This window comes from Alnus glutinosa, chromosome 9 (genome assembly GCF_958979055.1).
Source record: "Alnus glutinosa chromosome 9, dhAlnGlut1.1, whole genome shotgun sequence".
NCBI classification, from domain to species: Eukaryota; Viridiplantae; Streptophyta; class Magnoliopsida; order Fagales; family Betulaceae; genus Alnus; species Alnus glutinosa.
The window spans coordinates 19,669,900-19,814,078 of NC_084894.1; the positions used below are offsets into that span (position 1 = coordinate 19,669,900).

General features: G+C 35.5%; 5 protein-coding genes, 4 long non-coding RNA genes and 1 pseudogene across 9 annotated transcripts; 3 read left to right on the forward strand and 7 right to left on the reverse strand.

Annotated features, from left to right (window-relative positions):
* The first annotated feature begins 21,482 nt into the window (after nt 1-21,482).
* On the forward strand, nt 21,483-24,201 carry LOC133878462 (uncharacterized). The gene is made up of 3 exons (XR_009901907.1): nt 21,483-21,758; nt 22,499-22,555; nt 23,790-24,201. It is a non-coding gene; the product is annotated as an uncharacterized LOC133878462 (long non-coding RNA).
* Nucleotides 24,202-28,468: 4,267 nt separating this feature from the next.
* On the forward strand, nt 28,469-30,197 carry LOC133877419 (pentatricopeptide repeat-containing protein At2g28050). Its single transcript, XM_062315707.1, has one exon. The coding sequence runs from the start codon at nt 28,548-28,550 to the stop codon at nt 29,934-29,936; it is 1,389 nt and encodes a 462-aa protein (XP_062171691.1). The 5' UTR covers nt 28,469-28,547; the 3' UTR covers nt 29,937-30,197.
* Nucleotides 30,198-32,299: 2,102 nt separating this feature from the next.
* On the reverse strand, nt 32,300-38,384 carry LOC133877420 (uncharacterized). The gene is made up of 6 exons (XM_062315708.1): nt 37,811-38,384; nt 36,378-36,572; nt 35,984-36,223; nt 34,715-34,932; nt 33,751-34,005; nt 32,300-32,877 (listed from the first exon to the last, which is right to left on the reverse strand). The coding sequence occupies exons 1-6, from the start codon at nt 38,133-38,135 to the stop codon at nt 32,587-32,589; spliced, it is 1,524 nt and encodes a 507-aa protein (XP_062171692.1). The 5' UTR covers nt 38,136-38,384; the 3' UTR covers nt 32,300-32,586.
* Nucleotides 38,385-57,366: 18,982 nt separating this feature from the next.
* LOC133878280 (E3 ubiquitin-protein ligase RSL1-like) lies at nt 57,367-59,922 on the reverse strand. The gene is made up of 3 exons (XM_062316815.1): nt 59,054-59,922; nt 57,989-58,758; nt 57,367-57,676 (listed from the first exon to the last, which is right to left on the reverse strand). The coding sequence occupies exons 1-3, from the start codon at nt 59,798-59,800 to the stop codon at nt 57,562-57,564; spliced, it is 1,632 nt and encodes a 543-aa protein (XP_062172799.1). The 5' UTR covers nt 59,801-59,922; the 3' UTR covers nt 57,367-57,561.
* Nucleotides 59,923-62,407: 2,485 nt separating this feature from the next.
* On the reverse strand, nt 62,408-65,578 carry LOC133877160 (uncharacterized). Its single transcript, XR_009901669.1, has 2 exons — nt 64,747-65,578; nt 62,408-64,424 (listed from the first exon to the last, which is right to left on the reverse strand). It is a non-coding gene; the product is annotated as an uncharacterized LOC133877160 (long non-coding RNA).
* A 616-nt stretch (nt 65,579-66,194) lies between these two features.
* On the forward strand, nt 66,195-68,008 carry LOC133878341 (uncharacterized). Its single transcript, XR_009901883.1, has 2 exons — nt 66,195-66,308; nt 66,707-68,008. It is a non-coding gene; the product is annotated as an uncharacterized LOC133878341 (long non-coding RNA).
* Nucleotides 68,009-78,127: 10,119 nt separating this feature from the next.
* On the reverse strand, nt 78,128-80,096 carry LOC133877125 (E3 ubiquitin-protein ligase RSL1-like). Its single transcript, XM_062315367.1, has 3 exons — nt 79,755-80,096; nt 78,722-79,500; nt 78,128-78,374 (listed from the first exon to the last, which is right to left on the reverse strand). The coding sequence occupies exons 2-3, from the start codon at nt 79,255-79,257 to the stop codon at nt 78,263-78,265; spliced, it is 648 nt and encodes a 215-aa protein (XP_062171351.1). The 5' UTR covers nt 79,258-79,500; nt 79,755-80,096; the 3' UTR covers nt 78,128-78,262.
* Nucleotides 80,097-97,595: 17,499 nt separating this feature from the next.
* LOC133877301 (uncharacterized) lies at nt 97,596-103,759 on the reverse strand. Its single transcript, XR_009901727.1, has 4 exons — nt 103,502-103,759; nt 102,829-102,885; nt 97,851-97,925; nt 97,596-97,755 (listed from the first exon to the last, which is right to left on the reverse strand). It is a non-coding gene; the product is annotated as an uncharacterized LOC133877301 (long non-coding RNA).
* Nucleotides 103,760-129,698: 25,939 nt separating this feature from the next.
* LOC133878679 (U3 snoRNP-associated protein-like EMB2271) lies at nt 129,699-137,803 on the reverse strand. The gene is made up of 7 exons (XM_062317266.1): nt 137,205-137,803; nt 136,135-136,477; nt 134,577-134,801; nt 133,245-133,473; nt 132,904-133,082; nt 130,774-130,839; nt 129,699-129,926 (listed from the first exon to the last, which is right to left on the reverse strand). The coding sequence occupies exons 1-7, from the start codon at nt 137,603-137,605 to the stop codon at nt 129,849-129,851; spliced, it is 1,521 nt and encodes a 506-aa protein (XP_062173250.1). The 5' UTR covers nt 137,606-137,803; the 3' UTR covers nt 129,699-129,848.
* A 6,237-nt stretch (nt 137,804-144,040) lies between these two features.
* LOC133876821 (uncharacterized) overlaps nt 144,041-144,179 on the reverse strand; it is a 1,325-nt pseudogene continuing 1,186 nt past the window's right edge.

The following is a 144,179-nucleotide window of genomic DNA, read 5'->3' on the forward strand; positions in this document are numbered from 1 at the left end:
AGGAAAAGAGGTATGGGGCAGGAAAATATAGTCCAAGAAGGAGAGAAACAGAGGCTACGCCCCTGCTCTCACACTTCTCTTCATCCCCCGTTTCTCTCTTTTTTTCTCCTCCCCACCTTTTCTCTTCTCTCCTCTCCTTCTATTTATAGACTAAAACTAGTGAAGTGTTGGTGTTTTTTTTTTGTGCTCCAAAACATTGCTGCCAGCACAGCTTGGTCTTTGGGAGTTGCTGGACGTGCATGAGCTGGTGTCCATGGGAGCTACTGGTGCTGCAGAGTGCTACAGGTTGCTGTCTGGCGTGGAGGTGTGCTGCAGGTGCTGCTGTCCAAGTGCAGGAGCTGTCTGGCGTGGAGGAAGGTGCTGCAGGTGCTGCTATCCAAGTGCAGGAGATGCTGCAGGTTGCTGTCCAGCTGCTGTCCAGGCATGGAGTGTGCTGCTGCTTGGGGAGAAGAGAAATGCTGCTGTGCAGGTTTTTGGGAAGAGCTGCTGCCCAGCTTGGGGAGAGAAGGAATGGGACAACAAAAATAAGAGAGATGGACAAACTTCTGGATTTTCGGGATGATCCAACGACTAAAATTAAAACAGCCATATCTTTTTGTATGTATCTCCAAATAGGCTGAAACTTGTTGGGTTGGAAAGCTGACATCTTGAACTTCAATTTAGACCTAAGAAACTCTCAAAAAGGATATCGTTTGGTCCTGTCATGAAAGGTCTAAATCTAGCCAAATTTTCTTGTATTTTGCTTGAATTATATCATTTCTCTCTTATTGTCCTACAAAACATAAAAAACACTAAAACTAACCAAAGCATCAGAAAATAACAAAGCTAAAGGTTTAACTAATGTAAATTAAGGGGTCCAAATATGCACTTTTTGGCACTCATCATAGTTCGTTTCATTGTTATTATTATTATCTCAATAATATTATAACACCTTAAATATATATATTACACAATAATATCAATTAGTCCACTGAATAATTCAGTCTGTCTATTTATTAATCCTGTAATATTATTAGAGTCTAATAATATTATTCTTTATTTATAAAATCATGGTTTAAAAATAATAAGACCAAAGAATATTTATTTTCATAAATATTCATGTATTCCTTATTTTTTACCGGGGATTAAAATATTGTGTTTAAAGCTCGTATTTTATTCACAGCTGGACGTGAATATTGTTTCCTACAATATTAAGCCATTCGAGCGTCGAGTCATGAGAATCGAACGTCAATTCTAGACTTGTCTATTTTATTCAGTCTTAAATTCCAATTTAAGACATTTTATTTTATTACTTAAAATCTGGGGCGCTACACCCATCAGCCAACTTTAGTCAATGAGTAGCTTCTTGACCAAAATGCCCTGCAAATTGGGTGTGTATTGACCGTTTTAATGGGGCTTTTTTTTGACTATTTCGAGGGGGCTTTTTTGTCATGTCAGGGGTAACTTGGAAAAAATCAAATCTGTCCCACCTTGTTTCACACACTAGGCATTGATTTTTCCCAATACTGAAATGACAAAAATCTAGGGCAACTGAGCACGTCAGGGGGAAATGCCGAAATGGCCTTAACTTTCAACCAAATTTCTCTAACTAAGTAAAAATCAGCTTGTCTTCAGTTTTGGAGACACTTAGGGCCAGCTAGTCTTGATCTTTTAATTTATTTCTATTACAAACTCGACAGTTGGGTCATTTAGGCATCGGTCTTGGTCAAAAAGTCAATTGTCTCCAAATTGAATTCTAACTTTACAGAATTCAAGTATTAACTATATATATATATATATATATATATATATATATATTATATTGAGTCATTATAAGTCCTAAAAACATATTTATTGTAACGCCCCCAAACCGCTAAGGGTTAGGTTCGTCCATTCTTATACACCAAACTGCAAAGATTCGTAAGGTCTGCCAAATAACTTAACTAGTATGCTGATTTAAATAAATTAAAAATAATAATGATTTTAAAACTCAGAGCTTTAATAGATGCGGAAACGGTTATTTCGAAATAAACCATTATGTTTGATTCAATAATTTAAAATCCAAAGAAAAACTAAATTTATTGTGCAAGTGCACTTATTAAGGTAATTGAGATGCAATGACCTAATGCAAATCCTAGATCCCATCCCGGCCACCTACGTCTCTCTGTTCATAACCTGAAAACAAAAACAAAATAAGGGGTGAGCAAAAAAATATGCTCAGTAAGGAAATCCTCAACCATAAAACAGTTGAGTTAAATTCTTTTCTTTAAAACCTCAAAACAATTGTCAAAAACTCATTTTTTATACACAAGATATAATATATGTTTGAAATTAATCATTACTCATAATATGCCCCTGTACACTATTACGCCCTGTGTAAATAGGGTTGCGCGGTCATTGCTGTGACCTTGGGCAGGTAACGCGGTTTACCTGTGGCCACAGGCCCTGCCCCCGTCAGCTAATTAATTAAAGTGCACTTAGACTGACATAGAGACGGATTATCGCTTTCACAAAGTTCATTAGCGGGTGCGCTTTCATCTCAAGCAACGGTACCGAGCTTAATCTCTGCGAATCTCTGCGAATATATATGGGGCCCAAAATAATAGTCTCCTCCACACACGTGCCCTTTTCTCAAAAATTTCTCCTTTATATATATCTCATAGAGTTTTCTCACAAAACTTTCTCATTCTTTTCTTGTATATCCAGGGCAACGTGTTGGAGGGTTTCACAAATTTTTTTCTTCTTTTATCGTTATTCCAAAAAGGTGACTTCACATCTCGGTTAAAATAATAAATTCTCAAAAATTGCAAAGTCCTTTAGAACCGAGGCTTTTCTCAAAATCACAATTTCCAAAATATCATTTTTACTCAATAACTTTCACATCAAAAACCAATTTAAGACCAATCCTTCATGTAAACAAAATAATTTGAAATACCGAATCAAGAATAATCAAATCGCAATTATGCAAATAAAGGAATAATTAAAGTAACACAACAATTTGAGAAGGGGTAGAGGGTCCCTTACTTGGACTTTCCATTAGTATCGGGATCGAGCTTTTACCAAAATACTTCCTTGCACACACTTCAAGCCTTAAACCACACAAAACTACACAAATCCCACAATTTTCTCTCTTGGCCTTAGGTGTGTGTGTGAGTGAAGCTTGATGGGTATTGTGTCTTCCATTTTGGGTTCTATTTATAAGAGAATGAATGGTTAGGATCAAGTAGACACATTTTGATCCAATGGATGGGAATTAACCTTACCTACCACAATGCACTCAAACTTACCTACCACAATGCACTCAAATTTACCTACCACAATGCACTCAACCTTACCTACCACAATGCACTCAAATTTACCTACCACAATGCACAATGAATGGTTAGGATCAAGTAGACACATTTTGATCCAATGGATGGAAATTAACCTTACCTACCACAATGCACTCAAATTTACCTACCACAATGCACTCAACCTTACCTACCACAATGCACTCAAATTTACCTACCATAATGCACTCAAACCTTAATATATTATTCTAACATTATTATTATTATTATTATTATTATTATTATTATTATTATTATTATTTTTTAACCATTCTCATTGCTAGACCAATCTACTATGCCTAGTTTCTCACTCAAGGAAATTACTATTTTCTCAAAGGTGGATTGGGTTTGTAGATAGCAATTGGAATGGGTTGGGTTAAGTTCAAAGATGGCCCATTAATGAATAATGTGAATTTAACATGTGAAATGTGGGTTGGGTTTGTAGATAGAAATTGGAATGGGTTGGTTTAAGTCCAAAGATGACCCATTAATGGATAATGTGAATTTAACATGTGAAAGGTGGGTTGGGTTTGTGGATAGCAAATTGGAATGGGTTTGAATTCGAAATGGGCCCATTAATTATAACTTAACTGAATTTTCGTCCTATTCAGAGGTATAGTTTTTCACGGATGTTTTCGGGTATCAAATAGAGTCCAAAATTTATGAAATTTGGAGGATAGCTAGAAGACTTCAAAACGAGCGTCTCAGTTTTTGAATAGACCAAAATGGAGTTCGTTTGACCCTGTTTCCGTTATTCCAAAGTTTAAGGTCTGTTTTGAGTTTTTATCAAATTGCAACTATAAACGTTTCTACAACAAAAATACACATTTATTTTCATAAATAATCGTAGTTATTCTTTTTCCTTATTAAAAATGTTTTTTAAAAATTAATTTAAACCATTATAATTTATGTCTTAAAATCTGGGGCGCTACATTTATCATTTCCAAATTTAGAAGTCAAATGTTAGTAAAAAGTTCCACTTGGCACCTAAATAATCAACTATAAATTTAAAAATTCAACCAGTATAATTTTCATCAAATTTTACCATGTGATAGATATTTCTATTGTGAGGATAGTGGGCTTTGAATCGACTAAATTTGAGTTCGTTTGACCTGTTTTCGGTTCAATCAAAGTTTAAAGCTTAAATGTTACTTTTTGGTTTTATAGGTTTTATCGTTTGATCTTTAAGTTTTAAAAATAACTTTTAGATTTTGTAAAGACTAAGAAAATAAATAGGACATTTAGCAATTAATAAATTCTATTTATTAATTAGATGGGACCAATAATTAGATTTTAAGTGATAATATTAGTATTAAGGAAATAAAATGTGTTTAAAATAAATAATAGAATAAGAATAATAAATAACCAATTTTATGGATAAAATGTATTTAATTTAAATATGGGGTTAGATATTAATTATCAAAAGATAGGATTTTAATATAATGGGATCCTAATGTAATTAATAAAAGTCTAGGCTTTAAAATAAAATGTAATCTTCCATTGCCACATATCAGCACACGGCTGGCTAGGAGGAGATAACATTATCTTCTCTCAACCAACCACAATTGGACACATGTCCCACTATCTCTTTCTTTCTTCATTTTCTTTTCTTTTTCTTTTCTTATAGAATGTGTTTAATTTAAATATGGGGTTAGATAATAATTATCAAAAGATAGGATTTTAATATAATGGGGTCATAATGTAATTAATAAAAGTATGGGCTTTAAAGTAAAATGTAATCTTTCATTCCCACGTGTCAGCACATGGTTGGCTAGTTATCTCCTCCCAACCACCCACAGTTGGACACATGTCCCACTATCTCTTTCTTTCTTCATTTTCTTTTCTTTTTCTTTCCCTCTCCCCCACCCGACTTCCCTCTCCCTTTTTCCTTTTCTTTCTTTTCTTCCTCTCCTCTCTGATTCTCTCGCACAACCAACCCTCCCTCTCCATTTCTCTCCTTCTCCTTCCTTCTACTCACACACACTCGATTGTGTGAGACACAGAGATGAACCGAGAGTGTGAGAGAACCCGTGAGTGTGGAAGGTGGGTTTTGGGTCGTGAGTGGTGCAATTTTGGGACTGTGCTGGCTAGGCCACCGTCGTGGTGCGGTGGCAACGACTGTGCAGTGAATTCTGGCCTTGCTTGGTGAGATTTCTCTTCCCTAACCTTTGATTTTGCTTGGGTTACTTTGATGGCTGGTTGTGGGTGTGTTCTTGTGTGAGGTTGTAACATAGTTTCATTTCCTAATTGTTTTAGATTTATGATTTTGGAGTTTTGTTATACTTTATAGTGGGTAGCCGAATGGGGTTAGTGATTAAAAGTCGCTAGAAGAATTCTTGGCCATTCAAGTATTTATAAATAGAAACCTCGGCATAGTCAATTTCACCACATTGTTGCTCTCACTTCAAAGCCAAAACTTCTTAAAAAATCACTTGTAACCCACAACCATAGCAAGAAAAATTGAGAGAATTGATCCTAAAGTTTGGTAACATTCATCTAAAAGTATTTTGGTAAGCTTCTTACCTTAAAGGTTTTCATTTGGAGTAAATCAAAGTACGTTTAAGTGTCCAATTTGGGTGAAAAAGTTTAATGGATATAAAAGTTTGGATAGACGGAAAATGAATCAAACGAACTCGAAATGAGTCAATTTAAAGCCCAAAATGCTCAACTCGTAGTCCTCTATCTAACTGAAAAGTTTCATAGAAATCATATTGCATAAAGACGGTCAAAATTACTTGTGAATTTACTACACAAGACATACCACTTTTGCCCATAACAGCCCGTATGCCTGCCATGCCATCACCTATTTTTCATCTTCTCTTAGGCTGATAAGTGTCCACTTTTTTCTTGTATGGTAACTTAATATTAATATATATCTAAGCCAATGTTACCTTAGGTGAAAAATAGATATTAAAGAAAACGACAAAAATATGAAATATTTGGTAAAGAGATCAGGTGTATTTGGCGATTGATGAGTGCCAAAAAGTGCATATTTGGACCACTTAATTTACATAAGTTAGACCTTTAATTTTGTTATTTTCTAAATACTTTTTGTTAGTTTTGGTATTTCAGTGTTTTGCATGTCTTTGAGAAATAATGTTGTTATTTTTGTGGATTTGACATAAAGATGTAAGGAATGTTCAAATCAATTTGTGGGGACCAAATCAAGCACATATCTCCATAATGGGCAGCAACTCTACACTTATTGACAACAAGATTGAAGAAAATCGTCCAAAATTCCAATATTTCAACAAAGTGGCAAAATCCTTGAGTTATGCATGTCACTTTCATCATAACTTTCGACTCGAAAATAGGATTGCGTTGATTTTGGTGGCGTTGGAAAGCTCATGAAAAATTAAACAAATAAGTCTGAAATAGGTTTTTTCTATTTCGGACTTTTACTATGCCCATCTGCCCCGCAATAAAAGTGCGCAAATCTGTGCGAATTTGGAGTTTGTCTTTTCCTGCTTTGATTGGATTTTGTATGACTTGGGGACCAGATTTTATTAAACCTGCAGCACCGAAAGGCACAAGCTGGGACCACCGGAGTCCCTTTCCAAACATGTTACTGTGCACCAAATCAAGACAAAGCGATTTCCTTCATGCAACATGGAATTGTGCACACCTGGACAGCAGCTCATCATCATCTCCACTCAATGGGACAGCATCATTTCCACTAAAGGGACAGCAGCTCATCATCATCTCCACTCAATGGACAGCACATCTTCCACTCAAATGGACACATCTCCTTTCTCTGTGTGCAGGACAGCAGCAACTCAAGCACTTGACAGCATGGACAGCAGCATTTCTCTTCTCCCCAAGCAGCATCTTCACTTTCTCTATGTGCTGGACAGCATCTCCATACTGTCCAAGCTTCTGGACAGCACGTGAAGGCAGCAACTCTTCTCCAAGACAGCAACCTGCAGCATGCTATTTCTATATAAAAGGCAGGACCATGCCATAGAGAAGAGGGGAGAATAGGAGAAGAGAGAATAGGAGAGGAGAGAATAGAGCAGAAACTCTGTAGTTAGTTTTAATTTCGTGCTTATTGTAGTGTAATTCAGTAGTTTATTTTCAAAATACTTTCCCTTTGTAAGAGCTTTTCTTTCATTTCCATGGTTGTTCATCATTTTCTTGTGGTGTTCTTAGTCATGGAAGGCTAGTAACCTCAACTAGGGTTGAGGATGAAACCTTTCCATTGATGACACTGACAATCTTGTTGTACCACTTGCTCATTTAATGATATACCATGTTAGTTGTTCAAGTTCCATTCATTTAAAGCTTTATCTTTTGCAATGAATGTGGTTAGTGGTGGATAGAGGACATTTTATGTGTTTCAACCGACTAATACATTGTTTTATCGGTTTGAATGATGATATCCATTGTGATTGACCGATACATTGGATGTTTTGATTTCAATCGGTACTCTTTGTGATTTGTCAATGTGTTGGATTCATCTAATGGTTCTTGGGTTTATGGTTAAGAAACTTGAATAACACCCTAAGCTTAAAGTTCTTTGGGTGTTCAAGTGGAAACCAAGAGTGTGAGTTGTAGGATTTGGTTTGGTGGATTCCTTAACCTTAGTTCCTTTTAATTTACATATTTCATTACATCTCTTTCATTTAGTCTTTTGTTCTTGAATCAAGTCTCAAACCTTTGGAACTAGGTAAAAATGAGGTTGATTAAGCAAGATATCAATATTTGACCATTTCCCTGTGGGATCGACCTCGCACTTGCATAACACTATATTGCAAAACGATTCATGCACTTGCGAGTACTATTTAAAACAACATCAGCGATGAATTGAAAAGGAAGAGCGGAGAAGAAAAGATAAAGAAAAAAAGGGAAAAACATGAATCTTAATAATTAATATAGAGAGCTATAAAATAAATATCTATGATGATCCAAGACCATCACAAGGCTAAAATACAACAAGAATATTATATATATGTATCCACAATTTCATAAAATTCACAATAATATCAAATAAGATCAAAAAGAGGTATATGTGTTCTTTTAGATCATTTTCTTGAATTCTTTTCTTTTTAACCTTATTTCTTATGTGATCTTTATTTTAGGCAATAACTTAACATAAAATACATCTTATAAATCACTTATGGAACACTTGAACACATAGAAAACTTACCAAACAATTTCTGAAACAAAAGTCCTCTTTTGAGCCCAAAGTGGCCAGTTTTGGAGTTGCTAGTGCTGTTTTGGTTTTTGATCTTTGTTCTATAAAGCTAGGCCGTGAAAGAGCTAGGTAAGAGGTATATCTAGCTCCCCTATGGCTGCTGGACAGAAAAAGAAAAGAGAAAAATAGAAAAGCTCCACTCAATCCTCACCTTGGCCGAGTAGTGTAAAATGGAAAGACTTGATTGTTTTTGCATGCAATTTTTACTTGTCATAAGAAAGAATGGTATGCAAGACTTGTCTCATATTTATAGGAGTCTTAGGACATTATGAGAATGAAAGGAACCCATGGATGTGTGCTGGAAAGGCTACTAGAATTCAATAAGCAAGATAGCCTCCATTGTTGACCAAAAAGTCTATTTTACACTTAAAAGTCTAACTTTTTGTCTAACTAGACTTAGGTCCTGTTTGGAAGACCCTCACCCCGTTCCCCCCCTCCCTCACCCCCAACATAGCCACAGCTTTTGGCAAAAAAAGGCTGACGCCCCTTGTAACAACCCGCTTTTTACAAAAAGGCATAAGTGAAAATTTCGATTTCCACGTATCGATATAACATCAACAACGACGTCATTAGAGTATAAATTGACAGCGGAATACATTTTTCTTTTACAATAATACATCAGAGCTGACTAAATAAACTCAATATAGAAAATAATAACCATTTGTTCTAATATAATAAAATACATCCAAATAACAATATACGTACCACATGCAGCACAAACATTACATAACCATTGTATATAAAATCTATAAACTAAAGGTCTCGTCCTTAATAAACCTAGCAGCTCCTGTCTTCGTTCCTGCAAAACTCACATGCGATTATGGTTAACACCACAATGTCATGCTGTGGTCGAGTGAGTCAACGGTCCTCAACCACAGTGACACACTAATTTATATAACCATATACAATGCATCCAAATGATGACAGATATATTCACATACACATAGGCCCCGTTTGAAAACCCCATTGCCCTCCCCTCCCTTTGGGTTTTTTTTTGAATGATTGAAAATTAAAATTGATGTGATATAAAGTTGATATAATTTATATGGAAAAGTGAAAAAAAATTGTATTGTAGTGAGTTTTTTATTTAAAAAGTAATAAGAAAGTGTTGATGTGATATAAAAAATGCAAAAAGTTAAGAATGTTTTGAAGTTGATTTTTTTGGGAGAAGTGAAGGGAAGGGGAGGGGAGGGGAAATTGGTTTTCAAACGGGGCCATAATCATTTCCACCTACAATCATGCTTATTCCTCTACTTTAATTATTCACATACTCAAAACAATATCTCTTGTTAACACATCATTAGCGCTATTTTCTCCGCTAATTTAACATATCATTAGCGCTATTTTCTTCTCTAATTTAACATACCATTAGCGTTATTTTATCCACTATTACCGAGCCATACCTCTACTATTATTTTTCCTTATTATTCCTTCAATCTTTGGTTTATCCGTCGGTTTTATCAATGTATTGATGCCTTGGTACCTAAACTTTCATTTATCCGTTGGTCTCTGCAATTCACTAACGCCTTGGTACTTAAACCTCCAGTCTTTTGATTAAGACTTATATCACACCACAGTATTGTAACGCCCCCAAACCGCTAAGGTTAGGTTCGTCCTTTTCTCTTTAAAAACTGCAAAGATTCGTAAGGTCTGCCAAATATCTTAACTAGTATGTTGATTTAAATAAATAAAAATAATAGACCGCGCAACCCTATTTACACAGGGCGTAAGAGTGTATACGGGCATATTATGAGTAATGATTATTTTCAAACATATATTATATCTTGTATATAAAAAGGAGTTTTTGACAAATGTTTTGGAGATTTATAAAAGGGAGTTTTTGACAAATGTTTTGGAGATTTTCAAAAGAATTTAACTCAACTGTTTTATGGTTGAGGATTTCCTTACTGAGCATGTTTTTTGTGCTCACCCCTTATTTTGTTTTTGTTTTCAGGTTATGAACAGAGAGACGTAGGTGGCCGGGATGGGATCTAGGAATGCATTAGGACATTTCATTTATGTTACCCTAAAATTTTCAGTTATTGTATCTTTTATAATTAATTTTTTCTAAATGACCGTTTCCGCATTTATTAAAAACTCTGAGTTTTAAAATCACTATTATTTTTATTTATTTAAATCAGCATACTAGTTAAGATATTTGGCAGACCTTACGAATCTTTGCAGTTTTTAAAGAGAAAAGGACGAACCTAACCCTTAGCGGTTTGGGGGCGTTACAAGTATAATCATACAAACAACATCACATCAATAATCTCAACCAAAACATGTTACACATATTAAATGCTAAACATCAATTAGCATACAATCAAATAAAACAGAGATTACTACATTGCTAAAGACAAAACCACACGTATCACCCTCAGTGAGTAAGAAATACTCACAGTCCTTTTTGTACAGTCTTTCAACTCATCATCTGCAATAAATATATACATATACATAGGATATTAACATCATTACTCATAAATCCTAATTATATTCGCATAGGTACAATTATCGTTTTACTTTTGGAAAGGCATAACATGTTTTAGTCTTAATATTAATTTTCAACCATAACCCCATACATATATACTTTCCACAAATCATTAAAACTCATATCATTTCTTATAACATTTTCTCACCCAAAAACCCTTTTTCTCTAAACCTAAAATCATTCCAACCGTTATCTCTTATAATAACAAGATATCATCAAGACAACTATCAAAACCCATACTGCCAACCCCATAACTAATACAAGGTAATACTCAACCCAAATCAACACAGACCTAGCTGTGAGACCAAACCCAGAAATCTTTACACCAAACACCCAATCGGTCAAACAATAAAACCCCCAAAAACAATATACATACTACTAGTGACCGAAACCTCCAACAGCCAAAACACCTATAGCCGATACACACCCCACTCACGGCCAACAATAGGGAACAACACAACTGGAATCACACGAGTTTAACAACCAAAATACATAATTTTTATCTAAACTCAAAACAGGGGATTACACAATCAATCAAGACCAATCGGTCACTGAAATCATTCACAACAATTGTCAACAAAAATCTAATATCACTCAAAAAAATCACAAGAAATTACCTTGAGAATTTCTTAGAAATTTTATCGAAATCTCCATTAATTTCCACCGGATTTCTGCCCAGATTCACCAGAAACCGCCACTAGACCATCGGAAATCACATCTCAGGCCGCTGATAAATCTCTGATTCGCCGAAGTTCGTTAATGGAGGATCGGGTCTCATGGGTTCACAAACTGCCCAGGTTCTCTCTCAAGTCTGGCGGGTTGCGGGTCATGGGTTTCACGGGTTTCACGATCGGAGCTCCTCTCGGGTTACAGGCTCGCCAAAAATCGGCTCCCCTTGCTTCACCGGCGTCATCCATAGGAAGATCGGCCTCCCCCTCTCGGCATCTCAGTCCCCTGATTGGTTCTCTCTCTCTCTCTCCCGATCCCTCTTTCTCCATCTTACTCTCTCTCGATCTCATCTCCCTCTCACTCGATCTGTGTATACGGGCGAGAAAAAGAAGAACAGAGAAGAAGAAGTAGAAAGAAGAAGAAAGAAAAAGAATAAGGAAAGAGGAAAAAAATAATAAAGAAGAGGAAGAGTGATGCGTGAACTGGTAGGGAGGGGTTCAGTTTTTATCAAAATAACAAGATATTATTTTTTTTCTTAATCATTAAGTTTAGTAAAATATCTTCCATAAAAATATCTTTCATAAAAATATCTTGAGATACTTTATCCGTGGATAGTTTACATTAGGTCTTTACCATTATGTATAATTCATTAAGATAATAAATTAAGCCCATTTTGAGTCTAGTTCGTTTCATTGTTAATATTATTATCTCAATAGTATTATAACACCTTAAATATATATATTACACAATAATATCAATTAGTCCACTGAATAATTCAGTCTGTCTATTTATTAATCATGTAATATTATTAGAGTCTAATAATATTATTCTTTATTTATAAAATCATGGTTTACAAATAATAAGACCAAAGAATATTTATTTTCATAAATATTCATGTATTCTTTATTTTTTACCGGGGATTAAAATATTGTGTTTAAAGCCCGTATTTTATTCACAGCTGGACGTGAATATTGTTTTCTACAATATTAAGCTATTCGAGCGTCGAGTCATGAGAATCAAATGTCAATTCTAGACTTGTCTATTTTATTCAGTCTTAAATTCTAATTTAAGACATTTTATTTTATTACTTAAAATCTGGGGCACTATACCCATCAGCCAACTTTAGTCAATGAGTAGCTTCTTGACCAAAATGCCCTTCAAATTGGGTGTGTATTGACCGTTTTAAGGGGGCTTTTTTGACCATTTTAAAGGGGATTTTTTGTCATGTCAGGGGTAACATGGAAAAAATCAAACCTGTCCCACCTTGTTTCACACAATGAGCGTTGGTTTTTTCCGATGCCAAAATGACAAAAGCCTGAGGCAACTGAGCACGTCAGGAGGAAATGCCGAAATGGCCTTAACTTGCAACCAAATTCCTCTAAGTAAAAATCAACTTGTCTTCAGTTTTGGAGACACTTAGGACTAGCTGGTCTTGAGCTTTTAATTTATTTCTATCACAAACTCAATAGTTGGGTCATTTAGGCACCAATTTTGGTCAAAAAGTCAACTGTCTCCAAATTGAATTCTAACTTTATACAATTCAAGTATTAACTATAAATATATATTATATTGAGTCATTATAAGTCCTAAAAACATATTTATCATTTCCAAATTTAGAAGTCAAATGTTAGTAAAAAGTGCAATTTGGCACTTAAATAGTCAACTATAAATTTAAAAAGTCAACCAGTACACTTTTCACCAAATTTTACCATGTGATAGATATTTCTATTGTGAGGATAATGGGCTTTGAATCGACTAAATTTGAGTTCGTTTGACCTGTTTTCGGTTCAGTCAAAGTTTAAAGCTTAAATGTTACTTTTTGGTTTTAAAGGTTTTATCGTTTGATCTTTAAGTTTTAAAAATAACTTTTAGATTTTATAAAGACCAAGAAAATAAATAGGACATTTAGCAATTAATAAATTATATTTATTAATTAGAAGGGATTAATAGTTAGATTTTAAGTGATAATATTAGTATTATGGAAATAAAATGTGTTTAAAATAAATAATAGAATAAGAATAATAAATAGCTAATTTTATGTATAGAATGTATTTAATTTAAATATGAGGTTAGATATTAATTATCAAAAGATAGGATTTTAATATAATGGGATCCTAATGTAATTAATAAAAGTCTAGGCTTTAAAATAAAATGTAATTTTCCATTGCCACGTGTCGGTACACGGCTGGTTAGAAGGAGATAACATTATCTCCTCCCATCCAACCACAATTGGACACATGTCCCACTATCTCTTTCTTTCTTCATTTTCTTTTCTTATAGAATGTGTTTAATTTAAATATGGGGTTAGATATTAATTATTAAAAGATAGAATTTTAATATAATGGGGTCTTAATGTAATTAATAAAAGTCTGGACTTTAAAATAAAATGTAATCTTCCATTGCCACGTGTTAGCACACGGTTGGCTAGGAGGAGATAACATTATCTCCTCCCAACCACCCACAGTTGGACACATGTCCCACTATCTCTTTCTTTCTTCATTTTCTTTTCTTTTTCTTTCCCTCTCCCCCCCTGCACGCCCGACTTCCCTCTCCCTTTTTCCTTTTCTTTCTTTTCTTCCTCTCCTCTCTGATTCTCTCGCACAACCGACCCTCCCTCTCCATTTCTCCCCTTCTCCTTCCTTCTTCTCACACACACACACACACACACACACACACGATTGTGTGATACACAGAGATGAACCGAGAGTGTGAGAGAACCCGTGTGTAATACCCGGGAAAGACACCCCACTTAAGTTATTAAAATATGTGCATAAGTATAAGGCTTAAGAATTGCTCTTAGTCTAATTAAGTTATATAGTTATGCATGTAGAGAGTTGGATCAGTAAAGTTAAATCGATCGAGCGATTATGGGTCGAAGTCGATCGAGCGACTTTATTTTCGATCGAGCGACTTCGCCCAGTGCGGTGCAGTTTCCGCTAAATGCGAAAATTGATTTTTCCACCCAATAATTTGGGACCCACACGTGGTACTTGATGCCAAACGATCATGCCCATATTTAGGTAGCCTAGTTAGTCCATCTTGGTTGACGCCCAACTAGATTTCCTTAGATATCATGCAATCATGGACTAAGATATGGAATAGTCACCTATGAGATTTGAGCTATGGATTTGAGGTGTTGGTTGGCTCAAATCCGGCCATTGAGGTGTTGATTTGTTCGTTAGATCTCAGCCCTTCAAGAGTGCTATATATAGGTTGCATGGGGAGTTGATTTTCATGAAGAAGAAACCAAACTCTAGCCAAAACTCTCTCTTGCTCTAGTGCTGTAGAAGAAGCACGAAAATCCTCCAATTTCACCTCACTTTCCAGCACCTAGCAAGCCAAATTAAGCTCCAAAACCACCCTCATTCTCCCACAAAATCAGTAGAGGAATGTGAGTGGAAACCACCTTTGTTTTGAGACCAAGAAACCAAGCTTTACAAGTGGAATTCTCTTGGACAGCAACTCTCCTCCACTCTTTAAGTTATTGGGGAACTTTGGGTGAGTATTTTCTCCCTTAAACTTCTCATAGATCAAGTAGTCCTATTGTTATTTGAAATTATGACTTGCTCTTGCTTTTAATTATGCATGTTGTATGAAAAGTTGGCTAACTTACATGTGAGTATATGTGTAAGCATGTGGATGAGTATTTACTACATGAGATTAGTAATTTAGAATGGGTAAATTGTGTTTTAAAATAGATCAAGAAATGTAAGTGTGAGAGTATATGTGTTGAGGTTTTGATATATATATATATATATATATATATATATATATATATATATATAAATTAAGAGAAAAGAGGTGAGCAATATTTAGGTGTGTGTTATAAGGATGTGTGAATTAAAGAAAAGTAAAATCATATGTGTGCTTGATTATATGACAATGTATCCTTATTTTAAGGTATGTTATGTGATGGATAATTCTAGTGGTGCTAATATAAGAGTTGGTGAGTAAGCACTAAAATAGATAAATAAGAGATCATGTTTAAATCTGTAGCCGTTGCAATTTCTAGGAAGAGATATGGTAATAATAATGATTTCATAGAATGCTTTATTAATCCGTTATCATCATATGATGATTGTTATGCAGTTGTAAAGGAAAATATTTGGAGCAGAAACTAGTAAGTATCTCTATACTTACTGAGGACGAAGCTGGTTGACTTTTCTTATAATATTATGTTTACTGTTTTATTTACTTGTTTACGCATGTGGCTTTGCATATTTTATTATTTTAATAATCTGTCTAATAACAAGCTGTTGGATCTAGATCCACAGTGGGTACGCGAGGCTTCACGTGAGTTCCTAGGTTCTCAGTGAATGAGGAGGTACCTGAAAAGAGAATAATAAATACAAAAACTGGTGTACCTAGGTCACCAAGGATTCCGAGGTTTCCAGGAGCCTAGGCTCCCAAAGAAAATAATTAAAAGTTAAAGGGAGGAAGCCCAGGCTTCAAATAACACGTTAACCGTGCCTAGGCCAACAGAGGAGTGGAAAAAGGGAAATACCTAAAACTATACACTTAAAACTGTCATTGCTTTATGATTACGTTTATGTTCATTTTATGTCTATGACTCGCGACCATAGATTATATTTTGTATATATATGTGATTATATGGCCATTGCATTGTGTTGCATTAATTAAATAAATCAGCACTCATATTATTATTGGAAACAGCGGACTCACTTTAGTGTTTATGTTGTTTTCTTCTCTTTGTATGGTATTTGTAATGGTTCAGGCTATGAAGAAGAAGAGGATTATCAGGACTATCCCGACACATAGACGGTTCCTAGGTCAGTTTTTGTAAGGCTGGATAGCCTATATTTTGGGACTACCCTGTTGTAGTTCATTAGCCTAACTTAAGACAATACTTATAATTCTCCAGTTATATGTAGATATTTGGCTTGTATAATTATCTAGCCCTGTGAGGCATGACTGGTATTGCTGTTTGTATAATTATGCTAACTGGCTTATTATATATTTTGAGGTATTTCAGTAGTAGCTCTGAGGTGTCAACCTATTCCCAATTTATATTACATTTATTCCGTTGCCAATAATTACCTCTGATAAGTTAGTAATGTCTCGTGAAAATTCGAAAATTTTCACTTACGCTTTTTGTAAAAGCGGGGCGTTACATCGTGAGTGTGGAAGGTGGGTTTTGGGCCGTGAGTGGTGCAATTTTGGGACTGTGCTGGCTGGACCACCGTCGTGGCGTGGTGGCAACGACTGTGCAGTGGATTCTGGCCTTGCTTGGTGAGATTTCTCTTCCCTGGCCTTTGATTTTGCTTGGGTTACTTTGATTGCCGGTTGTGGGTTTGTTCTTGTGTGAAATTGTAACATAGTTTCATTTCCTAATTGGTTTAGATTTATGATTTTGGAGTTTTGTTATACTTTATAATGGGTAGCCAAATGGGGCTAGTGATAACCGAAGATGGAGATTTATTTTTTAGGGTTTTAAATGGGCATGGCCGAATGGGTATTCTCCTTGGATTTTTTGGTAGCATCCGGTTGGGGTGAATTTTATGGCTAATTGTTGGTTGTGTGAATGGTTTAATCCAAATGAATGGCTAGATTGGTTGTCAAAAGCATACTGAATGAGGGTTTGATTTGTGGCCTTTGCTATGTTGGATTGGTATTGAATTTGGGTCATTGTAGGATTGGTTTCCACTGAGCTTATTAATTGCCAATTGTTGATTTTGAGGCACGTGTGTGATTATGTGATTTTTGGTTGGGTTTGGAGACTTTACGACTCACTTGAGGATGCTTTGATTTAACTAAGTTATCGATTGGTGTAATGAGGTTTTGGTAGAGAACATGCTATTTCCATTTATGAGAGGGATTGAGTTCATTTGTCTATAATATTGTATTAGGTTATGGTAATGGATGATAAGGTCTTAGTCTTTGTACTATTTGGGTGATTGGAGACAAGGTAACTAAGTAATTAGTTTAAGATGGGTAGCAAGTGAATAAATAGAAGATAGCCTAAAATTACCTTAAGACAACAAATATAAATTAGTAACATTATAAAAATATATAAATAGGCTCCGGGTTCATTTAGTAACGTGATTAGATGATTGATGCGTCTATCTATGTATTATGAAATACCTAAGTGAGTTATGAGACTAAGTTTAGCTTAATAAGTGTTTGACATATAAAGCTTAATAGTTAATAATGATAATATGGTAACGTGGTACCTAATTCACTTATCCATGTACACTAAGTGTTTTAGTGTATCATCAAGCGTTGAATGTGTATATGTATATATGTATATATACATATATACATATGCATATATATATGAGTTAAATATGTATGTTAACTTAGTAAATGAATAACAAGCTATAAAAATGATTAACAATGATAATGTAACTTAATAATAATAAGTAGACAAATAAAATAGAAAATGCATCTTCTAATTAATAACCAAGATATAATAGGAACCTATAACCAATGACTAACCTAATAATAGCCTTAGGTATCTAGCTAGCTTTAGAAGCGAAAGATGCGACGTGTGAGCATGCAGGTAGTTTATGTGTTATGAGTATAGAGTTCAATACTGTAGTCTAACATCATAAATGTTTGCAGGCTTGTGTCATCATTGGAGACTTTAATTGGTTCTCTAATGTCGTGTCCAAGTGACTAGAATCCAAAGGAATGTTCGAGTCATGAGTACAATGCAGCCAATGTGATATTTTACTCACTGAGAAACTATTATTTTTATGTATATTAAAATTGCAATATATATATATATATATATATATATATATATATATATATATATATATATTATTTTGTAAATCCAAACCAACTGTATATTGAATATATGCTTTTGGAATGATTTAAGTAGTTTCAATTATGTTCAAATTATATCAATGTTGTTTATGAAATGATGCATGAATGAAGGGTGTTGAATTGATTTAAAGTGTTTGAACGTGTGCTGCAGTTGAGATTTTAAATTATGCAAAGTAAAATGATAAAATTGCATGTTGATTGGTTTATCATATTTGAAGAAAGTATGATTTGCAAAGAATAGGAGTATAGAGTTTGAATTGTAAAGCATAAAACATGAACATAATAATGAAAGAGATGGTATGCCTTATAACAATGAAAGAGAGGGTAAGCCTCACAATGAATAAAAAGACTATCATGAGCATGCATATCATTGTTTAAATTGTACGATGTTTTCATGATATAGAATGTTGTAGTTTTTATGCTAGACGTATTAGTATGCCTAAGAGTTTTAATGGAAAAGAGCTTAGGGTATGACTAATATAGTGTAATGGGAGTAGGTAGATGGATTGCCATAGACATGAAGTTGTAATGCCCTAGGATTCGGTGTTACCCGTATTCGGGAGATGATAGTATGCTCGTACTAAAGAACGAAATGGCATGTTTTAAGCTTGATGTACTTGGATGTGACGCTACTGGCTGGGGTATCAATGTGTTTTGGGAGTAGGTAGATAGATTGTCATTGGTACATCAGTGAGAAGTGCTTGGATATTAGAGTTTTGCTCAAGTAACCGCATGAACAACTATGTGCCATAGACATGAAGTCGTAATGCCCTGAGGCACGGTGCTATCACAGTTGGTAATGTTAGATCTCTGTGCATTTGAGCTACCAACATGAAAAAAAAAAAAAAAAAAAAGTGATTTCTAATTAACTGTGTGTGTGAATAGCATGCAACAAAATATTAAATGTGGAATTTAAAGGAGACAAATATTTTGTTGAAGAAGTGGAAACTCAATTAAGAGAAAAACCACTTCAGGGCAGCCAAACCCAGAATATTCACTATTCAGAAGACAAAGCTAGTTACAAAGCAGTAGCACTCACATACTCCTGATGCAGTGGTCGTACCTTGAACTCGGACGTGTAACCCAACACGAACGCCTCCCAACCAGGTCTCCTACCTGAAGGGGACTTCAATAGAATCCTTTACCTTAAGGCCAACTCCTAAGATAGACTCCACAGCTGATCAAATCACACACTGGCAACAGTTAAAGAGCTAGCAGATCTTCAATATATCCCTAAACATGTAATACCCAGAAAATATCATACTTAGGTTAATAATGCACAGATAACATAATAATATTTACACATGTGTGTGTGCATAGGTATAGGACTTAATTATTTATAGAGTAAGTAGAATTGTGTATATGTATATATATACAGAAATCGGATAAGTAAAGATATTATTAACCAAAGTCGATAGAGCGACTTTGGAAGCGAAGTTGATCGATTGAATATTAAATCGATTGAGTGACTTAATAGCTGCGGGAAAATGGAATCGATCGAGCGACTTTATAGTCGATCGAGCGACTTAATTATCCAGTGCGATGCAGTTTACGTGTAAGCTGCAAGTGGTGATTTCCTACCTTTGATTCTTGAACCCATACCATGTTATTGATCTCAGGAGATCAAAATTCGTCTAGTTAGTCTAGTTAGCTGGTTTGGTCCAAAACCAATGAGATTTGGTGTAATTATTATTCAAAGAGATGAAAATCATATTTTATAAGATATGGGTAATCTAAGTACTATTTTCTCTAGTTGAGGTGTCTTAAATCCAGCCATTGAAGCACCTAGTTGTTGGCTTGATCTCAACCATTTAGGATTATTATATATAGCATGCATGAGCTATCAAAATCTCCATCAAAGAACAAAATCTCAGCAAACTCTCTCTCACGTAAAGCCCCTATTTCTCTTTTCTTTTCACTGCAAAAGCAGAGATAGGAGTTCTCCTTAATTTCTCCACGTTTCCAGCAACTAGTAAACTTGGAATCAAAGTCCTAACCACCCTCCTTTCACCACAAAACCAGTAGAAAGCTTAAATAGAAGCTGTCCCTATTCTGGAATGACAAAACAAAGCATGTTTTAATCCTCTTGTGTGTTTTAATCCTTGGACAGCAGCACCTTAACTCATTTAGGATCCTTGAGAGCAATTTCAGCAAGTAGTTTTCCTTTCTTCTTCCTTGGAAACCTTGTTTTTCCCTTTCCTAAATGTATTTATCTAGATTTCTTCTCCTTTGGATAGGAAGCATCTCATATGTATGTGTATATATATTTATAAACCTTTCTTTTGATTGTTAACAGAGGATTTCCTGGCCACTTTCATCAGCAAATCAGTAAGTTTGAAGCTTGAAAGACTTAAGAATGGATTAGAAATGATTATGGAAACCATGGCTATGTTTAAATTAAAAGTGTGTGTGTTAGTGTGAGTATGAATGTGCCACTGATATATAGTATTATGAGTGATAACTTAGAAGGCTAAATGTGTGTGTGCTGTAAAAAGTGCATGTATGTGTGTTGTTGAGTTAAAATGAACTGTGTGTGAGTAAGTTTGGAGTGTAAGGGGTTGTGGGTGAAAAGAAAAATGAATAAAGAGTGCTTGTGATTTAATTCCAACATGTGTGTATTGACAGTGAGGTATTTTCCAAAGGAAGAAATAAAGGTGTGAATGTAATGTTTGAGACATTATTTAATAATTAGAGTATAAAATTTGAGTAAATGATTAATTAAAATTATTTTAGTGCCATTAAAAATACAAGAGAATATTATTAAAGTCTAAAAAGAAAAAGAAAAAGAAAATAGCAATCAGAAAATAAATTAGAAAATAAATAAAATAAAATAAGAAAAGAATGAAATAGAAAAGAAGAATCCGAAAGTGGGAGAAAAAAAAAATAAAAAAATGAAAAGGAAAAGTCAAAAGAAGAAAGAAGTTTTTAAAATAAAATAAAATAAAATAAAAATTACATGTGGGGCGACTTGCCCCCACACTCAAATAAAATGGCCACTTGGCCATTTAAAGCATGATGGCCAAATGGCCATTAAAAAGAAAAGAAAAGAAAAAAGTAAATAAATGATGAAGGGCCATGCGGCCCTTCCTCAAACAAAAATGAAAAGAGGCAGTAGCCTCTGCCTCTTTTCGTTCCAATAGAATATTTCTCTCATTTTCTTTGATCTACGAAAATTCAACCGTCCAAACTCAAATTTGATTTCGGAAACGTGAAGCCTGATCTACGTTTCTACCGATTGGTTTGAGGATTTGTTGTATGGAGCTTGTTAAACACTCTCCAAATGTTGGATTTACATTTGGTGAAATTTTTGGTGAGCTTTCCTAACCCTAACTTTTGAATATTTAATTTTAATTAAGTTTTTTATGTGATTAACCCTTAGTAAAAGCTATTGGGTTAATAATATTGTGTTTGGGGTAGTGTTTTATAAATTATGATTTAAGTTTAGATACCCTAATTTGATAGGTTAAACTAATTTGGGGTTTTTAAGTGATTAAAATCTAGATGATTAAATTATGCTAATAAGTTAGTAATTGTTGTAAAAAGATTAATGAACATAATATTAGAGTTAATGATATTGAGAAAATGTTAGTGAGAAATTATTTAGAGATTAGTGAATATAATTTTAGGGCTAATATTATTATAAAAGTGTTAATAAAAAATAATTTAAGGCTTAGTGAAATTAATTACAGGTTAATAATTAATATTATGAGTAAATAATTAAATAGTGATTTTAATATCTAACCCTTAGTAAATACTCTGGGTTAGTATTGTTTGAATTTTAATTAGTGTTTAGGATTTATGGGTAGGCGTTTGGAACCCTTAAAATATTATGAGTAAATAATTAAATAGTGATTTTAATATCTAACCCTTAGTAAATACTCTGGGTTAGTATTGTTTGAATTTTAATTAGTGTTTAGGATTTATGGGTAGGCGTTTGGAACCCTTAAAATATTATGAGTTTTCAATGGGTTAGCTCTTGAGCAATTTAAGAGCTAAATGTGAGTTCAATATTAGAAGTTGTCAATAATGTGCAATGTATTGTTTTTACAGTGATGCATTGCATGGTGGTGTCTAGGGGACCTAGTGCTTAATATCCGCGCAGCCAAGGTGAGTATTCTACTCACTGAGAAACTATTATTTTTATGTATTATAGATTTGCAAAATATATATGTTGTTTTATAAATATGAACCAACTGTATGTTGAATATATCTATTTTGGATGATTTGAGTACTTTTGAATATCTTGAAATTATAATGATGTTGAAGTATGTATATAATATGTAGAGTTCGAATGAATTGTGTGACGGTACGTGGTGGTTGGGGATTTTGTAGACTAGGGTTGCATTGTAAATGATTGAGATTTTTAGTGTGAGTTATAAAGTGGGGACATGATGCATTGCGTACTTAATGGCACAACTTTGGACCCGGTGATTTGAGTCTGGGACTCAATGATATGAGTATGGGACTCGGTAATTTGAGTCTAGGACTCGATGATATGAGTCTAGGACTCGGCGATTTGAGTTTGGGACTCGATAATTTGAGTCTGGGACTCAATTTCTTGAGCCAGGGGCTTTGAGGACATTGCATATGCATACATATATCATGCTGTATTTGTGTGTGCTGTTTTTATGATATATATTTCTTGTTGCATGATTTAAAGGCATCGAGCCTTAATATACCTAGATTGCACGCTACTGGATTGGGTGATGTAAGTGTCTTGCGACACGAAGTTACCTACATCTAGCAATGCTGTTTCTTTGTATTGCTGAGTAATATGCCATTGTTTTATGCTTGATGTACCTAGATTGTACGCTACTGGATTGGGTAATGTAAGTGTCTTTTGACATGAAGTTACCTACATTTGGCAATTTTGTTTCTTTGTACATTTGAGCCGCCATTGTTTTATGCTTGATGTACCTAGATTGTACGCTACTGGATTGGGTAATATAAGTGTCTTTTGACATGAAATTATCTACATCTGGCAATGATGTTTCTTTGTACATTTAAGACACCAAATACAAAAGTTTTATAGTAGGTAAGAATGTATGTAGTTGCTTCCAAGGTGGGATGACTGGAACTTCTATATATGTTCGCAGCTACATAGTATGCTTTAAATGTTTTCTATTAGTCGATGTTTGCTATATCAGCTATGGGGATTTTCAAACAAAAGTTTATAAATTGGTAGCTGTTATAGTGTATGCGTGACTAAAAATGAAAAGTTGGTTGTTTGCGAAAACTCAGTGAATAGTATACCTCTACGGTCTTAGTGTATTTATTTATGCTAAGGCGGTGGGCTCATAATTCCTCCTGTGCGGATGCGGCAACCCCCGCAACCGTGCAGACATTGATGCTTTGGTTGCAGGTTCTACGGATATAGATATTGACTCGTTCACCTAGCGTATGGGATGCTATGATTGGAGCACATCGCGACAGTCATAAATCACGGACTTATGGGTAGTCCGTATTTTAGATATTTTATTTATGGCTCGTGTCCTACGTGGTTTACGTATTTGCTGTATTTTGATATGTAATTATAGTAAAATGATTTGTAAGCTTTAATCAGTTAGACATGTAAATAGCTCTTGTTGTTGATAACAGTTATGTATTAGATGTATTTCCGCTATTGATATGTGTTTCGCTGCACATTGATATTTTTATTCCGCTGTGTTAGATGTAACTCTGAATATCAGGTACATATTATGGAACATATACGTTATGTTGGCTAAGCGACAAGTAGTCGTGCCATTGTGAAGATCCATTTATGTATGTTTTTTTTAAAAAAAAAAAAAAAAAAAAAAAAAAAAAAAAAAAAAGGTCGTCACAATGAATGCATGTGGGTTGTGAGGATGAGTGAAATATGTGTATAACTGTGTGTCAAACGGGTGTATGTGTAGACTTGTGTATTTGATAAAAAGGCGGAAGATTATGTGTGCGCTTAGTTAAGTGACACTTGTATTCTTGTTTTAAACTTAAATGTCCGTTATGTAAATATATATATATATATATATCTAAGCAAGTATTTTTAAAAGAAGATATATTTTTGGGAAGAGAGAATAATTCTAGTAGCACTATTATAATATTAATGTGGACATTTGGTGTAAAATAAAACTAAATCAAAATAAAATAAATATAAGGTTATACTTATTATATTTAAATCTGTAGCCGTTGTAATGAAAGAATAACCTCTAATAAATAGGTGAAGTAGTAGTAATGTCTTTCACTAATTTAATATTATTACATGATTGTAATTATGTAGTTGTAGAGGAAAATCTTTGGAGCAGAAATAGTAAGTATCTTTATACTTACTAAGGACAAGCTGATAGATTTTTCCTATAATATTATGTCTACTGCTTTAAACTTTCAGACATTATTGCGAAATTAATTCTAAGATGGAAAATGGCTCAACAAGGAAGTAATCTGCACAGTCTGGCACTGAAAAGGCAATTTCCTGAAGAAGGAAAGCATCTGGAAGAATTTACAGCTCTGCAAAAGTGGTTTTCCCTAGCGCCCGTCCGGACGGCCAGAGGAAGCATCCGGACGCCCTACAATGTTCGATGAAGTGTCCGAACAGCTCAGCAAACATTGAAGTCAGGGAGCACATGTTTGCATCAGTGTCTGGACAGCCCAGCAAACACCTAGACTCGAGAGTACCTGTTTGATGATGTGTTTGAACAGAAATGCAATGTCTGCAAACAGTAGAAAACAACATGCAACCGTCCGGACGCTAGGGCTATGCCGTCCAGAAGCGCTACTGAAGACTTCTGAAGAAAGTGTGTTATTTGAAGTCGGTTGCTGCTTGACGTCCGGACGCCCACTGTCCAAGTTCGGACGCTGCCTAGAAGAAATCCACATCAGTGTTGATTTAGGGTTCTGAAGCCTATAAATAGAGGTCACTATGCTGTGTTATTGTAAGAAGCATTGAGTATCAATCTCCCATAGGTAAGGAGTATCATATAAACTCCATTGTGCTAAAAGAGGATGTTTAGGCAGAAATTATTAGATTTGCTAGCTCTCTTAGAATTTTATTTGTGTGATTTGATCAATCCATTGAAGTCTAGTTTAGGGAGGAACCCTAAGCTAAAAGAGTCCATTGAAGACCCCTTCAGACAGAAGGTCTGGTTGGGAAGTGTTCACGTATAGGTACGTGTCAGATTTAAATGTATGACTACTGCATCAGAAGTATGTGAATACAAGTGCTTTGTAACTAGCTTTGTCTTCTGAATAGTGAATTTCATGGGTTTGGCTGCCCCGGAGTGGTTTTTCTTTTGATAAGAGTTTCCACTTCGTCAACAAAATATTTGTCTCTTTTAAATTCCACATTTAAATATTTTGTTGCACAATTGATCACACACACGTGTTAAATTAGGAGTTACATAGTTTATTTTTCAAATTGCGTTGAGATCAAAGCTTGAAAGGAAGCACCAGATTGGAAATCAATGAATTAAAAATAAATAATAAATAAAATGATCTATTAAAAAATCAAGTTTGGATCACATCAATGTATAATTCTGATTACAATATCAAATTCAAAAATTTAAAACAAATTAAATGCATAATTAGAGAGCCATAAATACGAAATGTGATTTTATAATGTAAATTTAACTTGAAATTAATATAAAGTTTGTTCTTAAATAGAGACCGGCCACTACAACTTTGCAGAAGAAGAAGCCCAAAGGTCCTTGGAAAAAATTAAAGAAAAAAGTAAATTGTTTGATTAAGATAAAACAAACTCCATACATCCATGGGTGCAAATTTTAAAACTAACCCGTGATTTTGTATTATAGGGGATCACATAATTTATGTAAAAATTGTCAAAGGCCCTCTGAAATTATGTTGTTTCACGTATAAAGACAGCACAAACATACAACATGTAGAGAGAAGAGGAATGTTTGTTACCTCTTTGGGGGTAGTACAGCCAATAGTTAATCAAATGGTTTTGATGGGGAACCCTTTTGAAATTTTACACTAACCTGAGCAAGGCCTTTCAAATTAATCTGACACAAATAGTGAATCGTAGCATGGGTAAAACTTGTATGGTTTTCATTTTCTTTCTTTTCACTTTTGGGTATAATCCTTTCATTGTTTTATCAGGTACCACAATATATAAGCAAATATGGTTGTGATCTAATGCAGGTCAAATAAAAAAATTTCAGATCTGGGACGAAAAGAAACATAACAGCCTCTACCATATTATTTTATTTTATTTTATTTTTTTTATCAGGGTATCACAGTTCACCTATAGTCAAACAGTACCTCGGGATGGCTAGCCCACACACAGTGGTGGCACTTACAGAGCATAGTGACCCAGTCAGGATCTCCAGACTAATCCCCAACCCAACCCCTGACTTAAACGTAGGCTATACTCGGGTAGCTAGCCCCAGTAGGAGGCAGAACCTTTAGGATTCGAATCTAGGATCAAAAAGAAGAAATGCCCTACCGTCCCAGGTCCTAACCATCAAGCCACCCCTTGGGGTATAACAGCCGTTACGATTCCTCTCATGCTTTATAAAATAACTACTTGGGACAAACAATAGCAAACATAAAGTTCCCGCGAATATTTGGTAGGGTGGAGGGGTGGGATGGATACCTTTGCATAAAGGTGCAAACATGAACTTAATTATGTAACACACTAAACTCAAAAATCCTCATTTCATGAAAAATGCTTGCTAAATTGAGAAAAGAATAGTTAGAAGTGGTTGTTTGTTTTGCAGAAAACTAAAACGTTTCACTCAAGGCACATTTTACAAAATAATTTAACTAATCTAAACCCAATTTTAGCAAAAAGGAGGTACACTTATCAGTTTAATGGAATGCCACTTGTCTCAATGTTATGCATTCCTTTGAATGATTCCCCGTATTATTACTTACTAAGTTGTAGACTTGCGCTTATATCTTTTCCATCTATTAAACATGTATTGTTTTATAGTTGGACCAGCCTAAGATGTTGAATTCAAGATGGACCTTGAAGCAAGTTTGGCGTAGTGATATCGATACAGTTATGCTTGAGGACTAATCGCAGGATTTTGAAAGTTGCTCATGGTAATTAGTATTTTTGGGTGATATTTTAGGCTTAGCATTGGAGGCTCGACTGTGTATTAAGGTTTAGTTTAGATCTTTTATATCGATGATTTGTTTAGTGTGGTTTTAGTTATGTAATGACTCTTAGTAAATGTTCTAGTTGTAATTAATGTTGATATAATATTTTAGATTTTCACTGCGTATTATTCTCTATTTGAAAAGTAGAGATCCATGAGTCTTATTCCTTATGGAATGGGACTGAGAGGCGAACCATAAAGTTAATTACCAGTTAATTAATTTATTGGGGCATTACAATAACATGGTCTACAAATAAGTGTAATTTGTTTTTCCTACCATTTGCCAACTTTTTGATCGTCTTAGATGTCTTGGTCTTTGGTAAGTCCATGTATACGTTCATTACTATCATCGTCATACTTATAATACAAAATAGAAGATCCTTATACTTGTACCGTAAGTACAATTTTAGTATATTGGTAATATCTCAAAAGCACAAGAGGTCTACATCTAGACTCTCTATGGTTATCACATCTCCTCCTATATATTTCATTTGTGGAATAGACAAAGACCCATGATGGTAAATAATGAGATCAATAGCTCCTGCAGTCATTTCTGCACCATGATAGTAAACAGGTAATTAAGACAAATGCATATATAGACTACAAAAACACATGCACTCACACTCGAACGCAGTCAACACATGCACTCAAACTCACACATCACACGTGCACAAAAAGAAAATGTTCTGCTCCTCAAATTTTTATCTCAAAAAATGATTTTCAAAGTAAAACCTAGGTTCAAAAAAATAAAGTTATTAAATCACAGTGGGGAAAAAAACATTTAAACCCTTACAGTTAAATTACAAACGTTTGTGACCACGTAATCCAACGCTTTTCAATCCGTGATTCTCCATTGCTTAATGAAGATTTCAACTAACTTTCTTTCAATCCAAGCAATGAAAAAGTATAAAAGATTCACAGAAGTCAAAGGGTACGTACACACAATCTTCTTCAATCGACCTTTCTGTGTCATTCGAAAGAATTCCAAATCTTGAACCAAAAATATGCGTCTGCAAAACTTCCTGAAAACCCTCAAAACCGTTAAAAGAAGCCACCGTCCAAACCTATCCCCTAAACCCAACCAAGCAATAACAGAAATCATCTCCAAAACCCTAAACCCCTCAGCTCCCAACGCCTTCCTCTCCAATCTCAACCCCACCACGCTTCTCCATATTCTCACAGACCCAGATCTTAAATCCTCGAAATGCTTGCGTTTCTTCGACTTTCTCCTTCAAAATCAATCTCTCATATCCTTCAAGCCTGACCTGGAATCCCACTTGACCCTAATTTGCCGGCTTCTTAGGGAGAGAAGGTTTTCGGATGCTGAGAAAACTATCAAATCTGTCTCGGTTGGCGAAAATTCCAGGTACCCATTCTCTGTTCTTGCTCCTGCAGTTGGGAATTGCTGCAATGATCCAAAAGTCATGGCAAAGTTTTTCAATTCTATGCTTAAGGTTTATTCTGATTGTAAAATGCTCGGCGGAGTTTCGGAAGTTTTCGATTATATGAAAAACAATGGAATTGGGATCGATGAGAAGACTTGTACCGTACATTTACTTGCCCTTAGAAGTTCCGATAATGTACAATTGGGTTTGGACTTCTTCTATCGAATGGTAGAGTCGGGTATTGAGGTTTCTGTGTATTCTTTGACAGCGGTGGTGGATGGGCTGTGCAGGAGTGGAAATGTCAAGAGGGGGAGGGAGTTGGTGGAGGAGATGAGTGGTGGAGGAATTAAACCCAATGTTGTTACTTTCAATGTAATGGTAGATTCTTGTGCTAAGAGATGGAATCTTGAGGAGTTGGATATGGTTTTGCTTTTGATGGAGAAGGAAGGGGTGGCATTCAATGATCACACATACAAAAGTTTGGTCGATGGGTTCACGAGTTGTGGCAAGGTCGACGAAGCCAAAAGGTTGGTTTTGGAGATGCATGATAAAGGTTTAAAAGTGGATACGTATTTGTACAATTTGATAATTAATGGGTATTGTAGATTGGGGTCTATGGACGGTGCAATTTACCTGTTCGATGAAATGACCCACAGAAGTGCTTTTCCTAATGCTGATACGTACTGGGCTCTGATAAGTGGTCTTTGCAAGGCTGGAGAAATGGGGCTGGCAATGGCATACATGAATGAGATGCAGACCAAAGGGATAGAACTAGACGACATCATGTTTAATACGTTGATTGATGACTTTTGCAACATAGGGATGGTCGTTCAAGCATTTGAGTTGCAAGTTTTGATGGAGAAGAAAGGATTAATTGCTGATTTAACTGTGTGTGGGAAGATAGTGAGTGGGTTATGTACGTTGAATCGGGCCGAGGAAGCAAAGAGGCTACTGAACTTGATGGTTAAAAGGGGTGCAACCCCCGAAATTGCGAGATTCACTACTTGAATTGATATTGAAGATAGACATCTTTGCGCAATGGAGGATTTTTTTTAGAAGCATATCCTTATGGGGAGATGGGGGATAATTTTCCTTGAATAAGTAATGCTATGCGTCTTATCACCCCAAAGCTTATTTGGCGTGGTCCACATCACGCTATATAAGCTTTGAGTAATGTTTTTTGCACAACTCTCACACAATTTTTACATAATTCTAACAATTTTTTTTTTAATTTTTTATTTTTATGATCAACTATTGGATTTGTTTTCCTACGTGTGGGCTCTAAATATTTAATGGTTGATATTAAAAAAAAAAAAAAAAAAAAAAAAAAAAAAAAAAAAGGTTAGAGTTGTTCAAGAAACATTACTCATAAGCTTTGGACTGATGGAGGATAATGTGGTGATGTATAGTCTTACTCGCTCTGGAAAAGCTAGAATATAGTGGTATTAGTCTTATGAATAAGAGTGTCCTGAAATATTTATTTGCACCATTTCTTTACCTCTATTTATTTCGGATAAAAAGACTTGAACAAGTGTAAAAATTAAAAATAAATATAATAACTTTGAACCTATGTTGCCCTTATATAAAATAACGAACATGGAGTTTTTGGGCCAGCCATGAAAGGTTATTACACGAGCAGCATCCAAGGGCTTATTACACTACATTCAATCATCATCTATTCCCGGCACCCTCCTCTTCCGTGCCGCAGCCAACATACAAGCAGTTGTGGACGTCAAAGTTTTTGCAATATAAAGGTGCCATTGTTGCCACCTTTCCTTGGGTTAGGTGGAGGATATTCATTTTATACATAGCTGGAGTTTGTCATCTAATTACATGGCTCGTGAAATCTGCGGAGGTTTAAGGTTGCTGCTGTAGGAGAGAGGGTTTTTTTTTTATTATTTTTTTTTATTTTTGAGTACAAAGTGATCAAAGAAAAACTAAGTTAGGGAACATAGAAAGTAGAGGGGGAATCTTTCCCATTACATGAAGGAAAATAGCTAGGTAAAGAGGATAGGATGAGAATGCATCCAGAATGAAGTCTGGTTGCGGTCCAATTTGCCATATGATAGGCACAGAAGTTTGCACTTCAATTAACATGACTAGCCATCTAGCTAGTTGTGGAATGAATGATAACATGAATATGGAAAATAGTAAATGAAATTCTCTAATCTTGTGTGAGAGTAGGCTGTTGTAAAACCAAAGTGACATTGAGTGAATTACCTTTTATGATAAAAGAAGATATTTGTAAGGAGATTGCCAATTCAACAGCTAGTTATGCAGTAAAAGCCTCACCATAAATTGTGGAGCAAGGAGAACTGATAAGGGAAATACACCTAATAATAGAACCATTTGAATCTCTGCAGACTGCTGCCTGTGCTGAAAAAGAATTTCTAATGGCTGTATCATAATTGATCTTAAAATAAGGATAGGAGGGACGCTTCTAAACCTCTTTGAGAATAACTTGTTTTGATTCCATGCAGAATGATGCTCTAGAACAATCCTATTAATAGTAGTAGAAATGACGAGTGTATCAGGAATAAGATCATCACGGTGAGTTTTATTCCTGACAAACCAAATATAATAACAAGCTATAGTCGCAAAAATTTGAAACATATGAGCCTCATACTAAGGATTCCAAGCATGTTGTGAGATCTTAATGGAATAAGTGGCCCTCAACTACATAGGAAAAGGATAGTTTGATCTTTGATGCTAGGCTTTGCTTGGTGATATCAGATTTTCCAGATATCTCTGTTTCTTTTTTTCTTTTCTTTTTTTCAATAATGTGAAATTAAGAAGTACTGAATGATTGTCTTTAGCCAACCTAAATCCTGATTGGTACTTTGGTAAAAAATTGCTCCGCGACCCTGCAAATCCGTGGCATTATAGATCATAACGGGTTGAATAATGCCACTATTTACCCATGTTATATCCGGACATAATTTAAGTAACTTATAATGCCAACTACTTGAAAAAAAAATTATAAATTATAAACTACTTAAAATGAGTAATGTACTTAAGAGTACCAAAGTTTATTCCATAGGCAAAATGACAGTATATTTGAAAGAAAAATGCTAGATACTACAATTCTATCCAATATTCATCTAACAAGACAAAAAAAAAATAAAAAAAATAAAAAAAAAATAAAAAAAAAAAAGGAAAAAAAGAAAAGAAAGAAGAAGATCAAATAGTTGATTTGGAGTGCCATGTCAACATTGTTAGACAATTGTAAGATAAAAATATAGTATCTAGCATTACTAAAAAAAAAAAAAATTCAATGGTTGATTTGGTGTGCCACATCAACATTATTGAATAATTGTAAAATAAAAATATAATATCTAGCATCACTCTATTTGAAACTAACCACGAGCCTCTTTTGCATTTGTAATGCAGAAACGCTGTTGAGAAGAATTGAGCCGCAATCAGAGCAGCACTTTTACCTACTGAGAATCAGAACATTTTCATTTCATGTATATTTTTCTTAGTGTCCCACACCTCCAAAGTTGCCAAACCAATCCCAACCACCAAAGACCCCCATATACCAGACGCCTAAAACAAAATAACTTATGCTTTTTTAACTATTTGTTTTTCCTTTTGCTCCATGAGTAAACCTATACATGGTATATTTCCAATGTAAACTAGGAGAAATAAGGAATCAGTATTACCCCTTCTTCATGGAAGGATCGCCAAGTATTTCCTCTTCCCGTTCATCTGCAGTCTCTTTCCACTCTTTGGAATCACCTTCCACAAGAGTTGGATCTATTTCAATGTTGGTAGTGAGTGGGCCTTGTGGGGTTCCAAAAAGTGTAGTGAATATCTGTCTATGGCATTCATCACAAAAGTAGACGTAAGTAAAATGACCCTCATATGGGAGCTTATGTACTGCAACTCCTGGTAGAATCCGGTGCACAAAATCAGTCATTGATGGCGGGACCACTGTATCATCCATTCCCTGTAAAACAATGGATATTTTTTCTTTCAGATTAACAAAAAAGGATCTAAAAAAAAAAAAATGTATTGATAGCAAATACATGATACCTCCAAATAAAAAATAATAGGGTTAAATATATAAAAGCCCCCCAAACTACCACCCTTTCTCCGGATGGCCCCCCAAACTACCAATGCTTAGATTCTGGCCCCCCAAACTACCACTTTCTGATTTTTTGGCCCCATCCGTTCATTTATGCCGTTAATTTTAAACAGAATTCCGAAAATACCCCTCCTACACTTTGAAATTCTCACGGTTAAGGGAGGGGTATTTTCGGGTTTTTGTCCAATTTCCGTTAGAATTAACGGCATAAATAGACGGATGGGGCCAAAAAATCAAAAAGTGGTAGTTTGGAGGGCCAAAATCTAAGCATTGGTAGTTTGGGGGGCCATCCGGAGAAAGGGTGGTAGTTTGGGGGGCTTTTATATATTTAACCCAAAATAATACATCTATTCAAGGTTCTGTTTGATTTCACAGAAAAAATATAAAAAAATAAAAAATAAAAAATTCTTGGCTTAAGAATCGTTTTCTATCAGTTTAAGTAGCATAAGCCTTTTTTTCTTTTAGAATTTTTGCAAAAGTTGTTTTAATGTGTTCTATCAGCATCAGAGCAAGTCAACTACAATAGTTATTTCCAAGTAACTGATCTTGTTCTTATCTCCTCAACTTATCAAATAAGGTAAACTACATCCATCAAATGTCTCTAGATACAGCAAGTCTGCAGCGACGAATAAGCGGACCATAAGCCAAACATGTCCCAAGCTATCTTAAGAGTGCTAAAGCATTAAAATATAAACCTGCTGAAACAAAGATGGAGAGAATGGAGACGTCACTAACCTGCCATATGTGTATTGGGCCAAGGAAGCCTGTGTATTCCTCTTTAGGTTCAGTGAGTATAGCCTTGAGCCAATTAAGCATGCCTTTCCCTCGCTGTTTCTTTTGTAACTTAAGATCTGCAAGGCTGAAACCCCAATTTGAGACCTGTAACACAGCTTCCTCCACAAAGGGTTTTGTATTTCCCTGCCTAATTGATTCTTCCACATCCCTTTGCCAGAATTCTTCATAGAGTGGGTCTTCTATCAAAGCTCTATCCTAGAAAGATCAGTAATATCCTCGATAAGGAGTTATACAAGTAAACAAAAATTTCAATGGGACATCTCAAAGAATATGAAAATGTTAACATTTAAAAATGGGAACCAATCTACTGAACAGTCAGATAGCTCTGGATAAATTCAAGTACATACTATGCCAAAGGTGTTGCACCATTTTCTCCAACTAATTGGAAGCAGCAGCATAAATGCTCTATTACCATACAGCATATCAGAGGTATTGTGTATTCTCAACATAAATCTCCAGCACAATACCTGACCTCTTCTATCACCCCCCTTTTCTTTTCTTTTTTAATCAATCTTTTTCTTTTTCTTTTTCTTTTTTTAATAAAGACCTTTTTTTTCATCAACCTTTAAAAGCAGTCACTCCTTGCTGGCATTCCCTTAGCTCTATACCAAGGCATCCTTCTTATCTATTCAAACAGCACAAAGGCTGAACTCACTTATAGAAGAACATGCCAAGAATTCTCGGCCACATACAACTTTCCTTCCAATATCTAGAAAGTAATTTGTTTTAACTGAAATTGTAAAAGCACCTTACAGGAAACAGGACAGAAGAAGAAGAAAACGAGAGAGAAAACCCATAGCAACCATTAGAAGACATCACAAAATAGAGATGATAATGCGGTCTAATTTGAAGATACATCATCTGAAAGCAATCATGAGTGAAAAAAAAAAAAAAAAATTCTCACCCTCTTTCCCAGTGACAATGACAGCCACTTATCAATCTGATCATGCTTTCCAGACAAGAAGCTTCGACGATAGAAGTAAGAAAGAAAGCTAGGAAACCTCAAAGCTAAAAAGTACATAAATTTCCTCCTTCGTGTCCACTTATCCCAGGTTCCACGTCTCTCTACCTTAGCCATGCATGGATCATATGGATTAACCATTGGAGCAAACATGGCTGCACCTGGTAGAATGTAGAATAAATCTTCATTTCCTCGACAACAAGAATGAGTAATTCATGATGATGGTCATGTGGTGTAAAATTTTCTATTGTATTGATGAACTTAGAAAATATTGGCTTTGTAAATTCATATTATCAACATAGTTATAAAAGTAAAGCGATTTACCATGTCAAACAATTGCATGTTAACATGGGTTACTGAATTTTACCAACACCTTGCCCCTTTTTCATGCAGTTCTTAGTCCAATTCCTTCAAGAGCAGCAAACTTTGGAACCATGTCAACAATATCAAGATTGTCAACAGAATAGGTTGGAATAAGCAGTGCAAATAATCTTTTCACCATACCATGCTAATCACGGTTATGGCCTAAAAGTACTAAATGTTGCCATGTCCTCTGCTGTATTCTTTCATCATCTTTTCTGGGAATCACACAATTCATACAGAGCTTTCAACTAATTAAAATTCTACTCACTTTTTTTTCTTTTTCTTCCCCCCCCCCCCCCCCAATTTTACAACAAAATAACAAAAAGAAAACCACTTTCTTTTCATTTGAGGATTAATAATACTATATTTTAAGTTTTCTTCATGGCAACTGAAATATATCTCACGCAAATATTTTACCCTTTTTCTTTTTTTGGTTCTAAGGAGATATCTTTGACCATATTATTTTCTGTGGTGCAACCAAGGAGAACTTCAAAAAAAGAAAAGAACAAAAAAAAAATCTTATTTCCACCACTTCACCCTGCACCAGGAAAAGCACATTACCGCTACATTGTCTTTATTACATTTCAAAGGGAACAACATCACCAAAAAAATCCAGCATTCAGAAAATCAAAATCCAAGCAATAATTTTTAAGGGAAAATGAAGAGTATGTATCCTCAATGAGAAATAGAGGCAAATGCAAAGTTGCTCTATTCCAACCACTAAAGGATATGTTATAAGAAATTTTCATTCATTCAAAGAGAGTGTTGTTGGTTTGTGAGGTTCCACAATCTAGCCAAGCAAAGCTGATTCAAACAAATTTTTGATGGAAATAACGACAGACATAATACCGGCAACTCTATAAGGAATGTATCTGAGTGCAGCCCAAGCATGCATGCTTCCGCTCGAGTATCCCACAACCCAGAACTTGTCATTAATGCCAACAGCATTTGCTAAAAGTAACATGTCCATTGCTGAAGACTTAAGGTTCCTGTTGGGATGAGGATCACTCTCGCCAAAACCAGGAAGATCATATGTTAGCAAGCGAATCCCAAACTCTTCCAGCAGTGAAGCCTTAAGTCCGGGTATTCCTAATTAAAAAGATCATACAGAACCTGAAGAAAATCAAATTTTGTGGAAGAATACATGGCAACAAATGTTACTCAAATAAACAGGCAAGCTGTATGTTTTCAACACTGACTTTTCAAAAAAAAAAAAAAGTTTTAAACACTGTAAATGTACAACCTGCAAGTCTGGAGGAAAGGAAGGTATGTGGAGCAAGCATAGAAAATCTAGCTCTTTCAGCTGAAACACCTTGCTCCTTGTATGCCATGTACCTACCATCCGGAAGCACTATGAGGTTTGCACTAGGAGGATGCAGGTAGACTTTCTTCGGCAATGGGATGGAAGAGGTATCATGTTCGGTACTTAGGTTCAAGGCTGCAGATTAAGTAACCACGTTATCACGGGTTGAAGGATAACATAATAGAAGTACTAAAAGACATATACAAAAGCATACATTAAATATCTTGCAGCATAAATACCAAATAAACTGATATAAACATCTATACAAACAAATATCTTCTGAATAAACAAAATATTCTAAAAGAACCCACGGTAATGCTCAAGAATGATGCAGAGTGTAAGATGCAGGAGAGAAACAAAACACCACGGCTAGAGAAAGGTTTAAAAATAACTTCGGAACAACACAAGCTCCACAAACTTGCATTGAACAGTTATAATTTATTGATTATTTGCATACCATCTATGTTCTATTAAAGACCCAATTACACTTTAGAATAGTCCCTGTAAATCACTCGAGTAAAGAAGTGCACATGAGGCATGAAATGTTGTTTGCTAAGCTCTAGGGCCCAACAGATTACAGGCAGAACCGAAAAGCTATAGAATACATGAACTTCCAATCACTTATCAACAAATCAATTACAAAAATTAATCAGAGCAAGTTTGGTTCAAGGGGCATCAAATTGATTCAAGGAGCTTATTTCCAATCGAGAGCCGAATGGTCAATTTAGTCATCATAAGGATCTCTAATAGCAGCTTTTCTATGCACTCCAGGAGAACATGGAAAGAAATTGAGTTGAAGTTATATAAATATGCTCAGGAAAGAAGAAGAAAAAAAAAAAGAGTTGCGTGTAAGTAAGTCCATGAAAATGACTACGAAAGTATTTCCAGAAACAACATGAAACTAAGAAATGAAAACAACGGGTAAAACTAAATACTACAACATGGTTTTATGTAATGACAAGAAGCAAAATTCTCCAACACTCTGGGATTTGAAGCAAATCTTCCCAAACAATTCGTGCGTACAAGAACAACTGACACTTTATACTAAGCGAGCATTTAATGGCATTTTCCAAAGCAAATCAAATCTCAAACAATCGCAAATCGTCAAAAAAATACCCAAAAATTCTCTATACAAACAACAAACTAAGACGAAGTTCTTTCCTCCAAATCCTCGGAAATCAAAACTCAATTGCTTTCACTTTCCCGCACTTAGTCAAGTACCAAGCAGAGCATATTTTCTTTTCCCAAATTTAAAAATAAAATCTAAAGCTCAAAAAACACTTATTTACAATTTTCACGGTAACCAACCAAAGACATAGCCTGATGTCAATGAACTTAATCCCCCCACTTCTTCTCCAAAACCCCAAACATACCTGCAAATGCAATCGCCAAGACAAAGAATATAACCGCCAAGGCGTGCAAGGGGTCCTTATCCTCTGGCAGGTACTCATTGAACACTCTCAGCTTCTCACAAGCCCATCGCACTCTCCTCCCAACGTACGACGAGCCCTTCCCCAACGTCCTCCCGATGTACGAGTCCTCTCTCAACAGGCTCTGCCGCACTATATCCCTGCACCCCTTCCCGAACTCCACCGACATCTCCGCCGCCGCCTTCACAAACTCGGTTACATGATCCGTCAAGCCCTCCGGCGCCGGAACCTGCCATCCGGCGTCGTTTCGATAACGGCCCGCCGCCATTTTTCTTCCGCACGGTTCTAGAACTGATGCATACAGCGCATGATCATGTGCGTATTGTTATGAATAGCAAGAATTGGAGGCTGAAAAAGGCTTGTGGAAATGGGAGAAGGTAAAGAGGTTGGGAAAAAGCTTGACTCCGACGCAAAGATGGAAAGAGAATTTTCATCGGGAGGGGGGACCAAAAGGGATTGACAAAGGAAGGGGGTAAAAGGCTGGTGAGAAATAGCGGGGATGGACGTGGAAATTCCTGAGGGGAGTGAAAAGGATGTGTTGAGGAAAGAGAGTAGACTCTGGCTCCGGTGGGTGGAGATCGAGATGGACGGTCAGGATTCGTCACGTGGAGAGGCCGTTATGTGAGCGAAAGAGAGTGCTAGCCAATGAGTAATGCTACATGTCATACCCACGTCCCTCTTGTGTCCCTCTAAAAATGAGGTGGCTTTTAAAATCACCATTGAGCTTGTGATTGATCAAAATTGAATTTTGATCACATGGTGATTTTAAAAGCCACATCATTTTTAGAGGGACACAAGATGGACATAAGTATGACGTTTAGAATTACTCTTAGCGAATATCGTTGGGCGTAAAGGGCTGGGTTTTCTGTTCTGTACAGCTGTACTCTCGTTTCTTTGCGCGTGCGTGCGTGCGCTGGCCACGTCAGGCATTCACGTGTAAAATAGTAACTCTTCGCGCCTGTGTAAAATAGTAATTAATTTTTTTTTTAATTTAGATAAATGGTTATAATTTCTACGTATAAACATACGAATTTAAAACAATTCTACATACTATTGTGCAACAATTATAAATTTAAAAAAAAAAAAAAAAAAATGTGTCCGTTGCGATTCTATTTGGGAATTAAACCATTGAGCATTTACGGTTCAACTAGGAATTTAAATTTGAGTAATGCTTCATTTGCGACTATGTGAGCAGTTACCTTTCCGCTTACTCTTTGAGGTGGTATTTTCAAGTCAATTTTTTAAAAAAATTAATTGACGCCCAGTACGATGCGGCATTATTACATAAATTCAATAACAATTTATCCAGGAAAATGATCAAAATATTCACAATGTACAACACCAAGGCACATTAGAATGGGGTCCACACATTGAGTCCCACCCCAATATGCCTTTGTGTTGTGTCATTGTTGTGCACAAAGAGTGTAAGGATTACTCATCATTAATCCAACCTTTTTTTGTGGTGGCGAACTACCTTTTTTCGAAATTTCAAGGGTAATTGTACCACCCTCGAATCCTAGGGGCAGTTTCAGTCACTCGTATAGCTCGCTCTAATTGGTAGTCAGAACAATCAAATCAGGTGGTCTAACAATAATTTTTTTTCCTGACGTGGCACTAAGTAAGGAAGAGGATTGTAAAATGCTAATAGTACTCCGTTTATTTCGATGTCAGTCGTAAAATATTTTTAACAAAATTATTTTTTAGAAAAAAAAAAATTATAATTTTTTTGAAAATATTTTTTAGTGTTTGGCTCCTACGAAAGAATTATCAACGGCAAAAAACCACCGGTTACAAAATTCCAGCGATTGTGGTTGGAATCGGGCAAGACTGGCCAGATTCCGTCACCGATGAGCAAAATTCCAATCAGTTTCACCAGAATCTGGCTACTATTGCCAAATTCCGGCGACAAGGCCAGATTCCGGAACCAATTGGCCGGATTCCAACGACAGTGATCGAAATCCAAAAAAACTTGTCAAATTTTAGCGACAATGGCTAGAATCCGACAGCCAATGTCGTCGGATTCCAATGCCTGGATCCCAAAATCAGGAAACCTTTGGTGCAAATTCGAGTTGCCAACAAACTCCAATGTCCGATGGTAGTGAATTCTCACGAATGTGCGTGCAAAAATTAAGAGTTTAAATTCAAAAAAATTAAATCGTTTTTTCAAAAATTAAAGAGGCTTTTTTTGGTCAAACTAAAAACGATTTATGTTGACCATCATTTTCGGTTGCACTAAACACCAAAAAATTAAATACTGAAAATATTTTTCAGACAATATTTTACGTCCAAATAAACGGAACATAAGTCTAGCATTATTCTTTGATTTTACTTAAAAAAAAAAAAAAAAAAAAGAAAAAGAAAAAAGAAGACAAGTGTTGATACTAAAACTTTTAATTTCGTTATTTCACAATAAAAATCCTTTTGGAATTTTATTTTATTTTATTTTTTTCAATTACGTTGTTGATTTTGAAGAGCGAAGATATTTTACGTAACTCCATCAAGTAGACCAAAAAAGACCACTCCATTTTTGCATTTGCGCTCTCAAGTCTCAATAATTGTGAAGTGATCGAATGAATGTTGTTGTTTCCTACCATTCTACTCTCATCCTATTGGATTAATGTTACTTTTATTTAATTATTTTGCTTTTAATAAAGATGAGATCGATAGATGAACATGGTTTTGCGTTTTTTTCTTTTAACCGGTAGCAACGTACAACATCAAGAGACCACCAATCATTAAGAGAGAGAGAGAGAGAGAGAGGGGAAAAGGACCTTTTTGAGCTAACTTCTATGACAAGTTTGAAGAAAATATCTACTTTAGAGGAGTTTGTTGCATATATATATATATATATATACACAATCATCATTATTACACAAGAATTAATATGAGCTTCACTATGTATCAAACAAATCATTAGACTGTGGGAGATCATTATGATAACGTTAATCTAGTGGTAAGACCAGGTTTGTTCATCTTTATCATGATGTTTGAATTTTCTCTTATCTTGTCTGGTGGTAGAGTTACCCTTGAGACTTGAGACTTGAGACTTGAGAGGAGTGCTTGAACACCATGCATGGGCGGCTGGGCCACAACGTATGCCAAGAAAGCATGTTGTATTATTGTTGTTGATTTGGTGATATTTCCATTCCACCATCGGTGGTGGAGTTAGGATTTTGATTTAGGGGTTATCAATTTTTATTTATTTATTTATTTTTAATGAATGAAAAAAAAAAAATTAAAGTTGAACAAAAAAAAAATATTAAAACAATAACAAGAATGATCTTCGGATTTGGCCGGTCTCTATCATTAGAATGTTAATCATAAACTTTTTCTTTAGCAAGGATGTAGTGGTAGATTTGTTAAAAATCTACCTCAATATGAGCTCATTTAGAATTTAATTGGAGCTCAATAAAATTATTGTTGTTCTCCATAATTTTAAGTAACTACAATTATATATTTTATTTAATTAAAATATAAAACAAATATTATATATATTCATAAACAATTAAATATAAAAACAATTATAAAAAAGAGCAATCTAAATATATATATATATATATATATATATGTAAAATTATTACTTTAAACAAGTAATCTAAATATAAAAATTTGATTACATACCTAACATTTTTAAGAAAAAATTGATTTATAGTTTTAACGATTGAAACTTGAAGGCTTAATTTGAATCATAAAATGTTGAAGTTGAAAGAAATATCGCAAGAAGAAATCACAAATTTTTCTAATTCTATCCAATGTCAAATAGCACTAGATTACTCGAAGAAATATAAGAAAAAATAATAATAATAATAATAACATTCGGCGATCAAGTTGACAAATTTTGGCTCTGCCTTTCGGCGCGCGTGATGTTGAGGATCATGTTGACAATCAAGCAACCCTTAGCCACATGTGATATTTTCATTTGCCTTTCATCACTACTGCCGATCTTTTGTGGTTATTTGCTGCTTCACGGCACTCGTCGTAGGTGCCAGGGACGGATCTAAGGGGAGCTGGCAGGGGCCATGGTCCCCCTCTCAATTCCAAAAAAGAAAAAAAAAATATTAGGTAAAAAAAAAAAATTAGCCTATATATACTGACCTTTATCAACAAATTTTTTTAACCCTTGACCCTTGCCCATAAGAGCTTTTGCCTCTGTCCCTGGTAGGCGCGTGAAGATCACGTGCCGGTGTACACCACCGTCCTCCGCCACGCCATCCATCGATGCTACTATTTCGTGTTTTTATTTGTTGTCTTTTAAATTTTTCTTGTAATTTTCTATTCCCTGTGTTTCTTTTTGTGGCTAGTTTTTTGTGTTGGCATTTTTCTACTAGTAGTGTTGTAAACACTTCTGGGTTTCATTCCGTTTACGAAACTAAGCAACTTTGTTGGCATTATCGGTTACTTTGATAGGCCGGGTCATTTATTAACTCATTCCCGACTGCTCTTATGAAGGCTCTAGCGCATTTATATTTTATTTTCGTGTAATTTTCCTTTTGTTGGGTTTTTTTTTTTCACCTTTTCCCCTCTCCCAGTTTGAATAGGAAAAATAAAAAAGCTAACAAATGTTGGCTCTGTTTGGTAACCACTATCCCTTCCACTCCCGGCCCTTATTTTCACTTCTCCTAAAAAAAAAAAAAAAAATCAACTTCAAAACATTCTAATTTTTATTTTTATTTTTCATTTTTTGTATTACATCAATAATTTTTTACCACTACAAAATAGAACTTTTTTACTTTTTCATACAAATTTTTTATACTTTATATTATATCAATCACTTCTTATTACTATTAAAAAACAAAACTAACCTCAAAAACCTTAACCAAACACAAGCACACGAGTAATCCTAATGTTGATCACCTCACAAAACACATATAGGTTTCAGTGCCTTGTTTGGGAAAAAGTATACAGACCCCATTTAACTACAACTCAATTGTTAATGTGCCTCCCAAACTCTAATGGTGTCGATGTCTCCCCTTAAACTACTAAGCAATGTCAATGTCCCCCAATGACAAAAATACTATTCATAAAATTATTAAAAATATTAAAATTATATAAAAACAAAGCAAAAAAAAACAAAATTTATTTTTTATTGTTAAAAAAAAAAAATTAAAATAATTTTTTTTTTTTAAAAAAAAAAAACAATGTTTTTCATTTTTTGAATTTTTTTTTTTTTAGATTTTGTTTTATATAATTTCAATTTGGGACAACCCCTTGGATTTTCATTTTTCTCTTTTTTTTTAATTTTTTTTTTCAATCTTTCAAAAAGTTTTTTTTTTCTTCAAATTTATAAAGATATATTTGTCTTATTGACATTTTTTTTAGGGTTATTTTTGTCTTTTTGTTGTCTTTATGGGGGACATTGACATTTTTTAGTAGTTTAAGGAGGGGCATTCATACTATTGATAGTTTAGACATTGACAATAGAATGGTAGTTTGAGGGAATGTGTACTTTTCCTTTTCTTTTCTTTTTAATAAAAAAAAGTACACAAATCAAAGTTAAAGTAGCACAGATTTCAAAAAAAATATATAAACAAAGTCGATGCAGTTTTAAAGCTGTGCCTTACTGCCTAGTTATTTAAACGGTGCGTTCATCTTCAATCTTGGTATCTTCTTCAACCTTCGTAAGTTTTTGTACCTAATTACAGAAAACTCTAAAATAATGATAGAAAAAAGAAATTTGCCCCTGATGAGTTGGTGAGGGAGGGCAACCAGGACACAAGTAGGAATTCTACCAAGAGTAAGAAAAAAATTTGGGAGGTAGGGGGCATTTGACCCCTTTCGGCCCCCCCTCCCTCCACCCCTGCCCACCCTCAGTTCCACCTTTGTAGACTTTTTCCTGTTTGCTTTAGAGTGGAGATTGGAATAGAGGTTAAGGTATTAAGGTCTTTTTCCTTTTTCTATTTATATAAATAAAGCAAATAAGGTAGTCTTCTTCTTCTTCTTCTTCATTTTTTTTTTTTTTTTTTTTTTGTCTTCAGTTGAAGATGAAGACGAAGAACATATTTTCATCATTGAAGGAAATTCTCTTCGTACATGAAGATCTGTTTTTATTCTTCCCCTTCTGTCTAATTCCAACTCCAATATTTCGAAGGTAGAGTCGGATTGAAAATCATGTTGAATATAAGTTCTTTCAAAATTTACTATTTGTCCCTCTCTTAGTGGTGTTCCAAAAATGTCTGCAATTGAGTAAATATCTCTACGAACGAATGGATCAATTGAATTGGAAAATGGAAAGATTTGTACAAGTTATACATTTCTTCACCATTTTGTGAAAAATAGTTAAGTATGAATATGTTAGACCTATGACTTGATTGGTGAAATAGTATCTAAAAAAAACCATGTTTTTTTTTCCACTGCACAAAGAAAAAGATTTGTTGCACATGAACAAGATATTGAGGAATTGTTCATACGTAAAATCACAATTATTGATGCAGGCGTTTTCCACATAAAAATAGAATCTTTTGTTACAATCGAAGCAAAAGTGATGTGTATAATTCAAGATTGATGCCAGAAAAGCCATTTTCAACCAGATAGAGAGGGATGAGAAATATATTAAGATAGAAATGTCAAAACATAAATGAGAAATATATTAAGATTGAAAATAAAATTAATATATATATATATATATATATATATTGGGAATAATCCCTTAAGTCGGGGGTGACAAGTCCACTTCAGTTACCATCCTTCAAAGGCCTTTCCATAAGGTTTTGGGCCCCAAGGCCTGAACCGGCCCGTAAAAGAATTGTGGGCCACAAGCCCGGAAGCGCATAGCAGGCAACCCATTATGGGACCAACGTGAATTTAATGCGCCGAAAGCGCACATTGACCACAGCAGTGTAAAAGGAGTACGGAAACCTATATACTCCCTATGGTATAGGGGCGCCAGAATATCTCCTGCAGTGCAGAAATATCCCTCGCACACCGGGATGTCCCTACCAATACAGAGAAGTGACAGTGGACGATACAAGAATATCCCTGGCACACCAAGGTGTCCCTGCCAATGCGTAACAGTGGAAGGCGCAGGGATATTCCTACAGGTGCAATAAATGCAAGCAAAGATGCATTTCTTAATAAGGAAGAAAGACCGAAAACATATAGGCCTATAAATACAGCCCATTCTAGGTATGAGAGACACAAGCTTTTTAAACTCCATCAAAATTACTCTCAATCTTGCTATCTAACTTAAGCATTGGAGGGAGGAACTCTGATCAACCCCCGGAGTATTATCTTGAGCCTTGCAAGTATTGTAGTGCCCGGACGGCAAAACCATTGATGAAGAGTGAGTTGTCATGGCCATAACAGAAACTGTACTAACAGTTTGGCACTGTCTGTGGGAAAGTGTTCTTCATTCTCATTAAAAAAAAAAAAAAAAAAAAAAAAAAAAAAAAAAATCGGAATGGCAGTGACCACCCACTCCAACGGCCAAGTCATCAAACCAAGAAGACCGGCACCAAATTCAACGGCTCAATCAAACCCACCTCTGAAAGGCTAGAATGGTCCACCACCACATGTGCGTATCCCTCCCTCTAACAATGCGGGATGCAACTACGCTGTGGCATTGGAGGACCGGGTAGCTTTCTTAACGAAGTAAAACATGGAGCTACTCCTCCGAATCCCTAAGCAATCTCAATCCGAGGTTATCCGGGAAGTGACGGAGGAGCATAGCAGCCGGGTGAATAGCCGAACCCATCACAAGGACTACCTCGACAGAGAGGATCGCTAGAAGGCGAGCCCTGATGAGTGTCAAATATTGTATATTTAGACCCCTTAATTCACATTTGTTAAACCTTTAGCTTTGTTATTTTTTAATGTTTTTGGTTAGTTTTTGTATTTTGGTATTTTTCAGATCATTGAGAGAAAACGGCAATTTTAAAGTGAAAAAATGCAAAGTTTGGAAGGAAGCACAAAGTCAAAATCGGATTGAATTAAATTTCACATTTTGCACAAGTCATAGTATTTTGATCATAACTTTCAGCTTAAGTATTGGATTAAAGTGAAATCAGCGGCGTTGGAAAGCTAATTCAAAATGATACAAATAATTTTGAAATAAAATTTTCTTAATTCGAATGTCTGCTATGTCATAAGTTCCCCGCAATATAAAAACCAGAATTTCCTTGTTCCTGGCGGCTGCAGACACTCCAAACCCATGCATTCTTTTATCTTATTAGAGTTTTTGAGGGATAAATGTGTCATTTTGTAAAAATTGGGTTTAACCTAATTTTCTGCTATAAATACCCCATGCTATGCACCACTTAGGACACACATCCCAACATTGTACATAGCAGCAGCTGGGTTCTTTGGCTTCTATTCTTTGTAAGTTTTTATTTTTATGTTCTTAATAAAATTTAATATTTTCTTCTTAGTGATGAGTTTCTAATTTTTTTAACTAAGGTTGAGGATGAAACCTCACATTTGAAGAGCAACAATATTTTCATGAGAGTTTATGCTATCCGATTTTATTGGGTTTAATATTTCCAATGTTCTACTTCTTTTCAATTATTGAGATGATTTCTTGGATATCTATTGTGATTTCTGGATACATGTAATGATTTGAGATAAGTCTCATTTAATTGATTGCTTGAATTTTTCATTTATTAAAACATTGGATATGCATTGTGTTTTGTTCTACAGATACATTTGATGATTTGGTTTAAACCGGATATCTTTTGTGATTTGTGCAAAGAACAGATTCATTGAATGATTTAATTAATTTTTGAAGCATAGTAGAACATCCATAGGATTTGTACGATGAGAACTTCGGATATGTATTGACGAACATGAGAATATGTTGTTGTGAGTTGGTGAGTGTGGATTCTAAAACCTTAGTACATTTTCTTTTGTTTTATTTTTCTTTTATTCACAAAACCCCAAAATTCGGAACTAGGTTAAAATATAATTAGTTTAAATATAAATTAATTTTTGCAACACAATTCTCTGTGGATTCGACCTCGCACTTGCACATACACTATATTGGAAACGATTCGTGCACTTGCGAGTATTAAAATTTGCACATCAAGCCCCCGAAATTACATAACCCTAGGGCTAATGCAACAAGGGGTCCAAAAGGAGCTACCATTTCCTTCGCACAGCCGCCTGACAACTTAGACAAAAAGATCGCCAACTTAGAGAGGCAGAGCGCAAGCATGGCCCGGGAGATGGGGCAAAAAGACAAGGGCAAAGTTGCTGTGGTAGATAGGCTCTTGACGGGATCCAGCACCCTGTTCACCCGACGACTGGTTGGGTACCATTTGCCTGAAAAATTTAAAGTCCTGCAGATCCAGAGTTATGCCGGGACCGAGGATCCGGTCGAGCACCTGGAGTACTTCCTAGTCCACCTCGACCTTTACGATACCCCAGAAGAAGTCGCTTGCCAGGCATTCACATTGACCTTAACTGGGAATGCCCAGGACTGGTTCAGAAGGCGGTAAGGGTCCATTGACTCGTTCGAAGCATTTGGTAGAGAATTCTTGGGGCAATTCATGGCGGCCCAGACGAACAAGAAACCCTCAAGGTACTTGCTCACACTGCAACAAAAGGGTGGAGAGACCCTTAAAGATTTTGTGGCCCGCTTCAATACGAAGAAGATGGCGGTGGAGGATCCGACTGATGATATGGTCTACGTAGCCCTCTATCAGGGGTTGTTGCCGGAGGAACCGCTGATGAAGAAGTTGGATAGGAAGCAGTTAGCTACCTTGTAGGGATTGATGGACAAAGTCGAAGAGTTCATCAACCAAGAGGAGACCCTTAAGGCGATGATCAGTGCAAGGAAGCCTTAAGAATCAGCCTTGGACAAGAAGAAGGAAGCGAAGAAAGCCGGGAAGGAGGAGCTGAACCCGGTCAAGAGATTTGCAGATTAAAACTTCACTCCTATCAACGTGAGAGTGGCTGATGTTATCACCGTGATGAAGGGAGACCTGAAGTTTCGTCAACCTCCGAAGATAATAGGGGCTCCTTCTCCCCGTAACAGGGACAAGTATTGCAAATACCATGCAGCAATGAGCCACACTACCAAAAGGTGTATAGCCCAAAGGATGTTGATATAGAAGTTCATTAGGAATGGGAAGTTAAACCGGTTCATAGTATAGCAGCTGGTCCAGCAGGCAAACGACCAGCCCAGAGACCATTAGAATTATAAGGCTCGGGAATACCTGCCTAGGGATAGGCAACCTCAGGATGATCATTCTCGAGAGCCTCCCCGACATCATGACAAGGAGTGGGATGAAGCCTGTCCAGACCTTCGAGAATGGAGAGATGATTGTGACGGTCAAGAAGCAAGAGCTAGCGTTCGTGGGAGCCGATCAAGTAGAAAATAGTTACGGAGATCTGGAGTATATTTGGCAAATTCACAGGAAGAGGCGAGTTCAACTCATCAAGGAAGGCCTACGCTCGACAGGTGAAAAACCCGAAATTGTACACGATAGAAAGGCCCCAAAAGCTTCAAAGGAGAGAATCCCCGGTGATAGGATTCTCAGATAATGACTATGAAGGAATCTCCTAGCCCCACAACGACGCCTTGGTGGTTGCGCTAACAATAGCAAACCATAACGTCCATTAGGTTTCGGTAGATATTGGGAGTTCGGCTGACATATTATACTAGTAGGTATTTGAAAGGCTGAAGTTAAGCCGAGGTAAAATAGTCCCAACCAACTTTCCGTTAATGGGATTTGCGAGTGAATTGGTGCACCCAGTAGGATCAATTGAACTTTCGCTGACAACCAGGTCAATCCCGAAGCAGGTGACTGTGATGGTCAAATTCTTGCTGGTAGACTGCCCGTCAGCGTACAACACCATTATTAGGAGGACGATTCTTAACCAGCTTGAAGTTGTGACCTCCACCCCGCACTTCAAAATGAAGTTCCCCACCGAGAATGGAGTTCGTGAAGTTAGAGGCGACCAGTGGGTGGCCCAAAACTATTATAACATGACTTTGAATGACGCCCCGAAAAGAGACACCTCTGAGGCGGGATGTAGCACGCCAAGATAACGATTATTCAGGCAAAACAGTGTTTTCGCTTGCAGCCACACTGACGGGCCGATAGTAGACCCTCCCGTCAGGGTTTACGAAAAGTGACACTTGCCACTCGCGACCCTGTGGTCGGAAAGCTAGGACTCGAATGGGAAGGTCTTTATCAAGTGATCAGATACCAAAAATCGGGTGCCTACTACCTTCGAATGGTCAGCAGAAAGCCTCTATCTCGACCTTGGAACATCGAGCATTTAAAGAGATATTATTAGTAAGGTCAGACATTTTGTTTTCCTTACTGATTCATGTATTTCAGTTTCTGTTATTGTTACTGTGTATCGACATCAATAAAATGAGGAATCTTCTGAAGCATTTGTTAGTTTTTTTTTTATTATTATTAAAAAAAAAAATGAAGGAGGAGATAACCGTTATAAAAAATTGAACGGGGAGACAACCTCTAAAAAAAATCGGACAAGACAGCAAGACCACTCAGAAAACCCCATCGTTTGGCGACTAGGGAACATGGTTGGACTGTAAACATGGAGAGAATCATAACAGAAAGGCATTCTTCATTTCTCAAAGAAGGGCCGGGTTTTCACCCTAGTACAGGGTCTTCTCGGCCCGGGATTTCTCAAACTTAGATTTTTATGAAAAACCAAGTCTTGAAGGAGGGGCGGGTTTTCACCCTAGTATAGGGTCTTCCGAGCCCACGTTCTCTCAAACTTGGTTTTTTTTCTCAAAAACCAAGTCTCGAACGAGGGCCAAGTTTTCCCCCTAGTATAGGGTCTTCCCGGCCTAAGATCTGACCCATGAAAAGTTTTAAATTTTTCCGACCCATGCATTTCATTTTATTTTTCTTAGCTGAATGTCAATATGCAGCCCCAGTTATGGGGGTTAGGAAAAAAAAAAAAACAACAACAACAACAACAACTATACAAGAAGACAAGTCAGAAGAGTATTCTTCATTTGTTCAGAAAATCCAAAACATTACAACAAAAACAAAAAATGACAGAAAGAAAAAATAGGAGGCACAATCAAGGCCTAGGAGCAGCCTCGTCCCCGGAAGACTCTTCGAGGTTAGTAGGAGGCAGGGGAATCTCAACTTCTTGTGAACTACATTCACGGGAACATCGGGGAAGCAGCTCCGTCCTAACTGCTGCCATTTCCTCCCCCACTTCCACAAGTACCGGCAAGAAGTCTGCTTCAATAGTGGCCGAGTTGAACTCGTGCTGATCCAGGATTAGGGTCCTAAAAGCCTCGAAACCCCAGTTGAATCCTCGGACCCATGCCATGTCCCGGAAACAAGGAACAAAAGTCAACTGCTTCATCGCCTGGAGAGCCTTCGCCTTTTAATGTTCGTACTTTAGCTTGAGTCTCTGGCAGGCTCTCTCGGACTCTTACAGTGAGACCTTTGCGACCTTTGAAATAGCTTTGGCATTCGCTTGCACTTTTTCAGCATTTGCCCGAGCTGTCTCAGTTTTCGCCCGGGCTCCCTTTGACTCACCTAGCCGGGTCTCTAGGGCATCCTTGGCTTTCTCCGGCTTGTCCAGCTGGGTTCATAAGACGTTCGCGGTAGTCTCAATCTCAGCTAGTTGGATCCTTAGGTCGTCTGCCTCCTCCCAGGCGTTCTCAGACTCGGCCAGTCGAGCCTTCAAGTCTTCAATTTCCTTCACGACTTGGTCATGCTCCTCGGCTGCCTTGCAGACATCAGCATTAAACTTCTTCGCATCGGCCAACAATTGCATGTTAACCATGTTGGAGCTTTTCACCATTTCGTCCAACGCATTGGCCCGAAAAGTCTCCCCCTCATCCCAGGTGGCTTTCTCTTTGAGTACCCGATTCTCCTCAAGTAACTCACTAACCTAGGCGGTCTTCGCTATCAACTTCTGCTCTTTAGCCTCCAAGAGTCCCTTCAATTTCTCCACTCGATCGGAGGTCGCCATCATCAGATGTCGGAGCCTTGTGCTCTCTAAGGGTAGCTCCTTCCTCTCATCCTCAAAGTCATTGTAAAGCTCTACCCGACAAAGGATCGACTATAAAGAAAACAATTCGGGAGTTAGCCCCGGAAGAGGGAAAATAACTTGATACAAAAAGGATACGAAAAGCTAACCTTGATACTTTCGTGAAGAAGCATATCGACCATCCACTCAGGTGTCAGTCTCTCGGCCGCTACAAAGTGATCCCCAGGAAAAAGTTGGGTAAGGACATCGAGAGGGTGACCTTGTAGCCCCTCCTTGAGAGACCGGAGAAAAGGCGCCTTCGCCCGAAAGGCCTAGTCACTAGGGGGTCTCTATACACAGCACCGAAGATCCTGACAGCACCGAAAGATAGGGGAGTTGACGAAGGATTTGCCGGAAGTTCCTGGGTGACGTCACCCTCTGGTGGTGGGAGGCTGGAAAGGCAAGCCTTAGTTGAGACCAGCGCGTCCTCGGAACCACGGGGGTCACTAGGATTATTTCAAGGCCGCCCCCGGGGCAACAGGACGAGCTGAAACTTCAGGATTCCCCTACCTAGGAAAACCTGGTTGGGGGAAAGACTCCCTCGTCTCGGAAAGGATACTCCCAAGTTCCTGTAACTGGAGACCCAGCGGGGGTCTCTTTGGGGATTCCTCGACCTTTTCTTTCCCCTTGTCCGCCTTACACTTCCAACTAATCGGGGTCTCCTCCTCCTCATGATCATCCGAGTCCCGGTCGGAGGAGATAGTCACATCACCTTGGCTGCTCGGGATTGAACCAAAAATGGGTGCAAGTGCACCATCCAGGGGAAGGACGGGCACACCGACTAGGTCACTTTCATGCGCTTCAGCATCAACGCGCTCCAGTCCGATTGTATCTTGGCTCCCGGTAGCATCTTGGGTTTCTGATAGAATTCTAGCAATTCCTAATTAGTAAGTCTTATGCATTAAGCTATTTGACACACTAATAAATCTAGCATTTCCAAATTAAAGTGATTATTAACGTACCAGAATATTCCTTGCTTTAGGAAGTGGTAAACTTTCTTCCAAGAGGCAATTATAAAATAGAGAAACCGAACAAGAGAAAGCAAAGGCTGCATATCTCTACGAGGAAAAGGCAGGCAAAACAGGTGATAAAAAGGTTGTCGAGGAAACTCAGCATCTATAATTTATGGATAATTGTACCATTGGTATATGTGGTATGCTATAATTATTTTTAAACCATAGAGAGTGAAAAATAATTATGACATACTACAGGGACCAATGATGCAATTATTCCAATAATTTAAGTGACCCAGCAAATTTTCTGCGGGACCATGCCCAACATAAAGCGGGGAAAAAAACTCATTACCTATGGGTTGTGCAAACATTAATTCACGTAGAGAGAGGTAAATGAATAGAGCCCGAATAGATTTGGTCTTGCGTTTGGCTTGGATTAGTTTAGTTTAGACTTGGTTTAATTGAATAGAACTTAAAACAAAAAATTCAAGCTTGATTCGGTTCAACTCGTATAAGCTCGTATTACTTTATATTTTATTATTTAAAACTTTGTAATGAAAACATAATAAGTATTTTTTTAAAAAAAAAAAGTTATTCGTAAAGTAATGTATAAATTTAATTATTGTAAATGTGAGTCTAGATATAAATATGTATCTTTGTGTGTATACGAATGTGTGTGTCTATATATATATTATAAGATAAACATATAAAATTGAGTTTAAATTATTTAAGATTTGAGTTAATTTATCTAATTACTCAAACAATAAATCTTAACCATAATTAAATAACTAATAAATTAGATTAATTTTTTTTTTAAAAAAATATATGTATTAAACAATCACGACATTTACTTTATATCAACAACTAAATTAATAAATAGTTCGTGAACAAGTTCGAGCTCGTTCAAAAAATAAATGAACAGAAACTTGAACAAATTATCTAACTCAATAATAAATTTGAGCTCGACTCGATTAGAGCTCTATCCCCAACATTGAAATAATTTCACATTAAAACAGAAAGGGGGCACGGAGAAAGCCCCAATCCTACGTAGCACACATGACTCCTCGGCTGAAAACAACACAGTTGGAAGAAATGATTTGATTCATATACAACACAATCACAACAACCACACAACAACCCCTCACATGAGTGTGAGCCTCAGTGTGTGGGGTCCACCCTCATGTGAAGGGTTGTGTTGGTGTTGTAAATTTAACATTTTCCTTGGAAGAATCACACACCTAACAATTTCTTCTAACTCATTTGAATGCAGTAATTGGTTTCCGATTGGGTTTATTCTCCATATATATAATTTTTTAAAAAGAAAAAAAATGTTTTTTTATTTTTTTAAAAAAAGTGTTTCTACATGGGTCGGTGAAGATTCCATGGGCAAAAAAAAGCATATACCAGCTGAAGAATTAAGGCAAAATGCAAACGGACAGAATTCCAGCACTAGCTTTCTTATTGTAAAATTTTCGGTGAAGTATCTGGATGACGACAGTAGCCGTGATGGCATTTAGGTCATGCTCCCAATCACCCATGGTTAGCAGGTGGCTCTCACAGCTGCCTCTGTCCAGCCCCTTTATATAAGGTGATCGCGAGCCACTCCCTTTATTTGAAGAAATGTTTCGATTTCTAAAAGTTTTATAAATTTTTGCTCTTCAAATGATGTTGTCACCGGATTGTGATACATTTTTTAAAATAATATTATATAAGATTGTAATACATTATTTGGAAAGCAAATTTTAGAGAAAACTTTTGAAAAGTCTTAACATTTCTCTTCTAAGTAGTTTTATTCCTTAAAATAAAAAAATTTTGAAAAAAAATATGCAAAATATGAACTACAGCAGCTTCCTCATTTTAGATGAGGATGCTTGGGAAGCTATAGTGCTTTCCAATGTATTGGGAAGTACTGTAGCTTTCCAACATATTATTTTTTTTTAAAAAAAAAACGTTTCCCTCTCCTCTCTCCTCTCTTCTTCACGCATCATTATTCCTCGATCTAAAAAAACAGCTCTCTCTCTCTCCTCTCTCATTTTGTCCTCATTCCTCAACCTCAAAGAAGATGCAGACAAGAGAGAGAGAGAAGAGTTTATGGAAGAAAGAAAAAAAAAAAAAAGATAGACAAAATAGGAAGAAGATGGAGACGAGAGGGAGAGAAGACGAAAAAAAAAAAAAAAAAAAGAAAAAAAAAAAAAAAGAAGAAAGAAGAGAGACAGACGAGAGGGAGAACAAGACCAAAAAAAAAAAAAAAAAGAGAAAAAAGAAAGAAAGAAGAGAGACAGATGAGAGGGAGAAGAAGACGAAAAAAAAAAAAAATCTGAGAGAGAATCGGAAGAGAAAAAAAAAAAAAAAAGGTCTCAAAGAGAAAAAGAAAGAAGAAGAAGTGGAGGAGGAAAGTCTGCTATGAAATTAAAAAGAAAAAAAAAAGAAAAAGTAAAAGATAAAAAAAAATATTATTTTAATTTATAGGGAAAGATAAAATGAAGCTGTTGTGGGGTGTTTTTGTATAGGAAAAAAAAAGTGGTTTGGTTCTCTAAATTTTCTCTAAAATAGGAAAAATGGTTAGGAATCTGCTGCTAGTGCTCTAAGACAATCATGAGTCATACCCTATTGTGTTTGGCTTAGGTAGATTGTGCTCCTCATGTTTACTATCGCGAGAGCATTCTTAGAGCATTTTCGGTTAGTGGTGGAGCCAAAATTTTAGTTCATAAGGGTTAAAAATTAAAAAAAAATTAAAATAATAAAAAAAAAGAATTATTGAAACATTAAAAAATATAACTTACGAAATTATATATTTCTGACAATTAAAATAACAAATTATTATATATATTTACAAATAATTAATTTAAACTAGCAATCTTTGTTTGGGCTGTCCACCCATTTTGTGTTCTTTGTAATTTCTCCTTTTCCCCCTCTCTCATGGTGAATAGAAAAAATAATAATTTAAAAGCAATTGAAATATAAAGGCTTACATTTTTATTATTTACATACAAATTAAAAAATAAATCAATGTAAACATTTTGATTACATACTTAAGACTTTTCAAGAAAGAGAAATTGTCAACAAAAAATGACTAACATTTTGCTTTCTTTTTTTGTAGGCAAAACTTTTTACTGTACACCTTTAAAAAGAAAAAAGAAAAAAGAAAAAGGAAGCACGTGAATCGATGTACATTATAGAAATTGTTTCAAACTAGCAAATCTGCTGGGAGTTCTTTAGCAAATCTGAAATTGGCTATTATGAAGTTTAAGTTTTTTTTTTTTTTTTTTTCAATCCAGCAAATAAGACAGACTTACTATTTTTCTTATAGAATTAATAGTGAGCAGAGCCTATTCACTATTAATTCTATAACTGATAAAATATTGAGAAAAACTAAAATTAAAAAAAATATGATATTTACGTATTCCACTCTCTCTCATCTACCTTTCATTATAAAAGTGTATATAATAATGAATAACATGATTATTGAATACGAACGAAATATTGACAATTCTAGTGATATTGAATATGAACAAATCGATTAAACTCCCTATGTACAAATTTCTTACTAGCATACCCCTAAATTTCTAGAGTTCATTGAAAAGCATTTGAACATTAAAAACGGTCAAACTCATTCCCAACTGCAATTCGACCTTATAAAGCACATATGACAATTGCATGGTCAATCTTAAGAAATATTAGTCTTATTGTATGTTTCTAGTTGCTTTGTTTTCCTTTTTGCATTTTATTATTATTTTTTTTTGCTTTTTTATTTTTTTTTTTAAAAAAATGATCAATATATTGCCTTGTTTTTAGTTGTTTTGCTTTCATAAATTGTGTAATTTTACTAGAATATTGAACTGGTACAACATTCGTATGGTGTAGCTCAAAAAATTCATTGAGCGTTGACAAAAATATAATTAAAAAAATATGAGAAATAATATTTAATTGCAAGTAAATAGTAGAATAAAAAATCTATTAGAGAGAGTATAGGAAAAGTAGTAGCTAAAGTCGAGAGTTGTACTTTTTCAATATCTATTTTAGCTATTATTGTTGAAGATGCTTAGCCTTATCAAATTTTACTAGTCAAAATAGTTAAAAATCAATTTTATCTATTTTAGCCATTCATGTTTTTTAAAGCACTCCTAGTAGCCTCACTATTCTAGCTATCCACTATCACTATTATATTTAAATAATATTTTTTAAAATAAAGGTGGTGTGTGATGCATGAGAGAGAAAGAAAAAAATAAAAAATAATAATAAAAAGAAAAGAAAAGGAAAAAGAAAGAGATAAAGTTTTAATAGTTTTTTTACAATAGTGAGCACTGTTCACTCACCATTTGGTGAGGCTACTGAGAGTCTTTTTGGACAATTTCAATAAAATTTTTGGTGAGGCAACTAGAAATGCTCTGAATAGGTTGGGTAATCTAGTTCAACCACTTTTTTATTTTATTTTTTTAAAAAAAAAAAAAAAAAATTACTTGAAGGCTATAATTGTATTTTCATAACAATTTCTCTTATTTATTTGACGAGATGTTAGCATATGTCTTGAATTTAGAATGAGCCTAAATTCATGTCTCAAATCTATCAAATTTCTGAATATTTTGAGATAAAGTTTGCAAGGATGAAAGAAAAGGCAAATGGTATAACACCCAAATTGCTATACCATTCAAGTTGGAGTGATTGAGCGTTGCAACAAGCAAGCGTTTAACAGGCTCATTGGGTAGAAAGTAGTTAATTAAGATCTTCGCTTAATTAAAGCATTGTAAAACAATAGTAATGCTATAAAGAAAGACTCATGTCCTTTTTGAGTTTTCTCAAAATTAATCTGACTTTTAAAATTATCATTAGATCAAAATTCAATAATGATCTATCACACATCTTATGATAATTTTAAAAACCACATCAATTTTAAGAAAATTCAAAGAAGACATGAGTTTTCCTTTGAGTATTACTCTGTACAAAATAAGGTTTATATTAGTATTTTCAAATGGGTGGCCAAAATTGACTCTCAAAGCTGTTACTATTAGTATTTTCCAAAGCTTTAATTGAACATCTAGAAGAGAAGTTTCAGTTATTAAGTCCTTGGATATTTTGAAATTTTTTGCGTTATTTGTGTAAATATTTAACCTTCAATACATCTAAAAAAAAAAAAAATCTTCAAAATCTTCATTTTACGAACTAGCTCAAAAATCCATCGTATCCATCAAAATCTTCACCATCCATGTAGGAAACCAGTTACAAGGTACACAACAATTTCCTTAATTTTATTTCAATTACCACAAATTGTAATCAATTCATACAATTAATGTTGTAAGTCAAGAGGGTTAAATTAAACACTCTACATACAAAAAGAAGATAAGGGCCGGGATAAGGAGGATTAAACACAGCAAATGAGTTTCACTACTCTTATACAAGTTAAAATTAACATGCATATGACTTCTCAAACATTTTTATATTCCTCACATTTAACATATTCATTATCATCTAATTAAGATAACTTTTGGATTAACATAAACAAACCCGTCCAAAAAGGTAGAAGAAAGGGAGAGAGAAACAGATATATATATATATATATATAGATTGAAAATCATCTCAGTCCATCTGTAATATAAGAGTTATCATGGCTAAAATTCAACATAAAATCTAAGAAACCGTTGCCTAATATCACCAAGTCACCAACAATCCTTTCTAAGCATATATCTTCGCAACATTAGCGGATACGACACATTTTGCTGTTCTTTTTCCAAAAGCAAAACAAAAGCACGGGGTAGAGAAGCGTCATCATACTCCTAATCATCATCTTCTTCGGACATTACGTATAATGTTACGCTCATCCCAGATTGGACAGGAACAGGTTGGTTTTCCCTTCTTCCACTCAGCACCACAAGTGTAGCAAAACTGATATCCACATCTGGAAAAAGTAACAGAGAATGGCTGATTTGTAGTGACATTTTCTCTTGGGAAGTACAAAGACATGAACTTTGTAACAAAGATAAGGACAATAAATGAGAGAAAAATACCAAACAATATTCCACTCAATTTTGTGGTGGGGTTAGTAATTGGCCGGAAGGGAGAAGGGTAGATTCGAACTAAATAACGACCTCCGCTTCATAAGGCAAGGTTTCCGGCCAATTGAGCTACCCTTCGAGGTTACAAACACACATACATTTGCAACAATAAGAGCAAGAAAAAGTCAAATTGGAAGGAGGAATATAAGAAGTACCTGCAAGTGATGTGGTAGCAACCTTCGGCTAGTTCAACCATGTGGCTGCACTTCACACATTGGGGCCAACGTTTCGCCTTTGCAAGAGACTTGAGCTTTGCATCTTCTGATTGGGAATAAGGATTTGATCTTTTGTAATCATTGCAGGTCATTTCATAATGCCAAGGGACTTTGCAATTGATACAGAAATAGTAATCACATTTCATGCATCTTCTGACTCCTCCTTTGTCAGCAGCAATATATGCGGTCTTACTCTTAGTATATTTGAAAACCTCACTTTTCGACATTAGTGCTGAGCACCTGGGACGTGGGCAATAAACTTTCTCTGTAATAGGAATAGAAGATTCCTTCATGCGTTGGCTCCAGACCTCAACCAATTTCGGTGCCAAGAATTTCCCACAGCTATCAATATTCACCTCCGACTTACAGCCTTCATGAGGGCACTTCGCCACCATCCCGTTAAGCACCTTGGCCTCCACATGCTGTTTCATACATGAAAAGCAAAACCTGTGCAGGCAACCATCAACTGAAAACATCTTCTCAACATCTGCATCTTCAAAGCAAATTACACATGTCTCCTTCAAACTCTTGCCATTGCTACTCAAGGTAATTTGAGAAATTATAGCATCTCTTGCAGATTTAGATGCAAACTTAATATCGTTACGTGCCACAAGAGATGGGTTGCAACGAGTAAATTTTCTCTGAAGAAGAGCCACCTGATTGACTAATGTCGCAATCTTGCTCTGTTCTGGTCGTGCTCTACCTGTAACCTGTATTCAGAAATACAATGTCGATCACCTCTATCAATATTGTCACTAAGCACAAGTTTTAAATTAGAGTGAAGATAACTAGAATAAATTCCAGAATCTAAGCAAAGATGAAAGGTTTAAACAAACAAACAAACAAATTTCTATATCATTATCATAAGCACTGTGTATGTGTCAAATTTCTCATTAACAATCAAAACAAACAAACATTTCCGTAATCTTATTAATTTATAGGCTAAAAGAAGTAAATTACGAAACATTTAACAATGTAAAAATAAAGGTAATACTATTGACTCACATATTGGTAAATCACATAGTCATCACAGAAGAAGGTGAGCCTTTTCAAATTCAAGCTGAGAGCTTTATTAAGCCCTTCAATCAGAGCCTCCAGCTCAGCAACTTCATTGGTCACGACTTGACCATCCACGAACGCCTCCAGATTCTTCCTCACCTCCAACATCAGACTGTCCCTTGAATCGCAAATCGCGACCCCAGCTCCGGCCACGATGACCTTCATATCCCTAATCCTCTCTTCGCTCACCAACCCCTTTGAGTATAACCTGAAATACTCTGTGTCAACCAAAGCGGTCGACGATGACGAAGGGTCCATACGGTACGAACGGTGGTAATTGTCCCCGTCTTCTTCCCATTCCTCTTCGGGGATGTTGAGGATATCGCCCGCAAGCTTCCGATCGTGGATCCGACGGTCCATATCCTCCCGCATTTTCCTCATCTCCGCCTCACTTAGCTCGCTGTCCTCGAGCTCCTGCACGAACCTCTCCGCGTCTTGCAGCATAAGCGTCGCGGCGACGTCTAAAACGTCGTCATTGGAAGATGAAACAGCGTCGTTGGGCTGAAATGGTAGCGGTGGGGATGAACAGCGTGAGCTTGAAGGTTGGAGAGCAAGGGAGGCGCTCATGGCTTCTTGCATTTGGAGGTGATAGGCCAGGTTGAGGTCAGAGTCTAGGGTTTTCGCCTTCATGAGCACTTCGCGTTGCTCGGAGAGCGCGGCGTTGAGGTCGTCCCTTACTGTACTCTTGGCCATGGGTTCTTTGTTCTGAACTTTCTTTCACTTCTCTCGCTTAGAGTGTCGAGGGTTTTTCTCTCTGTTTTGGTTTTCAGAGATCGAGAACAAATTGCAAGGGAAACGAAAGGAGTAGCTTGCTAAACAAGGAAGTGAAAATTGTCAGAATATCAGATATCGTGATATTTAACGACGTTGGGGGCATTAAAATGGGTCCCACGTAAGCAATCACGTTCAAATAAGCTGCTAAATGGATTTATCAAAATTTCGTTTTATGAGGAGTAGTGGAGTACAAATCCCAAGTTTTACGGCACCTCAGCCAAATTCAGGGGATTTGATTTAAGAAATTTGTTATAATTGAGAAATAATTTTTGTATAATTTTTTTTTAAAATTAATTATTGGATATGTTTTTACGCATGTGGGTCATATATACTCTAGTTTATTTTTAAAAAGATTGTTAGAGTTGTACAACAGTTAAACAGCAAACATTATTCATTGTAATTATTGTTATCTCATATAAATCAGATTTTAAGGTAATTAAATTTGATTAATTTGATTATAATCAGATTTGATTCATGTATTGTGAATTAATCAATGAATAAAAGCAATATGTAACTCTTTGAACTTTTTTCTATAGATGTTGGTTATAAACCGAACCACGTAAAATTCATTGTGTTCTTATTTTATTATTCCGCTATTTTACTTGTCTTTATTTTCCATTCGATTTTGTTTTCTTTCATGGTATCAAAGCTATAAGCAGGGGCGGAGCCACCTTGGGGCTTGGGGGGGCCTAGCCGGGTTTTTTTTTTTTTTTTTTTTTTTTTTTTTTTTTTTTTTTCTCTTTTGATAGCTTTTCAAATTTCTTATGTATTTTTAGCTGAAATTTTAGTCGTTGTACATTGAAATGTGCTTATATATAATTGAGATTTGTAATCAGATATCTGCTGAGTTTCTCTACTGCATCTAAAAGCTAGATAGTTTATTCCTCTCATGCGATGAATTTATGTTCTATCCAAAGCTCACTCAAGGTAAAATTCTTTTATCACTAGTTTTTAACACTGAAAATTCTGTTAAGAGATTTATTATTATTATTATTATTATTATTATTTTACCTAGATGGTCAAATTGAACAACTCGCTAGTTGAACCTATAACCCATAAATTTTAGCATTCTTTTTAGGTTACAACATCAAGTATATAAATTAAAAAAATTTCTCAAAAAATATTGATATAAAAAAGATCGACTGCTAAATGTGCTATTAAACTGTTCTTACACTGGTCCCTATAGAAAGAGTCAGTAATCAAATCGTTACAGAAAGAGACGATCACTAACGGACTAAGTAAAAAAAAAAAGTGTTGTGACTTAGGGGGAGTGTATCAGATGAAGGTAACTAGGCCCTAGTAAGATAAGGTTTGATTTTTGACTAATTAAACAATAAATTTTCTATTTTTATAAAATTCAGTTGTTTTAAACCTTATCAGTGAACATGTTGCCTTATTAAGAAAGCTTTCACACACGACACGCATAATATGAGTTGAGTAAATTGATTAAAATTTCATATCTACAGAGAATTTTTTAACTCATAAATTACTTGACTCAATTATATGTTTGCATATTTTTGATTTACTATTTGATTGATTTACTATTTGACTGATTTACCAGTTCTAGATACATGCGTGTTTTGGAGTTAAACATTAAGGATTTTTTTTTTCCTCCTATTTTCAGAGTGGAAATAACTTCTATTCGGTGGTGGCAAAATCCACCACCTTTTTGCCCACCAATAGCAAGCTGACAAATCAGCATGAAACAAAAAAACACAAACATGTAAGTGTAGGCAAAAACACCGGATCATTGTACTCCACTAGTAGAAACAAAAATTGGAAGAAAAAGAAAACGAAAATCTACCTAAACTAGTAGAAAAATAAAATCAATTCAAACAAAAATCAATTTCCACAAAAAAACAATTCCCCGGCAACGGCGCCAAAAACTTGATGTGCAAATTTTAATACTCGCAAGCGCACGAATCGTTTGCAATATAGTGTATGTGCAAGTGCGAGATCGTATCCACAGGGAATTGCGTTGCAAAAATTAATTTCTATTTAAATTAATTCTATTTTAACCTAGTTCCGAATTTGGTGAATAATAGAAAAATAAAATTAAATAAAGGGAAAAGAAAAGAGAAATGTACTAAGGTTTTAGAATCTACACCCACCAAATCACAGCAACACATTCTCATGTTCGTTAATACACATCCGAAGTTCTCACCGTAAAAATCTTATGAATGTTCTACTATGCTTCAAAAATTAATTAAATCATTCAATGAATCCGTTCTTTGCACAAATCACAAAAGATATCCGGTTTAAACCAAATCATCAAATGTATCCGTAGAACGAAACACAATGAATATCCAATGTTTTGACAAGTTAAAAATTCAAGCAATCAATTAAATGAGACTATTCTCAAATCATCACTTGTATCCGGAAATCACAAGAGATACCCAAGTATTCATCTCAACAATTGAAAAGAAGTAGAATATTGGAAATATTAAATCTAATTAAATCGGATGGTATACACTCACATAAAAATATAATTGCTCTTCAAAAGTGAGGTTTCATCCTCAACCTTAGTTGAAAAATTAGCTACTCATGGATAAAAATAACTACAACTTAAAACATTAAATTAAAAGCATAAAAATCAAAGAGTTACAAAAGGAAAGAAATAAGCTACAAGAAGGAGAGAAGCAAGAGGCTCACGCCTCTACTCCCCCTCCTCTTCTTTTCTTCCTAGAGCAAGCATTATATTTATAGACTAAAAGCTAGAGTTGAGATTCGGTGTTCTGCTAGGCTTGGAGATGAACGTGTGCTGCATCTCAATTGGGACAGAAATTCTGTCCAAAACCTCCTGCCCATGCTGCTGTACTGCTGTGATTCCCCTGCAGAGGAGCATGCTCAGTTTTGGAAAGAATAAAATATGGAGAAGCCATGAAGATTCGGTGCTGTCCATGCTGCCTTTTTCTGAGAGAAGACCCGTGTATCTTCAGTGCTCCTACGCCCATGTTGCTGCCAGGTATGGAGAAGTGCTGTCCAGTAGGTTGGAGATGGTGCAGGTGGACATGTGCTGGTCTTTGGGAGTTGCTGGACGTGCTGCCCTTGCGTGGAGGTGTGCTGCCCATGTGATCTTTGCAGGTGCTGCCGAGAATGGAAGGAAAGATGAGAAGAATGTGCTGCATTGTTTTGGCCGAGTAAGTGGAAGTGAGGAGAGATGATTATTTTATGTGGTTGAGTGGAAGGATGATGAGTGGTATTATTTTATGGGGTTTAGTGGAAGGATGATGAGTGCATGTGATGTTTGGCCGGTTGGATGGAAATGATGAGAGATGAGTTTAGTGGATGGAATGAGTGCATGTGCTGTCGCGAGCTTGGAGAAGATGTGTAAGGCTGCTACTCCTTCCTTGTTTGGGTGCTGCCAAATTTGCATGGGACAAAAAGAATTAATGCTCCAGATTTGCGCACATGGCCCACATGAAATCAGCGCTCCAGGTATGGAAATAATCCTCCAAATTGGTGCCGCAAATCCTGAAGTTGAATATGTGTCGGTGCCTTGCAAATTTGGAGAGAAATCGCATTCTGAAAATATAATTCCGTTTCTTTGCAATTTCACGTAAAAGTCATCATTTTTTCTCGATCACCTACAAAACACCAAGACACCAAAACTAACAAAAAAATATTAGAAAATAACAAAGCTAAAGGATTAACAAATGTAAATTAAGGGGTCAAATTATACACTATTTTGCACTCATCAACCCCGACCCAGACAACCAAACCGGCGTAGCCCATGGAAGCCGCACCACCAAACCGGGGAGAGGGGAGAACGGCCGGCGAAAGGGAGAGATCCCGGAAGAAGAGGCTCAGTTCGGATCTGTGACCGGATCACTGTCGACGGTGTCGGGAGGTCGCGGGGAAGAGGATCTGGACCGGCGGACCGGCGGCGTTGGGCGGACGTGCAGTGAGATTTTTTTTTTTTTTTTGGAATGTTGGTACTGTTGGGAGAGGATTGCTTACTTCACCAAAATTTTCATTTTTTTGCATTTTTTTGCTTTTAGCTGATGTGTCAAATGGTAATTGGTGGGCATAAAACCCCTCTTTTCTGCCACTGCCGGATAGAAGGGGCTCTCTTTTAGAGTTACTTTGTGAAGCGTCCGGATCTTTGTGGCCAGAGTCCGGACACGCGTGGCATTGTTGTTTTGAACGACAGCCGTCCGGACAGATAAGTTGATCGTCCGGACGTGCTGTAACGACCCGCTTTTTTATAAAAAGCGTAAGTGAAAATTTCGGTTTTCACGTATCGTTACGACATCAACAACAATGTCATCAGAGTATAATTTAACAGCGGAGTACATTTTTCTTTTACAATAAAACATCAGAGCTGACCGAATAAACTCATTATAAAAAATAGGGACCGTTTGATCTGATATGATAACATACATTTAAATAATAATAAGCGTGCCACATGCGGCACGAACATTACAGAATCATTGTGTATAAGAGCTATAAGCTATAGGTCCCTTCCTTAATCCACCTAGCAACTCCTATCTTCATTCCTGCAAAACTCGCATGTGATTGTGGTGTTAACCACAATCTCATGCTGTGGTCGAGTGAGTCAACGTTCCTCAACCACAGTGACACACTGATTTATATAACCATATACAATGCATTCAAATGATGACATATATATTCACACAAACATAATTATTTTCACCTACAATTATGCTTATCCTTTACATTAACTATTCACATTCACACCATCATATAATCATGCCAACAACATCATATACATAACTAACAAAAACATGTTACACATAATAAATGCCAAACATCAAATAGCATACGATCAAATAAAGCAGAGATCACTAGTCATTAAGGATTAAAACCACACGTATCATCCTCAGTGAGTAAGCAATACTCACAGTTCTCTCAGTTCATCATCCAAGGATTTTCATAATAAGCTACTGATATCGCCGGAAAAGTCGCCGGAAAAGTCGCCGGAAGACTCTGCCGGAGACGGGTCACTGCCGGGTTGGATTTACGGGTTCGGGTCACGGGTTGACGGATCGGGTTGCTGCCGGGTCGGGCTGGTTGCACACACTCACATTATTTAATCTATATCAATCCACTCACATTATTTAATTCACAATAATTAATACCCTGAAGTGGTTGGGTTTGTCGCCGGAAAACACCATCCCGATCGTCGGAAAAATGCCATCCAGCACGGGGTTCTGGGTTCGTGCCTTACGGGTCTTCGCCGGAAATTCACTGGAGCCGCCGGAAATCGCGCCGAACTTCACTACCGAGGGTCGGCTTCATGGGTTCCAATGAAAGGCCGGGTTCGGAGTTACGGGTCTCTCGGGTTCGTCGGACGCGTCAGACCCGTCGGATCTTCATGGTTTCGGAGGTTCTGGGTTCGGTCGGTGATTGACTATGGAGGATCGGCTGGGTCGTCCACGAGGTGCACAATCTTCGGGTTTGGCCAGAAATCTATGGCCCGCCGAGAACCGGTCTTCAAGCCGCCAGATTCCGGTTTGTCTTGCCGGAATCATCTCCGGGTTTGCCGCTTTGGCTTTGGTTTTGTGTTAGGGGTCACGGGTCTCACCCGGTTTTTCCAGCACATGGATCCTTCGGATCCATCCATCTCTCTCATTATTCCTCTCTTCTCTCATCTCACTTTTTCTCTGACTCTCACTGCGCCTCGGTGAAGAAAAAGGCAGAAGAAGAAGGAATTTAAGGAACAAAATGGAATTATAAAATAATGGAGGAAGAGAAAGAAGATGCTGGAAAGTAGGATATAGACTTAAAAAGAAAACATCATAATGCTCAAATGGTGCTAGTCGGCCACTATGATTATTAATATAAAAATGGAATATAATAAGTTCACCAATGAAGGAATCGAGTGATTTCCCTCTCCTGCAGATTAACTAATATAGTCACAAAAATTCAGCCACCTAACCCATGATGGCTTGTGCATCGATTGTTTGTTGTGGAAGGAGATAATAAAAATGAAGAGGGAGAAGGTGCTGAAGAAAAGAAGAATAAAATAATAAAGAAAAGAAAGAATAAAATAACAAAAGAAAGAATATGATGAGTGGAAGTGAGGACTACTACGGTTGAGAGTGCATGAATGGGTTGTCCACTACACATATATATGTTTTTATTATTAATGAAGGGTTGGAAAGAATAAGAAAGAAATAGAAATAAGGAAGAAGGTGCGGAATAATGGAGAGATAGAATATTGATTGAAGAGCAAGTATGCGATTCGCAGTAGAAACGATGGTCAGTGAGCCATTAATAAAATGGGGTGCTACACGTGCAACCTTGGTTTATAAAACCCGTCGCTTTCTCTCTAGCCACCGCACCTGCTCATAATTTTCTCTTGAGAGTTTCGTTTGTTTCTCTCTTAATTTCTCTTATTCTCTTCTCAAGATTTTGGTGCTTTTTGGCTTTTATGAATTATCTCTTTTCACCACTTTTCTAGGTATGCCCTTCTTCTTCTTTTTTATTTGTTTCTGTTTTTGAGAATATAAGGGATTTTGGATATTATGCTATTGTGAGAATTTTTGTTTGAAATTAATGCTTGCTGGGCTTGGAATATTTTTGTTAAGTCCTTCACATTATTGTTTTTGACAAGCTCATACTTTTGGCATTTAATTGCATGCATGCACGTGATATTCCTATATTAGTTTTGCATATGCAATTTCTATTGGACAAGATTAAATTTGCATGCTTATGCTATTATTTTGATCATACTGTTAATTAAGGCATGCATTTCATAACTGTTATAATGCTAATTTCTTTTTGGCCCTTTGTTGGGATATCTAACTTGTGGTTTGGATATTCGTGTTTTAGGATATTTTTCTGTGTTTCTTTTTTTAGGAAAATGTCTACTGTCATTGACACCACCTCCCAAGGCCGCTCCCCAAGAGGTCTAGAGCGGAAATTGCTGCTGCCAAGGCAAAAATAGAGAAAAGGTCTATTGTGATCGAGCGGGCAGTTTTAAGATAGGATGTCATGGTTGCCCCCTTCGACTTCATCAACCAAATCTTCTAGGAGAATAGTTGGCTGAGCATGTTCAACTCTAACAAAGTTTTTCCTCGACTGGCACGAGAGTTCTACATGAACATGGCAATAGCTCACTTTGCTACACACGGTCCAGTTCTAGAGACCACAGTTTGAGAGACAGAAATCAATATGGATTCTGCTCTCATCAGCAGAGTGACCAGTATCCCTCTGTCTCCTGCTCCAGGGATTCCTTTCCCAGATTTTGTGGATCCTCCTTCCTAAGAAGACCTGAGGATGTGCTTTGATCCTCAAGAAGCTTAAGTATGGACTGAAGACATGAAGTCTTTTCCTATTGGCTGGGTGCAATCTCCTCATAGGCTTCTGGCTCGCATTATGATGCAGAATCTATGGCCGCTCTCCCACAACAGTAATCTCACTCTCCACAGAGCCAGATTTCTTTATGCCATCATCACAAGAGTCCCTCTCTGCATGTGCAAGCACATCGTCATGACAATGATAGAGATGCAGGAGGACAATCAGGTGGCCCTGCCATATGGAGGATTGGTCACTAGGATCATCAAGAGGTTTGTATCAGACATTCCAGCATAGGAGCTTGAAGCTACACCAGAAGGAGCTTTCGGAAAGCATACGGTCATAAAGTCAAATGCTCAGCTCCAAAGGCACATGGACCCAGAAGAGCAAGTTCATCCAGCTCTGCCAGTTCAGCCGCTTCTTCTTCACAGGCGACCCACCCACCCCAGTGATGCAGTTATGAGAGCATTGGACTGGATTACTGATCGGCTACAATCCATGGACTCTTGGTGGAATGAGCAGTTCCAGACCATGGATATCAGATTGACTGAGCATTTTCGGTTGGTTGACGAGCGGTTCCAAGTGGTAGAAGCCAAGGTGGAGCAAGTCAATATAAACGTAGAAGGTTCTCTACGCTATCTGGCACCTAAAGATCAGGAGAATTAAGTGCTATGTCACTTATTTCATTTTTATCACCTGTTTGATAAACTATTTATTTTTGACTGGGCTACTTTTGATGAACACTGATGTTTGTTGTTCATTACTTTAAACCTTAGTGGTTTATTTTGTTGGCTTTTATTATTCTGTTTACCCTTTGCCCTTTCGAGACAAAAAGGTGGGAGTAAGTTTTATTTTTGGTTATAAGTCGTTTTTGTCCCATAATGGCCAAATGGAAAGTTTGTTGGTTTATTTTGATTGACTAGATTCTGTTGACAAAAACGCTTCTATAACAGGGACACCATATTTCCATAGAATTTCCAAAAGAAAAGTGCAAAATATTAATTCTAATATGAAAAGGACTGACCAAGACATGAATCTGCACATAATATCCCTAAGAAGACAAGTTCCTTTTGAAGGAAATATTTATGAAGACTTTACAATTTAGAAAGTCCGTTTTCTCTATAGTCAGCCCAGATACTAGAATCCGTAGCCTAGCTTAGAAAATCAAAGTCCTATGAAGGTCCGAACGCTACAATGAACGATGAAGTTAGTAGCTCAAAGTCCAAATGGCCCAGCGGACGTTGAAGTCAGTAAGTTCCGTTTGCAGAGAAGTCCGAACGCTGATGTGGTAACTGGGAACAGAGGAACTACTTTATGCAACCGTCCAAACGCTAGGGTTGCTAAATTCGAACGCACTTCAATAATTTCATGAAGTTTCAGTTGTAGGTCCGGATGCCACCTATGCAAATCCGAATTTGAGTTGTATTAAGATTTTTAAAGCCTATTTAAAGAAGCTTATAGGCTGTGTTATTGTAAGAATTCCATAGTAAAATTCTTAGTGTGCTAAGAGAGGGTTTTTAAGCAGATATTATTAAATGTGCTAACTCTCTTAAAGTATTTAGTTTGTAATTTGTTTCAACCGTTTGAAGCGTAACTTAAAGAGGAGCTCTCAGTTAAAGGGATCTATTGAATAACTCTTCAAATAGGGTTTGGTTGAGAGGCACTCAAGTATAAGTACTCGTTAAAGTTTAAGCTACAACTACCACAATGGTATTGTGAGTACGACTATCTTGTAATTAGCTATTTCTTCTTTTAGTAGATTTTTTAGGTTTGGCTGCCCTAGAGTGATTTTTCTCTTTAGTGCAAAAAGTTTCCACTTCATAACCAAAATATATATGTCTATCTCTTACTACTTTTATATTTTGGTTGCCTGTTTATTTACGATCGACTATTTATGAGTCTTTATTTTTCAATGGCAATCAAATCACATTAATTTGATTACCATACTTATCTACCAAAACTCTCCCTAATTCTCTTATAAATAAGAGTCTCATGTATTGTGAATTAATCAAGGAATAAAAACAATATGTAGCCCTTTAAGTTTTATTCTATAGACGTAGGTCATAAACTGAAATGCACTTAATAAAAGGTCTTGTAGCCATAAACATTAAGTTGCGATACCATCCATTTCCGTGTTTAAGTTGGAGTGATTGGGTAGACAGTAGCTAAGATCTTCGCTTAAGGCATCGTAAAAAAATAGTAATGCTATAAGCAGGACCCATGTCTTCCTTGAATTATCTCAAAATTAATGTAGCTTTTAAAATTATCATTAAATCTAATAGTGATCTATTACAGATCTTAAAATAATTTTAAAAACCACATCAATTTTGAAAGAACTCAAGAACATAAGCCTTTATTTTAGTATTCCTCCATAAAAATAAGGTAGAGATTTATTTATATTGAGGTGTCTCTTTCAAGCGCGTGGCCAAAATTGATTGTCGAAGCTGTTACTATTGGTATTTTCCAAAGCCTAGAACATGTAGAAGAGAAGTTTCGGTTATTAAGTCCTTGGATATTTTGAATTTTTTTGTATGATTTGTGTAAATATATAACCTTCTATATAGATTTATACATCTGGAAAGAAATTGTTACGTGAATGGTTTATCGAACACGTAACAAAATAAATTGTTATGATCGATCTGAAAGAATCTATACTTTTTAAATTCTAAGGAAACCTAAACCTTTTCAAACACAAAGTTTGAGATTAATTTATGCTTACTTTTTATTAATCACTCACGTATATAAATAAGAGAATTACAAAGATATAGAATAGGAGAAGAACTCTTACCTTTACCCTAAGATAAATTCTTAATACAAATAAACTACTTAAAGAAAACTCAAACTCTAACTTGGAGAAATCTACTACTAAATAACTTATGCACCATAGTGCTACAAATAATTAAAAACTCTGATTTAGATAAATAACTATAACTATTTTTATTAATTAAACTACGATTACTCTAAGATAAACTAATACAAGTTATGTCAATATCTTCTACATGTTTTAGAATTTTACTTTCATAACATAAATCTTCCGGATATGTTAGTTAATGTGTTTTGGAGAGTGTTTTTTATTTTTTTTAAAAAAAAAAAGAAAAAAAAATTGTTCTAATGATATATAAATGTAAAACTACTTTTATTTTTTAGAAATGTCTTATAGTGTGATCCATATTTAAGAAAATGTTTTCTATAAACTACACATGCTTATTTTACCCAAATATATGTAAACCCCTATTTGTTAATAAAAAATAAAAAATAAAAATAAAAATAAAAATAAAAAGGAGAAAACAAAAATGAAAAAAGAAGAGGAAAAAAGAAAAGAAAAAGGTACAGGTTGCAACACCCTGTCGTTGGCATGAGGCCACCCCTACACTGGCCATTTAAGAAATTTTAAATGTCCGGGAAGTGTCCATTTTGTGTCTATCCAAAAATAAAGTGATTCTTAAAATTACAATTTGATCAAAATTTGATAGTTATCAATTACATTCTTAATGGTAATTTTAAAAGCTAATTCATTTTTAGATAAACACAAAATTAACCCTCTATAGACATTTAGAATTACTCGGCCCATTTGATAATAGTCATGTCATTTCCTTAATTTTATTTCAACGGCCACAAATTGTAATCAATTCATACAATTCTTGCAAGTAAAGAGGGTTAAATTAAACACGTACTCAACATCCAAAGGAAGATAAGGGGATAAGGAAGATTAATGTTATGGTATTAGAATTTGCATGCTAGAAGACTTTACCAAGACAAAATATCTCATAAAAAGCTATATTGGTTCTAGTTTATCTTAAAGTTTGAGTAGTTTATAAGAATAATTGTAGTTATCTATCCAAGTCAGTCTTTTAATTATTTATATATAGTATGTAATAGTAGATATCTGTTGTTCCTTGTATGAGTAGGAGTTTATTTCAAAATCTTTTAGTTTGATTCAGTTTGAGAGCAAAATTAATCTCTTATGCTTGAAAAGGTTTAAGTTCGCTCAAAATTTAAAAAGTCTAAATTTCTTCAAAATCTAAGATTTAAGTTTCTTTAGAACCTAACAATTTATCCCGTTGTGTTCGAGAAACTATTCACGTAACAATCACACTAAATGAGTTTTACAACTCCGACAAGTTAAAACATGTGACTTCTCAAACATTTTTATATCCTCACATTTAACATATTCATTATCATCTAAGATAACTTTTGGATTAACATAAACAAACCTGTCCAAAAAGGTAGAAGAAAGGGAGCGAGAAACAGATATAGATTGATAATCAAAAGGCTAAAATGTTAGATATTGTCTCCATATATGGCCTATATGCCACATATACAGTGTTTATTATATTTATTATAAATATAATATACGGTATTACGGTTAGGTAATTTAATTAATTTAGATTACCGTAATGGAATCGTTTAATTGATTTAAAATCAATTAATAATATTGTTTCCTTGATGGGAGGAACAATACGGTACTTACCATAATTTGAGGGTCCCTGACCTAGCCTATAAATAAACAGCCTGTGTACACCATCAGTACGGCAATACAGTCATAGGCATAGGTTAGAAGATCCCTCAAATAATATTTTCTTGTTCTTCAGATGGATCATGAAAACGTTTGAGCAAATATGGCTAGAGGTAAGCCTGAATCCTGTTTATTCGTTTTCCGCTGCGCATGTTAGATTAAATAATATGTTGATTATTTCTAACATGTGGTATCAGAGCCACCTCTATGCTATTTTGTTTAGCATTAAGTCTTTATTGAAGTTAATATTTTTGTGAACATAATTTATTTGCAATTATATTCATCGGTCACGAACGGTTGAAAAACATGGGTATTAGTTTTTTCAACATGTTGTTTGTTCCATTGTTTCGTATAGAACAAAATTCAGCCTATTATTATTATTGTTCATGAACTGCATGTGTTTGTGTTTCGAATTTGTTTTGCATCTGTTCATGTTCATATACGGTTGAAACCCTTGTTTTTACCGTTTTGCCCTTGTAAAACCCACTGTGCAATGCTTCTTGAAACCCATGGCCGATTGCCTCTCTCTAGAGGCCATTCGCCAGCTAATGGCCGGCATCGCAGTGACGTCGTTGCCGTGCAGGATCACCACCGGCATACAGTAGGCGCCGGCCCGTCGTGACCGGCGTCGTTTGTCGAAGGAAGGGCCGCTTCCAGCGGCCTTCCCCTTCACCGGGACTGGCGACCCTCACGGGTCGCCTAGATCCTGGACCAACGGCGACCTCTCTGGGTTGCCGTCGCTGCTAGGCAGCAGCAGTAGCCGGCGCTGTTCTGGGTAGAAGAAGCCGCTGCAAGCGGCCTCTTCCCGGTCACAAGAACTGGCGGCCCGTAAGGGCCGTTGGTTCCTGGGCAATCGGCGACCCCTCGGGGTCGCCGTGGCTGCTGAGCAGCGGCCCCTCGCGGCCGCTGCATAAGGTGGCAGTACTGAGGAAGCTCGGCCGGCCATGGTAAGGGAAGAAGGACACGGCGCAGGGTTCTGCTCTTTCGGGTCAATTTTTCGGGTTAACGGGTTAGGGTTTCAAGTGTAAAGGGTTCAGCCCATTTAGTGATCCGGGTTTTCGGGTTTATGAACCGGGTAAGGTTTCAACCCATCAAGCGAATCCGGGTCGGGTCGGGTCGGGTTATTTTTAAAATTACGGGTCGGACTGGGCACTAGGCCGACCCGAATGGGTCAGCCCAATTGCAGTATTTGCAATTTTAAAAAAAAAAAGAAAAAAAGGGGGGGCCCATAAAGTGGGCTGATTTATTTTGGTCAGCCCAATACAGATACCCAACCCAATTAAGTGGGTTAACCCAATTGGGTCAGCCCAGTACAGCAACCCATTTCAGTAGCCCATCAAGAATTAAAAAAATAGTAGGCTCATGTGGGGTTTAGAACTTGGGTTCACCAAGTGTAAAGGGCCTTGGCCACCTACTAAACCATTGGGCTATATTTTTTTATTATGTCCTCATATTGCAGTTTTATTCCACTTATTATTTACAGTGTTGTATTTTAAGATTATTGTTTATTTAATACATAAATTGAGGAATATTGAATTTATATTATTTAAATATAAATTGCTTGATGCCTAGACCTAAGAATAATTAACAATACCATATATACTGGTGTGTTTACAGTAATATCTAAGAATGCAATGTCGGGGAAAGTTCTGGCAAGGAAAGTCTTGGGATTTAAGTGTGTCCGGTGTGACCCCCCTCACTTTCCTGGGAGCTCATCTGCTTGCACCTTGGAAAATGCTGTTTACCCCATTTAGGTATTGGTTTGTTATATTCTTGGGGCTATTAAGGGAGCATCTATAAAGTTGTTAGATGTTAATGAAGTCGCAATTATTATTATGATTTTGGGAGAGCCAAAGCATCCCAATTTTTTAATAATAATTGCATCAAGATTACACACACGTAATTATCATGATAATTATGGGAGAGCCAAAGCATCCCATTTTTGTATGATAATTACATCAAGATTACACGCATGAACCTCATAAAGATTTATTAGATGTTCATAAATTACAACGTGATTATTATGATTTTGGGAGAGCCAAAGCATCCTAATTTTGTAATAATTGCATAAGGATCATACACATGAACTTCATATAGAAAAATTAACATCGTCTTGTAGTTAATTCATAAATTTAATTACTTATCCCCAAAGGGAAGTTTTTATTTTTATGACTTAATTAGAATAAGATAACAAATTTAGTATTAAAAGTAAAATTTCTTTCGGTTGCCCAAAGGTACGAAGAATTTTATTTATTAATATATAAATTTGCTTTAGTCTTGTTAATAAAGAGTAAATTTCATGTGTGATGCAACCTTTGCCCACAGGTAGGTTGAAATTTACTATTTACTATTTAAATTGGCATTGGCCAATTTGAAATAAAGTTACTTCATAGCATTAAAGTATTTTTTTTTTCTTGGTTATTGCAGCTGTTCATATTACTCTACTTTTGTGGTTTTATATTCCAATACATTATGGTAATATTTTTCTGACTGGAAAAAGATTAATATACTTTTTCATTTGAGCGTTTCTAATTCCATTATGGGAATGAAGGATATTGTAGTTTAACTTAAAGATTGAGATTTTAAGTCATTATTGGTCTATTTCAATTTTTTGAATTCTCTCTTCTATGTGTAGAATTTTATCTTGTAACACACGTAAGGATAAATGGTTAGTAAATAAACTTCTAACCACGTGTGTTCAAGGATATGAGAGAATTTATAAAGTGTTCACATGATTATTCATGTCTAAGGAAGGACCAATAAATGCAATAATGTCCAACACTTAAAGCATGAGAATAAGGTACCAATAAAGTATTATGGCAATCAAGATACATATTTCTCATGAAATAAGGAAAATTAAGGGCATATAAAGAAAGATTGCATGAAGTATAAGAAATGACTTAAAATAAAGATAATCTCATATATCTAGTATGTCGTGAATCTCTTTTAGTGACTCATTCAAATATATTGTGGATTGATTATGGTTTAACAATCCATGTTGTCAACACAAATGCAGAGTCTTTTTAAAATGAATAACACGTGTTTATAATTTGAGCTTGTTGGGATCTATAGGTTAATTTTGAAATTCAGTTATAATTTTTACCTCAAAATGATTTATATTCCATAATCCTTTTGAAATCTATTTTCTAGTTTGGCTTATCAAAAGGTTTTATTAAAAATTTCAATTTTTATTTTAAACTTGAAATTTTTTTTATTTTTGGTGGAATATTGGTTGGGATTTATTTAAAGTCTATTTAAAATTGACCTACATCCCAATTTTTGAAACAAAATTATTTGTTTATTTCTGCATACTGATGTTGACGTAAAGTAGAGTCTTTGAGAATTTAAAATGCTCTGGTTATGGCTTTGGAGATTGAAATATATCTCCATACAGTAAATAAAAGTCGGTAATTCACTGACTTTGGTTCTTGTGTGGGCTGCATAAGAGAAAGCATACCAACAAGAACACTAGAGGTGCCAAAGAGAGCATTTTGAGATTCTTGAGATCATGTACATTGAAAGGTGTTGACCTTTTCATACTCATTGCCTAAATGGTCAGAGATATTTTTTATCTCTTTTAGTGATGACCATATAAAGCTTATGTATCTCTATCTTCTAAATATTAAAGCTGGGGTATTGAATGCTTTCAATACCTATAAGGAAGAAGAAGAGAAACAATATGAAGATCATAAGATCTAATATAGGCATAGAGTATTAAGGTAGGTACACACAAAAGGAAATGATTAGTAATACTAATCTGCTATTACCCTTATAGAGTAAAGCTTTGAAGACAGTTGTGTATAAGTTAAACAGTATTCCATCTAAGGTTGTCCATAAGACACCTTTTAAAGTATGAAATAGATGGAAGCTTAGTTTAAATTATTTACACATATGGGGTTGTCTTGCTAAAGAGAGGATTTATAATCCTCGCCTTAGAAAATTAGATTCAAGGACAACCAGCGGATCTTTTATAAGCTATCTAGTAAACTTTAAAGGGTTTTAATGTTTTATTATCCTTCATATAATCCTAGGGTTGTTGATTGTAAAATTTCTAGAGGATGCAGAACCTAGTGGGAGTGCTCATTCACATAAATTGGAATTTGAGGAAGCACTAGAGTTGGCCAAATCTCCTCCTAATAGAGGATGATTGATTGTATTCAGGGAAAATCAGATTGATTATCCTGAGCCACAATCAGTTATGGAACAACCAACTCATACAGAACAGGTTCAAAAGTCTATTCTCCCATTGCAAAATGCAGAGGAAGTAGAATTAAGAAAATCCTATAGAATAAGGAGATCAACAAGTCTTAGTGATCATGTTGTATATCTCCCAGAGTCTGATGTTGACATTGGACATAAAGATGATCCAAGTTTGTTTTCACATGCTATGAGTGGAGAAAACTCCACATTGAGATTCAGTGCCATGAAGTAAGAGTTAAATCCATTGCTCAACAGTCTAGCTAGACTCGTAGCCAATGGTTTTACTCATAAGGAAGGCATTGATTATCGTGAAACATTCTCTCCAGTGTCTAAGGATGGTTCATCAAGATGATCATAGCATTAGTAGCTCATTTTTTGATCTAGAGCTACATCAAGTGGATGCGAAAACGACTTTTCTGAATGGGGATCTTAAAGACGAGGTTTACATGAAACAATCAAAAGGTTTTATAAATAACAGTCAGAAAGCTTGCAAATTAAAGAATTCTATTTATGGGCTATGATAGATCTCTCATCGGTGATATACTTTTTACAAGGTAATTGAAAACCTTGATTAGTATATATATCTTAAGGTCAGTGGGAGTACAGTAATCTTTCTAGTCCTATATGTAGATATTATTTTTGCAAGTGGTGATTTATGTTTGCTACATAAAGTTCACAAAACTTTGAAATGAAGGATTTGGGTGAAACCTCTTATGTCTTTTGACATAGAGATTCACAGAGACATAAATAATATTAACATTGTCTCGGAAGCCCTACATTGAAAAAGTTTTGGGAAAATTTAGAATGAAGGATTATGTACCTTCAGTAGCAATTAAGAGGGACCAATTAAATACAGCTTAACGTCCCAAAAGGTATTGGAATAAGGGCAGATGAAAAGTTTTGAGTGTCTGCATTATACATAACCATATGACTGACAATAAATATATTGAGTCAATAAAGTGCTGCAAATAAAGTCTTGCGGTATATGCAAGGAACCAAGAAGTACAACTTAACCTAAGGATACACTTTCCATTTGAAGGTGGTTAGTTGTTCAGATTTGAGTTTTGCTGATTGTGTAGATAGTAAAAAGTCTACTTTAGGGTATATATCTTTTTATTGAAGGATATATCCTAGAGATGCAGTATGCAGACTATAGTTGCTACGTCTACCAAGAAAGCTAAAAGTCTAGCGTGCTATGAATTTAGTACACAGGCATGATGGTTGAGACATCTGTTGAAAGTCTCAATCTTGTCGATTTTACAATTAGACCATAAAGATATTCTGCGGTAATTCTACTATAATCTTCTTTTATAAGAATAAAGAGTTGAAGCAGAAGTAAATCGACATCAAGAATCTCAGTACGAGAGATAACATTAAGAGACATAAAGGGTCTATTGAGCATATAAGTACTGAATTAATGATTGCGGATCCCATGACTTAAAGTTTACCGGTAAAGAAAGAATAAAGTCATGCGGAGTATATGAGACTCATTAATTCATTTTCGCTTGGTTTGTCTCTTTTTGGTCTATAGACATAAAGTTATTATAATAAAGATTTTTTGTGCACATTTGTTATTTTATCCATGAGGATAAATAAAGTTGGACCCGAATGACTTATAGGAAGTTCATTCATAAAGCTTGATTATCCATAAGGTACTTATGTAAGGAGTGTTTTACATCGTGATACATGGAAGGGACGACCTAATTTTATAATGGTTTTACCGCCATGATTCGTGTGAAACATTTCTTATCTGAGTGGGAGGATTCCATAAGTGATTGGCCAAACTAAAGAACCTAATACCATAAAGTCATGTGTCATAAAGGCCAAGTGGGAGAATGTTAGATATTGTCTCCATATATGGCCTATATGCCACATATACAGTGTTTATTATATTTATTATAAATATAATATACGGTATTACGGTTAGGTAATTTAATTAATTTAGATTACCGTAATGGAATCGTTTAATTGATTTAAAATCAATTAATAATATTGTTTCCTTGATGGGAGGAACAATACGGTACTTACCATAATTTGAGGGTCCCTGACCTAGCCTATAAATAAACAGCCTGTGTACACCATCAGTACGGCAATACAGTCATAGGCATAGGTTAGAAGATCCCTCAAATAATATTTTCTTGTTCTTCAGATAGATCGTGGAAACGCTTGAGCAAATATGGCTAGAGGTAAGCTTGAATCCTGTTTATTCGTTTTCCGCTGCGCATGTTAGATTAAATAATATGTTGATTATTTCTAACATAAAATTCAACAAAAACCTAAGAAACCGTGGCCTAATTAATATCACCAACAATCCTTTCTAAGCATATCTTTGCAACATTAGCAGATACGACACATTTTGCTGTTCTTTTTCCAAAATCAAAACAAAAACATCCTAATCATCATCATCTTCGGACATTACGTATAATGTTACGCTCCTCCCAGATTGGACAGGAACAGGTTGGCTTTCCGTTCTTCCACTCAGCACCACAAGTGTAGCAGAACTGATATCCACATCTGGAAAAACATTGCACGGGAAATACAAGCATTTTTGAAACAAGCAGAGAATGGCTGGTTTGTAGTGACATTTTCTCTTGGGACAAAGACATGAACTTTATAACAAAGATAAGGGGACAATAAATGAGAGAAAAAGTTGAATTGAGCTATATAGCAATTGGCCGGGAAGGGAGAAGGGGAGATTCAATTCGAACCAACGAAGGGGAGATTCGAACTAACTATTCACTTTCATTTCATAACACGTAGTCTCCGGCCGATTGGCTAGCCTTTGACTTTACAAACACACATACTTTAGCGACAATAAGAGCAAGAAAAAGTCAAATTGGACTGAGGAATATAAAAAGTACCTGCAAGTGATGTGGTAGCAACCTTCGGCTAGTTCAACCATGTGGCTGCACTTCAAACATTGGGGCCAACGTTTCGCCTTTGCAAGACACTTGAGCTTTGCATCTTCTGATTGGGAATAACGATCTGATCTTTTGTAATCATTGCAGGTCATATCAAAATGCCTCGGGACTTTGCAATTGATACAGAAAGAGTAATGACATTTCATGCATCTTCTGAATCCATCTTTGTCAGCAGCAATATATGCGGTCTTACTCTTAGTATATTTGAAAACCTCACTTTTCGACATTAGTGCTGAGCACCTGGGACGTGGGCAATAAACTTTCTCTGTAACAGGAATAGAAGATTCCTTCATGCGTTGGCTCAAGACCTCAGCCAATTTCGGTTCCAAGAATTTCCCACAGCTATCAATATTCACCTTGGCCTTACAGCCTTCACGAGGGCACTTTACCACCATCCCATTAAGCACCTTGGCCTCCATATGCTGTTTCATACATGAAAAGCAAAACCTGTGCCGGCAACCATCAACTGAAAACATCTTCTCAACACCAGTATCTTCAAAGCAAATTAAACATGTCTCTTTCAAACTCTTGCCATTCCTAGTTTCTTCAGTGAAGGTAATTTGAGAAATTATAGCATCTCTTGCAGATTTAAATGCAAACTTAATATCATTACGTGCCACAAGAGATGGTTTGCAACGAGTAAATTTTCTCTGAAGAAGAGCCACCTGATTGACTAATGTCGCAATCTTGCTCTGTTATGGTCGTGCTCTACCAGTAACCTGTATTCAGAAAATACAATGTTGATGACCTCTATCAATGTCACTAAGTACAAGTCTCAATAAAACTGTTAAGATAACTAGAATTAATTTCAGAATATAAGCAAGATCGAAGAAAGGTTGAACAAAGAGGCTAGCTCAGTGGATCATAATAATGCAATTTTCATTTTTGATAAGGAAATCATATTAACTGAATTGAAAAGAAAGTTTAGATAATGGAATGCCTCCCATTTTAAGCCATAATACTATTGACTCACATATCGGTAAAGCACATAGTCATCACAGAAGAAGGTGAGCCTTTTCAAATTCAAGCTGAGAGCTTTATTAAGCCCTTCAATCAGAGCCTCCAGCTCAGCAACTTCATTGGTCACGACTTGACCATCCACGAAAGCCTCCAGATTCTTTCTCACCTCCAAGATCAGACTATCCCTCGGATCGCAAATCGCGACCCCGGCTCCGGCCACGGTGACCTTCATATCCCTAATCCTCTCTTCGCTCACCAAACCCTTTGAGTATAATCTGAAACACTCTGTGTCAACCAAAGCGGTTGACGATGACGAAGGGTCCATACGGTACGAACGGTGGTAATTTAAAACTTGAATGAGTATCTGCTTTGGTTAACCACCAAGAGAAGAAAAGTTCATATATAAAGCAAGGACTCGGAAACTACAAAGGGAAAGCCACGTGTTATGTAGAACAACAAGGCAACTAGAAAAGAAACTAAGAAAAGACACCCATCTGTAACTGACTTCTATCTACTGTTGACACCAAGAAAAACCAGAATTGGCGTGGACTAAATTCAGCAGTAAAATAAGGACATGAGCTGTTCTACGACTGTGCGAGGTGAGGGAAGGATATAAGAGCTGAAAAGGAGTGTACCGGAAAGAAGGAACCAACAGATTGTGGAAGACGTGTGAAGTGGTGAAAGAAGGTTGTGGAGGAAGATTGTGGAAGTAGAGTAATCAATAGGAGACGCGAGATAAGTGCAGGGATATGATGGGCAATTAAGGAAGGTTGTGGAAGATGTGAAATGATAGGCAGGGACGTGCGATGATGGGGAGGTCGTGCGATGCTGGTTTCAAGGGAAGGAATGAGTGACACGTGGCAGTGCCATCGTCGGGAATGAACGAGTAGTTAGCTGAGTTGCACATTAGCCATGGGTCCTCGTTCTGAACTTTCTTTCACTTCTCTTGCTTGGACTGTCCAGGGTTTTCTCCCTATTTAAAGCACCAGCAGCGTTCTCACCAAAATAATTTTTTTAGTTATTTTGGTGACTCAATGCGATAAAAATCTTGAAAAATCATTCTTAGCAGCTTCACCATTTTAAGTAAAAAATTTTGATGACTGAAATTACTAACCAAATTAGATGAGGCATTTTCATTCAACAATCCACTCACTAAATTTTGTTTCACATTTCTCTCTCATATGATTAGCACACTTTTTTCCTTTTTTTCTCTCATTTTCTTCTCTCATCTCCCATCTCTCACACGATAATGTCCTCATTTTATGGATATGAATGATTTTTTGTAAAAAGATTATATAGAGAAAAAATAAATAAATATGAAAAAATTATTATTTAAATAGAATGGTGAATATTGACTAGTTAAAATGGTGAGGCTGCTGGAGGAATTTTAATAAAGTGGCTCACCAGAATAGAAAAAAGTGATTTTTAGCTATTTTGGTGAGTAAAATTTGGTGAGGCTACTAAGAATACTCTTATATTTATTAAAATTCCCCCAGCAGCCTCTCCATTTTAACTAGTCAATATTCATTATTCCATTTAAATAATAATTTTTTCATATTTATTTATTTTTTCTCTATATAATCTTTTTACAAAAAAATCATTCATATCCATGAAATAAGGACATTATCGTGTGAGAGATGGGAGATGGGAGAAGAAAATGAGAGAAAAAAAGGAAAAAAGTGTGCTAATCATGTGAGAGAGAAATGTGAAATAAAATTTGGTGAGTGGGTTGTTGAGTGAAAATACCTCATCTAATTTGGTTAGTAATTTCAGTCATCAAATTTTTTTGGTTAAAATGGTGAGGCTGCTGGGAGTGGTTTTTCAAGATTTTCATCAAATTGGCTCATCAAAATAGCTAAAAAACTATTTTGGTGAGGCTCTTAGAAATGCTCTAAGTGGTTCTATTCCCTAAAATAAGAAAAATTTGAAAAAAATTACAAAAAAACAAGTCACAGCAGGTGCTCAGGGCTCCACGCTTGGGTAGCTCTGCCATAGATTATTTTAATAAAAAAAAAAAAATCTCCCTCTCCCCTCTCCTCTCTCATTCAGCCTTTCACGCGTCCTTTTCGCCCCTCCTCCTTTCTTTCCATTCTCCCAAACAGATATCTCTCTCTCACCCCCGCCGAACTCGAATCGACCATGAGCACTGATGAATTTCTGATCCTTCTTTCAACATGAAGCCAAATAGAGAGAAATTCAAACAGAGAAAACCATGAGCACTATCCGATCCCAAAGACATCGGCGATTTCTCGGTCGAAAATGAGTGGGCCAGCACTCCGAGAACCCCTTCGAACACCTTTCCGCCGCAGTGATCGCTGTCACCGAGAACCCCGTCAAGCGCGAAGCCACGGCTCCAATCTCCAGCGACACCGCCATCCGTAAGAAGAAAAAGGTCTTCAAGGATGGCTCTGTACTGTTACCATCGTCGTCCTCGTACCTGTACTTCTTCGTCGTCCATTGAGAAATCTTCACTGAGGAGGCTGAATTGGAGTTGTTAGCACCACCGTTCGTAGCCATCAAAATCAAAACGATAAAATAGGGTTTTTGAGTGTGTTTGTGTGTGAATAGGAGGATTTGATGGAAAAACATAACCGAAAATCTGAGAGATAACCAAGGATTTGGTGATGGATATAGGAGATGAGCTCATGAGCGGTGGCTGTCGAAGATGTTTATGGAATACAGTTAAAAAAAAAAAAAGAAAGTAAAAGATAAAATATATATATATATTATTTTAACATATAGGGAGAGATAAATGGAATCTGTTGTGGGGTGTTTTTGTATAGGGTAAAAAAAAGTTGTTTGATTCCCTAAATTTACCCTAAATTAGGAAAAATGGTTGAGAATCTGCTGCTAGTGCTCTTAGGTTTTCAAAGAGAACAAATTGCAAGGGAAACGAAAGGAGTAGCTTGCTAAACAAGAAAGTGAAAATTGTCAGGATATCATACATCGTGATATTGGTTTGTTTGGCAAAGACACGTGAACAGAGTAGTGGATTGTTAATTTTAAAATTAGTAAAAAGTGATGATGTGATATAAAGTAAAAAGAATTTGTATAAAAAAAATGAAAAAATTTTATATTGTAGTGATTTTTTTTTATTGAATAGTAATAAAAAATTATTGATGTGATATAAAAAGTGAAAAAGTGAAAAAGTGAGAATGTTTTGATGTTGATTGATATTAAAAAATATGAAAAAATTAAAAAATTAAAATAAAATAATCATGAACAGTAGAACGCACTACTGTGTATTGTCCCTGTTCTTGCCAAACAACCCCATTTATGTTTGGCAATGTTTTCGACTCTGAACAGAGCAGTGGTTCTACCTTTTTTTTCCACTTTTTTTTTTTTTTTTTTTTTTTTATTTTTAACAACAATCAGCATCAAAACATTCTAACTTTTTTTCATTTTTATATCACATTAATAATTTTTTTATTACTATTCAAATAAAAAAAATTCATTACTGTACAAAACTATTTCACTTTTCTATACAAATTCTTTTTACTTTATATCACATCATTACTTTTTACTAATTCCAAAATTAACAACCCACTACTCTGTTCTGTACAAGCATTTGTCAAACATACCCATTTAATGTTGGGGGATAAAATCCTCCATGAGTCCCACATAAACAATCTCATTCAAATAAGTTGCTAAATGGATAACAACTGGATCCATCAAAATTCTTTTTTATGAGGAGTGCAAATCCTAAGGTTTAAGGGATTGATATTGTTAGAGTATATTAGAAGATTTGATTTAAAAGATTGATTATAATTATTGTTATCTCTTATAAATAAGATTATAAGGTAATCAAATTTGATTAATTTAATTGTAATCAGATTTGATTGCAATAAAATCACATTAATTTCATCATTATACTTATCTATCCAAACTCTTCTCAATTCTCCTGCAAATAGGAGCCTCATGTATTGTGAATTAATCAATGAATAAAAGCAATATGTAGCATTCTAGGCTTTATTCCGTGGACATAAGTCATAAACCGAACCACGTAAAATTCATTGTATTCTTATTTTATTATTCCGCTATTTGTCTTGTCTTTATTTTTCATTCGATTATGTTTTCTTTCAGATATCAATGTGAGATACTATCTCTCTACCTACATTGAACTAAGAACATCCCAACAAGCTCTCTAAATTTTAGCTAAAAATTATATTTTTGTTAATTTAACTATTACTTTTTAAAAACTTCTCACATCAAACTTTCTAAATATTTCTCTACTTTTACTAAATTTTATTTTTTAGGGTTAAATACGTTTGACCCCTATAGCTTAAAGATTTTATTTTTTGCCCCCTATGATTCATTTCGTATCGTAGATGATACCTCGTTTATGGCTAAAACCAGAGATGGTACATTTGTCTAACTTTTGTCCAAAAATTGACGGAAGTTTACGTCAACACCTCTAAGAAGCTTATATGTGTCCTATGCCTAATTAAAAAAAATAAAACACTAAAAATTAAAAAAAAAATTAAAAAAATTAAAAGCTTTAAAAAATAAAATAAAAACTTTTTGAAAAAAAAAAAAAAAACATTTTTAGGATTTTGCCCTTGAGTGTGGCTGAACCCACCCCCATTTTGCTCTTTTGGGGTGACTAAGCCACCCCTCATTTTATTTTTCAAAAATTTTATTTTTTAATTTTTTTTTAAAGTTTTTATTATTTTTAATTCTTAATTTTTATGTAGGCATGGGACACGTGTCAGCTTCTTAAAGGTGTTGATATGGTCTTCCGTGAATTTTTGGACCGAAGTTGGAGGGAAGTACCTTCTCAATCTTTAGCTATAAACGAGGTACTATTTACGATACGAAATGAACCATAGGAGATAAAAAATAAAGTATTTAAACCTTAAGTATTTAAACCTTAGGGAGCAAAAACGTATTTAACCTTATTTTTTATTGGTTTTGAGCAATCACTTCTCTCTTTTTTTTTTTCTTTTTTTTTTTGAAAAAAGTTGAGCAACCACTTCTAACAACTTTTACTGTCATGAGAATCTACCTCAAATTCTATTAACTACAGAAGACATAGTGCTGCTTTGTTAACATTTATTGGTCAAAGTTGTGGGAATGACTTAATCCTATTAATGCATAAGACTAATTATGTATGGATTTAGCATTTATTGGTCTTTTTGGAAGGAGGGCTTATGGTGTGTTTGGGTCGAATATTTTGGTGTATTCGAACCGGGTTTTTATTCAAAAACCCGACACCCGCATCCATGTTGAATAAAACCCGAATGCTTTATTGAAATCGGTTTGTATTTCGAGGTATCAGATGATCTGAGGCGTGAATATTTTGGTGTGAAAGCATTTATTGCTACAATCCAATCCAGCTGCATTTGTTTAATGTTGTGGGACCCGCGTCTTCAGACTCATAATACAGAAGACAATTGGGTGTATTTCACTTTAACATTTAGCATTAATGTGAGCTTGTAAGGACCATTGACTAAATCATGAAGTCACTAGAATAAATCTTGTCCGTCAGATGCATTTGTACATATCCAAGTGCAGCCAACCACTCCCGCATTGTAATGTAATTCGACCTTGTTTCTTTTTTTTTTTTGTTTAAACAAAATATCAAGCTATTGTCTTGTTACGAGATATGCTCAGACGCAGTCAGACGCAGTCAGTGCATTGGAATTCGGCTGGGTGTAAAACGTTTACACCGTTTTCCAGAATTTATGTGATAACAGCCGTTAGATTATAAGACCAGTAGAGTTCCTATTATTTTGACCTTCCATTCGGTTCTATAAGGTGCGAGTGACCACACCCAATAACTGCCCGTTATGAGAGGCGTGTCTTTGCCTTTTTATCTGACCGATGCACCATAATGGGGGCAGCTGGGGTTTATTTTCGAATAATGCATTTGCTTAGATGGTTTTAATTAATATCAACCGTTAATTAATATCACACGATGAAAGGGTCTTCTCATCCAACGGTTAAAAAAAGGACAATAACAATTTTAAGACCGATTCTATCATAAACTGCTTGCACCGGATTACATGACATGTACCTTGCATGTTCAACGCGTGTCTCTCAATATTATCTGTAATTTTTTGATCTTCAATTTCTGTTCAACGGCCATGTGCCTTATGTGTTCCCCAAAACCTCACCTTTCTCTCATTTTCTCTCATTTTCTTCCTCTGCCGAACAAGAAACCCGTGAGACCATCGTGTTACTATTGCCTGAAAAGAAGCGTGTCAGGGAGCTTTTCAGGCTTCCATCACCTCCTTCCGCCCGTTGTAGCAATATTCGCTGGCATTTGTATAGATTGGGGTCTTTCACCCATCAGAGAGGTAGGTGATTTTTGTGTTATTTGCTTTTAATCTATTTATTAGACTTGAACCTAAAATTTTTGGGCTTCGTGTTGTGAGTGTCGGCCTCGCACAGTGGACGGAAACTGGCTATAAGTTCGTGCATTGGAAGGTAGAACCTCAATGTCTTCAGAGAAGCCTTCTTCTTTGGATGAGTATTCTTCCTCAACAGCTTCCAACACCCAACGATACTCAGCTCCTCCAGTGAAGACAGTCCACGTGGTCGGTCCAAGAACACGGTCTTGGAGGGTTAGTTTCAATTTCATACTTTGTTGTTGTTGATTATTGTTTCATTTTTTATTTGTAATTTGCACAAGAACTTTGTATTTCATGGACTGTTAAAGGGATTTATTATGATTTTATTATTTTTTGTATATTCTGTTGTTATTGTTACAATGTTGTTCCTGTTTGTTGGTTTGGATTTTTTAGATCATTTATACAAGTCGAGTTCCTGCATAATTTGGTAGATCTGTGTTTTTTTGGTTTTTTTCTTTTACATAAAATTATTTTTTCCAATAATGGTCTGGCATTAAAACTGATCTGTTATTTTTGTAATGGACATCCTGTTTTTTAGCCAAAAAATATCTCATACCAGTAGTATTCCAGCTTGATTTTACCAAATCATTTCCGTGGAGGTGATTTTTGCTTAAGTGTGTACAGTCACATCCCTCCGCGTCTGTTTACATAATAATTGTCAAACTGTTTTTTTTTTTTTTTTTTTTTTTTTTTTTTTTTTTTTTTTTTTTTTTTTTCGATCCTTCACGTCATAATGTTGACTAGTTTTTTTGAATGAATTTTTTTTAAACAAAGGTGCATTTTTTTTGTTAGGACTTACGGCCAAAGGGGTAAACTGTCCCTTTTTTTTTTTTAACTTAAAACAAAGGTTTATCAAAAGCTATGTAGACCGGTAGAAAACAGAAAAATCCAAAAAATTAAAGCAAATTAATCAGAACTTTATCAAGAACACTTTTTTAGTACACAACACTCCAACCTTTGAAAATAAAATCACAAAACACTTTGATATATTTTTTTTATTATTTTTACTTAATCAAATTGCATACAATACATCTAACAACTTAAAACAAGTTCAACTCGGTTTTATTTACTTAAAACAAATTTGATCAAACCATTACTAGGAACTAATTACTTACAAAACGCTACAAAAAAGAAAGCATAAAATGATCCATTGATCAATATAGAAAAGTAACTTTGTTTTTATTGTCCACAACAATAGATGTTGTTCATATACTTCCTCTTTGTATTTTCTTTTTTGTTTTTGTTTTTTTCTTTGTTGGCAATACACACAAAAAATAGGAAAAATAAAAGTTCAAAAACGTAATTATATGCACAATAATACATAACCACAAATTAACCAAAACACTATCAAAATCAAATTTCTAAACAAGACTCATATTTGTAACAAATTTTTTATAACAAAATTTGTATTTGAGACTCTGTTAACTTTATAACAAAATTGGCACAAATTAAAAAAAAAAAAACTAACCACGAACAAATCAAAACATTATATGAGAAGCATTTCTATGTAAGAGACACTCATATTTTTAAAATATATATAATTTAAAAATATTGTTTTTGAAACACTCGTAATTTTGAAACAAAACTGGCACAAATTGTTTCAACTAACCACAAACTAATCGATCAAAACATTACTAAAAAATGTTTTATTTTTTTATAACTTTGTGGTAGATTTAACATGCTCATAGCACAAATTGAATGTTGTCTTAAATTCATGCTACATTTTGTACAGCCATATTCGACGAGAAGCAAGAAGCAGTGTTTTCTTCAAGCGTTAAAAACATCTCATATTCGAAAGGTATACCTCATAACCTGTTTCTTAATGTATGCTATACAAATAATGCATGTTTATAACTTTTTTACTATAGGCATATATTGGAATCTTAGATTGTAATTAATTTAAATTTAAATTAGGCTGCATTACAAATTACTTGCTACTTCCACTGTTTAAGTGTAATCCTACAGTCGAATTTTGTTAAAATATTTGACTAGCAGTCCTAATAAACCAAACAATGCACAAGTACAAAATGTAATAAGGAAAATTACAATGTAGCCTCCCAAACTTTAGAATTTCTAATTAGTGACACCTAAACGGAAAAGTACACTAATCCCCCTCAAATTTCAATTCTATAGTCAATGTCCCTCGTAAATACCAATTGTGTCTATAAAAAAAATATATTTTCATACAATGCATCGCTGTCATTAGAGGGGATATGGAGAATGAGGTGGTAATGTGAGGGGCTATGTACAAATATGTCAACTTCATGTGCTTTTGGTTGGGTATGTTTCCTTACGTCATAACTATAGCAAATTAATGGCCCTACTTTTTCCACTCCATACTAGAGAAAACAAGGTGCCATGCCAAAAGGAAAGGGAATTGAGTGGACTCATGAGGAAGCTGACATGTTGCTCGAACTTCTTCTAGAATGTGTGCATAACGGTACCATTGTCAGAGGGACCGTGACCAAAAATACATGGGTGGATCTGACCGTTAAAATGAATGCTAGGGCCACTAGGGTTTTTACTCCTAGCCAGCTATCGACGAAGTAAAACAAGTTTCGTAAAGACCACACAGACTTCTCAGGCCTGTTAAATCATAAAACTGGTTTCAGCTGGGACCCTATATTAAACACTATCAGTGGGACCCCGACATAGTGGGAGTGTGCCAAGATGGTATGCTCTATCCCAAATGACCTCAGTTTGATCAATCTTTTATAGAAATCATGGAAAACATCTAAATGTAAACTGAGTGCCTTTTCCGGGTTTTCGTAGGTCGATGATAGAATCACACGCTTCAAGTCAAAGGGGTGCCGTAACTATGAGCAGCTGGGGATCCTTTTCGATCGGTTAACTGCAACGGGCATTCTCCGCCGATCCTCCGCACATTCCCCGCCAAAAGCCGAGGAGGAAGAACATCTCATGCACCGTATGTAGACGGAGGGTATGCACGTGCATAGTGGTGGGGCTGGTCGTACGGGTCGAGCAAAAGGTTATCCGTCACAAGCATTTGTTGACCTCGACAATCCTCATGATGATGAGGCCGGTGGACCTTCATCTGGTGGAGGTAGGCGCAGGGGGAAAGAGCCGATGGTGGAGGATACACCATCTGACCTGGCGCGGGATATTGGACTGGGTGTCAATATGGGATCTACACAAAAGGATCCTTAGGCAAAAAAGGATCCAAGCAAACGAAAAGCCAAATGGTGGCTTCGAAGAAAGCTTTGTACGACGAGTTAAGGGAGATGGCGAAGGCAAGGAAAGACGTCTTGCTTCGGCGGAGTCAGTCGGATATGAGTTCCACACAACAGCACAGCACTGCCAGATCCGCACTCCCGATGGATCGGGCTCTCGATTTCCTAAACGAGTTGCAGCATGAGGTCAGTGATGAAGTGTACATAGCTGCAACAGTTGCCCTGATGGATGAACAACTTCAAGCCGCGTGGATCCGCATGACAAGAGCACGCAGATTGATCTGGCTAACAAAGCAGAAGCCCCTTGATGACTGACAGGCAGGATAAGATTGCAAATAGCTACTTGTATTTGTACTTAACTTTGAGGGTAATTTATGTTTGTTTTGTATTTTAGGTATTAAGTATGAGACAATGATTGGTGATATGTGTTTTACTATGTGCATATGTGACAATAATTGAATTGAATCTATGTTTGCTGGTATGCTGTACACATTATTTGAAGCTGTATTAAACTCAAATGTGTCCGTAGGTAGGATGGATGGATCTAACATCCCTTTCGACGCCATGGATGAGGATAGTGAACAGGAATTTGATGACGAAATAAATTTGATATTGGCTGTGCTAGACATATCAAATGACGATGATGATGATGATGGAAACTGCAAAATGCCAGCACGCAATTTGCCATTACGAGGGGCCATGTATATAAGGTGCATGCTGAATGGTAACCCAACGCCGTTTAAGGAAATGTTCCGAATGGAGCAACCCCAGTTTAAAACGTTGTGTACTGAGTTGAGGGAGCGCCAACTCATGAGGAGTACAAGGAACGTTGAGGTTGAGGAAAGTGTGGCTATATTTCTTATGGTTATCGGCCACAGCCAGGGGCAGCGGGTCGCATTAGATCGCTTTCAACATTCCACTGAGACAATAAACCGCCATATCAAGACGGTGCTTGGTGCAGTGGGTCATCTAGCGAGGATTTACATTAGAGTTCGTCACAGGACTGGGGTAGCCCCACATGTAAGCGGTGATCCCAAATATTATCCTTGGTTCAAGGTGAGTTCATGTCCTTCTGTAACACAACAATGTTATATTAATGTCACCTTTCAAATACTATATAGAATGCCCCGGTTTTATGATTTATTATTTTTGTTATTTCATATATTTTGATATTATTGTATTAGTGCGATCGATGGCACACACATAAAAGCGGAAGTCCCAGTCGAGCACCAACAAATTCAGGACATTATGACTTCTCCCAAGCAGCTTCCATTGAAATGGCCCAATTTAGAGAAGGCATTGCACAAGCAATGTGGGATACCCGTCATGGACACTAGAATGCGGGAAATTTAAAAATTTGCAATTATATTGTACAAGTAGTGAATTTTTGTTTTGGATATGCATTACGTATGGTTGTGGTTTTACGCATGTGTTTGGTTAATTTCGAGTAAAATATACTCTTATGTACGATTTTGTACCCATATTATTATTATTATTATTATTATTAATTTTTTTTTTTTATTTCTCTTAACGCATTACCAAGTAGACATGGACGTCGAGGTGAACTGTACATGTGGTGCTGGACCCATGAGACTCCTCGTTTCAAGAACAGAAAGGAACTACATGCGGCGTTTCTACAAGTGTCCCCTAAGAAAGGTATGAACTCGTAAAAAAACGCTGGCCTTAAATTGAACCAACATTTACATGTTAATGATTTTTATGTTTAAGTGTATGTCGCAGTGGCAGTCTCATCCCGTTTTAATGGATTATTGTAGAATCATCCAGGGGGTTTCTACTGGGAAGATGAGTTGATGCAAAATTTTGCTGAACTGGTACACGAGGACCCCGCTGTGCACATACATGCGTAGGGCAACGCATCGGGCATGCCGTGGCTTGTTGGGGGCATTATGCGATGTTGTGGTATTACATGGATTTGCGTCCTTTGTTTGTTAGGGTTATTGTTTTTGTTGGTTCTCATCTTCGCCTGAAGGGGTTTGGTTTGTAATGCGGGTGGTTTATCATATCATATATTTTGCTTTTACTGGAATCAGTTTATTGTGTAATATATGTCGGATATTCCTAGAGATCGCTACTTGAACCTTTTTTATTTTCAGTACCGCTCATGAACGGTAATGGAGCTATGCATTTGACTGAATGCCAACCTTTCTTCATAATGTACCTATCTGTTTCTTTTTCCTTTCCATAGATTTTTTGTTTGCTTTTAGTTTCTTTATTTTATGTTAGATATATCTTGCTCAAATTAATTTGTGGTAAATGAATATGTCGATAATTACGGTTTATAATTTTGAATTAAAGCAGATAAGTAATTTAATTTTAACGAGAATGAAATAGGTATTTTTCACGAGAAATGAGAAGGAAATAATTTATATTAAACTCGAAAAAATATTCGTTACTAAATAAAATTAACTAAAATTAATCATAAAATTAAAACAAAAAAACGTGCTTATCTTAGATTTAATAAAGCAAAATAAATTAAAATCATTAGTCCATAAAATTTAATACTCAATTTTTAATTAGTATACAATGAATATTTCAATCATTATTAAGATTAAAGAAAAATTATAGTTTATTCCCCCAAATTACTACCCGTATTGTGTCTAGCCCCAAAAATTGCTAACATTCCGACTTCGGTCTCTCAAAGGCTCAAACTACCAAAACCTTTGAAAAAATGCCACATTGGGCGAGATATGTCCATATTACTCATGCCACATGTCATTATAGAATTTTTTAAAAAAAAAATTGAAAAAAATAACTAAAATCGAAAAGCAAATATATAAATATATATATATATATATATATATATATTTCAAAGAAAAATAGGAAAATGGGGGTGGCTACCCCTCCCAAAGGGATGGCTGCCACCTATATTTTCTTCTTCTTTTTTTCTCTTTTTTTTTTTTTTTTTTTTTTTTTTTTTAATTATTATTATTAAAAAAAAAGAATAAAAATGAAAATAAAAATATAATTTTACTCTTTTTAGTTTTTAGTTTTAATTTTTAATTTTTTTGTAATTTTTTTTATTATTAGTTTTATTATTTTTTACTATACCAATTATTATGCACAACTTTTCATACAAACCAATCATCTTCAATCATTTCCTACTATTAAAAAACATTTTTTTTTTCAATTTTTAAAAATTAACACCTATTTTCATAACACCAATCATTATACACAACTTTTCATACAATCCAATCATTTCCAACCACTTTCTACCATTATAAAACACTTTTTTTCAATCTTCCAAATTCAACACCCAAACACATATTCGAAAAGAATCTGAATTATATTCAACATCCAAACACATTTTCATTGCCTTGAAATCCGTGATCAGATTCAGAATATTATTCATATTCGAAATATTCGATACCCAAACGCACCATTAGCTTATCTACCTCCAATCCTATTAATGCAGAAGACGTAATTCTGCAAATAACACTGAGGGCTACATTTGTGAAAAGAATTTTATCTCCACAAGGGTATAGGAGACCCAAGAGTTAGTAAAGAAAGATGTGGAGTGGGTGTTTGGAGTACTTCAAGCACAATTTGCAATAGTACGTTGACTTACACGATTTTGGAAACTTGAAACGCTCAAAGGCATTATGATGGCATGCGTAATTCTACATAACATGATCGTTGAAGATGAGCGGACTAACAATGGAGTAGAAAACTTTAAATATGAACAATTCAATGATACCCAGGGCTACAAATGACTTCAGTGAGTTCATTCGACGCCATCATTTTATTAGAGACAAAGGAACTCATTCTCACATTAATTTAGAGTCTCATAAAAATAATGAAGATAATAAGTTGAACCAGAATCTCACTAGCTTTAGTAGAGTCTCACCACCAAAAGAAAAAAGACTTGAGAGTAGACCTTTACATTTTCATTTCCATAAATCTATGCCATGCATGCTTTCATGTGACCTTTACATTGTTATTTCCATTCCTTTTTCATGTCATTACATATCATGTGCTGAGGGACTTTAACCCCCAGTCTTCATTTCTATAACATTTCATTATCTTCTTTACACTTTTCATTCGTAGTTGTCATGAGATACTGGTCCTACCCGCCATGAGAGTATGTTCAATCACACACTAGGATACCATCAACCATGCCATAACGTCATTCGCCTATTATTCTTGTTTCATTTCTCATGTACATGTTCATGATTCATGCTAATTATACCATCACTTTTAATTTATTTCTATGACCATGCACATTTAACAACATTACATAAACACCATTCATAAATCATAGCATAACACAATTGAAACTATCGAAAGCAATCATGAAACATTTATCATCATAAATTATTTGGCTTGATTTAAACATTCATATCATGCTTTTAAAACAATTAAAATTGTTCTTTTGCTCAATAAGCAATATACTTACAATTATCTGCTTCAACATTTGAGAACAACTCCCAACTCAAGCTTGACGATGCAATATCACGTTGCATATCACATTCAAACACAACTCACAACTCTATTTTAACTATAGATAACCTACAATGCTTAATTTTTCACAAGCATTAAACTCCTATGATAACCCATAATATTGTAGGGTTCATTTTGCTACCCATAAACTAATTAAACTAACACATATGACACTTTAGGGTTAACAATCCAAAAATCCCCAATTTAAACAATTTTACAAAAGCTAGGGTCTAGCTCTTACCTTGATTAATGTAAAAATCTAAATTTCCGATCCACAAAACTCCAACCTGAAGCTTGAGTAATGCTTAGAACTCTTCTAAACACAAAAGCCCTAAAGAATTTGAGTGATTGAGCATAAATCTTAAAAATTTAACCCTATTCAAGGAAAATCTAGGGTTTTAGAGATTTACTTCAAATAAATTAGTGAAAATAGAGTTTTAACACCAAGAATTGTGTCTCCGGTGTTAGATTTGACTTTGAACACTCCTTTGAATCGATACCCAAGCCTCAAACTCAAACCTTAGGAGAGAGATGAGAGAATGGTGTGAGAGAGAGGAGAGAAATGTGAGAAATAAGGCTCAAAATTGTGGTTCAACCCTTTTATGCCCTCGTGACTCCTCCGAACTAAGAAGTGCCTTCGTCTACAATTCGTACGAACGAGATAATAGACGAATATCTTTGTTTCACCCTCGTATGCAAAGCATCTGAACGCCATTGCAGACGAGCCATTCTGATATACTCTCGTCAGTAGCTCATACGATCGACATAGTAAATGACCAACACTGGGCAACTCGGATGCATCTCCTACGACTGAGCATTGGGAATGAATCATTCTGCCATCACCTTGATCGTATGCAACTCTTATGAAGTTATGAACGAGATTGAGGACAAGCAACACTAGTTCACCACGTATGCAACTTGTCTGATTGACTTTTGTGGATGGGCCCATTGGGAAAGTTTGTTTCCTTCTTATTCTTAGACCAACCTTGACTTCATGCCAACATTTGGGACACTTCTAAATCTTCTAGGCATATTACTTTCCAACAAAACCATACAAATACACAAAAATGCCCAAACTATTTTCTTAGGCATTACATGACACCCACTCGAATGGACCACTCTGGTCTAGAACCATAAAAAAAAAAAAAAAGAAAAAAAAAAAAAAAAAAAAGAAAAAAAAAAAAAGGAAAAAGAAGAAGAGCCCGGGGGAGGGGTTGATTGAAGGAGATTTTTAAAAAGATGCTAAAAGGAAAGCTATAAGGGTTTTCTTTTCTTATCTAGATAATGAATTAGTTGTAAAAATGTGAGATTATGGTTGAAAAGAAAACCTCAAGAAATAAGAGAAATTAATTGTAGATGACAAACGAGATTGTACGGGCAATGGGAAACAAAAAAGACTAAAAGAACGATGTAAGTAAACACTCTTTGAAAGTAGGTAAAAAATTCTATTTCATGAAATTGCAAATGAAGCTGGAAATTTTCTTATACATGAAATGGTGTTATTTTCTCTTACATGATGGGAGCCCGAATTACATTTTTATTTATGGCATGTTTTATGAATGTAAATGTCACATTTATATAAAAAGAAAATGGAAAAAGTATATGATTATAGTATGTAACGAAAAAGTCGCATTCTCACTTACAATATGAATTGTCATAAAAAGTTATGAAGGTTATAAAATGTCATGAAAGATTATGTGAGTATGTGCATCCTTTTTTATTTTACGGGCTTAACCATACAACATTCATGACTGATGATGACACTGGTACTGAGTGGTATGAAAGAATGGTGGATAACACCATGCAACCATACTAAAAGAGATTTGAGAAGGTGTGAGGATATCTCACATGTAATCCTATCTTAGAATGAGTCACCCATAGTGAGGGACGTTACATGAAACCATGGTCAATTATAAGGGTGGGCAAAATATCCGACTACCGCCGACCAACTGCCTAAACGACATCGTTTCTTTTGATCATTTTGTCCTCTTTTTTTTTTTTTTGAAATCAAGCCAATGTCGTTTCATTAACCTATTATTAACCGACTTAACCAACTGTCTTTTAGCCGACTTCACCGCTTTAACCAAAAATTTCGAAATTATATGTTGTCGAAATGAAGTTGGTGAATTAACCAACTTAACCGACTTTGTCGGTTAACCAAACCGAAAACCACATTACCGAATCGATACCCGCCCCTAGTCGATCTCGATCAAGTGGGTTTCTCCTATACTGAGTGTCACCTTGTGGCCATAGGGATGTACTATGATGTCCTATGAGACATCCCAAACTCAATCGTACAAGAGTTAATTGTATGAGTATAGCCAAGCGGAAAAGTTAGAAAGAGAATTAAAGTGCATTTTAAAAGTTATCATGCAACGAAGGAAGTAAAGAATATTTATAATCTTACCATGAAAGCAGATTTTATAAATGTTTAAAGTTTTACCATGCTTCAAGAGAAATGTTGTTTTATGTTTGCATATGAATTTATTATTTTTATTTATGAAAAATAAAAAGCAAGAACGTTTTCAAGAAATATTGATTTCATGTTTTTAAAGAAGTCTCATATCATATGCTTCTTAAAGATTGTTATTCACTTACTGAGCTGTGTACTCACCTTCCACCTGTAAAATGTTATTTTGCAAAAGACATTGACACTGAGGACGAGCAACAAGAGTAGTGGGTAGATGTGACCCCTAGTGTTGTAGGAGTTGTACAATTTTTGGTATGACATGAGATGTCTACCACGATGTGTATATGTGACTTGTATTGTATAATTTTGTATTGTGTATTTTGATGTCAAATTCTTTGTGACGACCCTTTTTTTTTTCTTTTTCTTTTTTTTTTTTTTTTTTTTTTTTTTTTTTTTTTTCTGAAAACATACAAACGGATCTTCACAGTGGCACGACTATATGTCGTATAGCCAACATATGGCACATGCTCCATAACATGTACCTGATAATCAGAGTTACATCTAACAGCGGAATATATTAGTCAATGTGCAGCAGAACACATATCATAAGCGGAAATACACCTAATACATAACAGTTAATTACAAGAAGAGCCATTTACAAGTCTATCTATTTAAGGCTAGGAGTGAGCAAATCCCCGCAAAACCCGCCCCGCCCCGCAGAAACCGCCCCAACCCTCCCCGCAGAGTCCAAAACCCGCACCCATGGTGCGGGTTTTGGGGCTGTTTTTGGCCCCCCCGCGCGGTGCGGGGCGGGTTGCGGGGGGACCCTTTAATTTTTCTCGGGTCCCCGCCCCGCACCGAACCCGCCCCGCATATTTAAAAAAAAAAAAAGAAAAAAAGAAGAAAGTGGCAGAAAAAGGAAGAAAGCGGCAGAAAGTTAGAAACAAAACGTAACCCTAACTTCTAACCTCTCTTCTCTAACTCTCACTTGCGCCGCAGCCCCCCCAAGCCCCAGACTGCCCACTGCCGCCCAGTAAGCCCACATCACGCCCCGAACCCGCCAGTCGCCTCGCTTGTCACCGGCTCACCAGTCACCCGCCCTCACCTCCCCGCACGGCCGCACGCACGGTCCAGCAAGACACACCCGCAGCCGCAGGCCACAGCAGAGGAAGGGGAAATCGGGACTGAGAAAGTAACAACTTCCATCTTTTTGTTCAGGTAAACAAGAACAATCTTTTTGTTTAATGATGCAAATTAATTTTTGTTTATTATGATTTTTAGTTTCTGGGAAATAGAAAGGAACATGCTTTGATGAGCATATCTAAAACTAGAACACATCTCTAGATATCACCTATATATGGATCAAACAATACAATCTAATCTAAAGAATGTATTTTATTTTACTTAAACACGTCAAACCCTCTACTTTAATCGTGGTTCATATCAAGATTACGGGTCAATCACAAATTGTAGGACATATATAATTGTACAAAATGAACCAAAATAGAACTTGAGGGGAAGCACCTGCATTGTTTCTAAATCATCTGTCTCTGAGTTGAAGTCATAAAAAGAGCTCGCGGCAGTGAGCTTCATAGAAAGGAACTGCATCAAAATTCATAGAAATGTAAGTTTTAAGTAAAATATGAATATCCTTTTGTAACTTAAAAAAACCAAAACAAAATAAAATTTTGACTCACCTCGACCTGATTTTGAAGGGACTGCACATAATTAATTATCTCGTCTAGCATCCTGGGACGATGTCCTGCAAGCATCTGAGTCTGTCGTTAATCTTTCCTCTTCTAACCTGATTGAAAATAATCTTTCCTCGTTATTTGGTTTTAATTTGCTTCAGTTTTTTGTATTTGCAAAACAAAGGTCCTGGTTTTAAGGGTTGCATTGTTAGTGTTAAGATTTTATATTCCAAACAGATCACTGGTAGAGGTAATTCTGTTGAGATATTGAAGGAACCTCATAGTCAAGAGTAAATAAATAAAACTGGGTGTTGTGAAATATCAAGTCATCACTTATATGGAGTCTCCATTGCGATTATGTTACAAGGTCAGATCTAGCAGTTTCACTTAAGGACTTCCAATTCAAATTCATTACTGTATGTGATGAGCGGTCCTGATTTCATGGATAATCCTATCTGCATTTCTGGATATCTGGATAAAAAGCATTATGCATGTTTTTGGAGCTATCTATCTTCTATTTATGTGCCTTCTGAATGTATGCATTATGCCAAGAGAAAGAGACTATCTTCTTGTTCTTTTTACTTTGTTTTTTAGTCTGTCTGGTTAATTTGTTGCAGTATCTGATTCTTGATAATTTATTTAGTAGAAGAAGACGTACGACGACCCTATTCGCATTTATTTTAAGATTATGCTGATCTACCGCATCATTTTCTCATGCATTCTTCTATATGACACAATGATTTAATAAGAGATTTAATTTTTATGTTTTTTTTTTCCACTTAAATTGTAGAATCAAGTCATGGACGATTCAACTAGTGCTACTGTTGGACCTATTGGTTCTAGTTCTGCTTCATCTAGGCCTAGTCTTTTGGATACCAATATGGGTTCTAGTTCTTCAACTATGGGCACTCAAAATCCTAGTGCAGCTCTCCCACCAAAACCTAAAAAAAATGAGCAAACATCATCGGTTTGGGAACATTTTACCAAGTTAGAGTCGACTGACCCCGATGATCATAAATCACAGTGCAATTATTGTAAGAGGGAGTTTAATTGTCACCCTAGAACCCATGGTACTTCATCTATGCTACAACATATAAGGAAAAGCTGTAAAAAATTTCCTGATAGGTTTGATAAGACACAATCGAAGTTGAGCGTTGAGGCTAAGAGGGAAGGACATGCGGCAATGGGTGAAGGATGTAGTGGTAACCTTGTGCTTGCTAAGTTTAATGCTTCAAAAATAAGGGCAACACTTTCTAGGATGATCATAGTGGATGAGTTGCCATTTAGATTTGTGGAAGGTGAAGGGTTTAAGGACTTTATGAAAACAGTTGAACCTAGGTTTTCAATTCCTTCCCGTTTTACTATGATGAGGGATTGTTTTAAGTTCTTTATGTCTGAGAAAGAAAAGTTGAGGGGAATGTTCTTGACATCTGGTGTTCGGGTTTGTCTTACCACTGATTGTTGGACTTCAATACAGAACCTTAATTACATGTGTATTACTGGTCATTTTATTGATAATGAATGGAACTTACACAAAAGAATTTTAAACTTTTGTTTAATTCCTAATCACAAAGGTGAGACCATTGGGGGAAAGATTGAGTCGTGTATGCATGAATGGGGCATTGGTAGCATTTTCACTATCACGGTTGATAATGCTTCTTCCAATGATGCTGCTTTGGAGTACTTGAGGAAGAGAAGTGCTCATAAGCCTAGTGCCGTATTAGAAAATCGGTTTATGCATGTGAGATGTTGTGCACACATCTTAAATCTTATTGTGACTGAGGGGTTGAAAGAGGTTGATGAATCCATTATGAGGGTTAGAAGTGCGGTTAAATATGTGAAGTCTTCTCCTGCAAGATTTGAGAGTTTTAAGATTTGTTTGGAAAGAGAAAACATTAATTTCAAGGGGTTGTTGTGTTTGGATGTTCCAACTAGATGGAACTCTACATTTAAGATGTTGGAAGGTGCAGAAAAATGTCAAAGTGCTTTTGAACTTATGGAAGAGTTGGATGGATATTATTGTCCTACGTTGTTGGATAGCAAAAACGGTTTAGGACCTCCTAATTGTGATGATTGGGCTCGTATTAGGGTTTTTCTCAAGTTCCTTGAAATTTTTTATGAAGCCACAATGCGACTTTCGGGGTCTTTGTATGTGACATGTAATATGTACATTGAAGAAGTTTCTGCCATTCAACTGCATTTACAAGAATATTGTGACAGTGATGATTATATATTGAGTTCTATGGCGGAGAAAATGATGTTGAAGTGTAAAAAGTATTGGGGGGATCTTGATAAGGTTAATGTGTTGTTGTTTGTTGCTATTATTCTCGATCCACGGACCAAGTTGGGATCATTAGAATGTTGGTTCAATGATATTCTTGGTGCTGAGCAAGGCAATGATATGATATTAAAATTGAAGAACTACCTTAAGAAATTGTTTGATCACTTCAACACTGGAGAAAACTCTCAAGGTGAACATAGTGATGCACTTCCTCAAGGTTCCTCGGGAGAAACTGAGAAACGTACCTATAAATTGATGAATAGGTACAAAAACCTCATGACTCCTAATAGTGATGTTCAATATAAATCGGAGGTAGATCGGTATTTGATGGAGGAGAATGAAAAACCGAATGAGAACTTAGATATTTTAATTTGGTGGAAGGTGAATTCAACCAAATTCCCAGTACTATCCCACATAGCACGTATTGTGTTGGCCATTCCCATTACTACAGTTGCTTCAGAGTCGGCATTTAGCACTGGAGGGCGTGTGTTGGATCCTTTTCGAAGTTCATTGGCCCCAATAACAGTTGAAGCATTGGTGTGTACACAAAACTGGTTAAGATCAAAACCCATCAATGGTTATGACACAGAGATGGTTGAAGATCCTGAAAGTTATAAGCTCGAGTCAGGTAAGCTTTTAGGCCTTTAGCTTTCTATTATTCACTTCTTAATTTATTTTGCTATTTAAATATTCTAAATTTCTAATTATCGGTTCCAATCTTTGTAGAAATCAATTTGAAGAACATCAATCTTTTGCTTGAGGAGGATTAGTGAAGTGAAGAATGAAGATTCAATCCGATTGGGAGATGCTTGATGCTTTGGAACATTTAATATTTGGAACATTGAATTTCTATTCGTAATTAGCAGTTATGTGTAATATTTGTAATATTATGTTTTTGCTTTGTAATCTTTTTTTCTTTTTCTTTTTCTTTTTTTTTTTTTTGCACTAAAAACTGAAAACAAAAGAAGAGCTATTGTAATCTTGCTATTGTCTTTACTTTCTTTTGATTTCCCGCAACCACAGAATCTAGCACGCATATCCTGTGCCTTTAATATTTTAACCTCAGGTCAGGTCCATTTTATAATGGTCAAAATCATCTTCCTTTTTTTTTTTTTTTGCTTTGTAATGTTGGTTGATTGTTTTGTGCAGGGTAAACATAATTTGTAGTGTTATCTCAACAGTATAGTGCCTGGTGTAAGTAATAAAAACTCCTATTCAAAAAAAAAAAAAAAGTAATAAAAACCCGCGGGGATCCCCGCCCCATACACACCCGCCCCATGCGGGTGCATGGGGTTTTCTGCGGGGTGCGGGTTCACTTTGGGGAACCCGCACCTCTGCGGGGCGGGGTCAAAAAATCCCCATCCCCGCCCCCCCCCCCCCCCCCCGCCCCATGCTCAGCCCTATTTAAGGCTTATAATACATATTACACTGACTATATACTAAAATACAGGCTCAACAAATACATATGCCACGTATGACACGAGCCATAAATAAAATACCCAAATGCGGACTACCCATGAGTCCATGACTTATGACTGTCATGATGTGCTCCAATCATAGCATCCCATACCCTAGGTGGACGAGTCATTATCTATATCCGCAGAACCTGCAACCAAAACATCAATGTATGCACGGTTGCGGGAGTTGCCGCATCCGCACAGGTGGAATTATGAGCCTACCGTCTTAGCATAAGTAAATACACTAAGATCTCAGAAGTATACTATTCACTGAGTTTTTGCAAAGAACCAACTTTTCTTTTCTAGTCATGCGTACACTATAACAGCCACCAATTTTATAAACTTTTGTTTGAAAACCCCCATAGCTGATATAGCACACACTGACTAATAGAAAACATTTAAACCATACGACGCAGCTGAGCTTATACGTAGAGGTTCCATTGTTGGAAACAACTACATACATCCTCACCTACTATATTACTTTTGATTTAGTGAGACTTAGAAAACAATGACATTTAAATCATGCAACCATCCGATAGAAATATACATAAGTTCTTTTCCATTGAGACTCTTATGCATACTAATATTTCTAGCATAAAACTACTATATATCATAATGTGAAAACAATTCAATTATCATAAAATAGATGCTATGCATGCTTGCCGTTCGTTTGCCTAAGAGAATTGAACCCCGGTCTTATTCGTTTGCCTAAGGGAATTGAACCCCGGTCTTGCTCGATGCCTAAGGGAATTGAACCTCGGTCTTATTCGTTTGTCTAAGGGAATTGAACCCCGGTCTTGCTCGATGCCTAAGGGAATTGAACCCCGGTCTTATTCGTTTGCCTAAGGGAATTGAACCCCGGTCTTGTTCGTGTCATGCTTAATGCTCATGCTCAAATACTATACATTTAATTTCATGGACATGACTTTAACATATACTTTATTCATAAAACATAAACAGTTCAACATGTCATTTTCTTAAACAATTTGCATAACTTAAATTTCCAATTGCAGCAGACTATAAAACACTTCAAATCTTATCTCAATACGTCAAACATATTTCATACTCATATCTTAAATCATCTTAAATCACATAAACATTATTGTCATATTTCAACATAATTAAAACTACTCAAAACATTCAAAACATATAATTAACATATTGTCGGTTCGATATGAGAAACACATTATTTGCCTTCTTATAAAATACAAAAAAAGTAACTTTTCTCAGTGAGTAGAATACTCACCTTGGCTACGCGGATATTAAGCACTAGGTCTCCTAGACACCATCATGGAATGCATCACTGTAAAAATAATACATTGCATATTATTGACAACTTCTAATATTGGACTCGCATTTAGCTCTTAAATTGCTCAAGAGCTAACCCATGAAAAACCCATAATATTTTAAGGGTTCCAAACGCCTACCCATAAATCCTAGACACTAACTAAAACTCAAACAATACTAACCCAAAGTATTTACTAAGGGTTAGATATTAAAATCACTATTTAATTATTTACCTATAACATTAATTGCTAACCCGTAATTAATTCCACTAACCCGTACATTATTTTTTACTAACACTTTTATAATAATATTAGTCCTAAAATTATATTCACTAATCTCTAAATAATTTCTCACTAACATTTTCTCAATATCATTAACTCTAATATTATGTTCATTAATCTTTTTACATCAATTACTAACTTATTAGCATAATTTAATCATTTAGATTTTAATCACTTAAAAACCCCAAATTAGTTTAACCTATAAAATTAGGGTCTCTAACTTTAAATCATAATTTATAAAACACTACCCCAAACACAATATTATTAACCCAATAGTTTTTACTAAGGGTTAATCACATAAAAACTCAATTAAAATTAAATACTTAAAAGTTAGGGTTTGAGAAAACTCACCAAAAATTTCACCAAATGTAAATCTAACACTCGGAGAGTGTTTAGCAAGCTCCACACGACAAATCCTCAAACCAATCGATAGAAACGTAGATCAGACTTCGTAGATCACGTTACCGAAGTCGAATTTGAATTTGGACGATTGAATCTTAATAGATCACAATTTTTCCAAGGAAAAGACCTTCCTCTTTTTTTTTTTTTTTTTTCTTCTCCTAAATGAAGAAGAAAAGGCTCCTGGGAGCCTTTTTAAGGAAAGGGCGCCCAGCGCCCTTTCCTTCCTCTTTTATTAATGAAGGGGCGCAGGTGTAGTAGCGCTTCAAGGTATAGTAGTCGCTTTCTTTCTTTGGGGAGGCAGTTTGGCAAAGAAGAAAGAAAGCGACTTTGGCGAACTCAGCCAAATCAAACAGCGAGAAAGCAAGGAGGTGCTAAAATCAAGGAAAAAAGAAAATAAAAAGCTGAATGTAATACAGATGGAGAATATGGTCGTTTTTATATGCCCTCGACAGCTTCAAAGCACACTCGCCCACGCATTCTGACAAGTGAAGCAACAAAGACTCGACAAGCCTCGCGACTGCTGTCAGATGTCGCACACATTAAATGCATCCCTACGATTCTCAAGGAAAAAACTGCCACAATCCAAAGAAGTCAAGTGCCCTTGAAGAATTCCCACTGCATGACTAGATAAACATGTTTGACACGAGAATGAGGGAAAGCGGATATTCCAAGTATCTGCCTAATTGCTTATGAGTCGAGGAACAATACATTACAGTATTGTTCATGTACTTTTTTCTTTATTTTTTTATATTTTTCACTACTAATCAACATCAAAACATTCTTACTTTTTTCACTTTTTTATATCACATCAATAATTTTTTATTACTATTCAAATAAAAAAATTCACTACAATACAAAACTTTTTCACTTTTTTATACAAATTCTTTTTATTTTATATCACATCATCACTTTTTACTAATTTCAAAAACTAACAACCCACTACTCTGTTTTGTTCTGTTCTATACATGTCTTTACCAAACAAGCCCGAGAATACGAACCAGGGCCTAGTAACTGAGCCTAGACCACGAACCTGGATGGGTTGAGTGATCAAATCAGCTAGTTGTTCAGGGAAAAATGGGAAACATGATGCAAAGGATAACTATTATGTTACCTTATCCTAACTATCTCGTTATTCTCGCAAAGAATCAAGTAACACCCTAAATTTGCCGGTGGGCACATTGCACTACACGACATATATGGTAATGGTAATGGTCATAACTCACTAGAAGGCAAGGAATTTGGTGCCACAAAACTGTTAAGATTGTGTTAAAGATAATATGTTGGTAGTCCCACATTGTTAAGATATAAGGCTCATTCCTACTCGCCTCTTTATAAATAAGAGAGCATTCTTTGTATTCAATAATTTAATAAAAGCATAATGTAGACATTTGGGCTTTATCTTGTGAATATAGATCATAGACCGAACCACGTAAAATCTTTGTCTCTATTTCTTATTATTCCGCTTTATTTTCTTTTAGCTTTATGTTTTCTTTCAGATTGTACCTCCCCAACGAGTGACACTGGCAAAGGCCAAGCTTGTCAGGGTTGTGCTCTATCAATCACTATAAAAAACCCTACAATTGGACGCGTGTTTACAGTACCGGTTACTGTAGACACGCGTCCAATTAGCCACGTGTCTTTTTGACAACGTGGCTAGTTGTATAAACACCCCAATTGGACACGTGTATAAATTGGACACATGTATTAAATACACGCGTCCAAGTACTACACGTGTCCAGGTAGACGCGTGTAATAATACACGTGTCCAATTGGACGCATGTAAAAATACAAGCGTCCAATTGGACACGTGTATTTTATACACGCGTCTACTTGGACACGTGTATTATTACACGTGGCCAACTGTTTTTTTTTCCAAATATATATTAAAAAAAAAAAAATTGTTTTGTGTTCATTTTTTTTTTCTAAAAAAAAAAAAAAAAAAAAAAAAAAAAAAAAAACTCCTTATCTTATTAACTATATAAATCTGTGAAATTACGGTGTACATAGCATATACACATAAGGTTAGGTTTTAAAGCTATATGTTATATGTAAATTCTATACTTGGAGTTTATGTTTTTTAGGTTCCTTATTTATATATATATGGTATACTGATAAGTACGTAAACCCTAACCTAATTTACATATTGTACTATATGCATAATTAAACCAAATTTGGTGCTATATATATATAATTAAACCAAATAGTTCAAATTAGGGTTTAGTTTTGTACACCATCTACGTTTAGAAACAAAAAAAAAAAAAAAAAAAAAAAAAAAAATTAAAACAGAACAAAGTTAAAAAACCTATAATTAATATTATATATATAGATATGCATGCATGTAAACGGTTTAGAAACTATATACATCTATAATGACTTGTATATATATACCCTAACCTTGTTATTTATGGCTATATATAGTAAATGCAATTATTTTGAGGGTTCCGTGCTACATAATAAATTAAATACTTATGGTTTAGTCCCTTATATAGTACATACACTTAGGGTTTATGGCTATATATAAAACATACACTTAGGGTTTATAGCTATATATAGTACATACACTTAGGGTTAGTGTTTATAGCTATATATAGTATATACACTTAGGGCTAGGGTTTATAGCTATATAGCTATATAGTATATATACTTAGGGTTAGGGTTTATCGATATATATATAGTATATACACTTAAGATTAAGGTTTATAGCTATATATAATATTTACACTTTGGATTTATAGCTATATATAGTATATACACTTAATTAGGTCAATGGTTATATATAGTACATACACTTAGGGTTAGAGTTTATGGCTATATATAGTATATACACTTAGGGTTAGGATTTATAGCTATATAGCTATATAGTATATATACTTAGGGTCAGGGTTTATCGATATATATAGTATATACACTTAGGATTAGGGTTTATAGCTATATATAATATATATACTTATGGTTAGGGTTTATCGCTATATATAGTATATACACTTATGGTTAGAGGTTTTAGGGTTTATAGGTATATATAATATATACACTTAGGGCTATGGCTTATAATTTAATTGATTTTACATTTTATGAATAATAATGTCAATATAATTTTCACGTGTCATTATTGTACACTTTTAAATATAACATTAAATCCTAGATTGATTATAATTAGATTGTTCCGATATTATAAAAATTCGAATGAATTTGGCTTATGTGCTGTTACAAAAAACTACAGTATATTTACCCTAAATTTGTATGAGAAAGATTGTGATATTAAATCTAAACAGTTAGAAAAATGAAAAAAACTATAGCGTATATCTTATAGTTTTTTTACGGCGTTTAAGTCGAATTTTATTCAATCAAGTTAAAAAGAGAATCTCCTCAAACAATAAAAAAATTAAAAATTAAAAAGCTAAATGTTGATTTTTCTCATTCTTTAAAGAGAAATGTTTAATTTCATTTTTTTACACATCTCTTATCCATGTTTGTACAAGAGATGTGCAAATCGATCATTGAATTTATGTACTATATGTGGGTTTTATAAATACAATATTAAATTTTCCAACAAAAAAAAGGGGAATAAAAATGATATATATATATATATATATAGCCATATACACTTAGGATTAAAGTTTATGACTATATCAAGTATATGCACTTAGGGTTAGGGTTTATGACTATATATAGTACATACACTTATGGTTAGGGTTTATAAATATATATATAGTACATACACTTTGGGTTAGGGTTTATAGGTGTATATAGTACATACACTTAGGGTTAGAGTTTATGTACATATATAGTACATATACCTAGGGTTAGGCGATCATGTACATATATAGTACATACAGTTACGGTTAGCGTTTATAGCTATATATAGTACATACACTTAGGATTAGGGTTTATAGTTATATATAGTACATACACTTAGGGTTAGGGTTTATAGCTATATATAGTACATACACTTAGGGTTAGAGTTTATGTACATATATATTAAATATACCTAAGGTTAGGGTTTATGTACATATATAGTACATACACTTACGGTTAGAGTTTATAGTTATATATAGTACATACCTTAAGGTTTATGTACATATATAATACATACACCTAGAGTTAGGGTTTATGTACATATATAGTACATACACTTACGGTTAGGGTTTATAGCTATATATAGTACATACACTTAGGGTTAGAGTTTATAGTTATATATAGTATATACACTTAGGGTTTATGTACATATATAATACATACACTTAGGTTAGGGTTTATAGCTATATATAGTACATACACTTAGGTTTAGGGTTTATGTACATATATATTAAATATACCTAGGGTTAGGGTTTATGTACATATATAGTATAGTATATACGTACACTTAGGGTTGGGTTAGGGGTTATATATTTATATGTATAATTTTTACTTTTTATTAAAAAATTAAAAATCAGTTTTACAATTGGAGACACGTCTCCCATTAGGAACGTGTATATTAGTACACGTTCCTAATTGGCCACGTGGCCACCTGCCTCGTGGCCAACATTTGGCCAAGTGCACAACGCAGGACAATTCCCGCTCGCCACCTGGCCATTTCTTTAAAATATATATATTTTTTTAAAAAAAAAAAAAAATTAAATCTGGAAGCTACCCATCGACTACATCTCTCTCTCTTACTCTTACTGTCTCTCTCTCACCCTCACTCTCTCTCTCTCCCTCTCCCTCTCCGTCGACGTCACCGGCCACCTCACTGACCTCCGCGCGTCCGGCCGTTCCTCCGGCCAGCTCCCTCTCCATCAAAGCACCTCCGGCCAGCTCACTCACTCACTCTCTCTCTCTCTCTCTCTCTCTCTCTAACCCAAACAGTACCGGCCCTTAACTTTGACCGGCCATTTCATCACTCCGGCCGTGACCTCTCTCCATACATTATAACAAAGTTTCCCTCTCTCTCTCTCTCTCTCTCTCTGTCTCTATCTCTCTCTATATCTGTCGCTCTCTCTCTCTCTACATCTCTCTCTCTCTCTCTGAACTCCGGCCGACTCCAAACACTCCGGTGAGCTTCAGGTCCAGACCTCTCTCTCTCTAAATATCTCTCTGTCTCTGTCTCTCTCTCTCTGACTTGTGTTTTTCTTTTGTTTTCTTTTGTTTTATTAATTTTTTTTTTTCCAACAATGCTGGTACAAAATCCTTAAGAAGCATAAATTACACCACAACAAATATAAGGAGCATAAATTGTGAGTAATTTTCCCTTATTTTTGTCATTTATTTTTTTGCTATAATAAACGTGGTACATTTAAATGTATTTGTTTAAAATATGTTCCTATTTGTTTTAATATTTTTTAATTATAAACGTGGATTTACCAATTAATACTGGACAGTTTTTTTTCCCCATGCAATGCTACTGATTTTGTTGGGTTTGTATATATATTGTTGTGTTGTTTTTTTTTTTTTTTTTTTTTTTTTTTTTTTTTTTCAGTTTTTTTGGGTTTTGCATGTGAAATATGCGTACATTTTTTTTTTTGTCTTTTTTTTGATATATTTTACTTTACTACGAATATGGTTTTGCATGAGAAACCAACGATTACAAATTGACCGTCCACTTTTTACTTCATTATTCGTATTATAAAATTTACAATATCATTTTGTCACTTTAAACGTTGGTGTGTTAATAACAATTATTTTTTCTAAGCATTCAGTACAATTCGCCTTAACAACAAAAAAGCAACATAAAATCAATATATGCATTTTACATATGGTCGACATATACAAATTCATAAAAAAATCCAAATATGAAAAAATGAATTCTAAAAATGGTTCACATATACAAAATCACCATAAAATAAATTATGGAATTGTTTAAAATCAAATTTCAACAACCATGCTGTACACTCTATTTCAGCATTTTTTTCTACAAAAATAATAAGATAGTTTAATTGTACATTTGTGTTGCTATTATCCTTTTTGACAAATTTTTACAAAAATGATTTTCAAACAAAGTTTCCCTCATTTAATAATAAAATGATCGTACCCAACGATTTCAACGAAAATTAACCTCAATAATTATAATCAATAAAACAAAAACAAATTTGAAACAAATTTGCCACCGTCTACCATTTACATAATATATGTTATTGAGCAATTCATAACAAAGGTCTAAACCCTAAACCCTAAACCCTAAGGAAAAAAATTAAAAAACCCTAAACCCATAAGAAAAAACAAAAACCCTAACCCTAAACCCTAAAAAAATACAAAAACCCTAAACCTATAAGAAAAAAAAAAAAAACCCTAACCCTAAACCCTAAACACTACAAAAAAACCAAAAAATCCTAAACCCTAAACCCTAAGAAAAAAACCTAAACCCTAACCCTAAACCCTAAACCCTTATAATCGAACACTCTAAACCCTTAAAAAAAAAAAAAAAAAAAAAAAAAAAAAAAAAAAAAAAAACCCTAATCCTAAACCCTAAACCCGTAAGAAAAAACAAAATCCCTATCCCTAAACCCTAAAAAAATACAAACACCCTAAACCTATAAGAAAAAAAAAAAAAAAAAAAAAAAAAAATCTCTAGCCCTAAACCCTAAACACTAAAAAAAAACCCAAAAAACTATAAACCCTTAAGAAAAAACAAAAACCGTAATCCTAAACCCTAAAATAAAAATACAAAAACCCTAAACCCTTCAAAAAATATAAATAAAAAAATTAACCCTAAACTCTTCAAAAAATAAAAATAAAATAAAAAACCCTAGACCTGTAAGAAAAAACAAAAATCCTAACCCTAACCCTAAACCCTAAAAAAAATACAAAAACCCTAAACCTATAAGAAGAAAAAAAAAAAAAAAACCCTAATCCTAAACCCTTAAAAACAAAACCCAAAACCCGTAAGAAAAAACAAAAACCCTAACCCTAAACCCTAACAAAATACTAACACCCTAAACCTATAAGAAAAAAAAAACCCTAACCCTAAACCCTAAACACTAAAAAAAAACCCAAAAAATTATAAACCCTTAAAAAAAAAGGAATTACAAAAACCATAAACCCTTAAGAAAAAAAAAAAACCCTAACCCTAAATCCTTAAGAAAAAAACCTAAGCCCTAAACCCTAAAAAAATACAAAAACCCTAAACCTATAAGAAGAAAAAAAAAAAAAAAAAAAAAAAAAAAAAAAAAAAAAAAAAAAAACCCTAATCCTAAACCCTTAAAAACAAAACCCTAAAGCCGTAAGAAAAAACAAAAGCTCTAACCCTAAACCCTAAAAAAATACAAACACCCAAAACCTATAAGAAGAAAAAAAAAAAAAAAAAAAAAAAGAACCCTAACCCTAAACCCTAAACACTAAAAAAAAACCCAAAAAACTGTAAACCCTTAAAAAAAAAAAGGAATTACAAAAACTATAAACCCTTAAGAAAAAACAAAAACCCTAACCCTAAATCCTTAAGAAAAAAAACCTAAACCCTAAACCCTTATAATCAAACACTCTAAACCCTTAAGAAAAAAAAAAAAAAAACCTAATCCTAAACCCTAAACCCTTAAAAACAAAACCCTAAACCCGTAAGAAAAAACAAAAACCCTAACCCTAAACCCTAAAGAAAAAAAAAAAACACGTAAACCCTAACCCTTTAGAAAAAAAACCCTAAACCCTTAAAAAAAATATAAATAAAAAAGTAAACCCTAAACCCTAACCCTAACCCTAAACCCTTCAAAAAAATATAAATAAAAAAAATAAAACCTAAACCCTTAAGTTGCATCCAAAAATCCTAACCCTAAACCTTAAACCCTAAACCCTTTAAAAAAAAAAAAAATTACAAAAACCAGAACCCTAAACCGTAAACCCTAAAACCATAACCGTAAAATTGTAACCCATGTTCTTTCTTTTTTTACAAGTTCACATTGTAAAAAGTATGATTTGTCTCGGTCTCTTAACCCTATACAGAGAAATATGGACAAGTCTTGGATGTCAGCACGTAGGGGTACGACACAGTATAACGACGGGTGTAGGGCGTTTGTGGCGTTTGCCATTAGTAACTGTACGGTTGTAGATGACAAAATTTACTGCCCATGCAAGTATTGTCGAAATAACCAGCGTCACACTCCAGATTACGTTCTTGCCCGCCTGATAGGAGATAGGGGGATGAACCCGGGATACAATTTGTGGTATATGCACGGTGAGACCACGAGCGGGTCTGCTGTTCGTGGTCAGTGTTCGAGTCATCATAGTGGCACAGATTCCGTTGCCTATAGCACTGAATAGGGTGAATTCACAGAACAGGGGGGGGCCTGGAACAGAATGATGACATGCACGCCATGTTGCGTGACGCCTTCAGCATGCACGATGTTGCTGAAGCCGTCAGTACGGATCCGCAACAAGTTGACGAAGGAACCTCTTGCGGGGACGCATTGAAGTACCAAGAGTTGTTAAAGACTGCCGAGAAGCCACTTCACCCTGGTACCAGGCATAGTAAATTGAGTGCTACTGTACACATGTACAATTTGAAGTGCGTTGGAGGTATTAGTAACAAAATTTTCTCAGACATTCTCGAGTTTATCAATCAGTTGTTGCCTTCTTGCGATGAGACATTGCCAGTTAATACTTATGAGCCGAAGAAGTTCCTAAGTTTCATGGGTTTAGGGTATGAGAAGATTCTGGCGTGCCGTAATGACTGTATGTTATTCTGGAAAGACAATAAAGAATTAGATTCATGTACCGTATGTGGAGAATCTAAGTAAAGGGCTGATACACATATAGATGAGGATGGTGAGGTCATATTAGCTAGGAAAAAACACCCGGTTAAGATGTTGAGGTGGTTTCCACTCATCCCACGGTTACAGAGGTTATTCATGTCTGAGCATATTGCACCCCATATAAGATGGCATGCAGAAGGCAACACTAGGGATGGCGTATTGTGGCACTCGGCCGACAGTGAGGCATGGAGATCGTTTGACATTTTACATCCAGATTTTATGGCAGACAGTAGGAACGTCCGGCTTGGTTTGACAACAGATGGATTTAATCATTTTGGGAACATGAGCACATCCCACAGCACATGGCCCGTAATGCTTGTGTCGTACAATTTTCCACCTTGGATGTGCATGAAACAAACGTCGTTCATCCTATCACTGGTTATCCCTGGACCGAGCTCACCAGGTATGGATATTGATGTTTACCTTCAGCCATTGATTGATGAGTTGCTGGAACTGTGGAATGTAGGAGTACGAACATTTGATGCTTCAAAGAAGAAAAATTTTAATATGCGATCCCAGTTGATGTGGACAATAAACAACTTGCCAGTGTATGCAGATTTATCTGGTTGGCCTAACAGGGGTGTGAAGGCATGTCCTTGCTGTATGCAATCGACACGTTCTAAACATTTAAACAACGGATGTAAATTTTGCTATATGGGGCGTATGAGATACTTGCCAAATGAACATCTGTGGCGGATGAACAGAAGAACATTTGACGGTACTGAAGAATTTGACAGCGCGCCAAATGTGTCATGCGGAGACGAGATCCTCCAACAGTTAGACGGAGTTGCATTTGGGGATGAGAACCCGGGTAAGAAGAAGAAACGGAAGAAGCGGAAGAAGGGTGCAGGGAGTTCCGATGATGTTGTGTGGAAGAAGAAAAGTATTTTTTTTCAGATTGCTGTATTGGAAAGACAATTTGCTTCGGCACAATCTTGATGTTATGTACATAGAAGAAAATGTCATGGATAATATACTTGGCACTATTTTGGATATCAAAGGAAAAACAAAGGACAACCTGGTAGCTCGGCTGGACTTCCAGGAAATGGGGTTGAGACTTAAGTTGCATCTGTTCACAGCCGCAAATGGTAAGACGTATATTCCCGCTGCCTGTCACACGATGTCTAGGGAGGACAAATAAAATTTTCTGAAGGTTCTTCGAAATGTGAGGGTCCCGGACGGATACGCCTCGAACATTTCACGGTGTGTTCGGCTCAAGGACCGTACAATTTCCGGGTTGAAGTGCCATGATAACCACATACTGATGCAACAGCTTCTCCCAATTACATTGCTTCAGTCATTGCCAGATAAAGTTGTTAGACCTCTTGTGGAGATTTCTGCATTTTTTAGAGGCATATGCTCAACCAAACTATCACAAGAAGAGATGGACCGACTGCAGGGTGACGTATGTATCACTTTGTGCAAGCTAGAACAGGTATTTCCTCCAAGGTTTTTTTACCAGCATGGTCCACTTGGTCGTGCATCTTGTGCGTGAGTGTAGACTCGGCGGACCCGTGCAGTATAGGTGGATGTACCCGGCAGAGAGGTAAAATTTCGCGTAATATATACATATATATTTTGATTTAATTGGTTCCCTAATTGATGACAATAAAAATGTCGTATATGTGTGTACACCAGGAGTCTTGGGAGTTTCAAGTCCAATGTGCGCAATAAAGCGGCTCCTGAGGGGTGCATTGCAGAGGGGTACATAGCGACCGAGCTGGTAACGTTCTGTTCAAGGTATTTGGATAACGCACCAACATTCCACAACAGAATTCAGAGAAATCCTGATGGATCCAAGGGGGCGGGCACGCGAGTTACCCTGAACCGGTTGACAATGCACCAGATTCATCGTTATATTGTGTTTAACTCAGAAGAGTTTCACATTTTGCGGATGTAAGTAGTGTTTATATATTTAACAGAATTCGAATAAAATTATTAATAACAATTATTACATAATTGTATACGCTGAATGTAGGATGCACAAAGACGCGCTTAGGCGATCATGCACTAGGGGTCGCATTACGGAGGTTCTTATTGAAGCACAACATCATGAGCAGTTCTGCGAATGATACCGTGCATATGTAAGGAAATAGTGGTAATTTTGAAATTGGCAAATGCGTGTTCAGTGTAATTAACCAATGTGATCTTTAATAATTGTAATTATAATATACGTTGATGGCCTGGACGATCAACGTAGGGAGGAATTGGGCCACAAATTGGGCCACAAATTGGTTATGCGTTGTAGAGGGCTAAAGGAGACAGCAGTCAAGTACAACAGGTACGTGGTAAATGTGAAATTGTTCCGCACGCTTGCCCATGATGTGGGAAGGAGGACTCAAAACAGCGGCGTATGTGTTCCAACCGTTGAAGGCGAAACGTATTACGGGCAGTTAACCGATATAGTTGAGGTCGAGTACTATGACAGGACTACGTACGTCCTATTTAAGTGCAATTGGACAGACCTCATGATGGACAAAGGATTCAGAATAGATGAGTATGGCCTAGTGTTTGTCAACTTCAATCACCTTGTCCACAGGGGAGAACTGATGAAGGACGAGTTGTACGTGCTTACATATCAGGTAGATCAAGTATTCTACGTCGAAGATGGAAGGAACCCAAATTGGGTTTGTGCAGTTAGGACCAAACTGCGTAACGTGTACGACGTTGGGCAGGGGGAATGGAGTAATGAGGCAGGTACAACCTATCATGAGTGCATACCGCTCGTACTAGCCACTGATGACCTACCCGATACGAATGATGAATTCGAGTACGACATGCCCGACATTGATCCGATTGAAGCTCCCGTGATACAATGATTGATATATTTATTATTGGTACAATTCGCTTGAACTCAATAGACTTTTTTTTATTTGCAATTAATTTGCATATTCATTAATAATATATAAAATACAAATTTTAATTAATTTGTCTATATTTGTTCGCAGCTATTGATGGACTAGAGACTCCCTCCTTGTGCATATCGGGCACCCCGCCCACCCGTGCCCCCCATGACCACGCCCACAGATTCGATCGCATTATATACTGCGCCGTGGCCACACCACCCAGATGCCGCTTATAGACCATTGTTGCCGGGTATGGTGGCCGTGCCCACGTCAGATCACGAGCAGACCAGCACAGCTGGATGTTCCAATTCTCTATATTCGGAGCTGCCGACATTATCTCAGATAGGGTTCACCCCACCAGGTAACGTGGCTCGATGGTGGGTGTGAGAGGGGATGGGGCCACATGGTTATGCGCCGTACTTTCCGTATACATATACTGGACCTATGCATGTGGATCTGATAGTGAGACACAGGATGATAGGTTTCCTCTGCCACAGACCAGGGAGATGCAGATGTCAGCTGTGGGGTTGGGACAGATGCCAGCACAGTCAGCGATGCAGGGCCAGATTATGGGGTGGAGACAGATGCCAGCATCGGCAGCGAGTCAGGGCCTGGGGCCTGGAGAGACCCAGGTGCCTTTATCTGGGGAGAGCCAGGGGCCGATATCTGGAGAGAGCCAAATACCACTTTCCGGTGAGAGTCAGATGCCAGATCTGGAGGGGAGCCAGATTCTCCATAAGGGGGACGTTGCAATGTTGGGTACCGATCATTTCGTCCCCAATGGCCCCCAGGATATGCTTTCAGATGATGATCAACAGCCTCCACTAGCGGGAGGGGTTGGCGAGAAGGTCGCAGGCGACCCAGCGACCCAGTACATACAGATTGACCAGATTCGGTTGATGGGTAGTACATATTTAGACATCCTTAAAACTAATATTATGTTACCAAAAATAAATATTAAGTTTGAAAGAAAAATAAATTGAATTAACAATTTGTTGATATAATTATGTTTTTTAGTGTTAACCAATTAAATGTTGTATATTTTTTTCATTAGGGTACAACCCAGACGGAACCATATATTATGAGGTGATTAGGGACCCAGAGAGAAATTGGGTGCTCCCGAGGGGGAAGAAGGTTGTGTTGCAGTACAATGCTGCTCTACAATCTGTAGGACGAGCCTGCAATTGTTTTAGGAGGGCTGAGGGCATGCTTATTAGGAGCGAGTCCTACATACATATGCGGGAGGAATGGGCGAAGGTAGATAAGCAGATTAAGCAGGCTATGTGGGACGCGCTGATAGTATGTTTATGAATCTAATTTATTTATTTATTTGAATTAAACTTCAGATTAAGTTTTTCTTGAAGTTTTTAAGCCTATAATGCTTAAATTGAATGTGCAGGAGGAGTTCTATCTACCTGTATCAATAGACAAGCGCAAGGCACAACAGGAAGCGTGGAATGATATTGGTCGTAAGCACCGCTTGTGGAAGTCGAGGTTCAAAACCAAGCTAGATATTTGAGATGGTGACACGCCCGAGATTTTCCGTGCGAGAGTGCCGGACAATTTTTTTGCGAAGTATGACTCAGCAGATGTAGAGTTCCTGCTGAGCGATTGGTGCACTGAGCATAAAAGGGTATGTAGGTCTTTAATTGTATGACAAAAAAATGTTGTGGTTTTTTAATAACAGTTCATTTAATTTTATTACTACTTTAAGTGTGTCAATGCTTACATTTTTATTTTCATGTTCAATGCGTAGGCGACCTCTGAACGGATGAAGAGGCTGCGGGAGCAGAATGACCTTCCCCATTGTACGGAATCCAAAAGTTATGCCAGATTTAATCACGAGGAGGTATGAAAAAATATATGTTTATGTTTTTAATATTTGTTGCTAATTGTTTTTCTTTTTCTTTACACTATTTTCTCGCTCTCTGTTTGTTATATATTTCAACTGGATGACGACAGACATGTACATCTGGCACGCCCCCCACTCGCGCCGCGTCGTTCGTGAAGACCCACACAAGGAATGACGGCACTTACTTGAATGAACGTACACGGGTCCTATGCGTATGCTACTGATCTAATTTACTAATATTTCTAAATTATGTGTGATATGTCATTATTCAGTATATGAGTTTTTCATGTTGACGACGTACATGAGAGGATGACGCATAGTTTATCCAGTGAGCGTCTCAGCAGACACGGTGCGTTGGGCACCGAACGACTCGTACGAACAGGCAGTTGGGAGGCCTGAGTACGCGGGGAGGGTTCTGCAGGTTGGGCCGAACGTTACACCTGTTTGGGGGACATGAATCTCATACAGGCCTCGCTTACAAGGGGGACCATCTGAGGGCACGTCTCGGGATTGGGCCGAACACGCCCGGAAGATGGAAGAAATCCAAGCGGAGCTACAGGCTGAGCAAGAGAGGAATGACGTGTTGGAGCAGCGCATGCAACAGTTCGACGCCATGGAGCAGCGCATGCGACAGTTCGAGGTCTTCATGTCCTCAATGGGAGTATCACAACCATGTCTTGGTGCTCAGTCTTCACCTGCAAACGTAGGTAGTACGTCGTCAGTTAGTAGTGCATTTGCAGGTATGATTTATATTGTGTATAGGACAAAATTAATTTCAATTTGTTTTCATTACCCCTTTAATTTTACAAGTAATATTATATATTTTAATTTTCTATATTATTTGCAAGTAATGCGACAACGGTTGGTACGTTGTCGTTTATTGGACGACGGCTGAGCCAGCACTCCTCTGTCGCTACACCTTCGCCCGCTACACCATCCCTTGCGCAGTAATCGCCGGTAGGCGAGAACACGCCTTGGACGGTACCTCGTGCTTCGCAGGGACGCCCTTCGAATTTGTAGATATTTTGTGTAATTATTTTTTGTTTGTAAAGATTTGCATAGTTAACAAATACATTACTAATTATTGGTTTGTGATATTTTTGGGTAAAATAAATATTGCGTTATTTGTGGTCGGAAATAAGAATATTTAAAAAAAAAAAAATTAATTAATTAACCCAAACAAATTTAAAAAGACAATAACAAAACTAAATTGAAAAAAAAAATATTAATTTAAAAATACAATTAAAGAAATAAATAAAAAATTTAATTAAATAAAAAATTCAATTTGGAATTTTTTTTTTTTAAAAAAAAAACACAAAATAGACACGTGTATTAAGATACACGTGTCAAAATGTGCAGTTAGTGATTTCCATATCTGACACGAGTTGCATGCGTGGCGAAATGCACGTGGCAACCTGTTTGACACGTGTACAGTGTCTGTACACGTGCCGAAATACACGTGGCAAATGTCAGCAAATTTTGTAGTGAATGGACGAAACCTGGCTAAGGTCGTAAAAGGAAAAACACTTCGCATAAGGAAAAGGAGGCAGTCATTCCATGTACACACATTCCATACCCAACTGCTTGTGCATTCTCCTTTTCCAAGCAATTACTCTCTTCACAAAAGGCCATTGCTAACTTAAACATCGGAAGTATCACCTGCAACCCCGACAAGTCTCAAGGCTTACTCTACCTCTTTTGCAAGCATTCGTGGTCTGAAGTTATCTCTTTCAAAGTTGTGGCCAAAATTGACACTAGGAGCAGTTTCTTTTAGTATTTTCCAAAGCTTTAAACATGTTGAAGAGAAGTTTCAGTTATTGAGTCATTGAATATTTTGATTTATATATATATATATATATATATATATAGAGAGAGAGAGAGAGAGAGAGAGAGAGAGAGAGAGATCCGCAATTTTTTGCTAATTTATCGTCGGTCTTTACTAGTAAATTATTACCCATCTCTTTCTTTCCTATTTATTTTTCTTTGGATTAAATACAATTCACCTTCAAAGTTGTCAGTCATTTTCAATTTGACTACCAAAGTTCAAAAATTTGCAATGTATCCCAAAGTTTTAAAAAAAAAATTCAATTCAGACATTTCGTCTGGTTTGACTGTCAAATGAGACAGAATTTTGACCCCTCCAAAATGATGTCGTTTTGCCCTTTGGAGACACCCAATAAGAAGCCGACACGTGCCCATTAAAAATAAAAAATTATAAAATCTAATAAAAATAAATAAAATAAAAAAAAATATTTGTTTATTTTTTTCAAAAAAAAAAAAAAACAAAAAACAAAAAAGAAAAATATTTTTAGAAATTTGTAATTTACCCCCACAAAGTTTCTAAAATTTTCAATTCACCCTCTAAAGGGCAAAACGAAGCCATTTTGGAGTGAGGGTAAAACGGATAAGTTTGCCTAAAAAAAGTCACATGCGTACATGACATGCACGTGGTCAACATTCCGTCTGGTTTGACAATCAAATCAAACGAAATGCTTGAATTGAAAAATTTTGAAACTTTGAGAGAGTACATTGTAAATTTTTAAATTTTAGTAGCCAAATTAAAAACGGCTGACAACTTTAAGGGTGAATTGTATTTAACCCTTTTTCTTTTATTGTGTATTTTGGGAGCATGAATTAAAATATTCCTTCCTCTGCATCCCAATAGATGAATCAGATGGAAAAGATTTTCATATATCGAATTCGACTTTGGGCTTCACACTCGTTTGATATAAATGGCCCATTTAATAAGGGATAAAGTTTTCCTTGACATGCATTTTTCAATCATGTAATTCTCATCCATATTTAAAATGCAGGTGAAATTCATATGTTCTAAAAAGAAATAACAATTTAATCTTATTAAAAATTCATATGAAAAATTTTATACTAACAAATGTCAATAATTACTGAGAATGAAGAATGATGGAATGGAATAGTTATTCTAATTCCTTTGTTTGGTAACAACATATATACTACAATTGGTAACAACAGATATTTCAATATGCCTCAAAGTGACCTCGCAAGGTTCTCTGGGGGTAGTGTGGCCACCCCTGGCCCCATTAAGGGTGGCCAACACCACCCCCGATCAGTATGGAGGTGGCCGGATCCACCATGAGGCACTTTGGAGGTGTTGCGACCACTTCCAGGGTTTGCTGTAAGTGGCCACCTATTGAGGTTGTGGGCCACCCACAGATTCAATGAGTTCTTTAGGTTTTTTTTTTTTTTTTTTTTTTTTTTTTTTTTTTTCTCTAAAAAAAAAAAAAATGGTTTTCTATTCCCTTAGGAATGACTACTCCGCTCATTTTCTATTCCTCTTCGTAAAAGTGAATAGTTATTCTCATAGAATAGCCATTCATAGGGATAGGTCCCTACCAAATAAAAGAATGGTTATTCCAAAGGAATAGACATTCCATTCTAAGAGCCTAAACCGCGAACCAAACGAGCTATATATCTTTGAGAGACTGGTAGATTCATTATTGAGCATCTACATATCTATTTATTATACACAACCCAATGTGTATGTATATAGTGCTTTATGGGGCATAATCGGTTGACATCAACAAAGTTTATATGCACAATAAAAAAAAAAAATCATAAACCCTTGAAGTCTATGGACAATAAGCAAATTGTGATAGAACAACCTTTTAACTGACGGTGATACTCCATAAGGTATTCTTAATATTAAATCCAGTTTAGTGTATGTATTTATTACATTACACCGACTTGTTTGCTTAAGGTCACTATCTTAATGGAGTAAATCATCATATTTTATAGTAGCACAATAATTGTAGACTTTAGTGGGGTAATAATTAGTCAATATCTACAACCTAAAACAATTTTGAGTTTATAAGGAATTGAAAAACTATTCCTCACCTTTGGTTTATTAACCGCCAGTATAATTTTTCTATAATATTATCCAAACAAAATCTATGTAAGACATCTCATATCACATTTAATTACCCATAATAATTCTGTATGTCAAAATAAAATTTATTCTCAAATAATAAATCCAGAAAATTAATTTTTGAGGGCATAAAATTTTAACATGCAGTCTCCTACTCTCACTCAAAACCAATCATACATATACTTTACTCTCCTGCCTCAAAAAGTTTCTTAAACATTTCTTATATAAACATGTTTAAAGCTTTGGAAAATACTAAAAGAAACTGCTTCTGGTGTCAATTTCGCCAGAGCTTTGAAAGATTTAACTTCAGACCACAAATGCGTGCAAAAGAGGTAAAGTAAGCCTTGAGACTTGTCGAGGTTGCAAGTGAAAATGCCTTCGATGCTTAAGTTAGTAATAGTCTTTTGTGAAGAGAGTAATTGCTAGGAAAAGGAGAATGCACTGTTTTTTTTTTACGGCCTTAGCCAAGTTTTGTCCATTGATAGGACACAATCCTTAAAAAAAATTATTGACGTGTAAAAACAACACGTCAAACGTTATTGACGTGGCATTTTACCATGTAATTTTACTGCAAAGGTATAAATCAATGGCATCAGTTCTTACAAAAACGAAAGTAAAATTATTGACGTATGTGCAAAGAGAAATGTCACATGTGCTTAAATTTTTATAAATGTAATTTTATTAAGATAATGTAAAGCTTATCCATCAGTACTCATAATATTTTTTTTTTTAGTAATTGTTTTAATATTTTCATAAAAAAAAACTTTAATTACCTCAGTTAATAAAGTTCTTTTTACAAAAATTTAAGTAAATGCAACATTTTCCACGTGCAAATGCATTCATGTAAAGATGATTACGTTCATGTAGAGGTATTTAATGGATTCTGTGCTGCGTGTCTGTGAAAGTTCGCAGAGAGTCTCAAGGCAAAAGAGACGGCCGAATGTTTCCTCCCTCATTTATTAGACAAGAAGTTGTTTGGCTTTCCTGGAATCTCCAACCAATGAGTTTCCAACTTGTCATAACTGTCATATGTGGTGATTGTACATTATTGCATTCTCGACCTTTTACCCATGATATTTTTAGGGATGATCTTGTTCACGATGGTTTATAATTTGATTAGAATTTTATGTGATTTCAAAAGAAATTTAAATTCTTAAATTATATAAATTTAAAGTATTTTTTTTACATCAAATAACATAAAAAATATTTTATATTAAAGATATGACATGTTATTGAGGAAAAAAAAAAATTATTTTAAAAGATTTTTTCTTTCACTTTTGAAAAGACATTTTTTTTTTACTAAACTAAAATACAGTTTTTTGTTCGAAGCTTTTATACGACATAAAATATAAGAACATTATAAAAATATATTTAATTTTTCTTTTAACATATCACATTTTTAATATATAGTATTTTTTATATCGTTTAATATATAAAATGGCTTAAATTCACATAATTTGAGAATTTATAATTTTAAAGATATTATAGGATGCTAGTTAATATCTTTCGCCTTTGTAGTAGCCTTATTTTGTTCATTATGAAAATTTTGAGAGGCTTCATTGTGAAGATCTAATCACTACATATTATCAAGTACTTTTGCCTACCTCTATCCCGAATCCCGATAAGCCGAAAACAATAATTAAGAGATGGAATGTGGAGTTCATACAAGTAGAATTCATGGAGGAGGAAGCTCAGGTAATTTCTGGTATCCCTTTAAACCCTTTGATGCTTGAGGATAAACTTATATGGAGGTGTACTGTGAATGGTGATTTCTCCATCCGGAGTGCATATCATTTAGGCATGGAATTGCAAGAATAGGGGGGGGGGGGGGGGGGGGGGGGGGGTCAATGCTCTTATACAGGCAAGGAGTCAAATATCTGGAAGGCTTTGTGGGCTTTAGGAATTCCTAATGTGGCTAAGCTATTCATCTGGAGGGCTTGTAATGAGATATTACCCACCAAAGAAAACCTTGTTCGTAGAAAGGTTTTTTAGGCGAATTTTTGCCCATGCTATGAGATTGAAGAAGAGGATGCCCTCCGCATTGTGGCTCTGTCCAGCTGCCAAAGATGTATGGGGAAGCTCTATTTCTTGTTTCCAAAAGTATTGTTTTGCAAGTACAAACTTTAAGGGCCTTTTTGCTTACTGCGTGGACCGATGCACAAAGGAAGAGCTGGAGCTCATGGCAGTCATTGCAAGACGCATCTGGTTACGTAGGAATGCTTGGATATTTGAGAAGCGTTTTGTTCATCCCAATGTAGTTTATAATGAAGCTTCAAGGTCCCTTTTGGATTTTAAAAGATGCAACACAAAAGAACAGGAGTAGTTATTATCTAAAGGCAGGGATGAGGCTCAAATCAGAAAACAAACATGCTGGATTCCCCCACCGGATGGTGTGATTAAGGTGAATTGGGACGCAGCTTTAATGTGGCCAAAGGATGGATAGGTCTGGGCATTATAGCACGTGACAACAAAGGCTTATGTATGGGAGCGAGGAGTATAACGCAACAGGTGAAGACTAGCCCAAAAACAGCAGAGATAATGGCAGCTTTGCAGGCTATGCAATTCTACAAAGAAGCAGATTTTTTTAGGGTTGGCAATTCGGGTCAGCGGGTTAGGTTCGTGTCGACCTAGTTGACCCAATTACATAATCGGGTTCAACACAAACCCGACCCAATTATTAATCGGGTCATAACTGTAAACCCGAACACGACCCAATAACGAATCGGGTTACACGACACGAACCCGATAAACACGTTTTGCAACTCTGTTAACGCCTGCTCACCGGCACCGCCTCATCCCACAAGCCACGCTGATGGAGGACATGAGGTAGAGCAGGTTCGACTGGACTTGGACAGTTGGATCCAAGAATCGATCCAGCGGTCGCAAATTTTGACCAATTTGCCGTGCTTGATCAACGGCACCACCCAGTCGACCACCGAGGGTGGGCTGTAGTTCACGTCGATGGCGTGCTTGCCGCTAATGATCTCCAATAGCAAGACTGCAAAGATCCCGAAGCTCAGATCCCCGGTGCAAGATAAATCGTGAAGAAGGAGTCTGGACAGAGGACACTGGACAGTCTCTTGGAGGCTTGGAGCAAATAGGCGACAGGCATGCCACGTGAAGAAGGTGAAGGCACTGAAGGGAAAAGAAAAGATGCGGGCATCTATGGCTAGGGTTGTGCTTTTGCTTCTTCTTTTTTTTTTTTTTTTTTTAATCGGGTCTAATTGTGTCTGGCGAGTCAACCCGCGGGTTGACCTGCCAAACACGATTTTAACCGAATCATAATCGGGTTGACCCGATTATGATAAACCCAAACCCTATTTTTCTATGTCGTGTTCGTGTCAGGTTCGTGGGTCGTGTCAAAAATTGCCACCCTAAGTTTTTTGGAGGTGATTTTTGAAGGGGACGCAGCTCAAGTGGTCAAGGAAATCAAGTCGGATCCTCCGTTTTTATCAAAGGTGGGACATTTCATTGAAAGCATTTAACAGGAGGTGCACCACTTTTGGTCAGCTAGTTTTCAAGTTATCTCACGTGAATGTAATATGGCTAGTCATTGTCTAGCTAAGGAGGCCTCTCAAAATAATATAGATCTTTGTTGGCCGGAAGAAACTCCTTTGAGTGTTAGTAGCATTATTTTTAGGGAACAACCTTATCCCTAGCTAAGATCCTATTTCCTTAGGATCAATATTGATGTATTCTTTTCAGAGTTGTAATAATAAATGATTCCGTTCAAAAAAAAAAAAAAATTGTTTTTTTGAACTCCCCGAACCCCTACCCTCCGCCATGGGATTACTTGAAATACAAAATTTGAAAGATAAGGTGAATTTTTGCAATAAATTGATTAGGTTTTTTACACTGACACGTGTCAGTTTAATAGAATAGATTAAAAAAATATATCATAAAACCTAGTTTCTTTTTCTGGGCTCAAAAACCATTGTCTCCATCAAAATCTTCTCTATTCCAATAAGGAACCAGCATTCAAGTTACACAACAATTTCCTTAATTTTATTTCAGTTACCTGAAATTGTAATCAATTTATACAATTGTTGGAAGTCAAGAGGATCAAACACTCAACATACAAAAAGAATATAAGTGGATAGGAGGATTAAACACACCAAATGAGTTTCACTACTCTAAAGAATAGAATAATGATTGGTATACACATTAGTGTTTATAAGTTAAAACATGTGACTTCTCAAACATTTATATTTCTCAAATTTAACATATTTATTATCTAAGATAATTTTTCGATTAACAAAAACAAACCTTTCGCTGTTTTTTTTTTTTTTCAATAAAACGAAAAAGGTAGATGAAATGGAGAGAGAAACAGATATAGATTGGTGACCATCTCAGTCAATCTGTAATGTTAAGAGTCATCAAAGCCAACATTCAAAGTCATTTTTAGTTTCCAAAAAAAAAAAAAAGGCCTTTGTTTAGTTTCAAAATTAAACGAAGTATTCAAGCTTCTCTTTGGGTCATTCCCTATTGCCGTGCATGATACGACCTTTTTTTTCTTAATGAATATGTAACTAGAGTTGTGAGAAAATTAAATTAAATAAATTTTCATACAAATTTAATATGAGCGACCAAACCAATTTATTCACCCGAAGTAAATAGGATGAAACAAAAATGAATCGGAAGTCAAATTGGTTCGTTCTGTTCTTAGACACGAAAGTTGTTTACTTGTTTTCTCTCATATCTAAAATGTGAAGGTTTGAACTTGAACTTTTTTCTTTTAACAATAAAGAATTGTACCAGTTTGGAATGCATAACAAGAATATGAACATTAATTTTTTGTCTACTCTTTTAAGTTATAGGTGCGATTAGTGGCAAGAATAAAGGCCTTTCTTCTCAAATCCTAAAAGTTGCACTTTTTTCCCGTTTTCATTTTTTAAAATGGGGTTAAATACGTTCGACTTCATGTGACTTTACGCCTTTATTTTTTGTTCCCTATGGTTCATTTCGTATCGTAGATGGTACATTGTTTATGGCTAAAAACGGAGATAGTACTTCCGTTCAAAAATTGACGAAAGTCCATGTCAACACATCTAAAGGTGTTGACACGTATCCTATATCTAATTAAAAATTAAAAAATATTAAAAAACTAAAAATAATAAAAGCTTAAAAAATAAAAGCTTTAAAATATTAAAAAAGAAATTGAAAAAAAAAAAAGGGGGTGGCTCAGATCTGGGGGTGGCCGAACCACCTCACATGGCCCTTGGGGGTAGTTTAGCCATCCCCACAAAGCCAAAGAGCAAAAAAAAAAAGAAAAAAAGAAAAAGAAAAAGAGATTTATGTGGTTTAGCCCTTGGGAGTAGCCAAACCACCACTGTGGGTCACGCGGGTAGTTTGGCCACCCCCCAAAAGGCCAATGAAAAAAAAAAAAAAAAAAAAAAGTTTAGTGGGTTTGGCCATTGGGGATGACCGAACCTACCCCAAAAGCTCTTGTGAATGGTTTGGCCCACTCCCATTTTGTTCTTTGGAGGTGGCCGAACCACCTCCAAGGGCCATGGGGTGGTTTAGCCACCCTTAGACTAGCCATGGGGCTAGCCACCCCATTTTGGCTAAAGAGGTGGCTTTTTTTCCAATTTTTTTTTTTAAAGCTTTTATTTTTTATTTTTTTAACGCATAGGACATATGTCAACACCTGAGAGGTGTTGACGGAGTCTTCCGTTAATTTTTTTATAGAAGTTTCGACAGAAATATTATATTCGTCTTTAGTCATAAACAAAGTATCATTTACGATACGAAATGAACCATAGTGAAGTAAAAAAATAAAGAAGTTAAACCATAGGGGGCAAAAACGTATTTAACCTTTAAAATAAACAAACTAATAAGTACATATGTTCACTTAAATAAAAAATAAAAATAAAAAGAAAGCAGGAAAATATTTAAACATTATAATATTTAAATTACCACTTTTACATTAAAATAATCGTGGTATACGAAGATTTGGAAAGTTTTTCACATATATATATATATTTTCCGTTTTGATCATCTTTTTATTTATTCATGCATATTTTCCTTATAATGAGAAATAGAATGACTTTTTTTTTTTTTTTTTTTTTTTTTGATAAATAATAGAGTTTTGAGTACTATGTAGGGACTAGCAAGGGGTGAAAATGCATATGAGGATGCAGTTATCACTTTTATGTATTCGCATTCGTGCGGTTATTGTGATTATTATCCGCTATCCGCATGTGAGGTATTGACCGTTTTGAATTGCTTTCTAAATCTATATGCAATATTAAATAATATGGTTATTACTATTATGCAAGCTTAAATAAATTAAAATTTCATTATTTTATAGAGTAACAAGAATTTGGATTACCCAAAGAAAAGAAAAGAAAAAAATAAATGTAGTGAGATATGACTTTTAGATGATAGTGAAAAAAACATTTCATAACTTCAAAATCCTAAACTTATCAAATTCAAAACAATGTCGTTTTAATGAATTTAACTAAATATATATAATATATATTATATATAAGGGAAATGCGTGAGCGGTCATTAACCGTATTCGCATTCTCTAAAATCGTTGTCCGCATTCACATATGCAAATGATGATTTTTGCTAACAACATCCGCATATACGAATAACAAATACAAAAGATTATGATCCGTCCGTATTTTCACTCCTATATAAAGACAGTATAACTTCTGTTAGATACATTATTCCGTTAAAAATCTTTCTGCCAGCTATGTTTACAATAAATAATCATCATTCTATATATATATAAAACATTTATTCTCTCTCCTCATATGTGACTTGTGAGTTTGGAATGGAATAAAGTCGTGATCATGTTATCATAATTAACGTAGATAAGCTTAATTAGGATGTCGTATTTCTTTTTCTTTTTTCTTATTTTTCTTTTTCTCTTTCCCTCATATGCATGAACGTGGCACTATCAAGCCTTTTCATGAAGTAACGTAATTGCTCCTAAGCATTTTGATACATCTTTTTTTCTTTTTCTTTTTTTTTTTTTTTTTTTCCCTTAATCTTCATTCTTTGCCTACTCTTTATTTTTTTGGATAGCCTTAGAAATTTACTTGGAACCAGATACCGGTAGAAATGGGATTGGATTGACGGGTGTTTATTTGCCTACATTCCTGTTTTTCCTAAATTATAAAAGAGTAAAACTATTTAATAAACTTTTTTATGATAATGGTATATACAATTAAGACGAAGTGATAATAAAAATTAATAATTTAATTAAGAAGGACTTGTAAAAGGAATATTGAAGCTGGTACTACTGCAATTTTTTGGGCCAAAGTACGCCTTTATAAAGACTACTATAAACAAATTCTTTTGAGGAAAGGTATACTGAAGATTGATCATGAAATTTATTGGACAAAGAGTAGCAGAGCTTCAATCAGGCCTAGGGAAAGAAAGCAAGAGCCTTTTAAGAACTCCTGTCCTGTGTGGAAATTTGTGATGAAATATAAAATGGGAGAAAAATAGCGAAGTAATAGATCGAGAAACTGGAGAAAATAAATTTTGGGTGGTTTGGCTTTAGAAGTTTAGCCATTTTCACAGCTAGAAATCCAGACTATATATATTTTGCTCTTATTCAACGTGATGACTTACAATACAATATAACCCTATTTATTAGGAAAATTGGGTATGTGAAAAGAATACAATAAAGGTAATCAAACATCTAGGATTTGATTTCAATCAAACTTAAAATGTTAAAATATTCTAATACGAAAAAATCTATCAACTTGATCATATATATGAAAATCATATATTCTAACCTCCCCTCAAACTCAAGTTAAATGAAAGAAAAACAATTGACTTTTTTTTCTTTTTTTTTGGTTCTTTCTTTATTTTACTTGATCTTCATTCTTTGCCTATTCTTCACTTTTTGGATGTTCTTTCCTTTGCATGCAAGAGGAGATTTGAAATAAATACTCTTTGAAGACCGATATTAAAACACCACCACTCTTCCATGCACAAACTGCATAACCAAATCCGAAACCGTGTGTCTGGCTGGATGATCGGCAGATATTAATGCCAATACAAGCCTTCTTCATCACTCAATGAATTTCCAGTCGCAGATTCGGTTCAAAAATCCCGCTCTAACACTGGAGAAATGGGCGTCATCATGCGCTTTGGAATGGGAGGAATCGGCAAGATTTGCAGCACCACCTCACAGTAAAGGCGGAGAATTTTTCAGGGTTGTGAAGTAAAAGAGGGCAATGAATGTTCGATTTATATATAGTGCGTTGATTTTTCTAATGGGCCACGAGTCCATGGGCCTGACCCAGTAAAGGCGGAGTTATGCAACATAAGGGACGTGGAGCTTCGACCCATCTGGATTTATAAGCCATGTTTTCAGACGTTTTTTAGTGGGCCGCTGGGCTAGTTATACGCCCAACGAACCCTCAGTTCGTTTACTCTCTCTCTCCAGGATTTATGACTTTTAAATTTTTTTTTTTTTTTTTTTTTTTAGATCAAAAGTTACTTCATTTGTATAATAATCACAGTATACATATCAAAACATGTAATTCAGAACTCAACAGTTGACTAAACCACCCACAAAGATCCAAAATGACAAAACCATCCCGTCCCAGATGCTAACTGAAGTTTCTTATAAGCACTTTCTCACCACATGTTAAAATACACTTCACATAAAAGAGTAATGCTACACATCATCCCCTTGTCCTCCTTTTGTCACCCCAAAATTGATGTGGCTCTTAAAATCACCATTGAATTTTTGATATATCACTCTTGGATTTTGATCCAATGGTGATTTTAAGAGCCACATCAATTTTGGAAGGACAAAAAGAGGACAAGGGGATGATGTGTAGCATTACTCCACATAAAAAGATGGTTTCCTATTTCCCTTCCAGATGAAAAAAGGAATAAATGGTAATAAAAAATATATATAATTCGGATCAAATAAGAGAAGCAGTTTGTCATTTAAGATCAAAACTCAGATTAGTCAAAATTGGAATGCTACAAAAATCATTTGCCCATCTTATGAGAGTTCAAGGGAATGTACTGCAATTCCATTCTGAGCAGGCTGGATATGTCCCCACCTCCCCAAACGAGGCTCCTGTTGCAGAGGTATACTTTATCAAGTGAACGAAATTTTATGAATTGGAACAAAAAAATTGACTTAAGATTTATTAACACTATAGTGGATTATGCCACACTTGTTGCCAAACGAAGCCCAAAAAAATTACTTTCATTTAAAGTTCAGCCACTTTCTATGGAGAACCCTTAGAAAAGAACAGCATATCAGCCCCACAAGAGAGGGAAGGAGTGATCTCAAAGTGCTAGTGAGAACTACAATTCCTTTCAGCCAGAAATTCAGCTTCATTACAAGCTCATGAATCAAACCCTAGAATATTTTCCCTCTATATGCTTTAAAACAATAAATTCTTTTTCCCATCTTGATAGCTCTTTTCCCTTGTAATAATATTTTCAAAGAATCCTTCTGGTTATGCTGTATACATAACTTAGTTGCTATAAAAATTAATAGCAGATTTTTTTTATTTTTATTTTTTTCTTCAGACAATGAGATCTTTCTTTTGATAAGTGATAATGAGGAATTTTCATCAAACATCATAAACATAAAACGGATATGGTAAGTCACAACCAATAAAATGCTTCAGTAGCTATGCTTACATTTCCAAACTAGGTCTTAGCTGAAGATTTTCCCCAATAGGAAGTCAGGTTTAAGCTTAATGCCAAAACTATGGTTCAACTGCAAACTCCATATTCTGACTTACTATAAGGACCTCAGAAAGCTGAAATTAAACGATCGACTTTCCTCTATGTCATATGCAAGTCACATTCCTCATACTAAATTCAGAAAGGATAACAGAGAGAGAGAGAGAGAGGAGAAGAGAAATTATGACAGAGATGGGGACATCTATGACAAAGGACAAAAAATTTACCTGCCCAACTCCGGCAACCAGGAACCGTCCAGAATTTGCAAAAGCTAAAGAATTCACAAACCCAACCTGTGTTACACAAGATTCAAGTAAGCAATAAACATTATTTTTCTTTGGTAGCTCTAAACTCAATCACACATCCAATTACATGGAGAGCCCAACATCAAAAGGCACCATTAATAATCCAAAGGAAGAAAGAAGAAAGAGAGAAAAGGTGGTGGGTGTGTGTGTGTGTGTTGGGGGGTTGGGGGGGGGGGGGGGGCCTTCATGGGTTGGCTTGCATATAACAACATTAAGGGCTGAACTCTAGCTCGAAACAATGCATTGCCCCTAGTTAGAGGAGAAGCAGGGGAATCAACATACTGTTAATTCCCACTGTGCACCTAGAAATTAATGCACAAAAATCTGCGCAAATGGAAATTGTGAAAATCACTACCATCCACTTCTAATTTGACATGGCAATCAAACAACTATTACAAGACATTGACATGCAAACCCTGTTAATCAATGCTGCTAATGCCAACTTGCTTTTGTGTCTCATGTTCAAAATTAGTATATATCCCTCAAACTATTACCGCAAGAAAGATCTTGTTAATATGAAATAACCAATTATCCCTCGTGTTAAAACAAGCGGCTCATATTCTCTCAGGCATAGAAAGAAGCGGAGCGAAGTGATACATCCATACAATTAGGGTTTTCTTGTAAGTATGTTATATTGCAACCCTAAATCATATAGTAAAATATAGCCGCACTTCTAAGAATGTTGACAAAGATTCCTAAGAATGTTATTACTGCATTTGATTTATTCTTGGACATCTTGTAGAAATAATTTATTTTTCCAAAAATAGCCTGATATAATCTTATTTTGACATTAGGAAACTTCAAAAGGACAACATATTCACTCATCTATCCTGAAATATAGGGCTTTACAAAAAAGAAAATTTTCCCAGTTGTGGCAATGAGGATACCAACCTTTTTCCATGAGAATCCACTTTCTCGAGAAACCTCATTTTTGTGGGAATTTGGATGCTCACAAGCATCTAAATTCTCATGAACTTTTGCAACCAAACAGACTGCATTGGAATCCTCTCAAAATTCTTAAGAAGCTAAGAACATTTCCACGTACCAAATGCCACGTATGAGATTCTCTATGCTCTATGACGTTTACGTCAATGTAACTCTATCCTAAGTTGTAATGTCAAGGAAATTTCAAGATATGTAGCCAAGGAAAATAGGTGTGACCTAAGTTATCTAAACTTCGTATTAGATTTCAGTTCAGTATTCAATACAATACAATCAATGTTATGGGCATGGAAACCACTAAAAAAATTCACTTCTCTTAATTACCATTCACAGCCCCTACTGCAGCATTTCCTTGCTTGTTTCAATAACAGGCCAAACATCTTTCTTACCACAAAATGCCTTAATATATAAATGTTTTATTTAACATGTATCACTGACAATCTTTTTTTTGATAAGTAAGAAAGTTTTATTAAAAAAGTGTAAGAAACTCCCAAGTACACAAGAAATATACACAGGAACAGTAGAAGCAGCCCACAAAAAGAAAAATGAACCAAAAACAAACCTTCAAAAACCAAAAACCCTCAAACCTGTACCCTCAAGAACAAATCCCCGCAACCGCAAAACAAAAACCAAAAAATCTCATTAAAACAACCTTAACAATCCAGAAATATAAAGCTTATAGTAGTAATTCAAACAAATCTTACTATAAATAACAACCTAGAAATACACCGAAGCACAATCCATATAAAACAAAAAAGTTGGGTATCAAACACAAGCCGTTTCTAAATTATTCTAAGTTCAAAAATGAGTATTTATCATTTTAGTTTCGATATGGTTAAGAAGTCATTCACATTATTACTTAAAAAACAACTTATAATCCTATGTAAAAGCAGTTATTGAACAATGAACACAATATCTTCCTCCAAAGTTGATCATAGATAGCCTAAAAGTTTTAAATCTATAGTTACGAGGGGGGGGGGGGGGGGGGGGAAACTATCCAATCATTGAAATAAATGGAAAACAGCGATCATAATTAATGGCCACATTCACATTGTTGTGTAATTCTAATTGCAAAAAGTTAACTATTATTACAATATTGCTTTGGCTTACCAATGGAAGATTGAACAAGGTTCGAATGCCTTTTGTCTCACTTTCAATAGCCCATAATCGAACACAACCATTACCAGCTCCTGATGCAGCAAGATCACTGCTTCTACACACAGCGACAGAACTAACCCAGGAATGTGCTGATTGACAATGATAGCTTCCAGAACTATGGTCACCATTTTCTGCAGCATGGGAATCAATGGCATATCATTAGAATATTGGCAAACAAGAAAGCACATGGCAAGAATAATAAACTAGCTTAAGATACAATATCCACTTAATACTTCAACTTTATGCATAACTTCCGTGATAAACCATTTGAAAACAAAGTTTTACAGTTTTACCTATATGTCCATTGGGGATTGTCCCCCTATCCTTTTGTTCAATATTCTTGTTTGCAGCCAACAAAGCATGAGCATTCTTCATGATGTAAGCAGGCTTCTTTCGCAACATATTCCAAAGACTAATACTTCCATCATCAGAGCCAGATAAGAATTCATCATTACTAATGAAACAACCACATTCCAGAGAAGATGCAGGGGCACGAAATACTAAACGTGACTCCTCAGGGACCTATTTTGCAAAGCATAGAAGGTACATCAAGACCAAGTACGTAAAAAAAAGGAAATATATATATATCAAACTGGTATAAACAAAAACTCAAAGATACTGAAAATAATAAACTATATAAAGACGTGCACCATGCCTGATTTTATAAATGTGTAATATATACAGTACCAATTGGCAGTTTCGAGTGTCGGTGCAACAAACCGGAAATCATGCTCACAAAACGAGCTCTATCTAGATTCGAAAATTAGTCAACATACTGTTTTCTCCTACTAAATCCTTCCTAGACACCCCCCTCCCCCTCCCTCCTTTCTTTATGGTATGCTTAGTTTAACTTCATTGATTGTACTCTTGGAAAGGCAGTATGTTTTTTATTGTGCATGATCATGAGGACCATATCATTTATCATCATCCAAGGACCAAGGCATTTCCTGCTTAAAATGAAAAGTGGGGATTGCATGAATTACCTTATGGAAAATGGTTGAAAAGATATAATTATGTATAAGTTTTTTTAATAAGTAATTATGCATAGTAGAAACCAGCCCTCTCCTGCTTTAAATATTAATCTTTTTCCCCTCAAATAAAACACACGCTATCATTTCTTGAACAGCCAATCTCTTAAAAATACCACCCAATCAACTCCATGTATAGTTAGAAATAAAAGGACTCAAAATAACTCTTTATATCCCTTTCTGTTTTAGAATTGACCTAATGAATGCCAGAATGCCTAGCAAAACCTATCCTCCCAAGTCATATCTCTCGAGTATTAGGGAATATCTTTCCATACATAGGGAGAAGACACTAAATGCACATTTAGTATCAATGATAGCTAGTCCATGGCCTCGCGATCTCCCTTGTAAGTCACCAAGACTGAAACCTCATTTGAGGGATCTTCTCTGGCTGGTCAAAAGATGTACAAGGAAAATATACAAAATGTAAGGTACCCTCATGTCTTTTTTCTTTTTCTTTTTTTTTCCATAATAACTACTTGTTAGTCACCTTCTAAGCCGTCATTATTCATGTCTTTTTATTCAAATAATAGACAGGCTCATACCATTACGCTCACAAGCAGAAGAAAATATACTATCATAAAAAGAATAAGTGCTTACCTTATACAATTGCATGATTCGATCACGTCCCACAGTCAACACCCGCTCTTTCCGTAAGCAATCAATAGTTAATATTTCACTTTGGTGACCAAATAATGTAGTTATATAGGCTCTGTCTTCTGCATTCCATATCTTAACTGTTCGATCAAATGCACCAGAGAAAAGTTCTGAAGTTCCTTGCCTAAAAGTTAAACATGATACGGGTCCCTTGTGACCTGAAAAAGCCTGTTAAACATACAACTAATAAGAATAACACATAGGAAGCATAAACTTTCAGGTTTTGAGATGTGATCTTTAACAGCATCAGGACATAAAAGTTTATGTCAGACAGAAAAATGTAGAAGTTTAACTTGGAAACATAGATAGGTATCAAGGAGAGTTTTCCTAGGGCTCAGCAGTCTATCACTTGTTCAAACTGTTTGCCATTTGAATTTTTTCTCTCAGATCTTGTCTATACCATAATTAATAAGTTACCAGACAAGATCATCATAGTTACCAATCTTTGCCCACAAAAGAATCCACTGAAGAGAGGATATCACCAAGCAACCACAACAAAATACAAGAATTCGGCTCCACTGGTATTGGAGGGTTAATTCCGCATTGTCTAATCTAAGGTGCAGGTCTTAAATAAAAGGTACGAATGATACCAAGTCACATAACATTTTAAATACAACAAAACTATGATATTTCATACATAAAGAACTGAACAAAGTACGGTAACTGTAACTCATAAAAAAACTCATTGAAATAAGCAGCTCAACCCAGCCAAACAAACCAGACTAGTTGAGCCCTATCATCGAGTCAGGTCATAATCAGGAGCTGAGTGTTCTATTAGCTAAACAAAAATTGCACTAAACTGAAACCCAGTACCAACAAAAGGGTTTTGCTCTAATATACATGTAAGACATTTGGGGAGATTTACTATTAGGATATAGGGCAATTTTTGTTTCTTCAGATTTGTTGTCATGATTTGACAGAAGAGAATGTCCTGTTGGGAAATGACCAAATGGGATATGTAGTGGTTTTGTGAGTGGAATCAGGTTTGAACAAGTTGGGATAGGACCAGCTTGACTGATTTGGTTGGGTTGGGTTTTTCCTTTTTCTTTTTCCATTTCCTTTTTTTTTTCTTTTTTTTGAGAGAGAGAATGTGTCCAAAAAAGGAGAGGAATTTTACGAGTTCCATACTTTGTTGTATTTCCTTATGCACAAAATGAACATTTTGCTATGTATTTGAAATGATTTATGACGTGACAGCATCCTAACCGTTTATTTAACACCCATGGTTCAGATTAAGCGAACTCCAGTATGCAGACTTACACCCCTATTGCATGCACAAGATTTTTTGAATCTTTAAGAAGGAAACATAAATTTATAAATTTCCCTGTCAGTACAACATACACTATTTTCTGTCATAAAATGCCTAATGATCTAATAGGTCACTGATATTCCCCCAACTAAACCCAATGCAAGAAATTGTTTCAATATTTCAACTAAAACCAAAATAGGTTTAATAACATCACAAACGTTTTCCAAAACGAAAGTAATAAATGAAATTCACCTGAATATGCTTTCGTGTACGGGTATCCCATAAATGAATGTGGCGATCTAAGCCTCCACTTGCTAAATATTTACCGTCAGAGCTAACAGCTAGTGCTAAAACTTGTCTACTATGCCTTGTAGCTGCACCTTGTGTATCCCTGGCCCCATGAGACCTCAGTACTTCTTCGCTAGGCCACTGGTACTTTTCATGTTTCCCACTATCTACATCCCAATGCAAAATGGTGCCATCCTTCGAAGCTGAAAAGCCCTTATGATCATCCTCAGATAGAGCCACAGCAGTGACAGATTTCCGGTGCTTCACCAAGACCCGGAATTCATCACTAGATTCTGGCATTTGAACCCTGAATTGAATGTATTAAACATTAGAAGCATCCTAGACATAGTGTTCATAGATCTCCATAGTATGTCCAAGTGTGTGGACATGTGCTCCATTTCTTCTAATAAACAACATTAGTTCAAAATCATGTCTCAAATTCATTTTCAAAAGACACCCACTAAGTTTCAAACTTCTGCACTTCTTTTTTATAAGTAATAAACCAATCTTATTAAATGCGTAAGGCTTCCCTAAGTACACAAGAGGATACACCTAACTAGAAAGAGAAAGCGAACAAGAGGAGACAACTTCTGCACTTTGAAAAAGGATAAGACCATCAAACAAGTTGCATTCCTAGAGTAAAAGTATCCCTCTATAAACTAGGCAATTTAGTGCTTAAGCAGCAAGTGTCTTCATTAACAAAAAAGTACCCAGCGACTAGGGCTACAATTTTCTTATCGAAGTAGCATCCTATCTATACCAAACAATGTAAACTTTACAAGGCTCAAACTTGGAAGAGAAAATTAAGAAATGCTACTATAAATTAAAGGATATACAAGAAAAACCAACCCAATAAAATTACAACACTAAGAAATCCATTCTCACCATCACAATGTTATATGAGGAAGCTATCTAATACCACAACCTTGTAGCCCAAATCAAATCAGAACATAAATACCAAAAAAAAAAAAAAAGAAGCTTTGAACTTGAAAAGCAATCAGAATCTACTCTAAACTAGTTAAAACAAAGAATACCTAGACGCAATAGCTCGACGAACCCGGCCGGCGTCCTCGAGCTGCTCCTGCTGCAAAAGCATCGACACGCGCGAGTCCCTCTCGCCTTCCCTCTCGTCTTCCCTCTCACCTTCCCTTTCCTCCTCATCCTCCTCCACTTTCGCCGCAATTCCACGAACCTTGTCCAAGTGCGCCCTCGCCACGCGCTGCCTCTTCTCGTCGGCGGTTTCCTCTACCAACTCAGCCTCCTCCTCCTCAATCCCATATTTACTAACCAACCCATATTCCTCGTCCGAGTCGCTCCTTATGACGTCACTCTCAATCTTCCGCCGTTTCTTCGACTCCTCGACGAAAAATGGGTCCCGTGAAAATCCCTTGCCCTTTCTTGCTCCTCCATTTGGAGCCGACATTTTCTTCTTCATGTTCTAAAACTCTGAGTGGTAGACCGAGTCGTCGTTGGCTGAAGAATCAGACTTGTGATTTGTGAATACCAGCGAAATCCCCTTTTCAGCGGTGGCTGTGTCGGCAGGGGGGGGAGGGTTCCTGGGTAACTGGGTTATGTTTTTTAGGGTTTTAGGCGTCGCTTGCAGAGAGGAAGTGAGGGTTTTATGTTTCAAAAATGACCAAACAAAAAAAGAACTAAAAGTTTGTAAACAAATTATGGATGAGTAATGATTCACTACCACCTAAATATACAACTTTTCACCACCTTGTCTATGTGGCAATGTGGTCCCCCACTTTAATTTATTTTTAAAAAATAAAAAAACTCAAAAAGTAGTGGGAGACCACCTTGCCACATAGGCAAGGTGGTGAAAAGTTGTATATTTGGGTGGCATTGAATCATTATTCATTATGGAAAGGAGTTTGTTAAAAAAAAAAACCCAATTTCTATTTTTTGGGCCTATTGTACAAAGAGTAGTGATTCACTACCACCTAAATATATAACTTTTTACCACCTTGTCTATGTGGCAAGGTGGTCCCCCACTTTAATTTATTTTAAAAAGAGTAATGATTCACTACCACCTAAGGCCTCGTTTGGTTTGCGGAATGTCTATTCCATTAGGAAAAGGAATAACTATTCATGGGAATAGATGAAGGTGGAATGGAATAACTATTCCTATTCTTTTGTTTGGTTGTAACGGTGGAATAGAACATTGCATATGTATTCTTTTGTTTGGCACAGTGCAATACATTGGTGAATGAAATCATATTATAATCAAATTTCCTAAAACACCCTTATAATACAAATATAATTTATATTCTTAAGGACATTTTTTTTTTTTCTTTATTTAAGAAACATAAACAATCATACTATGACATTTTTTGTTTTTTTTTTTTTTTTTAATTTCATAGAGTTCATGGCTTTTTTTTTTCTTTTTTTTTTTCATATACAATTACGCTACAAAATGATTTATAAGGGGAAAAAAAAAAAAACACACACACACACACACACATAATCATCATATCACCATCATAAAATAAAATAAAATAAAATAGATCATCTGCAAAGCCCTTTTTATTTTATTCTTTTTTATTTGTTTTTCAGCAACAAACATTCATTCTTTGCTTACAAAGTAAAATGATTTATAAGAAAAAAAAAAAAAAACATAATCATCATAAAAAAAAATAAATCATCTACAAAGTCCTTTTTATTTTATTATTTTTTATTAGTTTTTCAGCAACAAACATTCGTTCTTTGCTTACAAAGTTTTTCTCAAACCTCCACAAGACAATTGGAGTCCCCCCAATATTAAGCGGTACTCGTTTTGCTACGTCTAAGTGCATTCTGTAGGCTAAATCATAGGAGGAGGAGAAAAAAAAAAAGAAAAAAAAAAAAAAAAGACTACCCCACAACAAATTAAGTTGATTGAGAAACAGAGAGAGGAGGATGAGAATATAATTGCAGAGATGGAGAGAGATACTGATGGTGCATTTGAGTGATGAATTTTTGAAATCAAAATTAAATTCTTATTCTGTTTGCGAATTTTGAGATTTGACTTTTTAAAAAAAAAATTGAATAAAATATGATTTGTTTATAAAAAGTTGAATAAAATATAATTTGTTTTTTTAAAAAAGTTGAATAAAATATGATTTATTTTTGAAAAAAGTAGAATTAGAATTATATTTTATTGTCAAAATTTTGTATCCAAACACACCATGAGTTGAGAAATAGAGAGAGAGAGAGAGGGATAAGAGACTTGGGTGTTGAGAGGGTTGGGGTTTTTGGGCAAAAAACGAATTTTATTTATTCCCACAGGAAAGGAATAGGTATTCCACTCCTTTTTGAATGGAATACCTATTCCTCTTCGTAAGGGAATAGCTATTCCGTGGGAATAACTATTCCCTTAAATAATATACAACCAAACAAAGGAATAGCTATTCCGTAGGAATAGCTATTCCTTTCCATGGGTCTAATCCGCAAACCAAACGAGGCCTAAATATACAACTTTCTACCACCTTGTCTATGTGGCAAGGTGGTCCCCCACTTTAATTTATTTTTAAAAAATAAAAAAAAACTAAAAAAGTAGTGGGGGCCACCTTGCCACATAGACAAGGTGGTGAAAAGTTGTATATTTAGGTGGAATTGAATCATTATTCTTTTAAAAAAATAAAAAAACTCAAAAAGTTGTGGGGGACCACCTTACCATATAGGTAAGGTGGTGAAAAGTTGTATATTTAAGTGGTATTGAATCATTATTCTTGTACAAAAATAAGCCAAATTGCTCAGTTTTTTAAAAGAGCAATGATTCACTACCACCTAAATATACAACTTTTCACCACCTTGTCTATGTGGCAAGATGGTCCCCTACTTTAATTTATTTTTAAAAAATAAAAAAACTCAAAAAGTAGTGGAGGACCACCTTGCCACATATGCAAGGTGGTGAAAAGTTGTATATTTAGGTGGCATTGAATCATTATTCTTTTTAAAAATATATATATATATATATTTTTAAGAACCAAGTTGTTTGTTGAAACAAACAAATGGAAAGTCGTTTGTGAAAAAAAATTCCAATATCCAATTTTTACCTTATTGTTCAAAAACAAAATAACTTTATACAGTTTTTTTATTTAACAATAAATAAAAAAATAAAATTCAAATGATATGTCACAATTTAATAAGTTTTCATAATAATTATTCACATTTTTTTTAAAAATAAAAAAAATGGAAGTACCCTATTCTCTCCAATAAGGTAATTGGTTTTTTTTTTTACACCTAATATATATTTTTTTAATCGCATTTGTTCCCTTATTATATTCCAATAACATATACAATCGGTTTTTTTAGCAAAATATAATAAATGAGAAATGCTAGTATCTTCGAATGCTGGACTAATTCATGGTACATGATCTACAGCCTTCTTCAACGAGAAGTAGGAAGCAGCATTTTTCTCACGCGATTCAAACAAACATTATTCGAAAAGTATTCCTTCACAACCTGTTTTTTTATATGTTCAAAAAGTGAAGTTAAAAACTATATGTTTATTTTTATAAAGTTGACATGGCAATTTCAACTAATATTTGATCAAATTATTGTTGAAAATTAAAGGGTTAAATACATTTTTTATATATGTGGTTTAAAGTCTTTATTTTTTTTTTTGTCCATGTGCTTCAATTCGTATTACAGATGGTACTTGGGTTTTTTTTTTTTAAAAAAAAAGATGGTACCTCCATCTATTTTTTTGTCCAAAAATTAACGGTTATCCACGTGTTTACTTTCAGGTGTTGACGCGTGTCTTACACGTTAAAAAAATTAAAAACAAAAAGCTTTAAAAAAAATATTATAAATTTGAAAAAAAAAACAAAAAAAAGGTTTTGGGGTGGCTGAACCACTCCCATGACGCTTCTTTCTCTTTTGCCCTTGGGGGACCCGTCTAGGGGTGGCTGAACCACCCCTGTAGCCCTTGTGGGTGGTTCGGCCACCCCAAAGGGCCAAACGTCCTTAATTTATTTATTTATTTATTTTTTCTTTCTCTTTTGACCTTGGAGGTTGCCGAACCACTCCCATAAGCCACGGGGGTGGTTAGGCCACCTCAAACCGGCCAAGGGGGTGGCTCATGGCTTAGCCACCCTATGTTTTTGTTTTCGTTATTTTTTTTAATTTTTTTTTTCTATAAGTTTTATTATTTTAAATTTTTTAATGTTTTAGAATATGTATCATTATCTGTCAGTACCGTTAGTTTTTGAACGAAAAAATTGACGGAAGCCTAGATACCATCTTCGCCTTTTCCCAAAATCCATGTATCATTTGCGATACAAATTGAAGCACATGGGGCAAAAAATAAAGACTTTAAAATCACAGGTATTAATACCTTATTTAATCCAAAAATAAAATTTAAAGATTAGTTAAGACTACCACGTCAATATTCTAAAATAATTATAAAATAAAAATATGATATATAGAACTATAAAATAATATTGTATGAGATATTAATTTGAACTCTACTAGAAGAGTGGCTACTCGAGATGCTAATGTGTGGATGAAGCTTTTGCAACTTTGTTCTGCAGTTTAGTTGGCTTCCTTGTGATTTTGATTATCTTTTTTTGGAAGGAGATGCCTTAACTGTTATCTTGGCTATTAGTACTCATTCACTACTTGTAGATTGGAACTTTTGTAGTATCCTTTCCGATATTAGTCTTTCTTTATTTTTTTTGTTCAAAGTTGAATTTCTTTGAAAATTCTTAAATTTGCCAATTTTTATGTACATGCTTTAGCGAAATTTTAGTATTTTGAAAATGATCAAAGCAATAAATAATTTTCATCTAAGTTTTAATATTTTGAAATTGATAAAATTAGAGAGAAATATTGAAACCTATTTAAAGTACAAGCATACCTTTAGATAGGGGTGTGCAAAACCCGCAGCACCCGCCCCACCCCGCAGCACCCGCCCCACCCCGCCCCGCAGAAGACCGGATTTTCGAAATTTTTTGCGGGTTAGAATCCTAATTTAAGAAATTTATGCGGGGCGGGGCGGGTTGCGGGTTTAGACTTTTAAAAAACGCGGGTCCCCGCCCCGCCCCGCCCCGCCCCGCCTCGCACAAAGAAGGAGAAAAAAAAAAAAAAAAAAAAAAGGGGAAAGAAAGAAAACCTAATCGTCTATTCATTCACTCATTCCTTTTGTTTTAAATTGTTTTGGTTCACTTTTATATTTTTGCATGTTTACTAACCAATTGACTGTTATATTTTTTCATGTTTAGTTGTTTATTAACTAGTGGACTCATTTCATTGTGTGAGAAATACAATTTTTATGGTTCAATTTTATGGGATGTTAAAGTGTACACATTTTTATTGTATTGTTATTTGAAATAATCGTTTCATTACTTCTGAAAAAGACAAGAAAATTGATGACATGGCATAGTGAAATATTATAGCTTTTTATTCTTGTCATTTTTCATTATGCTTTGTTGATGGGAGAAAATAAAAATCATGTTTCTTAGAATTTTATCTTATAATTAATAGGGCTTTTAGTTTAAAAGGCTAATCCATGGAAAATGTTCTTGAATGGAAATATGAATTTAATTTTTTATTTAAAAAACTAGTATTTTTTTTGAATTTTTTATTTTTTACAAAATAAAATCAAAATTACGTAAATGCCACTCAAAATACCCGCCCCGCCCCGCAATCCCCGCAATCCCCGCCCCGCACAAATCCACCCCGCAGTGAACCGCACCGCACGGTTCCTCTTTATAAAGTGTGGTTTGCGGGTTGAAAATTTCCAACCCGCAAAGGTGCGGGGCGGGGCCAAAAAATGCCGAAACCCGCCCCACCCCGCCCCATGCCCACCCCTACCTTTAGAGACATACCCTCAGGCCATACAGGGGAGGTTGGCCACCCTTAAGGGCCCAAAAAAATAAAAAATAAAAAATAAAAAACAAAAAAAAAATGTTAGGATTTGGTCTTAGGGTGGCCGCAATTAAGCTTAATTTTTTTTTTTTAATGTTAATCCATGATATAATTAAGGGCTTAAAAAGTTAAACCAATCCTTCTCATGGAGTTGATCGAAAAGCTAGACTTTTTGAAACTGATTTTTTTTTTTCTCGGAACAAGTAGAGAAAGCCATGATTAAAATATATCCATTATATCTCCTTGTACCGAAACTGATTTTCCTTTTTTTTTTTTTTTTTTTTTTTTTTTTTTTTTTCTGGGTCATACTATTTTAAAAAAGTTGAGAAAGCCATGATTAAAATATATCCATTGTTTCTCCTTGTACCGAAACTGGTTTTCCTTTTTCCTCTTTTTTTTTTTTTTTTTTTTTTTTTTTTTTTTTTTTTTTTTTTTTTTTCAAATTTTCATTTCTGGGTCATACTATTTTAAACAAGTGAAGAAATCATATCGATGATTAAATCTATTATTTCTCTTTGTCCCGGCTAGCACAATTTGGAATCGATAAATTAAAGTAGACCCAAAAGAAAAGTACGTAACATAAGATAGAAGAAATTGAATGAACTTTCAACTAATTTTCCATATATATCAATTAAATTCACAATTCAAATTAAAATTGAAATAAACTTACAATTAATCTATTACATATTTAGATTTAAGCTTTTTTTCCCCCTCATATTACAAAGAAAAATCTCCACCTAAGTACTAAAAATATTATAGAAACAAGTTAAACAACTGCAAACAAACCAAAAAAAAAAAATTAAAAAAACAACCAACGAACTCTAAAAAAATGTTCCCTCTTCCAATAACTCTTCAAATGAACCGGCTCTAATTAAGTCAGATTGGAAGGAGAAAATTTCATGCGGATGATTGAGGTTGACATTCACCTTGCATACATTGGAGCTGCAACTTTTAAAGTTGTAAAAAATTAGGCTCCAAAAACCCTTCATTAGTACAATTTCAGAACTGTCAAGATTTAATAGAGAAGTACAGGGTTCCACGCTTTGATGCTTATAGTCGGTCTCTTGCTCCATATTTTTGTGTCGTAATCTTCCAACAACTACAGTTGAACTCTCTTCCATGCAAAGCATTGCAAGGCGGCCACTATACTCCAC

What these genes read in the sequence shown, in the direction of transcription:
- LOC133877419 (XM_062315707.1), top strand. Translation starts at nt 28,548, where the DNA reads ATGCGTCTGCAAAACTTCCTGAAAACCCTCAAAACCGTTAAAAGAAGC.
- LOC133877420 (XM_062315708.1), bottom strand. Translation starts at nt 38,135, where the DNA reads ATGGCGGCGGGCCGTTATCGAAACGACGCCGGATGGCAGGTTCCGGCG. An exon ending in CCTTTCCTCCAGACTTGCAG is followed by an intron (nt 36,224 to 36,377) that starts GTTGTACATTTA and finishes CTTTTTAATTAG; the next exon opens with GAATACCCGGACTTAAGGCT. An exon ending in GCCCAATACACATATGGCAG is followed by an intron (nt 32,878 to 33,750) that starts GTTAGTGACGTC and finishes ATTGTTTTACAG; the next exon opens with GGAATGGATGATACAGTGGT.
- LOC133878280 (XM_062316815.1), bottom strand. Translation starts at nt 59,800, where the DNA reads ATGGCCAAGAGTACAGTAAGGGACGACCTCAACGCCGCGCTCTCCGAG. An exon ending in ACTATGTGATTTACCAATAT is followed by an intron (nt 58,759 to 59,053) that starts GTGAGTCAATAG and finishes TTCTGAATACAG; the next exon opens with GTTACAGGTAGAGCACGACC. An exon ending in TGCTACCACATCACTTGCAG is followed by an intron (nt 57,677 to 57,988) that starts GTACTTCTTATA and finishes TACTTTTTCCAG; the next exon opens with ATGTGGATATCAGTTTTGCT.
- LOC133877125 (XM_062315367.1), bottom strand. Translation starts at nt 79,257, where the DNA reads ATGTTTTCAGTTGATGGTTGCCGGCACAGGTTTTGCTTTTCATGTATG. An exon ending in TGCTACCACATCACTTGCAG is followed by an intron (nt 78,375 to 78,721) that starts GTACTTTTTATA and finishes ATGTTTTTCCAG; the next exon opens with ATGTGGATATCAGTTCTGCT.
- LOC133878679 (XM_062317266.1), bottom strand. Translation starts at nt 137,605, where the DNA reads ATGAAGAAGAAAATGTCGGCTCCAAATGGAGGAGCAAGAAAGGGCAAG. An exon ending in GAATCATGCAATTGTATAAG is followed by an intron (nt 133,474 to 134,576) that starts GTAAGCACTTAT and finishes TTTGCAAAATAG; the next exon opens with GTCCCTGAGGAGTCACGTTT. An exon ending in TGGTTGCCGGAGTTGGGCAG is followed by an intron (nt 129,927 to 130,773) that starts GTAAATTTTTTG and finishes CCTCTGCAACAG; the next exon opens with GAGCCTCGTTTGGGGAGGTG.